We start from the raw sequence: 123,483 nt of genomic DNA on the forward strand, positions 1-123,483 counted from the left end.
ACATAATAAATGAAATAATAGTAAAAATGACTATCATAATAAAAAATTAAATAAAAAATAACACACATACACAATAACAATCTGTCAATGAAATCAACAAAAACTGGTGGACATAAAAGCTATGCTAAAAAGATAAGTCTTTTTTTTTTTTTGAAAACCTCCAGCATGGATGAAGCCTTCAAATCCTCAGGCAGGCGGTTCCACAGGCCAGACCCACAAATGTGGCCTCACTGTGGGTTTTCTGACCTTGGGGACCGCCAGCAGACCTGCCCCCCGAGAACTTGAGGGCTCCGGGAGGGTCATGAACTAAATCTGGTTTAAAAGAAAATGAAGGTTCATTTCCATTTGAACTTTTATGAACCAATAGAAAAATCTTAAAATTGATTCTTAAGCTGACTGGGAGAATTATGAATTAAGTCGCTTGGATTTTAGAAACCCTAATGTGTTCCATATCCTGACATTTTACCATAAAACCAAGAGTTTTTTGTTCTGTAGTTGTTCTGAGTTGAGCAAAGGCAGGAGATAATTTCCCTTCAATAAGCCCAGAATTTAAGCCTGTGGCTGTAAAAAAAGAGTCAATGTAACCAGACAGTTAGGACGTTTTCTTAATGTTACTAACTTCAAAGTGATTCAAACTTTAGAAACATATAGTGGGTTAAAAAAAAACACCCTACTTCAGAATAAAACTTTCACTTTTAAGCCCTTAAATTTGTCTTTTTGTCTGTCAGAATCGTACATTTTTAAGCGTTTAAAGATTTTAATCAGTTAAATTCTCTGTATTAGATTGTTGTTGTTTTGTGTTCTGATTGACTCAAACTATAAAGAATTTTTATTTTAATGCCAAACATCCCTTTTCTTCACATTGTTTTATCAGTTTTTTAAATGTATTTATTTTATATTCTTAACATTACGTTGTTAAATGACATTTTGGCCCAACATAAACCACCTTTGTTGCTAAAAAAAAAAGTTGCCAATAGACTTACCTTCTCTTGTGGGTTTTAGACAATTCATAATGTGCCAAATGTAGGTTTTCCATCTATACAGATTTAGATGAACACACAATAACCCACGTAGAGGCTGGTAATGACATTTTTCTGCAAAAAGATGTTCAAAAGTTCAGTATTTAGTCCATCCCTATAAGACTTTCCGCTCTTACCTTCTTTAAGTTTGCTGAATTGAACGATTTTTGAAGATCAGTCAACATTTCTTAGCTGAAGGTAATCCTTGTAAGTCCCTCCTTTATTTTGCTTCCTTGCAGCTGGATGCGTCTGTCATTGAAAATATCTCACAGAGGACAGAGATCCCATTTCTACCTCCCTGTGTCTTTCTTTACCTTTTTTGTCCCTTCCCCCTCTTCCACATCTCCTCCATCATGCAGGAAGTCTGGTCTTCCTGAAAACAAGCCACGAGTATGGAAAGGGACAAGGTCGAAGGGGTGCTTCTACGTGAGGGAGACTGAAGGATGTTTTTGTCGCTCCTCTGCTCCTCTGGTTGCAGCAGGCCTCACTGCGGTCCATCCTGAGGAAGCCGGCCTCACGTCATTCTCGGGTTTGCACGTGCAGCCTCGCAGGACAGTCACCGTGCAGCGAGCAGCTCTTTACACACGGTTACTGAAATGTTCTACATGCCCAAAAACTCATCTTTAACTATAATGCCTTTAACAAATGTCAGTGGTTGTTTTTTTATTTTATTTTTTTCCCCAGAACAAAAGTCTCATTCCAGTGCCAGCAAACAGCCCTCGGTTTCCTGTGTGCAGACCTGGAAACACACCTGCAAGTGTGGGAACTTTTCAGCCTGGGGTTTTCCAGCTCATCCGGAGACGGATTTACGATGCAGACAAACGGCCCCTAAAGCAGGGGTCAACTTCTTCTACCTCCTTTCAAAATAAAACACACCCTGTACCACATAGTGTCATCTCAATCCGGCAAATGTAGTAGTAGGTAGTGATGTCAGAAGTGATAATTATACTGTTTATTTTGTTGTTGTTGGTACATCTCAGCCAGGAATTCATTACTGTAACAAACAAAAATTAAAGCCGAGCTAATTAAGTGACCCTTACCATGTTTTTTGGACCATATGGTGCACAAAAAATCCTTGAATTAGTTAAAAAATAGACAATCCGCCTTATGAGTATGAAATCTGATTGTACTTTTTATTTCTCCTCAAAAACCACAGCCTTTCAGGGGGGGGGGGGGGGTCAAAAACCCACATGTAGCTCCAGGGCCTCAGGTTGCAGACCCCTACCTTAAATAAATGCTAAAACTATTATCATTCACAAATATGAATGAATTTATGAATAAATATGCTAATTCACTGCCCCCCATCATCCACTCTAATCATTTCTAAATGTAGCATTTCTGTTGCTATTAGCTGCATCAGCAACGTTAGTTTTATTTAGCCTAAAAATGGCAATAAAAATAATTAAAAGACCTCAGGGAACACTTTAAAAATAGATCAGCAGATGATCAGAGTGGGACTTTAAATACGATAACACATCTTAATACCTATTTGTTTTTATAGACTATGACTTTTTTTGTTTTTTCTTCTAAACAACTGGTTGGTGTGTTGAGCCAAGAGGGAGCACGGTGACTGTGAGTGGAGACAGCTCCATGGAGCTCAGCCTGAAAGTGACGGAGGCCATAATAACAGGATGTTTACAGCCAGCAGGAACACTGCCAGGGACGACCACAAGCAGGCAGAGACTGTGTCTGCAAAGTCAAAAGGAAATGCCAGTTCCCCTCGGTGTGTGCGCCGCAGCTACACACAAACACTGTGGCGACAAAAAGGTGGGTTTAACCGCCGGTTGACCTGTGATTTGCTAGAAGAAATAACTGGGAAACACAAGAAGATGGCCAAACCCTCATTGTGTTACGGTCAGCTGCAGAAGAAGCAAACATGAGGACGCTTTTGGTTGCTGGCGCTGCAGGATGGCCGTCGGGTCACCCGCCTTCTGTTTGTTCCTGCCGTCTGTCGGTCATGTACCAGAGTGCAACATCTCCATGACCCTCTCTGTCTTCTTCTTCAAGATGCTGACATGTCTTCTGTATTTATTGGTCTTACCGAGGAGGTTCTGATTGCCCTTAATTATGTATTTTTTAACTTACATAAAGACAGAGGTCTCTTAGTGCGTGCACAGCACAGTAACTGAATTCTTAAGAATAAAATGTTAAAGATTTTGTTTGTTCCCCCCTAGTATATTGTGTAGCATTTTTTATTCAAGCAAAAATCAGACACTGAGGGTGCAAAGGGTTTCCAAAAGAGCAAACTTCAACAGCAAAAAACAGAAAATAAAAGCATGGATCTAAACCTTTATATGTTTTGGTCTCAAAACTGTGCACTGTTTTGCATAGGGAGGAGATAATGAGAAGTTCCTGGTTCAACTCCCGGCTGGGACCATTCTGTGTGGAGTTTGCATGTTCTCCCCGTGCATATTTACATTTTCTCCGGTTTCCTCCCACCGTCCAAAACATGCTTGTTAGGTTGAATGATAACTCGAAACGGTGTGAAAGTGAGTGTCTGGGTGTGGTTGTGTGGTCCTACAACAGTAGCTCAGGATAGGCTCCAGCAACCTCTTGACCCCAAAAGGAATTAGGTGGGTTTGGAACATAAAGGTATGTATGTATGGGTGGAGCAGGAACTCCAGAGAGATATTTTTCAACCTTTAAAAAGTCCCACTCTCTGGTGAGATGTACATTAGCGATCACCTACAATGAAGAACACGACCTGTAGTGTTGATTTAGGGGAAACCACAAACTACACTTCCTTCAACTCCTTTTTTATTTTAACTAAACACTCCAAATCATTTGTGGGAGGAGATCCATGTAATGAAAAAAAGTCTAGCTAGCGGCAAATTTTAAATAAAGTTTTCTTTTAAGTCATCATGACTGAACAGTAAGTTGTGTCTAAATAGAACATTCAAGTTAATCTTTAATTTTTGTGGGGTGTTTTATGTTTTAAATTCAATAATCATATACTCTTAGATTATTTAATATTAATGCATTTATTTACATTTTAATGCATAGATTAGTTGCATTTCCAACATGTTTTACTCTGGAATTTCATATTACCAACAAAATCTGTCTTTAAGTCTAAAAGTTTCTGAACATCTAAACTAAGGTGGAACAAAATCAAATCAATCTTTATTTACACAGCATGGTTCATACACGGTAGTGCAAAGAACTGTACAGCAAGAAAATAACATAAAAAATAAATAAAAAGACATTAACACCTTCTCATACCTCCATGGAAGTAAATATGGGCATCAGGAAAAACTGTCTATTACATTTTATGAAGCTGTATTCTTAAGGCTGACCTCTTGTAAAAGTACATTCTAGTTACAGAAGCTTTATTTTTTTATAGGTTTCCAACCTAAAATACAAGTCGAAGTAATTGAAAGTACCAATCACAAAAGAGATATTTTATGTCTCTGCCAAAATCTTTCATAAATCCATTTTTCTTTTTTTTCTTCCTTCCTGTCTAAGCATCATCAGCAGGCGGACGGCGGCGCTCTCCAGACCTGATGGGTTACTTGGTGTGTGTGTGTGTGGGGGGGGTCACTGGGGCTTCTCCAATTAACAGCAGGAGATTGAATCCTCTGTGCAAATGAAGTGTCTGCCATTCTGTTATCCTCAGTCTAGCACCTCGTTGCTTGTAACTGATGCATGTGCACATCCACACCTTTTTCACGATGACATACTTTGACAGCCAATAAGATCTTAGATCTTTGACACCTAAGAAACATCAAACTCCATAAAAAGTAAAGTTAAAAAAAACAAGTGGGCTTCTAGTGTCAAATAGAGATTTTAAGGGAAAACTTTGAGTTTGTCTTCTCCCTAAAACTATTCAGGAACATTCTAATACATGCTGGGATTTGTATAATTATTTGATCTACCAGTAAATGTCCTTATCTGTCTTTCAAGACTTTTAGCCTAAATGGTTTACATCCATTCACACAAATATCATAGCAATCGTGCATGCAACTCCATCGGCAAATTGACAAAAGATCATTTCATGTGTTTTCTGATCCATGCTGTCGGAGAATGATCTGAAAGCAGGAACCTTCTTGTAGGATGACCCAACCGCTGTAGAGAAGAACCATTTGAGGACAGTAGCTCTGAAGATCCACTCTGAGCAGAAGCAGCTCGGCTCTGGCAGACGGAGCAGAGCCGGCTTGAGATGACCTGAGGAGGCCAAGCATTTGCAGGATAGGACAGGATCGAGTTTCTGGCTGTGCACTTTTACGAGACTTCTGTCTGCGAGACGCACATATTCCAAACTTTCTCTCAGGCGTTGACATGAAGTGTGGGTCTTGTTTAGTTCTGTGGCAGCAAAACATAAAAACATGACCTTCAGAAAAGTACAAATGAAATGACAAGAAAAAGAGCTGTACGCATGAAAACGACAGATTTCTGTTTGAAATATACATTTCAGAGGACGATGGGGGATGAGCCTGTGCCATATCTGATTACAGATCTTCGTATCTTTGCTTGATGGGTTTCTTCCCAGCTGCAACATATTTGTAATCCAAGCATGACACTGAAGATGGGCAGGAATAGTTCCAGTATCTATAGCTGAGTCGTTCGAGGTGAGGGACCTCATTTGACCACTGCAAAGGTTAAAGGGCAAAGATTGGCTTTGCAGAGACGACACAAAGAGGCCAAACTTAAAAGTTTACACCTCAAAGCCACCATTGACTACATCGTTTAAAAAGTATATCTTCTGGTTACAGATAAAATCTGCTGATGCTGGATCTTTTCCACAGTTTGGAGGATCTCCTCAACACTGCCACCTTGTGTGCAATAGACACAAACCAGGCTGGGGTGACTCGGAGCGTGGAGTGGCTCCTCATTTAATGGTTTTGTTTTATTCCATCCTGGAATGTGTGAAGGATGTTGATGATGATAATGGAAACAGCTTTCCTAAAAATACCCGCACAAATTGTTTCACCTCCATAAGGAGGAATGATTTGAATGATTGTAAGAGGTCCAGAAATAAAACTTGGCTGACAGCGTGGAGCTGCATGTAAGTAAATGATGATGATGATGATGATGATGATGATGTGCCGTTAAACGGATACATTTCTGTTAATCCCTGTGGCTCCCCTGAGAGACCATCATTCACAGAGCGGTCTTGAGAATCAGAGTGGTGACGCTTCCTTCATATTTTTCTGATTGATTTTTTGTCTTTAAAGGATATATTGGTATTAAAAAGAACATTAAAGTTTCTAAATTTAGTTAAAATGTACAAAATTTTCATTTTAAATAAGTCTTGCTGTTTCTGTACAGCAAAACAAACAAACAAAAATGACTTCAAATTCAAAAAGAATTTAAAAACATATTTTTTCAACTCCCTATTAGATTAGATTAGATTAGATTCGATTACATTTGATTACATTCAATTTGATCAGATTCACTAACATAAAGTGCTGCTAAGAAGAGTTAAATAATCATCTACAATTATTCATAATTACACAATTTTATTGTCACAGAAAAAAATATAACACTGATTAACCAAAAAAAATATAAATAATCTGTCACACCTATTTTTGTAGTAAGTCCGCTTCTGAATTTGCAACAAGCATCAAACTGCATGAATTGCAAAAATTACAGTTATCATAATTCACTCCATTCAAATGATTACAAATGCAACCAGTTTTTTTTTTTAGAAAAAGGACTTCATAATTCTAACGATTATATTGGGAATTGTCGGTAAATGGCAATAAAAACCTTTTTTTTTTTAATGAACTGAGTATCTAAAGACACTCCAACGTGGTGCATAATGCAAACTTATAGGGCAAAAAAAAAGGCATATTCCAAGTTCAAACTTTTGTTTTGAAATGTTCTTGGCTCTCCTTGTGACTGCACAGTCCCCCCACCAGGCCGCATGCACACTGTGTTTTATCCAAATCAGCAGCGTATATTATTAGCCAAATGCAATATCAAGCACTTTTGCATAGGCCGACACTTATCCTACCATTTAAGCATCTTCATTTATGTACTTATAAATAGAACAGCCCTGTCTACTGGACACATTTTTTGACTGGCTCTTTGCTCTCAGTGTCCGTTACATAGCCTATGCATCATATTTCAGGTGAGAGAAACATATATAAGCTTGTGAGAGTCACTGAGGGGGTTCACTGCAGCCAGCAGATTCATCTGAGCGAATCCACTCTAGTCTTAGAGCTATAACCTCGAGGTGAGTTTTGGTGGAGAGCTGCAAGACATGCTCCCATATTCAAACCTTGTCTTCGTGCAGCGGGATAGACCAACTCATGTTTTTGGGTTTGGACTAACAGAGGAACCAAGCCGGACAAAAAAATTTAAAAAAAATCTACAGCTCAGCTGCAAAGGAGATTTGATCTTTTGCCGTGGAAAATTGTGACTCTGGAAAATCTGGACTACTTTTTCTGACTGTTTGTGCAGTGGAATACCTTTCGAAGAGGAAGTTTGTGTATTTCATTGTGTCTCCTGTCTTTGTGTAACTGACCATATGACGATTTTTTTTTTCTTCTGCCCTCCTCCCTCAGTTAAAAATGGCATTCGCCGGAGTTCTGAATGATGCTGACATCACTGCAGCCCTCGCAGCTTGCAAAGGTAAAACTCCTCCCACTCATATTTCCCTTTGATGAAGCTAAACACATTGAGAATTCTGATTTGCAAGGAAAATATTTGCTTCACGACAGAAGATTTGGCACATTTAGATGCATCTTGGACCCGGACAAACTCTGCAAGCTTGCAAAGTCTTTGATGTGAATAATTGTTACAGAAAAAGGGGTATTTGTGCCACAATGTCAGGCATCATCTGATGAGATCTTCTCTGTCTTCTCATAGCTGCCGACTCTTTCAAGCACAAGGAGTTCTTCGCTAAGGTCGGCCTGGCTGCCAAGTCTGCTGATGAAATCAAGAAGGCCTTCGGCATCATTGATCAGGACCAGAGCGGCTTCATTGAGGAGGAGGAGCTGAAGTAGGCGCTCTATCTTTGATTTCAAGCTTTTTCTGAGCTCGAGTTGAGATCAGCTTTCTGAGAAAGGACGATGGAATTGTTCAAAATCCTTTCACAGTAACTCTATGCCACTTCTTTTAGTCAGAATGTGGGTGCTTGGATTTTAGGCCTTATTTCATGCTTTCTTTTTTTATTTTTTACAAAACGGAATAGTTTATGATCTCATTAAATGATTTCAAGTTCTAAAGCTTTGATCTTCTTAAACAAAAAGAAACTTTGAATGTGATTTTCAAAGAAAAATTGAGTTAACCCACAGTTTTTCTTTAATTGTCGCCTCCAGACTGTTCCTGCAGAACTTCGCTGCCGGCGCCAGAGTTCTGACTGATGCTGAGACAAAGACCTTCCTTAAGGCCGGTGACTCCGATGGTGATGGCAAGATTGGAGTTGATGGTGAGGAAACTAACACATTTAAACCCAAGAAACATTTGCAACTTCGCTTTTCTCCAACTTTTGGGTTATAGGGGAGTGACGATTCCTTTTAACGATCATATCATAATTTGTAGTTGCTAATATAGTCGATGTTGGTTCATTTTGAACGATCCGATTCTCTGACCTAAAGTGAAACTAGGACATTTTAGCCAAAGCTTCAACCAGTGTGACTCAGAGATGAATACCTGGGTACTGAACATTGCAGGGGATGTTCTCCAGATTCCTTGTATTTCTTGTACCTCTCAATCCAAATGGTATTTTCCAATATCGACATAATCCATTTATTTGGTTTTGAAACAATTTGACAATGGTACAGGTCAATTAGATTAACAGCTTGCCTCTAGCAGATGGTTGGATCATGGGACTATAATAATAGCCAAAATATAAAAACTTCCATCTGAAAAAAAACAAGAAAACAAGAAAAATGTGTTTTAAATATTCCAGTCAATGTTGATTTTCTTGCACATTCCTTTTTAAATGTGGTGTTATCCTTGTTCTCCCCTTTTCATGTATAAATTTGCAGATAAAGTAGATTTTGTACTTTGTCCATCGATAAATCGATTGGTCGCTACACGTTATAGACTCAAAGAAAGCTACAGTACATTTTACTCTAATCCTACCAGAACTTGCTCCCTTCGGTTCTTGCTGATTTGTTTTCTTGTCTCCTTTGCAGAGTTCGCTGCCATGGTCAAGGGTTAAATGGACAAAACCGACCAACATCCGACTTCACAACTCCAAAGGAACAACTTGAGCCGAGACAAACTCTTCCTCTCTTCTTTGACTCTTCCCACTCACTCTCTCCCTGTCTCTTTAGTCAACTCTGCGCAACTTTTATACACCGGACCCCCCACCACACACAAACACACAGCACTCTTCCCATCTCAGGCTGCGTTCACCCCAGCGCTCTCCACCATGAGTGTACCTGCATAAGCGAATGTCGTGGTTGACTTGTGTCTTTCTCTCTCTCACTCTCTGTTCTGTCGTCGTTTTGCTGTATGAGTTTGTCTGCATGATGTGAGATCAGCGATGGTGCACTTTTGTGGGAAACGGACGGACGATGAGAAAACAATAAAGGGTCTTTTTCAATAAATCTCACTCTGGTTCTCAGTTTTTGACTGACCACGACTGGTGTTTGATCAAATTGTATTTCTTTCAAACGAAAGGTTGGGATCCACACTTCCTGGCCACTGTATTGGGCACACCTGTCCAACTGCTAGTTAAATTTTCGAAACAGCCAATCAAAGAGCAACAACTGAATGCATTTAGGCAGTCATGGTCAAGACTACCTGCTGCAGTTCAGACAGAGCATCAGAAAGGGGGAGGAAACTGCTGATCTGCTGGGATTTTCACCCACAACTATATGGGTTTACAGAGAATGGTAAAGACAAAGAGAAATTATCCAGTGAGTGTCAATTTTGTGGGCGGAAATGCCTTGATAATGCCAGAGGTCAGAGGAGAATGGCCATACTGGTTCCAGCTGATAGACAGACAACAGGAACTCAAAAAACCACTGGTTCCAACCGCGGTCTGCAGAAGAGCAACACGTCCAACCTGAGGCTGATGGGCTTCAATCACTGAAGCTACAGTTCATAAAGACTCACCAAAACTGGACAATAGAAGATTGGAAAAATGTTGTCTGGTCTGATGAGTCTCCATTTCTGCTGCCACATTCTGATGGTAGGGTCCGAATTTGGCGTCAACAACATGTAATCATGGATCCAGCCTGCCTTGTATCAATGTTTTAGGCTGGTGGCGGTGGTATAATGGTGTGGGGCATATTTTCTTGGCATACGTTGAACTCTTTTGTACTAATTAGACATGGTTCCAACGCCACAGCCTACCTGAATATCATTGCTGACCATCCCTTTATGACCACAGTGCACCATCTACTTCCAGCAGGAAAAGGCGCCATGTCATAAAGCTGGAATCATCCCAGACTGGTTTCTTCAACATGAGAATGGGTTCACTGGACTCAAATGTTCTCCACAGTCACCAGATCTCAACCCAATAGATCACCTTTGGGATGTGGTGGAACGGGAGATCAGATATCATGGATGTTCAGCCGACAAAAACTGCGTGATGCTGTCATGTCAATATGGACCAAACTTCAGAACTTGAGACCAAACTCTCAAGTTCTGAAGGCCAAATGGGGTCCAACCTGAACAAAAATAAGGTCCAGTCATTACAAATAGTTCTTCATATATATCAATGAAGTTAATACATTTGAAAATTATTTTTATTAAATGTGGAAAACCACACGTTTTATCTATATTTATATTGTGCAAAAACAATGTATTTTATTTTATGCCAATCTTTTTTCTAATTCTAAAATATAAAATAGATTTTTTTGCATAGACTGAGATAAATGCCTAAATATCTATTTGTGTAAAAAACACTAATTTTGTTGAGTGATCACACATGTGAGAAATGTTCAATTGTAGCTGATGGAGCTGGAATTTTTTTGCTCATTTCATTAAGTTTTCAAGAATAAATTCATCTGTAATCGTATCATCGTAACAATCATGATTCAAGCAGATTGTTTTATTGTGCATCAAAAAGAGCGAATCCGTTATCTGAAAATAACTTCAAATTAAACTTTCAAGTTTGACACAAACCAGAAAGTACCAAATGCTACAGTTATTCAAAAGACAACTGACTTAGCTTAAATTTAAGATTGAATTAGAGACTGCAAAATTCCTTCATTCATTCAGTTTCTAATCCGTTTTGTCCCTTTCGGGGTCACGGGGCTGCTGGAGCCTATCCCGGCCACTTGTGGGCAAAGGCAGGGGACGCCCTGGACAGGTTGCCAGTCTGTCGCAGAGACTGCAAAATGTGTTTTCAAATTATGGGATAAAGTTGCAAATTGAATTGTCAATTATTGCATATTACTTTGAATCATGACTTCCAAAAATTTTTTATAGGTTGCAAACAATAGAAAATATCAGTAAAAACAGCCTGTTAATGTTTTTTTTTTAATTTTGGTGTAATTTTTTAATTTGTATGTAGTAAAATGTTCCTTTCTGAAGCCACCCTTGTTGGATTTTTGAAATGTGCAACATTTGATGGTTGCAAGTTGATGTCAATTTTAGAAGCTGAAGGTGGAGGCTGTTTGGGGCCTAATCCTGGTCCTTCATATCTGCCAGGTTTCCGGTTCTGTGTTCACTGCTTTCTGCTGATTAGTTGACTCCTTATTCTGATTTACTGAGTAGCCCTAATCCAGGTAATCAGCACCAAGAAAACGGACAGGGAGGTGGATCTCCATTTTTTGTATCATTTTCCATGTAAAGCTGTGTGACAGGAAAGCAGACACAAGGTGGCACTGCTGAGTCACAACCATTTAAAGGTGGTGCACTGACATTACTGGAGGAGTATTCCTGTTTTTTTTTTGGTGTCACATGCATGTAGTCAATGCATGTAACCTGCAATAAAATGCAGCAACAATCAGATCAGAGCTTTAAGAAAATGTAATCCGGTTGATTCTGCAGGCGTCGCTCCTCTTCCTGTCTAATACCATTAGTGCTGACTGGATTCACCAGAGACGTTGCTGTGTCAGATTGTTTGGACAGGATTCCCCACGCAGACAACAAACTCATCAGTTTCAAGGGGCCGGTTGCCGTGGTGACAGGGTGATAAACTTTCACAAAAGCGATTCGGGCCCCACCCTGCTTTTCACTTTGAACTATTTACTCAGGTAGATGTCACGCTGGATTTGCTTCCAACAGTGTGAAATGTTTGTGTGTCCGCAAAAATAATATTTGCTTGGTGAAAAGGTTGTCCTTTATATTGATCTAAGAAGTTCATGTGTGTTTCATTTAATGTACATTATTCAGGTGCATTAAGACTCAAAGACAAAACCATAAAAAAATGTGAAAAATGATTAACACGTAAATTTATGGGGGGTAAAAAAAATCACTGTTTGCTTTTGAGTAAAATGCTAATTTGTGGGAATTTTGGAGCTAAAGTGGTTAGATGCATGTTTGCTTCAGACACGGCAGCAATTTAATGTTATTTAAAAATAGTAAAAGTACAAAGTTAAACAGATTTTCAAAAAGGAATAACTTTAATACTACTTTAACCATAAAAGATGAGATAAACATGACTTTTTTTAACCTCTGCATCCTAGGCATAAAGGGATGACCAACTATTGTTAGCAGTGAGGTTCCATTAAAAAAAAAAAAGTAAAAATTGTACCTTTTGGAGGTCTGCTCCTAAATAAAAATAATTTCTAATTTGTTGCGTGCAGCTTTAATGCACAGATTATTCACTAAAACCAGAATCCCTTATTAAATGTGAGAACCCTTTAAGCCCAAAACACCTGCAAAGAGGGAGGAAGAGGGGAGGAGGAGGAGACAGGAGGGAAAGGCTGTTTAATACACCAGTGATTGGATGAACCGCACTGTGACAGTAAGTGATAGAAGCTCGGGACAGCAGAGTGTGGCGGATATAAACAGTAAAGGTTAATAAGACAGGTGAGGAACTCGAGAAGGAGGCTGCTGTGGCTGCAGGAGAATTTGATCCCCGGACGCACTGGAAACTCAAGCATCCTTGTGCGCATCCTGCCCTCCGTATATAAGAAAACAGTCAACAGCCACCAAACAGCTCTTATCTGCTGCTTTGCACCTGAAGGGAGAGGAGCCGACAGCGGTAAGTCCCACAGCTGCACAGGCAGGACCAGGTATCCCACAGATCATCTCTCTTTTTTTCAGCCTTTTATGTCTAATTTTTTTACATTAACCTGTTCATTTAGGTTTTCAAGAACAAAAATTAACCAAAATGTGTCATCTTTTTCTATCTATTGATGTTTTATTTTGCAGAACAACACTAAAAGACAGTAAAGGATGTTTTCTTTTCCGTCTAAATTTTTAGCACCGTCTTCAATCCCCAACACGTTTTTTTAATCACTCCCTAAATGCCAATTATTTTTCAAAACCTCACCAATTAAGCTCTTCAAGGAGAGTATGATTAACAAGCTGCCAGGGGACTTTTGTTAAGAAAGCGTTAGCTTAAAGCCTGCCAAAATAAAATCCCAATTAATGAATGAAAGTAAAAAATCCAAAATCAAAAGCTTGTAATTTGATCTTTATCAGATATTTTTAATTTAAGCATATCTCTGCCTAACACTTGTGTTTTTGATGGGATCTCAAGCCTAACTTTAGGAAAAGAAGGATTTTATTGTGAAGGAGTGGAAGTTTGAACGAGTTTTTCTTTGCAGGACCAACATGTCTCTTTCCTCCATCCTTTCTGCTGAGGCCATTGAAAATGCTGTCAAGGACTGTCAAGGTAGTGTCAGCTCTGCCCTGAAACGTTTTTTTTTCTTCCTCAGCTAATATTCAAGCATTTTTTACATAACAGCAAACAAATTATGTGAAGTGCATTACTGACTTATTCATGTTTTGGGCTTATTTGCCCTGGGAGGATCAAAAGCTTTGACTCAAAATTCACACCTTAATTATGATAAAATGCACAATAATCCCGATCCACAACTGATAAAACCAGCGGCTCATAATCTGGGTTGTAATGGTGACATTGGTAGGTGCATAATATCCTCTGCAGCTGCAATATTTTAACAACAAATCCCGTGTGAAATTGAAAAACAAGTTTTATATAATATTTATTATACCATTTACTTCAGAACTTTAAAAGGTGAGGAAAAGACGACTTTTTGTTGAAGCTCTGCATCCTCTCCTCCTCCATCCTTCCAGCTCCCGACTCCTTCTCCTTCAAGAAGTTCTCCCAGCTGTGCGGCTTGTCCTCGAAGACACCCCAGGAGATCAGAGATGTCTTCCAGATCCTCGACGAGGACAACAGCGGCTACATAGAAGAGTCTGAGCTCAAGTGTGTACAGCCTATGAAACAATTGTTTTTCGTATTTACACGTTTACTTTAAAATATGAAATCTCAACTGCATTCCAAATTTACAAAATGATCTGGAAAAACTGCAGCATTTGTGCAAAAAACAAAAAAGCAATTAAATTCAATGCCGTCGTAATGCATTTTTAGAATACGTTCCTTCCTAATCCATCAAAGTGTTGTCACAGCATTTGTGTTACATAAATCTTTTTGTGTGATGAGAGCTCAGGGTTAACTTGAGGGATTGGTGTGTCCTGTCAGTGTGTTGTTTTTTTTCCATCCACTAACATGCGGCACACCCTTTTTGTGTGTACAGGTTCTTCTTGCAGAGGTTTTTACCCGGGGCGCGGACCCTGACCGAAGCAGAAACCAAGAGTTTCATCTCAGCAGCTGATGATAACAGTGATGGCAGAATTGGAGTAGACGGTGAGTATCTGGTTTCTCACACTGTGATCTCAAAAAAACCCTGATGGATGCAAAATTTGCCAGAAGTATAAAAAACAAAAAAACCATCCTGATGAAAATTTGAGCTCATGCTATTTAAAGCTTCACCATTTTCCTTTCTGTAACAAAGAAAACCACAGAGAGAAGTGGCAATCACATCTCAAAGCAGTTTTAGAAGACACTTTCTATACACAATATTCTTTACATCTTTTGAAATTCATGTTAAACCAATCAGTAGTAAGTTTTGAATGAGTATATTCAGGTTGATACAGCAGAAATCTTAAACAGCTTCAGGAATCAGAGGAAATTCAAATTTTGTCAGGAAAACTTATTTGATTATAAACCAGAAACTTTTGGAATTTCTTCAACAGATGCCAGTAAAATGTGGCTGAGATAAGTGATTTACAATAACATAAAGAAAGAAAATGTAAATAAACTCTTTTTTTCCCACAAATTTAATCTGACAGCAGGGCTTAATACTTCAAATCCTAAAGCTGGAGTCCTGACTACCCTTAACAAAAAGAACTTGAGGTTTATTTTATTAAATATACTTGAGTATAAGTATGGCACATGTACTGCAGACTGTGTAGTGTAGGACATGTATGACAACTTCTTTAGACTAAATTAAAACATTTTAAATTTACAATACAGGAAAGGAAGCTTCGAGTATCCCGCCTCACTTTCAGTATAAATACCTGTAGTACGCTTAAAAAGACTAGTTTTTTGCTAAGGGTGTCTTCTATATGTAAATAACAGCAACACACTTAACAAAAAGTAATATATTAAGGTGTACTACAAGTAGTCTAAGGTTGGGTAGTATACTTGAAGTATATCGTCTTGTAAATTTAAAATGGTCAAATTTTGTCTAAAGAAGTTTTCCGTTAGTACACCTCCTGCACTGCATGGTCTTGTATAGTAAAGTGCTGTACTTGTACTCAAGTATCCAAAACAACATTAACTTCTAGTGCACTCCTTTTTTCTAAGGGTGTCTTTTTTTCTTCTGTAGTGATCTGACAACCGTCTGGAAATTCTTTTACAATATCAACCTGTAAACTATATTCAGACAACGGCCTCTTACTTCCTGCTTTCTTTTCTGTTTTATGTTCATTAAACTCCACTGACTACTGGACATTTAGATTTTAGTTTCTACAAAAAACTTTGACCCACTTTAAAGCCTGCTTTTACCTTCTGCCGGTTGTCTTGATGATGCCTGAACTTACATATCTGATCAATAAGCCAATGTTTCCAATTGTGCATTTGAAAGATGCCTTGCAGCCATATTACATCAGTATAATTCATTTAAAAAATGCACACAAAAAACAAAAGGTTTGCGTATTTTTAAGCCTAGTTTTAAGACTATGAACAAACAACATAAATTAACTTCTACATAATATGTTTTGAGCCAAGAATGCCCAAGTTTGGACCAGTTCATGAAAGAATCATAAACAGAATTTGAAATGTTTTACTATTTGTGCAGCTCTACATGTCTTTATTATATGTCTAATTTATTTATTTTTTCTCCAGAATTCCAAGCTATGGTCCTGTCCTGAGTTTTATAAAGGAGAAGAATATGTCACATCTTTGGCTGTTTCAACATGTCTGGAATTTTCCGATCCCACTTTCTACACCAAGGACAAATGCAGTTTTCTGAGCAATTCTGTTCATGTGATACTTTTAAATTGCTTTCTGTTATAAAAAAAAAATTAAAGGAATTTTAAGGTATCTTTTCATTCTGTCACTCCAAGATTACTTGTCTGTCAACACTTTCCCTTGAAAATGAATACGATAAATAAACATGTAGAAATAAGCATTTGGGTGTTTGGTTTTGAATAAGTATCAACTGTTATTTTGTTTTCCCAAATAAATAATGCTTTTCTTTATTATCTAATTTAGTTGAAGTTGCACATTGGTAATATTTTCCCTTTTTTTTTTATTTAAATGATTAATTAAACATTTATTTTGTAGAATATATGAAAGAATACTCTGATCATTCACGAAGTAATATAGGAACTTTTAAAAAATCTGTTTACAAAATATCTTAACTGCCATAATTTCTGTCAAAATGAGTTCATTGTTAGATAAATGGCCCAAAAAATGGCAATATTGTGTTCATCACATCTCAAAGAACCATTTTTCTTTACTGTCCCTCTTTTTTCCTTCCTAATAAGCTTTTAATTTTTTCTGACGTCAGTTTTCAAAGAATAGCTATTTTTGGTAAGCCATTTAGGCCATAATGTAGATTTAATAGTTAGAACTGTAAATAAGTATTTTGGGAACTTTTTTAAGGAAACCCAATCTTTGCCAAAACCTGTAAAATATATATTAATTATATTATAAAGCCAGGTTTAAAAAACTAAAAAGACATTTTAAATTTTTTTTTTTTTTTTTAAATTCAAACGATGGGGAAAAAATAATCCCACAAATTTCATTTTACAGAAAAATGCAGCAAAGGAAAAAAGTGCTGTAATAAATAATAATAATAATAATAATAATAATAATAACAATAATAATAATAATAATAATAATAATAATAATAATAATAATAATAATAATAATAATAATAACATACTTTGTAAAGAAATTAAGACTAAACAGCAATGTAGGAACTAATAATGAGTTCCGAGCGCCACTCCCCGAGCAGTTGAATTTGTGACACCGCGCTGTCAAAAGCAGGAAGTCAAGAATGTGAGGAAAAATGCGAGGATCATTTCTTGTCGTTCATCTTATTTTCATAACTTTTATTTGTTCTCAGAAACCATACAGCAGCAAATGTCTGAAAGGAGTGTGTGGATACATTAAAAGGTGAGTGATGGCACCGTTTTTCAGAAAGATTTGAGCTTCAAATAGAACTAAAAGCTAGTGGAGACAAGCTAGCAAGCTAGTTGTTGATGCCGGTTGTTTTCTGGCGGAGTAACAGGTTTTTGTGCTGGTGGAGATTGACGTAACTGGGGGAGCTTGGATTGAATTTAAAAACTTTTTTTTCTTAGAAAAGAAGTCGACTTTATCTGGGGACAGTGTTTGTTTGGTTAAACAATAAGAGGCCACGTATGCCAGTTACGGTTATCAAAGCTATTATCGGGGTTTTTATCATTATGTAACCGTTCTGAAATAAAATTTAAAACACTTTTATATTTGTAAAAAGAACATAAGTTTCTCAAAAGCTTCTCCATTTCTGGCATCCTAAATCCCAATTACAGTTGATAATATTTGTAAAATTTATTCTGCGTTGCACATAAACAAATCGTGAAGTCCCTTTTTTTAAATACCAAAAAGATATTACTAATACACGTGATGTTTGTGACAAAGAAGCAAGTCATAGATCAAGAAGTTCATAAAGAAAAACATGTTTGTTTGTTTGTTTTTTAAATAAAGTTTTAGTACTTTTAATCCTTTCTATAAAGACTTGAAGGAGGAGAAGGGGAACATGAATTTAAACAGATAATCAGAGTAGATTAGAACGTTTCAAGCGGTGTGGGCTTATCTGTGACTTTTTTAAGACGACTCCATGATGATGGTAAGACTAGCTATGTGTAACTATGTGTACTATATTATAGTTTTAATAAACCTAAAAAAAAAATACAAACATGAACCCACTGGATCATCTGTCAAAGTCAAGTATGTGGGAGAAATCGAATGATGTTGAATCCTGTTTGGAAATAATACCTGGCATGGGCTTTGAGGCAACTTAAAGCGCTGAATTTATGTAGAAACTCAAAACATTTGAATACTTTTAATTCAATACAAATTGGTTTTAAGTTAAAACATAAAACGATACGACTGTGACAGCACACTAACCAAAAATGTTTATGCCAATTCTTAGCTTTACCCTTTTTTAAATTCATGTTCTATGAAATATTTTAAAAATATGACATGCATCATATGAAAGACTGGTTATGTATATGTTTTAAGTTTAACTCTTTCCACAGGTTTATTTCTTAAACTATTGCATTATGAAAGAAGCACATGCATACGTTTCAATGCACACCTTTTTTAAAAAAAGATTACACAGTCTTGTGTTTTACGTGAAGTTATTGAACCTCACCTGAATCCGGCATATCCCACTGTAGTTGTTAAAATTTGATATTGAATTAAAACTATTCTCAATAGTATCAATCAAGTGTGGTTGGTGCTTTAAATGTATTGCATTTGATATTCGGCCTAATGGAGGAGGAAGTTTCATGGTTTGGAACCACCGTGACTCACAAATCTGTGTTACAATTTAAGTTTTTCCAACTTTTCCAACATTTCTAACAATGTGTGGGATTATTTGACCCCTACTTTACGGCTCTCTGGTTGAAAAAAAAAAGGGTTTCTGTTTTAAAGAGTAAAATTTCTATCAGACTCTGCCGCTCATAAAGCAAAACTAAACAGTCAACAGTCAAAAGGTTAGAAACTATTATATATTTTGAGAATTGTTTTTATTATATTTTATTAATGCAAAAAATAAATAATAACAACATTGACATAAATACAAATCTGTGTCTAGTTTACTAATGGGTGAGACTTTATGGCTCCTATTGAGTTTTGATCAGTAAGAAATCGACCTGAAAGGCTCTTTAGGTGTTCAAGGTTGCAGGTCCCCACACTAGTGCCAATTTAATACTTGTGATGGTTTTCTTCTATATTCCACAGGCACACGGCATGCTAACCAAACTGTCTGTTGATCAGAGGAAATCCAGACACAAGCTACACTAATGCTCATGATTAGGTAAGGATCAAAAGTTAGCGTTGGTGCATACAAATTGTGCACATTTGCTCAGAATGATGGTTTTTGTGTCTGTTTTAGTCCCAAGATGGCCTCAGGAATGCAAGAGAAACAGTACACACCATGTCTTCTCAATTTTTTCATTTACAATCCTACGTTTGGACCCCGAGAAGGAGAGGTGAGTGTCCGTCCTTCACCTTATTGGGGTGTTGATTTTACTCTGGGTTGCTAATAGACAAGGACTCCTTCCTAGGAAGAGAAGAAGATCTTGTTTTATCATCCAAGCGAGGTTGAGAAGAACGAGAAGATCCGAAATGTTGGCCTTTGTGAAGCCATTGTACAGTTTACCAGGTAAAACACAGAGACGTGAGTGAGGAAATGTACCTCACTGAGCCCAAAGTGTCAGCAATAGGAGCTGAATAGATAAACATCCAGTAGAAGCATAAACCTGTCTTATCTGCTCTTTCTTCACCGCAGGACATTCTGTCCAACAAAACCAGCTAAGTCCCTGCACACACAAAAGAACCGGCAGTTTTTCTTTGAGCCTGAGGAGAATTTCTGGATCGTGATGGTAATTTTGAACTTTGATTGATCGTAGACATTTCTCATGGTTGTTTTGGGGGTAAAACACTTCCCCCATTTTTGACAGGTGGTTCGAAACCCGATGATCGAGAAGCCCAACAAAGATGGCAAACCTCCGACAATAGAGTACCAAGAAGAGGAAATCCTTGTGAGTACCAAAAAGATGTCTGTGTTTATTTTACTGAGGAGATTTATTGGAGTAAATGTATTTCATTCCAGGATACGGTCTATGGTGCAGTGGTGAGGCAGTGCTACAGTATGTATAAGGTGAGTTTTAGTGGAAATTAGCTTATTTTTCAGATGAACAAAACTTTATTTATAAGCTTTTTTTTTTAAACATAAAAAAGTAAATCACAGATTTAAAAAAGACGTTTTTTCTCATGTTGCAGCTTTTTAACGGCCCCTTTAGCCGAGCAATGGAGGCAGGAGGAGTGGAGCTGCTCATGCAGAAGCTTGAGAAGTTCTTCTACAGGGTAATTATGTCTTGTTGCTAGGTGGATTTGTGTTTTGGGTCTGCTTGTTTGTCGAAACACCGTCTTTAATATACAAAGCCAGTTCCGTATAATGGAGCTCAATGAAGCCCGTGTTTTTTGCTAACAAGGGCCGAGCTCTTCGCCGTCAACTGTTTGAACTGTGTAAATACATAACTTATCAGAGATGTTTGCGGTTGTACCTGTATTTGTATTTCTCCAGAAGAGCTCCAGCTTTAAAAAGTAATCGAACAGTTAAAAAATATTCTTTTGTAGTCAGGAAATACCCTCCTCGGGATAAGGCGGGATTCCCTTTCCGTCATGTAAAGAGAGAGCTTTATCGGAGTTTCTCATCCTGCCATCAATGCCCAAGTCTCTGCAGAGAGTTTCTCATTCCGCTTTCTTTATTGCGCTGTAAACAAGCACTTGGCAGGTAAACTAACCCCTTTCTCCTTTTTCTTCTCCTTTGTTGGTGCGCGTGTGGGTTTCCAGTATCTGCAGACTCTCCACTTGCAGTCCTGTGACCTGCTGGATGTTTTTGGAGGCATCAGCTTCTTCCCTCTGGACAAGATGACCTACTTGAAGATCCAGTCTTTTGTTAACAGAGTGGAGGAGAGCCTCAGCCTGATCAAATACACCGCCTTCCTCTACAACGACCAGCTTATCTGGTACACGCCGAACACTTGTTGAAAGTACGCGTCTGCTTGTCAGTTTAATCCCTCCTCTGTCAAACGTGACGGCCGTGTTAGATGACAGAAGGTCGGCGTGTTAGGACGTGTGATTGCTTTCTGGGTGGACGGGTGATTTGCAGATGCAGTCGTGCATTTCTGCTGCCGAGGATGTCCAGCGATCAAAAAAATCAGAAGATCTGACATGATGACGAGAAGGTCGAGTTCTGAGTCGCCATCTTTGTCGTTGTGTGCAGGAGTGGGCTGGAACAAGATGACATGAGGACCCTGTACAAGTATCTGACCACCTCGCTGTTCCCCAGACACTCTGAACCCGAGGTGAGAAGCCTAAAAACATGAAAAATAAAGATTCATTTAAAAAAAAAGACCACAGGAAACTAACCAAAAATGAAACAAAAGACAAAAAATAGGATGAAGGAAAGGGGAACGACAATACAAGTTATGAAATTAAAAATTGTGTTTCATTTGAAGTAAATACCAAATAGTTATTACAAATCACTATTCTGTTGCAGAAAAATATTAAATCACAGTCATGCGGTGAAGTTGAATTTGTGAATGGGTGCAGTTTTACATTTAAAGACCCACTTTGATCATTTTTTGATAAATGTGTTTGAATTGTCATCATGCCGTTTTTAGTCCGAATTAAAAAAAATCCTCTGTGGTTTTCTAGGACGTAGTTTCTGCAGAGCGCCAGTAGAGGTGTGGGTGGGACTATTGGCAGGAAGCAACCCCGTCCGCCCTTCCTGTCACCCACAACTGAGCTATTTGTTTACATGCTCTCATGCTAGCTTACTCAAACCCAACATCAGCGGTGCAATAAAAACATGTTGCAGACGTGAACATGCTGTTTATTTGACTCTGCTGTCCCACAAGCCACCTCGCTTCAATCAGAAGAAAAATTGTTCTTATATGAAGTCACTAAACAAAGATCCTAACATCTGGTCATTTTACATTTAAGAGCTATCTTTATGAAGAAAACAATTGTCCAAATAGCTTCCTAAAATGTTTTTTTCTTCCTGTGGTTCATATTTTTACATTTATTAGCATAGATCCAGAAGTAAAACAATATATGATTGCATTATCCTTCACTTGATCAGCACAGCACCTTAACATTACTCCTTTTATTTAAGCACTTAGTACATAAACTGAAGACAAATTGATTTATTCTTCTTTAGTTTTCTAAATGTAATTTCCTTTTCAGGCGCCTTGTGGAACTCCCAAAACTGTGAAGCTATTCCGGGTAGAGCTACAGAAAATATTTCATGGCCTTTTATCTGTTTTGGAATCAATATTTCTGATTTTAGCTTTCTCAAATAGATAGGCGGGCTGTTGATCGAAGCTTTTGATCTGTTTCCCTTTGGCTTTATGTTCTTGAAAATAGAATAAAATGAATTTAAAGTGATTTAAAGGAGAGCAATGCAAAGAGAAACCTTTATTTGAAATGATTTTTTTCCTCTCTTTTTTGGTACAGTTGGCTGGCAGGGATTCTCCCCTGAGGCCAGAGGTCGCAGGAAATCTGTTGCACTATGGAAGGTAAATCCCCCGTTCCATCTGTAAGCCTACCTTTTGAATATTACTGACAAGAATTCAGTAATGGGACCGCGTAATACTTAAATGATCATGGAGTTGAGGCTGTAAAAGAGTCGAGATTCAATCTGATCACGTAAAGACCCACTTTGATCATCTTTCAATCTATTTTCAAAGCATTCCCATTGGACCTTTCACTATGATTGTGCTGTTTTTAGGACATTGTTTCTGCAGAGCAGTAGTTATTCATTAGAAATTCACCTATAAGATGTGGGCAAGACCATTGATGTAGAGCAACCCCACCCCATCTGTTTACATGCTGTCTCGCGAGCTTACAGCCCCTCACACCCCCAACCCAACACTACTAATGAAACAAAAATGGCGAGCAAAATCGGAGCAATCCAGCTGAACAGTTTTGATGCTGATGCCAGCTCGGACGAGGAAAACGAAGACGTTCATGGATCTATTTGGCTGAATCCAGATTCTTCCCCTACGGTCCCTGCATTTAGCCCTCCAAACGGAGAGTTATGGAAAAAAACATTCACTACTCACTACATAGTGCACTATATAGAACATTTTCTACCGCTGTCTGGATCCACAATTCCAAAATAAAGTGCCCTAGAAATTTCCCAGTAGTCTCTGCGAAAAACCAGTGTGCATCTATGCTCACTAGATTGGCGAATATAGACCACAATGCATTTCTTTTTTTTTTTTTCATTTCTTTTGTCTTTTCTTTTTTTCTTCTTTCTTCTTTAACTTGTTCTGTCCAACAACTGAGCAAACAGATTAGAGCTAAAGGCCTTTTGTGTTGGACAGGTTTTACTATCACAAAAAGAGGTTATATAACTTCGGAAGACCAGAGTGTAAATCTGTATAAACCCCTTTTACTCAAAAATGCAATTTTAAGCGTAATTACATGTTCAAAACCCAATTTCCTCTGGGTGGGTATTCAAATAAAGATAAAAGAAATTAGAGAAAATGAGCCAATTTGCTGTTTGTGAATTTTCTGAGCTGTTTTGTTCTTAGGTTTTTGACCGGACCTGCAAATCTAAAAGATCCAGAGGCTAAATTCCGGTTTCCGAAGATATTTGTCGCCTCTGAAGACGGCTACGAGGAGCTGCATCTCATAGTTTATAAGGTGATGGATTTGATTCCACTTCAGTGGAATGCAAAAAAAAAAAAAAGATTCAAAACAACCATTCTTGTCAGTTTTTCCTATTTTTAGCTGCATCTTGAAAATAAAACATTCCCACTGATTTCAAAGGGATTTAATGGATTAGTTTGTTTAGATTTCCCACATTACTGATCTCAGCATTCATGGGTCTGGTCTCTGCATATAAACTAATCTTTTCTTTTGCAGGCAATGAGCGCTGCAGCTTGTTTTATGATCAATGGTACGGCCCGACTCGTTCTTCCCAGTTTTAGATGTGAAACTCAATCCCATTTTGTTGCACGTTGATTTTCTTAACCACTCATATGAAGTTAGAAGGTATAGTTTTTTGTAATAGCCAGCTGTTTTCTCTCTTTGGATCTAATTTCAGCCTCGGTGGAGGTGACGAGGGAGTTCTGTGAGCAGCTGGATGGCTTGGTGGGCCCCCAGCTCACTCTGCTGGCTTCAGACATATGCGAACAGTTCACCATCAATCGCAGGACGTCAGGGTGGGTGACGGCGCCACCAATCCCACACATTTTTCATTAAAATGTCCTTTTTTGTCTTGGCAAAATGTTGACATCCTGACAGCAGCAGGATGGCAAAATTTTTAATCTGAAGTCTTTAAATTTTCTTTCAGAAGTTCACAATTTGATTGGATTAACTATTTTAATAAAAAATATTGATTTGTTTTTTTTAAATCTCCATCAAAAACTTGTTATAACAAAACAGAATATGTGAGGTGAACGCATCAAAGGAGGAAATTTTATCCTTAATTAATAATTTTTTACATAAAAATTAATTAAAAGTATCAGATTGTCAGATTAAAATTCATAAATCATCACTCTTTCAAAGGAATATTTGCTTCTATGTTTTTTCTTTCATTTTTTCATCAGCCTTAATGTTCTTTTTCCTTCAAGATGATTAGTTGAAAACATTTTTATGCAGCTTAAAATACATTTTTGATTGAAATATATTGGGGGTTTTTCTTTTGGTCACAAGTTAATTTTTTCACAGTATTAAAGTATTTTATTTGTCTTACTGTCTTAAGAATTAATATCATGTGTGGTCAAATAAGTATGTAATGCCAACGGTTGCGTGTTTTGACCCCAGCACTTCTGCTGTCTGTCAAGCTTTGTGCCTGACTTCCAGTGACAGACGAGACTCCGAATATCACTGGATATCCTCTTCGGCGTAACTCAAGCAGGGCATCATGAAGCACCGGCAACCTCGCCGGCACTCCCTCAATCCTGGCACACGCGTTGGCGTAAAACCCGACCTGTAATCTAAAACTGGCCCTGATGATTTGAAGGGGCTCTTTGTAATCAACTTAGTGACCAAAGTCCTGACCTGGAGGACACCTGTGTGCGCTGACTTTAGTCCGCCGCTCCCGTACACTCATTTCTATAAATAAAATGGATAGAAATCCCCTTTTTTTGGGATTATTTTGCTGCTTTTAAGGGCTTTTGGGAGCTCTCATCTTAATGGGCATCGTCTTGATTCAAAAGCAAACAGGAACATAAAAACAAATGATGTAACTCTAATGTGCTGACTGACCCCCCCCCCCTGCTTTCTGTGCATCCAGGCCAGAAAAAGAGCCCCAGTTCAAGTTCATCTACTTCAACCACATGAACCTGGCGGAGAAGAGCACCATCCACATGAGGAAGACGGCCAGCGTTTGTCTTACGTCTGTCCACCCGGACCTCATGAAGATCCTGGGAGACATCAACTGTGATTTTGCCAGGTGAAATATCTAACCAGATGTGCTTTGGAAGGAAACTGTCCCGGCCGCTGCGGAGGATCTTCATCCCGCCGACGGAATCAGATCCGTCAGATCACATCCCTGCATGTAATGGCTGGTTAAACAGGTCACCTGACACCGTGATGTGAAAGCTGGATAGGATAACCTTTCACTTGGACGCCGTCTTATATTAAGATTTCAGGCGTAGACTGTCAACTGCAAGCAAAGAACATATTTTCTGCTGTGATCAGAGATTATCAGATGTTGCGAATCTCGGGGACAAAAAGGAAATTGTCAGTCAGGAATTTTTTATATGACCAAAATGTGGTTTCCTAGATTCTTTTTTTGACATTCTGTTTCTTACATTACAGACCTAATCATTACATTCCTGCATCTCTGTTCATGTGTGTGTTATCCCGCAGCAGTCTGAATTCTTCCTGGTGAAAATTCCTTTTGGGCATAGTGCTCCCCAAGTAAATAAATGAGTAAATTATGACATCACGGCTGACAAAACCATCAAAAAGTGATATTTTATTGGGCTCAAAAGAAATATTTCAAAATCCACTAACCAAAACACACGTGTCGGGGATATCCAAAGGAAATTTTGAAATTATTAAGGGATGGCCACAGGACCTACGGCTTGGCCATGTTGTGGCAAAGTGTGTAATTTTACGATTTTCCCACAATATGGAGGGAAAAAATTCTTTTGTTCAAGCGATCTTCACAAAATGTCATATGACGCCATCTTCAGTCTACAACCACAAAGTTTCGTTGACCTTTGACATCAGGAAGAGGCTGCCATCTTTCTCTCTGCTACAAATTTCAATTCCTATGGATTTTGATCTTTTGATTTGATTTGAAATGGTTTATTTCAAGCAATCAAATAAGAATAATACACAAAAAAAATACAATCATCGGTTATACCTTCATACAATGACCTATCAAACTTATGATAATTAAACATATTAATAAATATTGCTTGAAAGGGAGTGGAAGGAAGCGAACTTATATAATCCCACCCCGTTATACTGTAACCATTTAACTACATGATTTATCATCATCCGGTTCCTAACTTTTATCAGACAGAATTAAGAACCATTAAGTATCAATAAAGCACATTACAAAGATAAATTACTTAATTAGTATGTAAAAATAACTATTTTAGAAATCAACATGGCAAATGCAGATCAGTTATTCAAAATATATGCAGATTATGTTACTTATAAAAGTCATATGATTAAAAAATAATAATATATCAGTAAAATAGACATGACACTGTTTCAAAAATCTTCATAGCGATAAAAGTATCAAAGTTAAAATAAAAGTTAAAATATGTGCGAAATTACATTAGGAAAAATCATGAATCAATTTTTCAATTTTTGGAGCAAGTGAAGTAAAATCATTATAAATAATCAATTTAACCATTTTCAATAATTGATTAAGCATTTTTTGTTTATTTATTTATTATTTTTTTTAAAATAAGGTAATGCTGTGAAATAAAATTTAAAAAAGGGGTTCGTATTCTGTCGAATGACCAAGGTTGGTATTCCGTCTTCTGCTGATTAACAGCCGTTCTTCTGGGTTTAAACAGAGTTCTCTTCGCTGTTATGTCTGCAGACATTAGATTAAGGTCCGTTTCGTTTTTCAGCTGATATCAGCGGCAGATTCTATCACCTCCTAACTCCTTAAGCACCATTGGGAAGCTACCTGGGGTTTGAAAGACAGTAAATTTTGATCGGCGTTAGGTCGCTGGCGAGCTCGCTCAAGTGGCATTTACCTGTTTCTTGCCCTTTTTTTTTGTATTGTAAAAATGTAATACATGAATCCTTGGCTCAAGCTGAATGAAGCAATATAACATACCATGTGAACATATTAGGAATGTCAGCTTGGTTATCAAACAAAACCCACGTTGCCAAGGAAATCCAAAAGTTGACTTTTGCTGATTCTTCTAAAAATTACATCAATCTGTTTGTCACCTACAGGCGACCAACAAATAAAATGGTTGCTATGGTCTGTTATGTGCAGCTCCGACTAGGGTGGCAGGGGCAGAGACGGGGAGGGTGAGGGGCATGTAGCAGCTGCTCAGCCAGTTTTTATGTCCCAGATTCATTCCCTTAGTACAAGAAATTTGACTCAACAGGAGGAAGTACCGAGCACGTCAGTCCTTCTTTTTATTCGACGTGTATGTTTTTCTAAAGTTAACATCCTCTGACAGGAAGCACTTTGAATGCATGAAGTAAACATAAGGTCCCAAATGTGCAGAAAGCAATAAAGAACCCACTGCCCCCGTGATTGATCGATTGTTTTCCAATCTGTCTCACAGAGTTGACGAAGATGAGGAAATCATCGTAAAAGCTATGACAGACTACTGGGTAGTCGGCAAGAAGTCAGACCAGAGGGAGCTGTATGTGATCCTCAACCAGAAGAACGCAAATCTGATTGAAGTGAACGGTACGTCATCAAACACCACAAGAATTTGAATATTCCTCTTACCTTTAAACACAACCTCATTTTTTTTTTCCTTCTTTTTACCGCTGCTGCAGAGGAAGTGAAGAGGCTTTGCGCGACGCAGTTCAACAATATTTTCTTTTTGGATTGAGGAGCTGCTGGATTCTGTTTGTCCGAACTAAAAACTGTCAGCACTGCAGGGTATCGATGACAGCATCACTGTAATGCAATAATTGCATTGTAAATTACACAATAAAGAGCTTTCTCAACGAGTTCTACTTCTTTAACTTACAATATTTTTTTTTGTATTTATATGTAAAAAAAAAAAAAAAAAAAGCTTTTTTGAGTTGATTTTCTTTTATTGGTCACATTTCTGGGATATTTTTGGGGGAGATTTGTTCTATTTGTTTAACAAATTGTTTTTATTTGTAAAAATGTGAAAATATTTGAAAGACTACGGTTTCATATAATAATCAGTTTTACAAAATCCTGTCAGAGGTTTTGTGGTATGTAAACATTTATGTTAACCTTAATAAAGTTAAGTCGTTTTATTTTACAGCAAATGCATTTATTTACAGTTTAAGTTAATATATGCATTAAATAAGGATTTTATAACTTTTTTTGCTTAAAAAAAGTAGCTTATTAGAACATGGCTACAAAATATTTGTCTAAAAACATGTCAATTGCCCTTAACATCTGTTTTAAAACTAAGTGCTGAATGCAGTCTGTGTGGTGTTTATTTAAAAAGTCATTATTTAAAAGAAAAGAATTGTATTTACCAATACTTAAGCATTTTAGTGGTTTTTAAGTTAGTGAAATCTGTTAATAGCTTTCAAGAGGAAAGAAGTGTTGAACCTTAAGTAATATTTCTCTTGAGTTTTCTAAGGTGACTTACTTATTTTGAGACCATAAATGGATTTCTTTACGTTTTTACTTCAAATCCGCATAAAAATGTGTATACTCAAAAGAAAGGAAGGAAATTTTAAGGATAAGAATTAAATATACATTTATTGATTATAATAATTGTGAAACTGAATAATAAATTTACAATTATCTTTATCATAAGATCTGAAATAGTCTTTATACATTTTCCAAAGTGCGGCTTTATTTGTCTCTCCCACACGCACTTCCGGTTTTCTAGTGTGCAACAATTTTACCGTAGAAGAAGAAATTTAACCAATCAGAACGGGCACTTGCCTGATTCCCAGCCAATAGGAATTACTCAAGACAAATTTTAAATGATCGTCCGCACAGTTTGTTGTTTTGTCATAACTTCGTAAAAAGTTGGCCCGTCCGACCTGCTTTGTAACAAAACAAATAAAGTGGATTGTTTTAAAACGTTTTTTGACGATAAATAAAGTAGAAAAAAGGTAGGATACGTACTTCTCATTTGCGCGCGTGTCGTTCGTAAAGATCTTTCTGGTTTTCCGTGAACAGTTAGTAGTTTGTGTTTTTCCGGATTGTTGTTCGGTTTAGCCATCTACGCGATTTTTACGCGTTATTTCTGGCTTATTTCAGTTTGTATTCACATCTCGGTCACAGTGTGAGTTTCTTACGATGTTTATTCTTTACGGTAATTTAGCTAAAGTTGGCGTATCAACCACAAATGTCCCTAACCCTTAAGGCCTTCGATCAAAATCAAAATGATTATAAATAAAGATGACTACTAAAATGCTATCTGACACAAATAATTGAGGGATTTTCATTCATAGCCACCTTCCTAACAAAACACAATTTGGAAGTATTAAAAGTGCAAATATGTCTACTTATGAAGATTAATGTAATGTTAATCCCTTTATCTGTAGGTGGCTTGGCTAAGTATAATACATAGATGTGCATCTTTCACTATGTTATTTTCCAATCAAATCATTATTAATCATCCTAAGTTTGATATATCTATAGATATATATATTTCTTTTTTCAAATTTAGTATTTTTGATTTGATTGCTCAAAATAAACCAATTTAAATTTATGGTAACAAGCCCTTCATGTAACTGTTTGATGTAAAAATGTTAAAATGCATGCTGTTTGTCCCTGAAATGACTCCAGATTTTGAAGAATGGAGTCTCGATTTGCAAGCCTGCGCCAGCGAGACACCAGCGTGTCCATGCTGCGGGTCAAAATGTCCAGAAGGAGGTCTCAGACCCAGAAAGAGAACCGGCAGCGGGCCATGAATACGCGCCGGCAGCTCGACAAGCTTCCAGAGCTGGAAATGTCTTCTCTGGATGCATCTATGGCCAGGAGCAACGTGTCAGCCCTGCAGGAGAGGGAGACCAACGCCAAACCAGAGAAAAGTATGGCTTCAATCAATTTTATACTGCATAATCAAAAAAGAATGTGATTGTTATATTTTTTTCAAATTATTTGTGCTTTGTTTTTATGGCAGTAAAAGCACAAGAAGAGAGGCTGAAGCAGCTGGAGCGCTGGAAAGAACGGAAAGCTCTTGAAAGGGAAAAGGAAAAGAGAGAAAAGCAGCAAAAAGGCGTCTTTAAAACGGGTCTTTATCATCCAAAGGACATCTGCACAGGACCTGCTGTCCCTCCTGTTTCAGCCAAGCATAAGGAGGTGAGGAAGGAGTTGTGTTTCACCTTAGAAAGCAAAGTAATAGCTTATCCTTCTATTAAAAATGTTTTTCTTAATCTATCTGATAGGTATTTTCTTTTCTTTCAGAAAAAGGTGACTGTGGCTCCATCCCAGAGCACCAGAGTCACCCGTTCAATGAAGCAGCAGCAGGAAACCCAGGAGGTGGCTGTTATTATCTGGACCCTTCTTTTAATATCTCATAATGTCCTTTAGCAAATCAAAGAACATCTAATAATTCACCGTTTTCCTTTTTCTCAGCCTCTGAAGATGCAGAATCCAATCACTGCACAAAGCAAGGGTACATTTTCTTTAACAGAGACTTGATCCAGCGAACTGTAGACCTGTGTTTGAATGTCTTTTCACTTTGTCTTCAGTAAAACCGGATTTTGGAGCCAGATCGAACCGGCTCCGCGTAGCCCCGGTGAAAGCGGCACCTTCGGCCACCAAGTCCAACTCTTGTAATGGTAACTAATAGTAGAAGAAAAGTGTAATATCATGGAAGCTTCTGCTTTCAGCTGATTATGTTTCCTCATTTGCATCTTAATGAACTCCTCTGTGTCGGACTGCATTACCACAGCTGGACCTGCAGTCCAACCCTTATCCAGCAGATCAGCCAAGAGGCCTCCTGTTCCAAAAACCTCGGCGGTGAAAGATAAGCCAAAGGAAAAGGTGGCAGGTATGTGAGCAGCAGACGCTGCTTTTTGAAGCAGTTAAAAAGCGGTCTGTGGTTTTTTTTTTCCAGCTCAAGGAGTAGTTTGTGTTAAAAGAAAATAAGGTTGCAAATGCATAATTTGTCTTTTCCCTCAGATGTGAGAACAACGAGAGCCAAAGCGGCTCTGAGCTCAGTGGCTCCCTCATCTGGCCACACAAAGAGCAGTAATGGTCAAATCACAGGAGCAGCCCACTTAGTGATTAACCCAATCCACCCCACCCAGGTGAGTACTGCTTTGTCAGAAAATGCCAAAGAAATTACTATTTTGGAATCTACAAAAGGTGTTCCTCTGTTGTTTAGGATGAAAAACTGAATGAGGAAAACATGGAGGAGGCAGAAAACATGGCATCTCCTCCCAGGCAAGCAGGATCTGCGGATGAAGACGACATGCAGGTGGACCGACCGCCCGAGGAATCTGTTCCTGCTGTGGAGGCTGCTCCTCCATCGTTTGCTCCCAGGGATTTTATCTTCCAGGCTCCGACTGGTTTGTCATCCTTCAAGTTTGAGCCCCTCACTCCTCGCTCAGCTGATGCCTTCCTCACTCCAAGGTTGGTTTATGTTCCTCTGGTTCATAGCTTACTGATAAAAACACACGTCTAAATTCTTCACTTTGATTTTTTTTTTTATTTACTTTCCAGCCCAACCTTAATCCTCCCACCGGTTTCGTCGTTCACTCTCCACCCTCAAGCTGAGTTAAGCAAACCGTCTCCCCCTAAAACGTCTCACCAATCTCCACGTGGTACCTCCGCCGCCGTCACTGCTCCGCCTCCCTGCAGCCCCCTGGAGTCGAAGCACGATGTACCATACTTCAGGTAGCGTTTCCTTCTTGTGGTGATCCATCGATCCCCCAACAGTTTGTCTGTTTTAAGCGTTTCCCTCTGTTTGTGAACAATATAGATCGGAAATTGCCAAAGAAACCGTGAGACTCACGACTTTTTGTCACCACTGGGAGCCTAAAGTGGAAGATGAATCCATACCAGAGGAAAGTAAGTGGACTAAACTGACATTTAGTAATAAAAATGTCCCTCTTTATCAGCAACTTTTAATCCGGTGCTTGTTTTTCCTTCTCACCTGACAGTGAGAGATCGCATGCGTACGGCTGTGGGTCAGGCGAGGCTGCTGATGAAAGAGCGTTTTAAGCAGTTCAGCGGCCTCGTAGACGACTGCGATTTGGGCCGAGGGGAGAAGGTCACCACCTGCACTGACCTGCAGGGATTCTGGGATATGGTTTATTACCAGGTTAACGCCTCACCAGACCCCGACACTGTTTCTGAGGGCAGAGAAATGACATTGATTATTTGTAAGTGCGCTTCTGGTGTCTGACAGGTTGAAGACGTCAACAAGAAGTTTGACGCTCTCAAAGAGGCGGAGGGCCGATCCTGGGTGGAGGAATGCAAACCTCCACCTCGACAGAGGAAAACGGTGAAGGTAAAGGCCTCAACGTTGCTTTAAAGACCCACTAGGATCATCGTTTGATGCATTTTAAACGGTATTTTGATCAGGATCATGCCGATTTCAGCCGAGCTAAAAGAAAACCTTAGTCCTTGTCTTTGACATAGTTTCTGCAGAGAGGCAGTAGATCATTAAAAATTAGTCTCCGAGTTGTGGGTGGGACTGTTGGCGCAGAGTAAGCCTACCCTCACTCCCTATCATCCCTTTTTTCCCGCTAGCTTACAGCCCCTCACAACACCAACCTAACATTATTAGCGGGGCAACAAAACGGGCGAGAAATTCCTGAGCCAACCAGCCGTACAGATTAGATCCAGATTCCAGTGAGGTTCGTGGATCTGTTTGTCTGCAGGTGGATGCATCAGAATGGAGTGAAGCAGGGGGCTCAACGATTTTAATAAAGACCTGAGCCTAATTGTCTTTAAATGTGTCCTCCAAGAACATGTTAAAAAATACCTTAAAGACAATTTTCATTGGAGCCGGTCTTTAAGATTTTGACTCAAGTGTTGAACAAACCACTAAACCTACAGCTTCCTTTGACAGAAGCCGTCTGCTGCACCGGCAAAGGCTACAGGAACCAACGCCGCCGCAAAGTCTCGCCTGGCTGCAGTGAAAGCAGCCATGAAAGCCAAACAACAGGCAGCCGAGGCAGAGAAGGCGTCCCAGGACTCCACCAGCGGCGACCTCCCCTCCCAAAAACCGGGCCCTCAAGCTGAGGCCTTGAAGTTGGACGCGGTGGTCTTTGATGGGGGGTTCTTTAAAGTGGAGAGCCCAGCCAAATCATCAAGTGAGGGGGGAAAACCAACTGTTCTCTGCTTCATTTGTTCCTTTTATAAATGTGTTTGTGTGTGTTTTCAGTCAGGAGATCCAGCCGTCTGAGTGCTGCTGTGCTGCCTCTGGCCTCCCCCTGCTCCTCGTATCGCACACCTAGAAGGGCCGCACAGCGGCCCCTTGCTTTGGAGCGCACCCCCATTGGTTCTCGTGCTTCCCCTGTTCAGCTTTCCCGCCCCACCCTTGAGCAAGCTCCAACGCCAAAGTGTCAGCCAGACATCCAGGGAATAGACGGCCCCGCAAACGCCTCTCTCTGCTTCTCACCTGTGAAGGAACTGCCCTCCAGTGAGGAGACATCTGACGGAAGCCCCGCCCAGAAGGCAGGGGGTGCCTCCCCCCCAACCGTTTCTGTAGAAAGGAACTCTGCAGAACCAACTGAAGGGACTCCCCTCTCTGCCGCACACTGCATCCCTTCAAGCAAATCCCCCTCTCCCGCCCCCCATGTTCCTGAGCCGCCATCCGGCCTGAGTTTTGTGCTGTCGCCGTGTGCACCTCTGACCTCTGCTGCTGCTGAAGCCCCACAGGCTGTGTACCAAACGCCAAACAGCTCAGTCGTTGAGGTAAAACTCCAGCTTCAGCTCAGAGTCATTTCATGGCGACGGGACGACTTTCCGTTCATTTAAAAACTTAACTCGTGTTTTTCTTAGGAAGTTCCTGGTTTGGACTTCGACCGTTACTTCCAGCCTTCGCAGAGATGCAGTCTGTCTCCGAGAGAGCCGGTTGCAGAAGAGACTTTGTCTCCCATGGCAACAGATGTAGAGATGGAGGGCCCCAGAGGGCAAGCAGAGGAACTTCCAGGTATGAGTGATGCCCACAGGTACTGAGCTGCCCTGGGTTTCATATCTTAGCACTCATCAGCATCAAACATGGCAGGATGACTGACTCTCTTTTATGAATGAAATCTAATGTCTTAAATCTCCTAACAAACTGTTTCGCCAACATGTTTGTTCCCTCTCGTGGTGTCACAGCACTGTCAGCGGTGTCTTCGGTGTTTTCTCCTCGGTCACCACAGGTTAAAGTCTTTCCACTTTTCCCTTTTTTTTTCATTTATTTGTGTCTTCTACAATATTTTTATTTTTTGTTCCTAAAACAGCCAATGTTGTTTTGTTTTTTTTAGGTGCAGAGTGCAAAGGCTGCCCTGCTGCTCTTCACTCCGGATCTGAAGGACAGAATACGCCAGTCAGTCTGTCCAACTGACCTCATGTCCTTCACCCCTCCTAACTTCTAAACGTTTTTTATCCGTCTTATGATCACTTTTTACAAAACATGTTAAATAAAGTTTTGTTTAAAAAAACAAACCGTCCAGACTGTTAAATTTCCCACTTTACCACCCGAAGAGAAAGATCAGAGGGAGAGCACATCCGAAGAGCTCCTACGGTGGATCTTTTATGTCCACTATTTGATTGTCAAACACCTGCACAGGAGGAGGAGCAAAGGGTTGAGCACCTTGAAGACGCTCACCGTGAAGTTTTTTTTAAATTTATTTTTTGAGATTTTTTTTTTTTTTTTTTTAGGGCTGCACGGTGGCGCAGTGCTTAGCGCTCTTTCTTCACAGCAAGAAGGCCCCCGGTTCAAGTCCCGACTGGGGGACCTGAACCAGAACATCAATGGGGGACCTTCCTGTGTGGAGTTTGCATGTTCTCCCCGTGTATGCGTGGGTTTTCTCCGGGGTCTCCGGCTTCCTCCCACCGTCCAAAAACATGCTTCATAGGTTAATTGGTTAATCTAAATTTTCCCTAGGTGTGAGAGTGAATGGGTGTGTGATTGTGGACATTCTACCCTGTGACAGACTGGCAAACTGTCCAGGGCATCGCCTGCCTTTGCCCACAAGTGGCCAGGATAGGCTCCGTGACCCCAAAAGGGAAAAACAGAATAGAAAATGAAAAAAAAAATTTAATAACCCTGAAGATGGTACGAGCAGCAAGCTTTCATTTTTAATTTGCAGGCAGATTTACGTGAAGCAGTTTGTCTTGCACGGTGTGGAGTGGTTAGCCTATTGCCTCACAGCATGAGGCCCTGGTTCAAGTCCCGACTGGTGGACGTGAAACAGAACACCAACGGCAGACCTTTCTCTGTGGAGTTTACATGTTCTCCCCGTGGTCTGTGGGTTTTCTCCGGCTTCCTCACATGGTCCAAAGACATGCCTCGTAGGTTAATTGGTTACTCTCTAAATTGTGCCTAGGTGTGGGTGTGATTTGTGGCCCTGCTGCCACCCACAGGATAGAATCCTGCAGTCCCGTGACCCCAAAAGGGACTAAATGGGTTTAGAAAATGAATGAGTTCATCTAGTCACCTACCTGGAAAACAGAGGAAAGGTTTGGTTTCTCTACTGGTGAAAATATCTTGAGCTTTATTTCAGGATCTATTCACTGTAAGTTGATACATTTTAAGAATTGTTTTTATTTTTCATCAGGCCTGTTGGAGTCCTGTTGTTACTCCTCGTGTCTCTCAGTCTTCTTTTTCTCGTTGGCGAGCTTATTTTTGGTTTTACTGGTAACTGACAGGTAATGGTTAAACGCCGGAAAGAAAAAGTGGTTAAAAAAGCGATGAAGCGTCTCAAATTTGTGTTGACTGGTCTGCAGGATGAGCCCGTCCTCTTCTGTGGCTTCTAGAAAGAAAACGTGTTAGAAATGCAAAAGCTCTTTCATAAGCGAGCTGAAAGCCACAAACTTGAAGACGTTCGATTGGAAGAGTTTGTACAAAATGACTCAAACCTGTTTGCTGGAGCGTCTCATCTTCTGAGTTAATCAGCTGACTCCTCACAAACTGAGTGGAATCTTCCATCTTAAACGACAGGCGATTTGTTATGAGAGATGTGCCGCCATGATCAACATTCATGTTCCTGAGGGTCTGACCGTTTGGGAATGCTTGCTGTCAGTCTGCGCGTCTGTCTGGAGGGCGTCTGACTCCGACTGTTCGCTCCTGGCCCGTCTCTCAGACGAGAAACGCCCCCGGCTCTCCTCCAGCATATCCGAAACTGGGCATTTGACTTGAGCACAGCCCAACAGAACCTCAAAAAACTCCAGGAATGTGACCTGAAACAGAGATGAAGCACGATTGAGGAGGCGCTGAACATTTGTGCGCGAGACGCTCAGCTTCAGTGAGGGCAGACCTCCAGATCCACACAGGACGTCAGGTTTTCCGGGTCTCCTTGGTAACCGGCAGTGATCATTTCCCACAATTTCCCTGTGGTCAGATGATGGTCCAAAAAATTAAGATCCTGTCAAGAATTAAGCAGAAAAATTGTATTTATTTTGCCTGATTTCTTTTTTTAAAGCATCTAGTAACTACTTTATTCTCTGACATCATAAAGGAAGATAGATCAACAAGAACAATATTGATTTCCAGTCATTCTGGGCCAGACGGCCTGTTTTTTATGGTGAAGACGAGGAACTGAGAGCCACAAGCGTCTGACTTGCACCTTGAACATCCACAGCAGCTGTCGGCAGGTCATGGTCTTGTCTTCTCCGTGGGCTGTGTTCACCCTGCAGAAGACTTGGAAGACCTCCCAGCATTCCTTCACATACGTCACAGCTGCTGCTGCGAAGTCCGGCTCTCTGAACAGGAAACCTGCAGAGAGAGATCATCAGAGGATACAGATCAGTTTGTACAATGAACGCTGACGATTTCCTTTAACATTTGGACACATTTGATCACATTTTTATAAAAACTATCCCCGGCAACAACAGCCATCTTTGTGTGTCTAAATGCTAAACTCATGCAGTCTTTTGATTTTTCTATAAAAATGTCAATTTTTTGTTTGAGTTGTTAAAATCAAACTTTATTTTTCAAAGCACTTTTCACAAGTTTGCAAAAGACAGTGTTACAGAAGAAGAATGTTTTATAGACAAAGAACAAGACCTTCATGTGAAAAAATAAGTTTAAAAATTCAGAGCATGTCCTCAACTTCCATGCCCCTCTCTTTTATGAAACATAGAATGACGTAAATTGATTGGTTGATTAACTGAACGATCGATTTTTATTTGTATTTTTTTTAAATCACGAATAGAAAGCGATAAAGTGGTCAAAAAAGAAGTGAGTAGATGAAAAATCGTATCTATTCCAGTCATTCCAGGGCCCAGAGATTACATGTTTACATGTCAAATATTCAATAATTTTCACATAAATACAAAAGGATTAAAAGAAAAAAGCATCAGGGTACAAAATCAAGGCTTCTCATTTTTGTAATGTATACATTTCTAACTTTTTTTTTCTTATTGTGTAAAATGTTGACTCATTTTGAGACTTTCCTCCATGTTATTTACCACACAGACAGAGAAAATCACACGTTTTTGGGTTGTCCTCACACAAGGTTGTCATTTTTCTTCTAAGTAACTATTTTCTGTCTGTAAATTATTATTTTTTTTAGCTTTATAAATTATACCAAATTTTATTTTATTATTTCTGCAACATTTACTTATTTTGATCTATAGAAAAAAAAATGCAGGTGTGTTCATAATGTCCCAATTATTCCTCATGACTCGTTTTTGTACCTTGTATAGTAAATATAGGCTGGTTTTGTATCACACGGTTTTGGAATTATATTATTACATTTATAAATGTTAATTACATTATATTTAGATGGTATAGTAGTTTAGAAAATATTTAACCTTAATGTACGCTTTGGTATTTTTAGCAACATTTTTAACTTGGGTTTTCCTATTTAACTTATGGTCAGTAACCTTGGACTTTCTAGTCCTTTTATCTGTGTCCTTAACCACCAATTCCATCTTTGTGTTTCTATCACCAAAAACTATCAATGTTGTTTAATAAGAACTTGTTTTTATTAAACCATAGTTTCAGTTTTGATGATAACAAGCGCTTTTATGTTCTCTCCTGCACTGAAAACATTGTTGCAAAATCCAGACTGCAAAAATCTCATGTTTTGTTTCAACAATAATGCTTTATAGGAATTTTGATGTGTTTCCCAGTTCGTCTGCACTCTTTACCTTTTACTTTGGTGGCATTTGGAAGGATGTCATCAGTCACCAGTTTGGAAAAGCAGGAAGCCAACAGGTTCCTTTGTGACCTGAACACAATGCAGAAATCCTAAAATAAAGATGCTACAAGCAAAGTTAAAATGAAAAAACAGAAATTTTTTGATTCAAGTCACTTAATATTCTCTTCCCACCTGTTTAAGAAATCTAGAGATTTTCTTTAGATGAGATCTTACTAGCATGATTTAAAGTTTGGTCATTTCAGAAATGTCTCTCTGGTATTTATTTATCAGATGGATGAGGCCTTACTTCATGTCTTTACTGTGGATGTGGAAGGCGATGATTATCAGGGAGCTGAGGAGCTCGTGAAAGAGCATAGATGTGAACGGAGAATGAATCTCTGGACCGGTGTTCCCTAAAAATACGAATTAAAGCAGATTTATTTAATGGATCGATGAAAGAGAACAGTGAGGATCAAATGTCGGCATTTCTCACCTGGAATTAACCGGTTAATCTGGGTCAAAGTGATGCCCCGGTGATGGATGCTGCAGTCTTTTAAGAGGCACCAGAACTGCAGGCGGGAGAGCAGGAAGGTGTTGTGGGGGCAGTCGGAATGGCCGAGTCTGCTGTAGAAACTATAGATGGACCTGAGCTGAGAGTCCCTCTGCAGCACCACAAACTCCACCTGTCATAGACACGAGTTACAAACTGAAAAGACTCTCAGGTTGATATGTTTCTCGGCCGGTCGCTGACCTGTTTGCACTCGGTGTCCTGCTTTCTCTGTGGAATTTTCCTCAGAAGACATTCAATGTTCAGAATGCGGTCAGGACCTGCAAGAGAGTTAAGATCCAATGCACTAAGATGCAATAAAAACAGCAAACGGATATCATAAAACACTTTGTTAGAGCCGTCTTAGTGGCGTGGTGTTGCCTGAAGCCAGGCAGGAACTCAAATTGATTTACCAGAAAGAGAAGGAGATCGGATTCCACTCAAGTCAGGTGTCATCATCTTGTCATCCTTGAACTCCCCTTTGAAGATGTGTCCATTCTTGGAGGTTAATTTGCCCTACTAGGCACAAAGTCACACTCTCAGATTCGAATTAGCCCAAGAGAGATGCAAAACTTTCTTCTAACAGAAGTTCATTCCCTCGGCATAAATTCTTGAACACTAAAAGTCCCACATACATAAAGAAATATATCAAAAAAGTAATGTTTATACACCTGCCCATGCTTTTTATTGTTTTTCCACTCTCCTTCGTAGATTGCACCCCCAGCATAATAGAAGACTCCATGTCCGTGTCTCTGTCCGTGAAGGAAATCCCCATGGTACTGGTTGTTCTGGAAATACTGGAGCCCACCTTCTCGTTTCTGGATCCACACATGTGTACCTTTACCATGCTTGTGTAATGGAAAGAACAACAACCCGTTTTGCTGCATTTATGTCGACATCAAAAGTTCTCACAACGGCAGAAGATAACTGGTGGGAGATCTATCTCACCTGAAGTCCTTCACACCATCTCCCAACATACTGCTGTCCCAGTTTGAGCCACTTCATGGTCCCCTCACCGTGTCTGACGTTGCATTTCCACTCACCGGAGTACGTGTTCCCGGATACATAGCTGATTAGAAACACGTCCAAAATGTTTGACATTTCTTTACTGCTCAACTGAAAAACTTTGTGTTTTTTAAACCAACCATCTCTCTCCTCTTCCCTCTCGGTTGTTCATCACCCAGTCTCCCTTGTACCAAGAGGTCTTGCTTTCATTATAATACACCGTCCCCTGTAGCACAGATATATTCAAAAAAAATAAAGAAAAGAAAACTTAAGGTAATGACAGAATTAGAAGGGTATTATACCTCCCCATGCCTCTTGCCCCGACTCCACTCCCCAGTGTAAGACACCCCAGTTTTGGCACATATATGGGTTCCAAATCCATGTCGGACCCCATCGACGACGCCTCCTGAATAGGTGCTGCCATCTGGCCAGGTGAATTTACCCCGGCCTGTTGGGATATTCCTCACAAATTCACCCTAACGGAGGAAAAACTTACATTACTGTTAACTAGGATTGATCCGAATTCAAACCTGCAAGTTGTTCTGTTATAAAACACACATTTCTGATGAGTAGTTAGTAGAATACCTCATAGGTCAGTCCATTTAGATGAGTGAAGATTCCCCATCCATCCATGAGTCCTTTGGAAAACATTCCCTCATTATATATAAAAAAAAAAAAATAAAAGAGAGAGAGAGAGAAAACAACAAAGATTTTTTCAACTATTAATTGAAGACTTTAATTGAAGAGTTCAAACGTTTTTGATTTGCGTTAGAACAGCTGTACTTTGTGCACGTGACCTCCTTCAAAATAAACTTCACGCTGTCCGCTGAACTCGTCTTCACAGGATTCCTCCCTGACTCTGTCAGACAAATATGACATCGTTTAAAGGTTTGAAAATGTTTGACGCGTTTAGCAAAAAAAAGGGTATTGGCGGAAAGTAAATTAGAACATAAAAAAAAAAAACAATTCAATTACCTCTTTATATTTAAAAGTACGACAATCAGTTCAGGATCTTCGTTCCACTTTGCTTTGTCCTCTAAATTTAAACTTTGATTTCTTCTCTCAAACGTCCCCATTCTCTTCGTTTTTTGTTTTCCTTTTTTGTAATTAATTTACTCAGACGTATCTCTGTCTATAGTTAAACGTCTGTCATTTATTGAGGCATACGACGAAAACAAGCCCGACCGTTTCTTAGCAACCAAAAAGGACATCAGGGTAGATCTACGGAAGCCCAAATCAGACAAACATAAGAGACAAGGAAAAGCGGGTTTAAAGAAAGTGTATTTTGGCCAAAGGTAGTCTGTTTAAGTGCACTATAATAATACTTAGTCTATACTAAAAGTGAGGGAGTATACTTGAAGTTTACTTTCAAATACTATATACTGTAAACTAAAAATATTTTAATTTACTCAGAAGAAGGATTGAGTTAGTTTACCTTACTTCAAGTATACTACTTTTTGTTAAGGGATCTGCCTTTTCTGTTTTGGGTATTTAAAAAAAATGAAAGCAGCAACAGGCTAATATTCAGATTTTTGTAAGCAAAAATATGAATGCCAAATAAAAACATTAGCCGCCGTGACACATATAAAAAGGAAGGAAAAGTTTGAAATAAAAACTCTGGAGTGTCACAGTCATTTTTACATATTATAAATACTTTGCTTGCAATGCCATCATTTTATTAGTTGTAATAATCATCTAAAGAAAGCCAAATAATGTGGGAAAATATTGAAGAGTATGGGTCAAATAAAGATCCCCAGTATTTGTTTTAAATAATACAATTTTTCTTAATGTATTTAGTTTTCAGATTTCACATACAGTACAGACCAAAAGAAAGAAAAGACACACCTTCCCATTCATTTGAATGCCAAGGTGTGTGCAAACTTTTGGTTTGTACTGTATCTTTCTTTAAATATGTTTAGGTGTAATATGAATGTAGTTTTTGTTTTTTAATTACTCTGAAAACAAACCAAAAACATTAAATGTTTTCAAAGTGCTATGAAACGTTTACTAGTTCATTTTTTCTGATCAGCATTGATACAGTTTGCATATTGTAGTGTAAAAATACAATTTTTGCACATTTTTATATACTATATTTATTCAAAAAGAAAATTAAAAAATAGATTTTTAACAAAGATTTGCACAAAATACAAAATTATAAAAAGACACAACAAGTAGGTTAGCGTTTTAAACACATAAACTTGGGTTGAGCCGCATTCCGGTGAGCCGGTGCGAGACGAAATTCCCTAAAACGGGTTGTCTTTTACAGCATCAGTCCTGTGAGATGATGTCCAGGTTGGCGAGGTGTCTCATGGTTGGACGGCCATGTGGACAGTTCCACGGATGCTCGATCTCCCCCATGTGAACCACCAGTTTCTTCATCTCGCTCACACTGAGAGCGGTGCCAATCATAACCTGGACACCAAGAAGAAGGAAAAATAAAACAAAATTAAAGCTGTGTGCAGCGTTGTATGGCCCACACTCAGTTCATAAAAAATTCCCTCTTTTTGCAAGGAGTAAATTTCTGCTGGTTTTATCTCCATAGCAACCATTTCATTTTTTGGTCAACCCAAAAGGTCTATGTGACATTTTGAAGTAGTTTCAATTTACTTGACAACTGAGATTTTTTGTCAACCACACCCACATTCCTGATTTGTTCATATTGTGTGTTACATTGTTTTGTTCAGCTTGAGCCATCAATTCATTTTTACAACATTCTGGCAAAAAAAAATCTACAAACTTTGCTATCAACTTTTTTCCAGAGTAGCTTCCCGGTGATGCTCGAGGAGTTAGGAGACGACAGATCAAAACTCTCCCAGAGGGAGAGTTCACATTAGTAGAAGGTGAGAGAAATTTCATAAAGATCTCTTGAACACAGTGATGATGGAAAATGTGATAATCTCCTAATTTTACCTTTTGCCACAAAATGGTTGTGTCCATCCCATAATAATTTCAAAACTTCCTTTTTTTTAAATTTTGAAATATTTCATTTGAGTCCCATAACAGATTTTTGGCCCCGTTCTTTTTTTTTTGAAGGTTTCTGTGATGTCATCTTTTTTTTTTTAATGGGGGTCGTTAATAACATCGATTTTCACCGGTTACAAGGTGCAAATTTTGGTGATTTTTTTGAGTATGTGGCAGTGGTGAAATGTTTGCTCAAAGGCACAGTAAGAAAGAAGATGCGAAAAACAATCTGGTCTTTGGGACAGAATGAACACAGGAATGATAAAAATCAATCAATGCACAAACATACCACAGGTATGACGATGCTCACACTAAAATGCAAACACAGACTTACAGACTTGCGACAGGCTCTGGAAGCAAACATCTGCCTGACCCTGGACGGGCGGCACATGACTCCCGGGCTGTCGCTCAGCATGAAGATCAGCTCCTCGATGTCAGCGGGACCAAACGTCCAGTTTTTACTGGTCGGCAGCGACACCAGCCTCACCCTCTCCATGACCTGAGCTGTCGTCACAGCGGAACGATAAGAGATTTGTGGCGGCAAACAGAAATGCTCCACTTCACGTGAACGCACCGTCCTCGTCGATGAGAAACTCAAAGCCGTTCTTCCGGAAAACCTCGATGTTCTCCATGAGCACGTTCTCGCTGATGGCGGTGAGGTGAAGCTTCTGAGGGCTTCAAATAAAGAAAGAAATTAGAGATGGCGTTTTTTTCTCAGAACACCTCACGTCATATTCAGGCTTAGATTCCTACGCGATGAGCTTCTGGCCTTGCAGCAGAGTGTGCTGCTGCAGCATCTCAAAGTTGTACTTCTCGTCTGTGGCGTGCTGGTCGATAATGAAGATGTCAGAATTCAGCTTGGTGATGATGAAGCCCAGGTTGAACTGGCCGATGATCTTCATTTCTTTGAACATATCTTTGCTTTAAAAAAAAAAAAAAGACCTTTTAAATACACACATTTTCTGGTTGCAATGATTCCCACTCAGAAATCCCACCTGATCTCCTTTCTGAGTTCCTCCTCTGCACTTTGGTTCTCTCCAGGGTTGATTTTGGCTCTGAAGCGCCGGTACTGCAGCCCGTCGCTTTTCCTCCGCTGCTCCTGCAGCAGCTTCAGATTTCCCATAAGCTCTTGTAAAGAAAACTGCAGAGGCGCCGTCGTTTTCTGCAGACACACCGGTGTATCCGCTGTGGCAGACGACTCTTCAGTGGAGCTTAAAAAACTGTCCGATTTCCGTTCTGCTGCGAAGTCTGGTTCCTCTCTCCTGGCTTTTTTAGCCTCTGGACTCACTGGTCTGTCTTGATTTGATGAACAGGCTCCCATCTGTTCATCTGGTTCTCCAGGACAAGATACAAACTCTGTCACAGCGCTGCTATCTTCAGCTGCTTTATTCTCAGAACTCGGAAAATTTGCTATAAAGTCACAGGAACTGTCCCCGTCAGAATCTGCATCAGTGCAGGACATCCTTCCGGGTCGACGATCTTCTAAGACCTGGCTTCCCACCGCTTCTAGCTTCTCCGTTCGATTCTTTGAAGGAGGCCTCCGAATCGGACCGGAAGCGGGTTTTCCAGCGTCCTTGAAGAAACAGCGCAGGGTTTTCTGGGTCGGACCGCTGTCAGGATCCTTGCTGGACCTTTTCTCAAAACTGCTGCTGCTGGAAAAGGCGGCTTTGAGAGCAGCCAGGTTCATGGACGACCCCGGGAAGGGACTCGATGGTTCCACGGACTCTCTGTTCTCAGACGAACAGACTTGTCCGGATGTAGAAGACGTGGACTCTAAACAAGACAAACATCTCAATTAAATATTCCAGAGGGCCTAACAGACGCGCGCTAAGATGGAGCCTTACTGGGAAAAGGCAGATTCAGACTGATCTTGTTGACTCCAGCTTCATACATGTTGATTAGAGAAGTCTTAAGAGTCGCCAGCAAGACTTTCTCCTCCTGAAGAAAGATCTGGCGTTTGTCTGGAGTTACATTCACATCCACACACTCTGTAAACACACAACATCCAAGTAAAAAAACCAACAAAAATCTGAAATAAACGTTCATTCCATCCCAGGAAATCTCCTTACCTGAGGCAACAGCGATGTTTAAGGCAACAAATGGATACTGATGTCGGTTATACGAGTGATAAACTTCATTCACAACTTTAGTGATCTGGAAGATTAGAAGAACCAAAGTCAAAAGGAAGTAAAGAAAACCTTTCGTTTGGAAGCATCTGGCCTTACTTTCAGGGGGTCACATGGGCGGTTGTTGATGAAAAAGAACTGCCTGTCTGTGGCGCTCCTTCCAACGCCGTGGTCACTGCGAGAAATGAAGCCGGCGATGCTGCAGAAAGGCTTCGGGCGTAAGCGAATGCATCAGACCTACTGTCGAGGTAAACAAAGACGGCGGCGCTCACCTGAAGAGCTGCTCAGGGAGCTCTGCCTCCTTCAGCCCGTACTCTTCAAGGACGTTTTCTGAAGGAGACGTTTGTTGAAAAGGAAGAAGACTCTGGAGCTGCAGGACACCAAAAAGTGAAATGCAATTAAGAAAAACTCTTTTTTTTTTTTAAATAACACAAATCAAGACAACAGTTCTTCAACCTGCTTTGGTCCAAATATGGCGCCGATGTTTTCCCGCATACTTTGGCTCCCGCTGGTGCTGAGGACCGTGACGCGTTTTCCCCGCCCACTTTGATTGGAACAAGTGAGGCGCACACCTGCAGAGATGATGCAGTACGCCTGCAGGACATGGATCATCTTAGCATACTCCTGAAAAGCAAAGAATCCGACATTAAGATAACAATTTTAACATCAAAATGAACTTTTTCTCTTTACAAAATCAGGAATAACGGATATTAAAACTAAAAACTCAAGCATCTAAAGTGCAAAAGAAGTTTACACATGTGTGATCGCGATAGGAGTGAGGAAAAACTGAGCCCACGATGGCAGCAAGATTAATTAGACTTAACTGGCAACTTCTACATACATCTGAAAGGAGGTTTTTTAACATGCTCTTGTGGCATTTTTCTGATGACATAAGCTAAAAATCTGACTATCGTTGTGAACCAGGAGCAGACAATAAAATACCGTTTTAACTATATCTTTTTTGTTATGCTGGACGGGCAACAAGCTCCCTGCTCTGCTCCATTCTGATGCATCCACAAATAGATCCTTGAACGTCTTTGTTTTCCTCGTCTGAGCTGGAATCTGGAATCTAAACTGTACGACTGGATAGCTCCGATATTGCTCGCCATTTTTGCTGCACCGCTAATGTGAGGCTGGGGCTGTAAGGTAGCAGGTGAGCAGATAAAGGGTGTGTCCAAATTGGAGGGCAGCGTTCTTCCTGGGCTGCATTTGTAGGCTGCTGTCCAAATTCAGCGACTCCCTCAAATGCGGCCAACGAATACGGCCTTCTATTTCCAGATTTCAAGGATTGATACTTCTATGCTGTTCATATCCCATGATGCATTGCGGCCGAACCAAGAAATGTTCTGTCAAAAATGAAGCGGGACCCAGAGTTGGAAATATTGACACCTTTTTTTTATAATTACACCTCCAAGATAAAAAATTTTGAGCTCCATGCCTGGTTCACCACTGCTCTCTGTTTGGGAGTCATGGTTGCTAGGCGACAGGACATTCGCCGATGTAACGGCTGGAAATATCTAAAGGCTAGATTTGTCCAAATTCACTGCCATTAACAATGCCGCCCGGGGAAGGCAGCGGCCATTGAAGGATGCAGCCCTCGAATTTGGACACACCGTTAGAGAGCTTGATCTATGGGTAATGGGAAGGGGGGCCGGAGTTACCGCTCACAACTCAGAGATGAAATTCTAATGAACTACTGCAGACATTTTTAACCAACTGACTTTCTTGATGTTGCGCTGGAACTCCTTGTGTCGAACAGGCAGAGTGTGGAAGAGCTGCTGCAGGGCGACCGTGGTGCCCTGCTGCCGAGGATGAGGAGACTTCTGCACAAGCTGGCCTTTGTGGTCGAACACCAGCTTGGTGCCAACCTGGCTGGACTCGTGGCAGGTGATCACACTGAGGTCGCTGCAAGAGGAAGAGGTTTAGCAGACGAGTGAACAAAAAACCTCCCGTTGTTTGGATCTGCAGTGCCAGGCTTACCTCAGCGCACACAAAGAGCTGAGGGCTTCCCCCCTGAAGCCAAACGTTTCCACGTGGATCAAGTCGGAGAAATCCCTCAGCTTTGATGTGTGATGCTTCAACGCTGGGGAACAAGAAGATCGGATGTTTGAATCTAATTTGACTGTACATAAATACACACATAAGCAATATTAAAAAAAAACCTGACTCACTCAGCCCTTCAAAGTTAGCTTCCTTCACTCCTTTGCCGTTATCGGACACTTCAATTTGTTCAACTCCACAATCCCGTAGCTTGATGTCTGAAGCACACAAAAAAAGAAAGGAAATTAGCTTTAGAACTAAACAAACTGAATCAGATCCCACTACTTTGTTCTAACTCTACTTATAGCTGGGTTCTGTAACCTTTAACCCTAAAAAAGCCATTTGGGCCAGCTTCTTACTGACCAGCGAGAGCTACATTTCACTGCTTAGAAAAAGAAAAAGAAAAACACTTTATGTTTTTATGATCATTAAAATATTTTTTTAATGTCATGTAGCATTTTAAAGCTTTGCAATAAATGAGTTTAAAAATTTTCTTTATATAACAATTTTAACTTATTTTACTTTTGACAGCAGAAATTCAAGTTCCTTTCAAAATAAAACGCACCCTGTGTTTTATAAATCCACCTTTTCCGACTTGAAAACTTGACTTCTTTGGCCTATTTCACAAGTGTATATTTTACTGCTGTTTTTTCTTTTATCCATAAAATTTTTTTTTTAGATTTTAGTACAGCAATGAAAATTAGATTTTTTGTGCTTGGGTTCCAAGAAAACCACCATACAAATACATTTGGTATTTAATATTCATATTATTAAATAAGATTTTCTTGATGCAGCAAATTTGTTTGGATAAAAAATATAAGAACGCCAGGTCAAACATGGACTTTTCTAACATTATGACTTTGTGCGCCTTGATCCTTTTTCTCTTTTTACTATCAAATATAAACACCACAACATCCAACTTTTAAAAATGTATAGTCTAATGACAAACCCCTCTGACTAACCCTTTACCAATTTCATTGTACAATGGACAATGACAATAAAAGCAAATCTAATCTAATTTCTACCATCTTTGTGCTTGGCTATTTGACATGTTTAAAAATCGAAATGACAAAACTTTATTAAATGAAATAACTTAACCACAAATTAAAAAAAAAATCAAATTGTTAACATCTTTTTCTTCAAAGCCCCAATTTGGTTCCAGACCCTCAGATCCTTGCCTAAAAAGCAACTTTCTTTTTGCATTAAAGGTGCAACAGATATAAAGCTGCACCTAAGAACATCTAAACTGTAAAAATACAAAGCTATTTTGTCAAATAAATCACGACAACGCTTTTATTGGAACTTTGATTACCAATATTTGTGGCTCCTGCATCCACGCTGTTCTCCACCAGCTCTTTGACAGCTGTGGCTAAACTGAGCACCACCTGACCCGAGCAGATCTGATGCACTGAGTGCTTGTCTATGGCTTTGATGGCTCCAGCAGGTTCAGAGCAGCTAAAAAGAAAACAACATCAGTAAATGCTAAAAATGCAGATGGAAATATAGTATGAACAAAGCAACATTTAGTAGGAAAAGAGACATTTTACTTTAGAGGGGGATTTATTATCAAATTTAAAGATAGCAAAATGGAAACAAATAAAAATAATATAATTTTAGACATCCAAAAAGTAAAAGAATACAATAATTATCAGTTAGATTTAAACAATTATTAGATTCCCTCCTATTCGTATATAATATGTACTTTCTTGTAATGTGGATTTGGCATTTGCATGTGTTTTTACTTTGCATGTACGAAAATGATCGGAAGTGGATGCTATGTGCAGGAGTCTGCAGGTATTTAGATGGAAATGATTACGTCACACATATTCAAACTTGTACATGTTTATGATACAAATACAGAGATATAGGCACGAAGGTAGCTAGCTTACCAAGAGTCCGACATCTTCAAACGGGTACCTTTCTTATGAAATCGATACTTTATTGTTGTTAAAAGGTGATACAGATTATTAAGTAAACGCCATGGTCAAATGTGACTTTTTGTTGTCGTTGCATTCATTCAGTCTAAACTTCTAGGCGTGTAAACATAAAAATGAAGCAGTCCCGCGCGGCGATTGAGAAGTTGTTCGTGAGGTATATTCTTGCGCGAGAATGCGCATGCTTCTACAAAAATAAACATAAATAAAAATAATTTTAAAAATTACAAGGTGAAAACGGACTAAAGTATAAAAAAATTAATTGATTTCAAATAAATTTTTAGGCTTTTCTTTAAAAAATGTAGCATTTCATCATCGAAGCCAGCGGAAGTCAGTGAATTAGGGCGCGTCTTCATTTGTATTACTTTGGTAAAAATATTAACAAGCTGTATTTGTATCTGATGATTACAAAAAAATAAGTTAAATAAATAAATTCGAACAAATTAAAGTCTATTTATTTTTATTTTTATCTTGGCTGTTGGGGTTTTCTTTTTTGCGTGTCGTTGATATGTGAACCCCTAAAAATTGGGCACTGTGTGACGGTCCCTACATTTCTCGAAACATGGCCGACCGTTGGAGTCGAAGCATTGGATGTAATTTGGTGCAAATTTCATTTTACTAATTTCCTCGAACTGTATTTAAAACGATTTTTTATTCGTAGCATGACAGGCGTCGCAGCCATGGGGTAGCACATGTGTAAGTGTCCGACGTTTGACGGACAGACTGTTTCGATCCTGCCAAGTCGGTTATTTTATTCGAAAAATGTTCGGTTCGCCGTCCAACCACGGAGTCGGTCGCTCGGAGGAATGTTCTGGCAGCAGCCGCAACCTGTTGGTTCACCGCAGTTCATTAAGGAGGCGGGAGGTGGAAAGTAGCCTGTTAAGTTTATCAAGCGAAGAGGACGAAGAGGTTCAGTTTGATAGTAAGTGTTTCTCCTTATATGAAGTTTTATGTCGATTCGTTTGTGTCAAACAGCTGTTACTTCAGCTCATTTACCATGAACGAGATTCGCCAATTCCCGCGAGAGAATGAAGAAGATAAAGATAGCTGGGAGTTTACGAAGTGAAATGGAAACAAACTGTGCTGCTCCGTCTCTTATTTCGCCGTTTTACCAGCAGTGTAATGCAATTCTTTTACTCCATTTCGGCTATCTAGAAAATGATACACTATTTTTTGACATTTGGCTTTTTTTTGCCCTATTGGGACGCTCTCTGACTCTGTTTTGAAGGTGGAACCTCCTCCATTGCATCTCAAACTTTTATTTTGAAAGAATGTATTTCAAAATAATGTATTTAAAAGTGTTTATTTTAGGATTTATATTTTTTTATTCAATTGGTAGCTATCCATATGGTAAAGCAACAACAATAAAATGTTACTTAAAAAAGAAAAAAAACGAATTGACTGCACATTTTATTAATATAGCTAAACAAAATATTAGTTTCTTGCAATTCCAACCAGTTCTGCCCATAAAATTGACATATTTATTTTATATAAATATTTTATAATTTTTATTTTGTGTTCTGATATAAATTTGTGATGGTAACCTTTTAAATATATATATGATGTGATTTAACTGCAATCTATTTTAAAGAGTTTTGAGGTAAACTTGCACAATCTTGATTAAAAACATTGTGAAGAAACTGTAAAAAGATTGTATTTAAAATCAAATATGTTGAAAAGATTGTGACTGTATAGATTAAGTAATTTTGCGCCTCTAAAGTAACCCTTTCTTTTTTTTGCCGTTAGTCTAAAAAATCATTATAATAATTTTAATGATTCTTTTTTTATAGTATTAGATTTTGTTTTTCAAAAATGTATACATTTTTTATTTGTTTCTCACTTCTTGGAGGTAAAAGAACCCTCAACATTTACTTTTTATTCCAACTCCTTTATTTGTGACTAAGTACCTATGGAGGCTCATTTGGAGTCTGTTTACACACACTTACATAACCTACCCTCAAAACAGTTAATACCAGGACCCTAAACGCATCATGTCAACTTTATTGTTGCAGGAAAACTTTGCTGTCACCTCACAAATCCTGCTTCATAATTTTAACATCTTTTTAACTTCTATTTTTGTGTTCTTTTGGCCTTTTTTTTAAATATAACTAATCAATTGAGGGTTTTTTTAAATCTTAAAATAAACAATCAAAATGAATTAAAAAAATGTGATATATCTTTTCATGCAGTTCTTCTCTTGGTGTCCAGTGCACAACTTGTGAAATTCTTATAAAGTTAAATGCATAAAAATCTTTCAAACCTTTATTTAAAACCAAATACATTTCAGAATGAATCAGTTTTCGCTTAACTAGGGATAAACTGGACTAAGATGAACTTTTGTCAATGAAATAATTTTTTACACGGAAAACAAACAGAAAAAACAAATTTTGCTTTAAATAAAAATTACTTTAAAGGATAATCAAAGGCTCTGACGTATAGATATCAGTTTTGTTAAATAAAGATAGATTTATTATCAAGTATAAATAAACATATTTATTTTTTTAACTTCGAGACTTATTTCACAGATTCTGGTCATATTTGGTATTCTTCCAGCTCCTTTGTTATGTTTTTGATAACTTTTTAACTTTTTTTAGTCATGCCAGCCATTTGCAATAGAATTCCTCCTAAAGTTCTGAAGTCACGACTCTGGAAACATCCTGAATTTTGCGGATATGAGAGTGAAAAGCGAGAAACTCCCTGTTTTTTTGTTTTGTTTTTTGCACATCCGTCAAAGTTCTGGTGAAGGTGCAGAGGGGCTGGTCTCCACTGGACACGGAAGATAACAGTGACTAATGTGCACACCCTCATGTGCATCAACAAGATGAGCTCATTTGATGTCCTAAAGTGGAGGGGCATCGTGAGGGTAGTACTGCAGCAGAGGGCTTTTTATGCCAAAAAATGGACCTGGAAAATAAAAGTATTATTGAACTTTTAGCAAAAGTTATAGAAGAAGGTAAGCCTCAAGCTGTGTTTGCTGGAAAAAAGGGATTTTTTTCAGTATTATCATCTGCTTATTGACTTCTTGTTTTGTGTACGTGCTCAGCCTCAGACACAGATTGTAACGGCGAGCTGCTGATGGCTGGAAGGCATTACCCGTCCATCCAGGAGTTCGCCTCGGCCATCCCCAACCACCTCCTCCTGGGCTCCCTGCTGGAACACCTGTGCTGCGTCTACGAGAGCAACCCGGCGCGCTCCCGCATGCTGTTCAAAGGTAACGCATCCAGACGTGGGGCGCTCTTCGCTCTGACCACATTTGGATCCAGATGGACCTGTTTTTTTATTTGTTTCTTTCGGTTTTGCAGTCATTGGCCAGCGTTTAGCCGCCATGAACCTCCTCTCGCCGTTGGCGGTGAGCGACGAGTTCAGCACCATCAGGCTCCAGCACAACCGTGCCTTCGCTGAGCTGCTGAACGCTGCCAGCTCCTCGCTGTATCCGCAGGTAACTCCTCGGCTGTCGAGATCTAAGCCTAAGTGACGGAAAGAATCAACTATAAGGACCTTTCAAATGTCTCAAATTTAATGAAACTAAAATAAGGCCTTATATATGATATCCTAAGGTCCTGTCATAAGGTCGTTAATCGTTTAACCTTAGCTAGCTGATTGGATCATGTCACCGGTGTGGGAAAATGGGAAAGTGCCCATTTATAGAGAAAGGACTTGAAAATGGCGACTACTGATGGCGACTACAAAATTCAAACGAAGCAAACTGCACTCTTCGCCTATCAAAGTGGCACTAAGGGGATCAAGGTGATTGAATTGTATGTGTGGAGCAAGAAACCGCCGTTTCACTTTCATTGTACATTTTAAATGTTCCTAAAATGTAGGGCTGCACGATATGAGCAAAACTTGCGATGTGCGATATTAGTGATCAATATTGCGATAACGATATAATTTGCGGTATATAAACAAATAGGTAAGCAACCCAAAACATCATTACCATCTCATTGCATCAGTTTAAAAAATGATACTCCAAATGACCCTTGTTGACATAGGAGGCAAACATCTAACATAAAAGGGCTCATCTGATTGGTCAACTTCGGAAAGGGTCCATCCAATTGGTCAAATGCATAAATGGATTTATTTGATTCGTTAAATGCTTCAAGCTGCCATAGGATTGTATTAGCACATTTAAGGTAACCATTTATTGCGATTTTTGCTGACTTTATGGATATTGCACTGCTTGATATTGCGATAACGATAAATTTGCGGTATATTGTGCAGGCCTACTAAAATGTCTTATAAAGATCTTAAATGGAAGTTCTGTGAATCTGCAGACCCCTTGGATCCATAATGCTTCTGCTTTGTGGCATATTTTGTTCATGTGACGTTTGTTTTGTCATGCAGGGCCAGCAAATTCTCAGTTCAAACACAAATAATCCTTCTGTAAGGTAATGTTACCCTAATGTCATATTTATGAAAACATCAAAAGGTTTTATATAACATGCATCTGCCGTCTGCAGACCAAAGGAGGGACTGTTTCTAGGACAGACATCCAGGTACCTCAGCGAGTTTGAAGAAATCTGCAGACTTGGGAAAGGATCTTACGGGAATGTTTTTAAGGTATTTACTTTTCTCCGAGCATTTATATTTTGTTGAGAAACAAATGGATGTCAGTATATTTGTTTTTGTGTAGGTTAGAAATAAGCTAGACGCACAGTTTTACGCGGTGAAGAAGATTCTCATCAAAAAAGTCTCAAAGGAAGACTGCATGAAGGTGAGCTGTGGATTTGTTCAGCTGCTCCAGAGACACATCAGCGACGCACAATAACAGCTCATTTCACCGTCTTAGGTTCTGCGAGAGGTGAAAGTGTTGTCCAGCCTGCATCACGTAAACGTTGTGGGTTACCACACGGCGTGGATGGAGCACGTTCAGCCGGCTCCAGGTGAGTGTTTGCTTCTGAGCTGAAGCGGCGATGCGATCGAACAGTAGTGAAGAGCTTTGCGATCTGCAGATCAGATGCTCCTAGTGGTTCCCAGGACTCGACTTGTGACTAAGGGTGACAGAGCCTTTTCAGTGGCTGTCCCCAAACTCTGGAACTGTCTCCCTGTGTCTGTGAGATCTGCCAGGTCCTTAAATGATTTTAAATCTTTGCTAAAAACTCATCTTTTTTTATTGGCTTTTAACACCAGAATAGATGACAATTAGGCCAGCTCTATTAGTGTTTTTATTAACATTTATTTTACTGTTACTGTTATATTTTATTATTTTTACTTGTAATTGTATCTTATCCTACCTGTGCAGCACTTTGGATCTCTAGTGGATGTTAAAATGCTTTACAAATAAAGTTTTGATGGATAATGATTGATAAACTAGTACATTCAGAGGAGGGATGACACGAGCGGCGCCAACAGAAGGCACGGAAATGACATCACCATAACCTCTGTTACCTAATTCCGTCATCCTCCGGTAGACCCACATTAAAGTAAAGAAGAGAAATAAGAAAAAAAACTCTATTTGAAAATACAAAGTAGCAGCTGTTATTAAAAAAGAAACGCACATTAATTTCTGCTTTGGTAAAAATGTTAGGTTTATAGTTTTTTAATTCAAGTTTCAAATGTACAATTTTCTTTTTCCAAATTTTCAATAGTTATTTTCAATTTATATATTTTCAATATTATATACAATATTATTTTTCAAGTGTTCCTATTTTAAAATAAAATTCAATATTTGCTTCATATGGAGCTCCTAAAGAAACAGAAGTAAAACAAATAGTTCTAGTATCAGGTCTGCACCAGTTAGTTCCTGGTGCACATGAGAAATCAGTACACATTATTCTTTTTACTTCTACGTCACTTTATAGGGGCTCTGTATATCTTTAAAAATGTTTTTTTTGTAATGCAGTTTTACCTGAAAGTTTAAAAAAAAAGTTTTTTAAATTTCTTTTAAAAAATCATATTTACTTCTACTTTATAAGATTTTTTTTTAAATGTCCTTTTTTAATTTCACTATTTCTTTCAAGTTTAAAGTATATTTATTAATTTTTCCTTTTTTAAAGCAAATTACAATATTTAAAGATGTATGTATTTCTATATTTCTTATTGTACTTTTTATAAAATCAATATTTGCTTCGAGTTTAAAATATTTTTTTTTCAAATTTCCCCTTTTTTAAAATATTTTCTTCAAGTTTAACTTTTTAATTTTCCCCTTTTTAAGTAGGAAAATTCAAATTTTCCTAAAGTTTACACAACGTACTTTCCAGTTTAAAACTATTTTCAATTTTTTAAATTTACAATCTGGTTTTGGATTCTCTTTACGCTGATCTTGATTTGACTCCAAACTCACAACAATTTCAATATAGAAATACTCACAAATGTAATTTTGACCTTAATTTCTTTTTCTATATGTCCTCCATCATCAGAAAAATGCCACAAGAACATGTTAAATCCAACAAATTTTTTTTATTGAAGTGGGTCTTTAAGCTTCCCGTGTCCAACATTTCTGTTGCAGATTCCAGTCTACCTGCTCTCGAATCTGCAGAACAGGACAGGTCAGTTAATCATTGCTGACATTTTCCGTTGACTCTGTTTGCGTTAGTGCTGCGTGGGAATAAATGTGTTCTTGTTCACAGCTCTGACGACAGCCAGGATCACAGCAGCTCCAGCTCCTCCATAGTCTTTCAAAGCCTCAGTCAGCCTCTAGCCGATCCCGAAGGACTCTCCTTAGAGACGCAGCCGGCGGGGGCTCTGGTCTCAACCCAAGAGGGACACGTCGTCTGTCCCAAGACGCTGCGCCGCATCCCTGAGAACTACATCCCCTGTGTGTTCCTGGGACAGGGAAGGGCCGTGAACGGCTCCAAATGTCCCGCCATGGGGTTTGACAGCTCAGCACTGCAGGAGCCGAGCAACAGGAACAGCCCCGAACTCAACAACAACCCCTGCATGGATAAGGAGTGTCGACAACAGATGGACAGACGCCAAAGGAAGACAAATAAAGAGGTGGGTTCTCCTAATTTAGCCCCCGCCGAGTGCAAAAGGACTGATGGAAGGCTTCATCTGAGGTTTCTGCGCAGGTGCAGTTCCACCTGATGCTTTATATTCAGATGCAGCTATGCGATCGTTCCTTGAAGGACTGGATTTCCGAGAGGAACTCTTGGTCCAAAGAAGAAGACATTTCAAGAGGTTCTGGTTTCTCCCAATCAGCTGATACTTACTCATGAAGCTTATGTTCATATTTTCCAATGACATTAATATTGTGCTGTATTTTCAGGTCACTATGACTGTGTTGATGCTGAACACACACTCAGCTTGTTGAGGCACGTCCTTGAAGGAGTGGAGTACATCCACGCCAAAGGAATCATGCACAGAGACCTCAAGGTACCGTAGTTACTGATCAGCACACATTTAGGTTTATGAATGTTTTTAATGGAAGACTCCTAGAATGGAGCTAAAGGGTTCAAATAAATAAATCCCTCTTACCAGAAGATGAAATCTGGCTCCCTTTGCTCCGTTTATCTATTATAACTCTCTTTGTAACACATTCACATCTCCAGATCTGTGTGCTGTTTAAAAAAAAGACTATTCAGCATTTTTTCTTTGCTTTTCTAAGGCAGATCAGATGTACAGTCATCATCATCATCCATGTTTTTGCTTTTGTCCTAAGAGTACTGATTTAAAATCCATCATTTTTTTTTTGTTAAATAAGAATTAATATCCAGTGGTCCCTCGATATTTGTCTGTTCATCTTTCACAGTTTCAGTGTTTTTGAGGGAATCTGCGTCCTGATTGGCTATTGTCAATCAATCTCTTCGTTGTACAAAATTGTTCCGCGTAGAAAATCTGCATAAATCTTTGATTCTATAATGCTGGACTTGTTTTTTTTTTTTTGTGAAGATTTGAAATGGTGAATTACAGTACAATGTTGAACTGTAACCAAGCAGGATTTCCCTCCTTTATCTGTCCTTTTTTTTAAAATTTATTTAATACAAATTATGTTTTACTTTTTACATATAAATAATGACTTGTTCTGTTTTTATTTATATTTTTTTTATTCTTAAAGCCAAGGAACATTTTTCTTCAAGGCCCAGACTGCCACGTTCGAATCGGGGACTTCGGTTTGGCCTGTAGAGACATTTTAGTGGACGGCTATAAGAGATCCAACTCTTCTGGCAGTGGTAAACCCACAGCACATGACGTGTCTGAAAACGACCACTAGGTGGCGATATTTACTTTGAAGTGAAATCTCGTGTGTTTTGCAGATTCCATTCATACTTCAGGAGTTGGGACATTTGTGTACGCTTCCCCAGAGCAACTAAAAGGATCTCATTATGATTCAAAAGTAAGTCTTTCGTTAGTTGAACAACTCTTGATTTGTTTGTTGTTGTTTTTTTCTTAACGACTGTGCTTTATTTGCTCCTCCAGTCAGATATGTACAGTATTGGAGTTATAGCTCTGGAGCTCTTCCAGCCTTTTGGAACAGAGATGGAGCGTGTCCGGACTCTAGGAGACCTGAGGGAAGGGAAGGTTCCTGACTCGTTCCATCAGAGGTGGCCGGTTCTGTCAAAATATATCAAAAATCTGACGAGTAAAGAGCCCAGCGTTCGTCTCACGGCCACCCAACTCCTTCAGAGTGAACTCTTCAGCAGTAAAGACATGGTATTTTTGGATGAATCTGCTTTAAATACCTTTCCAAATGTAATATATCGATGTAGGATGGATAAAAAAAATATCTGCTTCGTCATTGTTCCGCCTAATAGTGATTTATTAATTCCTAGTCCCTATAAATTGTGATTTAAAACCTTTTTCTTCCTGTAGGTAATTCACGGTTTGCAGAGAAGAGTCGAGGAGCAGAGAGAGGAGATCATGCAGCTGAGGCTGCAGATAAGCCGGCTTCAGAGTTCACGAGTCACTGTGACGTTTTCTGAACTGGACAAGACCTGAGCCTTTAAGGTTTCAAAGACTGTCACCATTCGACTTGATCCGAGCTGCATGTGTGGATGTTTTTAAGTCTTGTATGCGGAAATGGAGTTTAATTATTTCTTTCTTTTCAGCTGTTAAATAAAACCAGTTTTGGATACATTTGGTGGGATTGAAGAAAGACAATGAAAATATGTAAAAATGCATATTTATTAAAAGAAAATCGACTTTTTTGCAGTCAAATGTTGCATCTAAAGTGCTTTATATCTAAAAAAAAACGTGGATAGATGCAGCCTATAAATGTTCAGATTTTGTTTTTTTGGGGGATGTGTGTTTTACTCTCTTGAGGGTGAAGCTATTCTGCCTATAATTAATGATTTGAAATGATGTAGTATAGATTTTGGGTTAAACGTTCACCCAGAGGTCACAATTCTGTACATGCGACGGAACCTCCCAACACGTTTCTCACGGAAAAAAAGAGTCAGCCAATCAGAGGCCTCGTTTCATAGTAGGTACCCGGATGTACCCGTCAGGCAATCAGCTACGTCATTGTTCACCGCCGGACACCCGCTGGAAATACGGAATGGATTTAAAACGGCTATTAACGACTTTGTAAGAGATTTCAGGTAGGTGCGGAGTTACCTTTACGATTAAACGTCACCGTAAGCGCGCAGCGGAAATATCTGCGGGGGTCTAAGGCGCTGCGGGGAGCTGTAGTAGCCTTACACCGGCTCTGGATGTCATGTCGGAGAAAGCGGCGCATTGAGGCTCTCTCGGCAGCCGGTGTTGTTTTGTGCCCCTCCTTTTTCAATAAGCGCAATACATGTGCGATTTAATATTTTAAAATACAAATAAAATCAAGTTTAAGGTACCAGTGTAACATTTTTTGTCTCGAAAAGCGCCAAAGTTCTGCGATTTTTGCAAAAGTGAACAGCGTCTGCTAATTAGCCTTAGCAACAACGTTGCTACGCGAAATGTTCTTTACGCGGTATTCAAAAGCCTTCAAAGCGCCGCTTCCCGGTAAAGGACAGTAAATTTATTAGTCTTATCTGCTTTCCGTAACCCATAGTTACGCAAGATCAAAGCTCGTTTCTTAAACTTGAAGGTGCTGCGTGTTAAAGGCCTAGCACCGTCTGTTAGCTAGTTAAGTCCGCCTGTCGGAGCAGGTGGGAGGGAACAGCTGCTCAATGCGCTTCCGACATGGAAGTAGTCCAGTAGGAAAGCTTCAATTGTAAACCAAACCTACTTCCTCCTTTCCGATGGTTTTAGCTTTATGTTAGACATTTCATATTAGCTTATATTCACTCACATAAATGTAAACACTAATTTATTTAGCAGGAAAAACACTAGGAGATGCCACTTCCGCCCCCCTGTCATGTAGTTTTTAACCCCCGCTGTCAAAATAAAAGAGTGAAAGTCTGTTTTTTTATTCTGAAAGGATCGTTTATTTACAAACAGACCAAACTACATGAAAACATTTAATTTATTATATTTTTATTAGTTATATATTGACTGTTTGCAATCTGATTTTGAAGAACAACTCTTAAAAAACCCTGGTATGCAAAACATAATAAATCTTGTATGTGTATTAAAAAATAAGATGTTGTGACATTATTTAAAAACAGATTTTGTACTGAAACTCATAGGCCTGCAAAATAAGCCTCACATTTCTGCTGTTCCTCATTAATAATCCATGAAGAATACGGTTTAGTTTCATACATCCGCTCTCAGTCTTTTGTTTTCTGCCATTTTCTGTCTTCTTGTAGTTTAAACTCAGAAATACATTTAAAGTTCTGAAGAAAAATATCGGTTTATTCCAAATCTATCTGCTATTATCAAGTAAGGGACCCTGGATCAGAGGTCTGCAACCTTCAACACCTAAAGCTACAATGGGGTCGATTTCTCACCCTTAAGAAAGATAAGACACTGATTTGTATTTATGTTAAGACTACTATTATGATAAATATAAATGAACTATTGTTTTTTGGCATACATACAACTGAAACATAAAGAGAAAACTGCCTTTTTTTCCCCTCCAAAATATGAAATATAACTTCTGAAGCTGATGTAGCAAACCTTATCGAATATCCTGCACATACAGATAAATCGGGAACAGAATGTTTTCGGGTGTCACGTCTGATTTTGCTGCAAAGTTGACAGCTACTGAAGATTATTCTGACTAAAAGTGTAGCAACTTTACTGTATCAGATGGGAGATGCTAGATGAAGTTGTACTTCTGTTTGTCTATTAACAGCAATGAACAATGACCATAGTTGACAGATCTTCTGAGAAGTCTGACCACGAGTCAGTCGGATTTAACCGGTCCACCTTCACCAGTGGAGACATCGGGATGGAGGGCAGTTGTTCCAGCAGCTGGGCGGGGGGTCCCACCCTGCCCTGCGACTCCCCGAGACTCAAGTCTCCAGGAGGCTGCATGGGTCCAACTCCTGGCGCTGCTGTCTACAACAGCACGCCGTCCTCTGTGGATCGACCAAAGGACCAAGGTAAAGACATCCCCGCCTTTACCCATCACTTTGTTTTGAGGAGTGTCTTTTTATTTTGTATCATACTGTTGTGTTTTTGCCAACAACTGCTTCTTCAAAGCAGAAGACTTTTTCAGGGTTTCATATGATACGGGGAAAAAAGCTGAATTTCTTTTAAAATAACGCTGCGTGGCTTTTTCGCTGTTGCACCAGTTAGAATGAAAGATTTATGCACATGACTGTAAATGTTGGTGTTTCATTCTTCTGTTCCGTCTGTAGAGCTTTTGTTTTTGTTGCTGCATGGATATAAAGTCCACAAAGACACAATTTTGTCGAAAAAAGCAGCAAAATCTGAATGTTTTGTGTTTTAAAGCCTATTTTATGGAGTTTTGGTTGATTAAACTGCTGCAAATCCACTATTTCTGTCACCTCAAATGTCTGCCTCTTTTATTTATTGCTCCTCAAATCCATTTTATTTTTTTATGTGCAGTTGTTAGTAGCAGTGATGGAATCGAGCTGCCACAGAAGATCCTGTTCCCTCCAGAGCGACTCACCCTGAAGTGGAACCAGGTTCACCGCATCGGTGCTGGTCTCCAAAACATGGGGAACACCTGCTTCCTCAACTCCGCCCTGCAGTGTCTCACATACACCCCTCCCCTAGCCAACCACATGCTGTCCCGAGAGCACTCCAAGACATGTAAGTGACTTCATCTTTTATCATTTATCTACCATTGTTGGGAGTTCTGTGAGATGCTTCTTACCGGGAGGATTTATGAAGTTCAATCCGTCCCTGCTGCAGGTCAAGAGCCGGGCTTCTGTATGATGTGCACCATGCAGAACCACATCATTCAGGTTTTTGCCAACTCAGGCAACGTCATTAAACCCATTGGTGTCCTCAATGAGCTCAAAAGTAAGAACGTTTGCAAAACTAAGCCTCTACTTTGCAAAAAGACCAATGCCTTTCTGTTAAATTGTCTTTACATGTTGAGTTTTTACTCTTTTTTTTCTGTAAAAAGAGCTCAACGGTGATATCTTTGCTCATGCATTCCATTTTTTTTGTTGCTTTGTCTTGTCAAGGAATTGCAAAGCACTTCCGCTATGGAAGCCAGGAGGATGCACACGAGTTCCTGCGGTACACAGTGGACGCTATGCAAAAGTCCTGCTTACCTGGAACCAAGTGAGTGATTTCAACTTTGCTTTTTGTCTCTTTGCAACATTCATTTTACTAAATTATGGCAGGTGACATTTAGGTGTGCAGTTCAAAGGGCTTTTGATAAGTGGTCTCCAACCTTTTTTAGGCCACGGACCGCTTTATTATCAGGCAATACTTTCACGTACCAAAGTGGGTGTCCTTTTTTTTTAGGATTCCAGTTTCCTTTAACTTTTGAGGCTAAAGTTGATCTTCATCCTCTGTAGAACATCTGCAGCTGCTTTAAACTTTAAAAATGCCGATTTCTTTTATTTTGAAGTCGAAGGCTCTTCTTTTGTTTCCTCATTGGCTCTTTTGTGCAAAAAGAACCTCTTTAACAAAGCTGCGGGTGCGTTAAGGATGAGTTTATTGTGGTGGGGAGAATCATCCAGTAGTTTTTCAAAATAAATCTTCCTTCAGAATCAGATTATAAAAAAACCTGGAAAACTGTGTTTGTTTTTCTATGGACCGTCTGCAGCCCAGGGCTTAGGGATCACTGATTTAACCCGTCATTTGTGTTTAACTAATAAAAAAAAGCCTTTAAGTGTTTGTACTGTAGCTAAAGCTCTTGCTTTTTGTTTGTTTATGTATAACTTATTTTCCATTACTCCTACTGAAGGTTTTTTCTATTTTGAAACGTGATGTATTGATTTTGTTTGTGTTTTTGACAGATTGGACAGGCAGACGCAGGCAACCACCTTCATTCATCAAGTATTTGGCGGATACCTTAGATCTAGAGGTGACTATTAATGGGTTATCTACCACATAAAGTCACTTTTAACTATCTAGCAGCTTTACTCTATCTATAACGCCTCATATTTTCTGTCTGTAGTGAAATGTTTAAGCTGCAAAGCCGTCTCAGACACATTCGACCCTTTTCTGGACATTACTTTAGAAATCAAGGTAGCATTCTCTTCATTCATTTATAGTTTTTTAAGGTTGTGCCAGAGCTCTTAAAGCACAGTAAGGAACTTGAATGTGTTTTGCCCAGATGGCTCCCAGTGTGTCCAAAGCTCTGGAGCAGTTTGTCAAGCCAGAGCAGCTGGACGGTGAAAACGCCTACAAATGTACAAAGTAAGAACCGCGCATGACCCCGAACCTCCACACGCAGCTTGTGTTTATGTGTGCGTCTGCAGACGTACCCGCTGATCGTCTGAACATCTGCTTTTCTCAGGTGCAAGAAAATGGTCACCGCCTCGAAGAGATTCACGATCCACCGCAGCCCAAACGTGCTCACCCTCTCACTCAAACGGTTCGCCAACTTTACCGGAGGAAAAATTACAAAGGTAGCGTGAATTTCTGCTCCACGTTTTCGTGGGAGACGGGTCGGGTGCTGGATTAGCGGGCATCATCCCATGTGTTAGGATTAAACAGGAAGTGAAAGTATCTCCGCGGAATGCAACTTAACCGGCTCGCCAAGAACAAAAGCTGTCACGAGACGTTTCTAAATGCCGAGTAGATGTTTTTAAGTTGAGTTCAGATGTTTCAAATCCGGTCCTCTCTTTAGTACGGTGGCCTTGAAGTGCAAATCACTCAACACAAAAGTATATTACAGATCATAACAAGAATTACAAAAGGCAAACAAAAACCTTTATCAAAATAAAAAAGAAAATCGGGAAAACAAAGTTTCCATAAATCTATATGAAATGTTGAAGAATGAAATAAAAAAAAAAGAAACCTAAAACAATCCCGTCCACAACTCAGAGGCGAATTTCTACTGATCTCCTGCCGCTCTGCAGAAACTATGTCCTTGAAAACAACACAGGTTTTTTGGCTAAAAACAACATCATCATAATTAAAAAACCTCTGGGATCCCTTTAAAAATGAATAAAAGGTGATCAGAGTGGGACATTGGTATGTTTTTGTTTTTTGCCTCTAGTCGGTAGGTGATGGGATTTGCACTTCAGTGCAACCATAATCGAGGGACCTTTTGGACTTTCTAGTGGGGGGAGGCATGTCTTTAGAGAATTTATGATTCTGCAGGTTGATCCACAATTGCTAAGAAAGAAAAACAGAGTTTGCTGGTATCGGCTCTTTCTCATCCTGTTTGGCTCTGGATTCTACGTTTTGCCTTAAATGATCTCAGGAATATTTGGGTGCTGGTCTGGTTCTGGATTATAATACCCTCAAAACAAATAAACACGTTTCAGTCCACTGAAGTCACCAAGACGTTAATGAGCTTTTTGTGTTTCCCAGGATGTGAAATATCCAGAGAGCCTGGACCTGCGGCCTTTTATGTCCCAGTCACAAGGAGAGCCACAGAACTACGGATTATACGCCGTACTGGTTCACTCCGGATTCAGCTGTCACGCTGGACACTACTTCTGTTATATTAAGGTATTCCTAAAGCGGCATAAATGATGAAACGGACGAAGGTTTTACGTGGAAAAGATGCGTTTCTGTGCAGGAATCCTTTATTTACTCTCCATCGCTGCACGTTGTTGTGTCTTCCAGGCCAGCAACGGTCAATGGTATCAGATGAACGACTCCTCTGTGTCCGTCAGCGACATCCGGTCTGTCCTCAACCAGCAGGCTTATGTTCTTTTCTACATCAAGTGAGTCAACCGCACCTCGTTTTGTAGAACCACATGTTTAGAATTCCCTGCTGTTTTGCTTTAGTCTTCATTTTTTTATGATTCGGTAGAATATCAGAAAGTAAAAATATGATTTTAGAAGTGCTGTTTCTGACAGGACATGTGTTTGTTTAAAACCCCCTACAGGTACATTACAGTGAGTGTGTGTAGGATCCAAAATGTAGTTTTCTTTGCAAATTTCCTTTTTTACTTTGTAGTTTTTTCATGGTTCACCTTTTTCCTTTGTTAATTGGCGACACCTGGGTGAAAAGTTTGCCATGTTCTGGCTCACCTGCACTGTGTTGAAGAGGAGAGAAGGGCTGTTTATTTCTCCACCATTGTCTTTGCTAATATTTTGTTAATCAGATTCATTAAAGTATGCAAAGCAAACTAATTACTCTCCCACTGTTTTTTATTAAAAAAAAAGAAAAGAAATAAACATGCAAACAACGGACGGGACTGCAATGCATTTATAAGATAAACAAACTGAACTTTTAGGAGGTTTAAAGTTCCACTCTGATCATCTTTTGATGTATTTTCAAAGGTTTATTTTAACTATAATTATGCCAGCAGTTGCCAAAATATAAAATATTAACGGACAAACTAACACTAGCAGTGCAAAAAAAAAAAGATGAGCTTTTGACCTGCCTAGCTTACTGTCTGTCACAAATACGATCTTTTTCAAACAGCTTTTTTTCATCTCTTCCTGATTCACAATGAATAGAGATATAGTCAGAAATGCAATCTAAAGCTTCATTTTCCTAATTTATGTCCTCCATAATCACTAAAAAAGCTACAAGAACGTGTTGAAAAAGAGTGGAGTTTTCCTCAGAGTGGATCTTTAAACAGTAACGTCGCCTCTACAGTTCGTTTATTTTACCGTCATAGTCTCTTTCTTTTGGCCTAAAAATGAAATATCTGACAGTAGATCAACAGAACACGAGTTTATGTTTTTCTCCGTCTACATCTTCAGGACCTCAGACGTGAAAAAAGTTGGCGACTACAGCAGCTCGAGCCGCAGCCCGAGCATCTCCGGTCAGTCGTCTCCGCGTCCAGTGGTGACGCCGCGCAGCAACGCCATCCATCACAACGTGGGCTTCATCGGTCCCCAGCTCCCCCAACACGCTGCCAAGGTAACGCCTAGACCTTTCCACAACGTCACGTCGGCGGTAAATGACAGACACGCTCAGTGTGAGTTTCTTTTGTGTGTTTTCACAGAGCTCTACCCACCTTAACGGGAACGGAGCTCATAAAGACTACCCCGGGGGCTCCAAAGGCGCCAGCAGCAGTGTGCTGGGAAAACCCACCCACGTATTGCCTTCCTCTTCCTCCTCCTCCTCCTCCTCTTCCTCCTCCTCCTCCTCCTCCTCCTCTGTTTCACACTCAGTCAGCCGACCCACGATGATTCCGGACCAGGACAAACGACAAAGACTTTCATTTTTTATTGGACAGGGCAAACAGAACCGACCGTCATCTTCTCACAGTCAGTCATATCCCACAAGTTCCTCCGGTTCTTTATCTTCCTCACACTCTACCTCAGACATTCGATTTGTTCCGCGCCAACTCAACCACGTCAACGGCGCAGTGTGCAGTAACGGAGATCAGCCGAGCGAAGGGAACGGAGCGTCCCTCTTGGTGCCCTACAGCCAGGAGTCCTCAGAAGAATCTGAGCCGGAGAACGCCGCCTCTCTGGACAACGGCTGCTTATCTAGAAGCAAAGGAAGCAACGCCGCAGAAAGTATCTGCGCTTCCTCTCCTAAAGTCACCAACGGGGAGGCAGGCGCTCGCCGCAACGACAGTGAACTCAGTGGACCAACCTACGGAGCGTCTAACCAGAACGGTTATTTACACCCCAAAGTGAATGGACTCAAGGCCCCAGAGAAGGTGCCTCCCCTATTCCTGTGTGGAACAGTCTGGTCTGAATATGGTGCTGACCTGTCCGCTCTGTGATCCTCAGGTCTCTGGAAGTTCATCCTCTGTGACGGCTGTTGCCAACGGAGTCGATGGTGGCCACACTCAACCAAAGTAAGAGGAAAAGTCCATGTCAAGTCTGTACAAACCTGCTTCCATGAATTCATGTCCATATCTGCACAAAGACCTGATTAGGATCTTCACAGTTCTTTGTTTTTTTTTTTTTTACTGCGCCTCTCGAGCAAAAATGTGGCCCCTGCCACAAACAAAAAAAACTCACCAAAAAATACACCTGGTAACTGATGAAAATGAATTTTTGGGGCTAGTGGAAAATCCACTTAAAAAAATGATGACACCAGAGCGGGAGAAACCATTTAAACATGGTCAAAATCTCTTATGGTGCTCTAAAAATATTTCAGAATTTACTTACAAAGCCGAAACATGTTTAGGGTAACCAAAGGAAGTTTTAAGATTATTATGGGATGGCGACAGGATCTACGGCTTTGCAGCCTTGTTGTGGCAAAGTGTGAAATGTAGCGATTTTCACATTTTCCCCTCAATATGGGAAAAGAAACATTTTGTTTGAGTGATCGTCACTGAATTTCACACACATGCAGCAAGCTTAACGGCACAACTGCAACCACAGTTTTGTTGACCTTTGACCTTGGGAATAGGCTGCCATCTCTTCCATTTTGCCTCCTCTAACGTTTTTAGACTTTGAACAGCGTTATCGGGGCGACTTCGCCAAAGTGGTGGTTCTTTTTCGTTGCCACAATTTTTACCTGAGCACTCTGGAAGTTTAATACACGTATCCTTGGCTGCAGCTGAGCAAAATTATACGACATTTGACATTCACATAGTAGGAAAGTGGGCGTGGTTAACCAAAAAACATCTGTTACCAAGAAAATCCAAAAATGTATTTTTGCCAATTCTTCTAAAAATTACGTTGAACAAAATAAATAAAATGGTTGCTATGGAGATGAGACCGACAGAAAAGTGTTTTTTCTTCCATTAGGTGTAATTCTGATCAGGGTGGGAGGATGAGACTTGTTTATCAGCCGCTCAGCTTGTTAGGGCGCTAATGAAGACGAGCTAATAACCTTCACTCCTGTTTCCCCAGTAAAGAGGCGAAGGCTGCGGCTTCCTCCCAGTCCGGTTCTGTCCAGAACCTTCAACCTGCTGCTAATGAAAGCCAGCGCTTCCAGGCGGCCGATGCAAGGGCTACTATGCTGCCTGAAGCCCCACCCCCCCACACCGCTGTCAGCTGTCCGCCTTCAGCCGGCGAGCTCCCCTCCGCTGCGGACGCAGAGACCGCTCCTTCGTCCTCACAGCGGGGCTGCTTTCAGAGCACCAGCGGCCTTTCTGCATCCACGCAGAAGCCCAGCAAGAGCGAGGACGACGGCGAGCGCTTCCCGAGAACAAACGGTCCGACGGAAGGAGAGACGGGAGCTAAAGAGCCCACGTCGAGTTCCAGAGGTGACGACAGGCAGCCGACTCGCGACAGAGACGGCGTGCAGGCTGACTGCAGGAAACACTACAGGGACAGGAGCCCGCGGCGCCAAACTGACGGGGATCGTTATCGGTACCGGCGAGACTACAGAGACCACCATCACTCGTACAGGGACCGCTTTCCTCCTCCCGAGCGTCACTGGGAGCGGAAGGTCTTCCACCCCAGAGAGTACGACCGCTCCTCACGGCGCTCTTACCATCACGGCCACTACTACCACCGATCCGACACAGACTACGAGCGGAGGGGATACAACTACCCCCACCGCGAGGAGGCCCCAGGCTCCTGGAGGTGGCAGCAGTACAACCGAGAACCCCGTGCGATGAAGAGGAGCACCTGGGAGAGGGATCACTGCCGCTCACGAGACAGAAGCGCTTCACCCGATGCGCTCCGGGAACCGATCAAGTCCAAGGGCTCCCCCCAGCAAGATCGCCTGTCCAGCCAGGAGCTTTCCTCTAGGAGGGACGACGGCAGTCACAAGAGGACTGCCGGTCACGCGAGTAAGGAGAGAGAAGACAGCTCTGAGCCTCATCGCTGCAGAAAACACAAAAAAAGCAAGAAAAAGAAGTCGAAAGATAAAGAGCGACACCACAGGAGCGGGTGAGCAGCTCTCCGTTTCCTCACATCTAACTCGGGAGTCAGTTTGAGCTTGATGGATCACAACCAAGCTGCTTTAAGTGGCTTAGTGAGGTAACTTTAGGTCTTAGGTTAAAAAAGGTGATTAGGTCTTTCAGTCGAGGCCTAAGCTGCTGTGAGGTAAAGGATCTGCAGACGTCAAAACCCCTCCTGACAAATCCTTCCCACAGAGACATGGACCAAAAAACTGAAAGGAGTTTTCTTGTAGAATCAAAACATCTCATAAAGCGGGACTCCAGTGACCCGAGTTTGTTTCCTCCGCAGAAGCTCCGACGTGGACTCGGCCTCCGAGAGCAGAAGGAAAAAGAAGAAGAGGCGGCGGCACCGGGACGGCGACCCCGAGCGACGGAGCTCCGACGCGGCTCGGAGCCACGAGAACAGAAGCAGCGACGAAAGGGAAAGCCGAAAGCGGCATCGCGACAGCGGGCCCCCGCCTGAAAAACGACGCCGCACAGACCACAGCAGGGACCATCTACCCCCACCGTGTCTCAGCCCCCCCTCAACCGCTTCATCCCACCGACACCTCAACGGATACTCGGGTATCACACCTTTTCTCAAAGATCAGTAGAGTTCTGGTAAACGTCTGCAGTAGATCTGAGCAACTTCAACCTGTTTTGCAGAAAACGGATTTGGCCGAGCCGACTTCTACTCCCACTGACTCCCCGGCGTCCCGACTCTGTAAGCATCCGTCCTCCTTAAATACTTCCCATAGAGGAGATAAGTATTTGATGCCTTGTTGATTTTTGAATCAACTTAAAACGTACAAGTTTACATCCCCTCCGTCACGTCTGCGTGGGACGTCCGTCCCTCCGCAACGCAGGAGTTCTATTCCAGGAAAAAGACGGAGAAATGGGAAAAATTTAAACTTCCGCCGTACTTCCGAAAGTACGACCTTAAATATGACTCAAATTCATATTTAAGGTCGTGTGCCATCGCAATAACGTCATTAACGCCCCCCGTATGATACCCACGTCCATTTTTGCCACAAAAGTTTAATGTTGGAAATACAAAAACACAACTTGCGTTTCCCAAAGACTCGGTGAAGGAGGGGGGATCACGGGGCCCCCCCCGCGTCGAGTCGTTCCTCCAAAACTTTGGCATAACTGCCACGCAAACCCGTTTGGGTTTACCCGAATCAGTGTAAACCCAGCAAAACCCGGTCTGTGGGAACCAGAACCCGTGAGCCCCGTTTCCATTTTAAAAATGGACCCATTAAGCCGAACCGGACCACACCATTTTTATGTCCACCCCCACTGATGGTAGGCGGAGCTACTGTTGAAACCCTTTGATTGGTCAGTACAACAACAGAAACGTTCTAAACCGGATCAAACTGGACCCGACCGACACATTCATGGTTTCTATGGCAGAAAATCCATTAATATCAAATCTTTAAAGTCAATTTCTAGATTTTTTTTCTCTCTCGCTGTGCAACTGAAGTTGCCATTCAAATGAAATGTCATTTTAGGAGGGAAAACCTACAAAATCAGCAAAGCAGCAAATGCTTCTTTCATCCACTGTAATCAAAAACCTAAACCCTTTCCTCTTCTTTTGTCGTTTTTGTGTTCCAGATCCATCTTCACCCTTTTGACAACAGCAGAGGAATGATAGACATTTTTTTGAAGTGGTGCTTCTTCACGGGGAATAACTAGAATTTTTAACACAACTTTCACATTTTTTTTTTCTTTTTATGTGGATTTATTTGATGTATTTCTCATTACTACGGTTAAAGAAAAAAAAACATTGATCTGTTAAAACATTTATTGTGAAAAATATTAATATATACCTGTCGGAACCCAAACAAAGCCTGGAGCTTAAAGGTTTCAGCTGCGGCTCGGTGGAACTCAGGACTTGAAACTTCGTGGCTTCACTCAGTTTTCCAGCTGCTGAATCCAAAAAAAGGATGTCAACATATTTACAGCGCTGCAATATTTCCCACGGGGTGCAGCTGAAGGAACCGAGGGAACTCCAGCGAGGCTTTGCTGACTGATACCTCCACGTTAACCCTGGACAGACTTGAGATCATCTCTCAGCTTTTTATTCACTGTTATATTTTAACCTTTTTCACTCTGCATCCTAGTCTTTTTCCTTCTTATTTTTTAGGTAATTTAAAAAAAAAAAGATGCTTTCTTGTTTTCCAAAGTCTTGACTGTGGACCATCTGTGTTAGCTTTTAATGACAAAAACAGTCTTCTAGCATCATGAAAATACTGTGAATTTAATTTTTTCAACTGTATTATCAGTTATTTTTGTAAGTAACAATCCTGTATCAGGATTTGATGTTTGGTTTTTAGAACAAGTCGTCGATCACCTTTTTCTGGAAGAGCGTCTGTACCGTTTTCATTTTTCATTTATGTTTCCTTTCTTTTCCAGCTTTGAGGAAAAGTTGAGAAAACTGCTGTTATACCTTTTAGTTTAGCATGCCTGAATTTATACATTGTATAAGGTAAAAAGCCTTAAAAATACAGTTATGTCAAAAAAGTTTGTTTTTTTGTGTGTTTTACAGCGTTTAAGTGAATGGAGAAACACTGAGATGCCAGGAGTGTTGTTTTTTTTGTATTATATTTGTATTTGAGCCTCTTAATGAACAAACTTAAAGTTAAATTATAATATCAAGAACTGCATTCAGGTTTTCTTACACATGCACTGTTTTTTTCTGCTCAAATGGATTATTTCTAATTATATATAGCCACACACCTGGCAGATTGGAGGGTTTTATTGAGGAGTTCTGATGCAAAAGTTGTTATTTGTTGTATTTTTATTCCAGAAAACTGAGGAATAATTTTTTTTCCCCAGACGAGGAAAAGCATCGGTCTGGAAACGAGGAGTTAGTCTCCTTTAGAGCGTCTCCTCTGCTCTAAATAGGAGACAGATTTACTCCTCCTGTGAACGGTTTGTACATGACATACTATACATGCTAAGTGTAATCTGGGGAGGGGACTCTTTGTGACAGAAAATAAATACACAAGAACTGACCTTCACAGAGCTGGATTTTGAATGAAACACAGGAGAAAACTTGATGACATTGAAGTTCAACCTTTTCCTGAATGTTTGCATATAAAGATAAAGTCCTTTTGATCAATCAGACCAGCTGACTGATGAGCTTGAGGCTTTAATAAGCTGCAGTCTGATGGCATCTGGGAATCTGAGCGTCAGGAAGAATGTTCCGGTTTGTCCACTAGAGGGCGGTCTCCTCATAGGCACCTCAAATAAGGGAGCTGCTCCTCAACTTTTCAATTCTCCCTTCCCACATTTGTCATTATTCCGTGCCGAGCAAAGAAAAAATAAAATAAAAAACATCTCCACATTCACATTGGACAAGAATGGAGGCAGAAATGGAGGCGCTCCTCTACGTTTTCTCCCGCCCGAAAAAACTACATCCTCGCGGCTCCCCGAAGTGCTGTCGGCAGATGCGGCCCGCAGAGGTGCGGTCATCATTTCTTGTTGGCTATCCGCCTCTTCCTGGTGGCCAGCATGTCATAGAAAGGATCCCTGCTGATGCTCGCCCTGGGGAAGGAGACAGGAACAAAACAGAGGTCATTTGTCTGAGGATGACCATGTCAGCATAAAAGCATCCTGTCTGGGTTGTGCACAAAATATCTGGATTTCAGGAGCACACATCAGTGGACGACTAATTTGGTTCACCACTAGGTGTGCGATATTTTAATTTATTTTTATTCATAAAACCTGCATCGTTTTCTAGGACCTAGTCGTCTACAATCCGAATGGAGAAGGGAGCATGTGCCCCGCATTGCGTGTTTTCTATGTCACAAATACAAGCTGCATTTTTTTGTCTGCTTCTGATTCACAATAATTTGAATAAAGAAATACTAAAAATAAAATAAAAAAGTTTTTTCTTTTTCTTTTTTTTTTTTTTTTTTTACTGTATGTTGTCCCCCGTCCCAAAATTCCACAAAAAAGATGTTAAAAACTCCCAAAACATAATTGGTATGTAAGTTGAATTGCTTCTCGGCTTCCGCCGTTAACCTCTAATTCCTGAAATTCCTATTATTAAGCAAAAAACAAAAGGAAAACCAAAATTTAAATGACTTTTGAGTTTATTCCAGAAAAACTAAACTGAAAACCTGAAAGGAAAAAAAAAGATCTTTAAATCAATGTTGCTTTAAAAGTCCTTTATCCTGCTTTTGTAATCTTTTCAGAGTAAACTATGTCCAAATATATGATATTGCCTTTAGCCCTCCGGTCACCGCTAACATGGAGAAAGTGGGCGTGTCTGTTAGCCTGGGGGCGGAGCTGGGAGCACAGACTCTTCCTGGAAGGGGCTGTTCCTCACGTATCTACATCACAATGTGAGGACCCGCTCGTTTTCCTGGATTGGGAAGGGGCTGGCGCTCCGAGAGCAGGTTTTTAGAGAAATTCTCAAAAAATTCGGATTTGTAGTAGTTTTTCATGAGGAATAAAATTATAATTCACTTAAAAACTCAAAAATAGATTGATTTTGCTCTTTAAACACCAGGATGAACTGGTTGTCCTGCTGTTTAAATAACATTTAATAGTAACAATAAAAGTACAAAATTGAGGAAATGATAGAAAAAATAGAATTATTGGTAAAAGTTATTTTTTTCATGTGATCAATTGTTTTTTGTTTCAGCTTCATCGCTCCTGTTGCTGGAGGAGAACCCTGAACATTTCCATGATGGAAGAGAGAAGAAACTTCATCTGACCAGCGTTTTTTTCTACTTCGCATATGCGATCTTTTTCATCTGCTTCTGATTCCCAACAATTTGAATACTCTTTATTTATAATTTTGAGCTTAATTTTCCCTCTATTTGTCCCCGATCGTCAGAAAAATGCCAGAAGAAAAGCAAAAATCAGCATTTTTATGGGAGTGGGTCTTCTTCTGAGCTACATCTGGGTGGAGGTTTGTGGTGTAAATACTCCACAAACCCTCTAAAGTGTGCGGCAAAGCCTGAGGAGGTGTGTGTGTGTGTGTGTGTGTGAAACTGTCGTTGCTCTTGTCAGAAAAAGGTGTGACCTTATCCAGCAGAACCAGAGCCTTATCTGAATGGAAGTGTGAGAAAGCGGGTCACAGCTTGTGTGTATGTTCCGGTAGTGTGTGTTGGTATTCCTCAGAGTCAAGGTCACGCGTGAGAAAGTCCCACATGGGAACAGGCTAGAGGCTGGCTAAGTGCCCCTGGGTGTAAATGGATCCGCACGGACACGCGTCTCTCACTTGATGGATTTGATCCACTCCTCCTTCTCCTCAGGAGTGGGCGCTGATATCCTGTACACCACGTGGTTGCCCTCCACGACCCGGCCGTCCGCCTCCGTCTTACAGGCTTTGATGACCTGGCCTTTGTGGTTGGGGTTGTAGAGCTCGAAGCAGTTCTGAAGAGACATCAGGAAGCAGCAGCATCCAATTATTGAATTGCATGATTAGCTTCAGACAGTAAAAAGCAACAGGAGCGCTAACAGAGGAGCTTCCTTACAGGCTTTCTGGGCTCTTCCACCTCCCTGATGCTGAGGTTTTCTAAAGGAATGATCCCACGAGGCTCTTTATCCTGAAGACACACACATTTGGGGACAGATTCAGCATCAAGACACAGATTATTCACCAGGATAATGGCAAGGACAGTGGAGATTCTTTAATTTGTAATTCAAAGACTCACCTCTTTAACTTAGCATTAAACTTTCTTTTTCCAGGTATTTTTTTCTTTCTATCTTTTAATCTATTATCGCCACAGCATTTTATTCCATTTTAAGTTCATCTTTTGATGGTTGTTGTTTTAACCCCAAGTTTATGCCTTGTGTGTCAAGCATCTTGTGATTGATGGGATTTCTAATGAGGAAGTGAAGTTTATATTTCTACTCGTTAAAATTTTTATCTGCTCATTGAAAAAAAAAAATGAATTACTTAGCCACTTAACTTGAACAGCTAAAACTTTATTGTTTAAAACCCACACAAAATGGTTAGTTGTTTTTTTTTTATTTTGAAAATATCTGTTTTTTGTCTCATGTTTCCTGTCACTTCTATTTTTCATAACCTTTATTTAGTTATTTATGTATTTGACACTACATAATTTCAAAAGGTTTGATAGAAAGCAGTTCAGACGAATAATCTAAAAATTTTAAAAATTCATCCCAATAAATGTTGACAAAAGGCAACAAAAGAAAACATCCTTTTGACCCAACCTCACTGGCTGAGCAGCTGCTACACACCCCTCGCTTTCTCCTTCTGCCCCGACCTCTTTTGCCAAAATAGCAGCTTTTCTGTTGGTTACATCTCCATAGCAACCATCTAATGTTTTAGTCACCTCTGGGTGACGAACAGGTCGATGTAATTTTTGCAAGTATAGGCAAAGGAAAACTTTTGGATTTCCTTGGAAACGGAGGTTTTTTTCTTTAAACCACGGCCACATTCCTGATATGATCATATTGTATGTTATGTTGTTTGAGGCAGGGATCCATGTGTTGAATTTGCACAATATCACAATGAAACATGTGCGAGCAACAGGGAAAGGCCATGCTAACGGCGTTTAAAATCTAACGTTAACATCAGTATTTTTGTCAAAGTAGCTTCCCAATGATTTATGAGACGTTAGGAGGAAATTGATACAAATCCCAAGGAGTTTAAATTTGTAGAAAATGCAAAAGGTGTTTTTTTTATCCTTAAATTCAAGATGGTGGCCTCTTCCTTAAGGGTCAAGGGTCAACAAAACTTTGGTTATCCTGGTGGTGTGCGAAATTTCCATGAAGATCACTCAAACAAAAATCTTCTTTTTTCCCATATTGCGTCCTGTGGCCATCCCATAATAATTTTAAAACTTCCTATAGATGTCCTCGACATGTGTAGTTTGGTTTCGTTAGGGGAATTTGAAATATTTTTTGAGCCCCATAAGAGATTTTGGCCTTTTTTGATGGTTTCTCCCGCTGTGATTTCATCATTTCTATCCCAAATTCTTTTTTTTGATTTTCTTTGGGGGGGGGGGGGTGAAAGAAATGGGGAGAAAGAAAATGAGCAAAGTCAGTTTCGTCCTTGTAGTCCACGGCTGCTCTGGGACATAAATCACTTTTGTTATCAAGATTTTGGAGCTGAACCCAAAAAAGGGCTAAAAACAAACATTTCCAAAAATCTGCTATTCCCACAGTTTAACTTTCAGAGAAATTGCCCCCGGGCCACCCCCCCACATAAACACACGCCCCCATCATGGTCTGAAAAACGAGTGCAGGTGAGCCTGAAGCCCTTAGAAGGTTTTGCTCATACTGGTCGTGTGGCGGACAGCGTCCAGACGAGATGTAAGCCAACATGCTCCTGCCGTTAACCCCACCAAGGCTGATGCTCCATCTGCAGGGGCCAGATGTGTGTGTGTGGGGGGGGCTGCCTTCATGTGTGCTGCTTGTCATGTTTCTCCTAATGAGGAGGCACAGCAGGGGGAGGAAATACCCAGGAACAGCTGTTCACAGCTGTGTAGGAGGCCCAGCCCCCTCGCCGCCGCCGCCGTTGTTGCAGCAGCAGGCGTCAGCTTGAGACGAGGGATTCCTGGCTGTGGTGATAGGGAGACGGTGAAGGGAGGGGGGAGGATGTGGCTTATAGTTTTAGCGTAGCCAGATGTGGAGTTTGCAGATGATGCTCCATGTTAATTACTGGAGTGTGGCTCATTTTGGTCAAAGCATCTGTTGAAGCTGCAGGGAGAAACCTCAGCCCCCTTCTCTGATTCCTCACACTCACCCTTTTTCTTTTATTCACATTTGGGGTTTAAATATATAATTTGAACATTACATGGGGCAATATCCAACAACATATTGTGATAAAACATTTCTGGAATAACAAATTATCTATTTATGAGGTTTTAGACCAGTGCCTACAAAAAAAAAAGAGAGATTTAAAGCTTTTGGCTGAATTTTAGTTCAATTTAACGAAACTCTTCTCAAAAATGACCAAAGATTCAGAACACAACCTACAAATTATGCTACATTCACAATCGGCTTTACTTTATCTTCCTTGGTTACTTTAGTCACATTTCTACCAATTTAAGAGCGATTTTAGAAATTATCTTTTCTGTTTTGCCAAAAAAAAAGCTAGTTTCCTTGCGTACGATAAACAAATTTGAGAACATTTGTTGTGTTTTCAGCACTTTGTGTCAGTTTTCAACACAGAGATGCTGACACTTGTGATGCAAAAAAGCAATGAGGATTTTATGTAGGCCCTATTTTTTATCCATAATATAATCATATTTATACAATTTATGACAAAACGGCAAAAAAATAAAAAGAAAATCCTAAAATATTCTGGTTTCTGTTGACTTTTAAGCTCAACAAAGTCTCATTGGACACCTTCGATGAGTCATTGTAAGATCGACTGAATCCCTGTGTGTAATGTGTATTCCATCACAAAAGAGAAACACTGAGCTCCTCAGTTTGTGTTGAGTACACACAAATCCACCTACTTACGGTTGTGTATTCAAAATAATAGAGGCAGTTGTCGGTGAGGATGAACCACCTTCTCTTCCACGTCTTCACGCGGCCTCCTGTTGAGAAAAAAAGAGGCACAGGTTGGAGAGCGCAGACGCTAACCTGCAGGAGACCCCCCAGCCCCACATGCCACATCTGGTTGGGATCATCTCCTTGAGTTATAAGGCTCGATGTGCCTCCAAACACCCTGCCTCCCCCAAGACCACAGAGTCAGATGCCCACAGGCAACGGTAAAAGGGTTGGGGGGTGGGATGTGAAGAGGGGGAAATCACAAACATGCAATTGTGATAACTGGCACAAATGTTCTGCTGGGCTGAATTCAATCCTTTCTGCTGAAAAGGCAGATCTGGAACAAAGCTCTTCCTTGTTTACACACAGCAATGGGTGCAGAAACTTCATCAGGAAGAGGCGCAACCCTCCATCTCTTTAATCAAGACGAAACCAGATTAGGGGAATTATGCAAAGTTTTGTTAATTACGCCATCACACACGCAATCCGCATTTAGAGAGTCGATCAACAATCTGCACCGCAATAAATAACAGGATTGCTGACGGCGGGGAATCCGCACAAAGCAGCCATTACTGATGTCACGGTGTTCAGAGTCTTTGAAATCACCAGTGTTTGCCAATTGGCTCTTTACAATGACGTAGGAATGACACCGACAACCCATTTAGTTAGTTTTCCTTTCAAATTGAACTCTGGAAAAGCCAACAGCAGGTTTCTTCAGGGCTTTTTAAGGTAATTAAAGACATTTTTAGGTTTTTGTTTATTCATTTTGCAGCAATAAACAACAGCTGAGAAAATAAAAAATAAAACATGGGGGAAAAAACGTTAAAAAAACAAAAATTAATACTATATAAACAAAAAATAAAATAACTAGAGTTATGGCACATAATTGGAATACCTCTTTGGAATAAATCCTTGACATCTTTGTAGTTTAGAGGAGCTTTGGCAGATTTAAAAAAAAATCTTTCACGTTGTTTTGTCCTCATCTTTGCTTTGTCTTTACATTTATACATTTTTATTCAGTCTCCACATGTTTAATGTTCGATCTAAAACATAAAAAAATAGTTTGATCTCAATTTCTGCAGTACAATGTATTAAATGTGCTACTCGAAATTGAATTTTTTGCACATTTTCAGGTTCATTGTGAAAATATCACAAAAGAAGATGGGGATGTACTTAAAACATGGAAAGCAAGCATTGCTGCAAAAACGGTGTTAAAGGTAAGTTGTAAGAGCATATTTTGAAGTTGTAAATAACGCTCAAAAAGGCCAAACAATTATTATAATTAGCAAGGTTAGCATCAAAATTTGGGGTTTTTACTTTAAAATCAATTTATTTCCAAATGTACAATAAAATATAGAAATAAACATGACAAACAGGAAAGTGAAAAAGTGCTCGAAAAAGGAGTGGATGGACGAAAAATCGTACTTATGTTTTCAATCCAGCGTCAAACAGGAAGTGCTGCCTCTTGGTCTAGATGTTGAACGTTTCAACGGAGAGGATTTAGACTTGCAAAGAATGTATACACTTTTTAAGCCTTTTTTTAAATTAAATTATATATCCTTTTTCTACTTTGGCACTAATTTGGTATGATATGGATAAAAATAAAGCAAAACTAGTCATAAAAAAGGAAAGTGACAAGATGCACAACTTCAGTAAATGCATGTCCATAATGATTCTCATTCGGCCAGTTATCAATGAGCTTAGTCGTGTCAGCTTTCATTGACTAAGATCACAGTTCAGTAAGTGCAGTTTTATGCAAAGAGAGCGAATAAAAACACATGTGCTGAACCCCACAGCGTTCAAAAACAAACTCCAAAGATGTCCACAAAACACTTTCTGACATGCTGTTCAAGGTTGATGATGATGCGTTCAGGCGCAGCAGCACACTCGGTTGTTAGAAGCACAGTGTTATAGGAGAGCGTACAGGGAGAAGTGCAGCGGGAAATTATGTTTGTTACTGTGGCACAAAAGCAGAACCTCCATTTTTCCAAAGTAATATAGGGTTTGTTCTGAGTGGGGAGGGGAGGGGGGGTGTCCTAATGTGAAGAAAATGACCCTGAAAAGCAAAGCAAAACAGGAAGAGAGAAGATTTGTGATGGGGCACCGAGAGGAGCTGAGGGGCTGCAGGGCAGCAACACAGGAAGATATTATAAAGGGGGTCTTCTTTATGTCGCCGCATGACTGACGACACAGCAGTGCGTGTGCATCCCCACAGTGAAACCTCACGCAGCCCGTTCACTGAAGCTCGTACATGGATGTTGGGTAACTAGAAGGGAACGGCATGACGTGCAGGGTAGTCTCCAGAGCATGAAGCCACTAATTCGGTTTAATCATGTTTGTCGTTTTTTGAAACTCTCCAAAAGAGCAGCAGCTATTTGGTTCTACTGAAATGAAAATTTAGATAATGTACTTGGAGTCACCTTAAAGGGCCGAGAGGTTCAGCCACTGCGTACACTTTGCACGGATAAAGTTGGTCAGAGGTGAATATACGTGGAAAAAAGGAGAAAGGTTGTGGTTCTTTACGTGAAACTTTCACGGATGTATCATGAATGAAACCACGTTAAAACGCGAAGAACTGGTAAATCAATGTTGAACATTAACCGTGCCTGATTATTGCGCTTATTATACGAAACTCATTAGTGATTCATGCGTTGTTTACGTAATATGTGCGCCGTATACGGAACACAAAAGTTATACATCTAAGGTAACATGCATGAAAAATCTGTGAGACAAAAGTGGAACGCTTGTGGAAAACCACAACGTTCCATATGCAGAAATCAAGCACGATTGCGTAAGAGTTACGTAATAATTGCGCATAAACTACGCAAGATATGAGTAAGCTGAGTAATTCTCAGCTCAAAACCGAATTCACGTAAAGACCTCGACGAACATCTGCGTACATCCACGAATGAGGAACGCACTTGTGAATTACGTATATCATGCATGGATCGCCTAGATTTCATGCGTGGAAAATGCGCAAAATGTACAAAGTGGCTGCGGGACACTGCCTGAAAAGCTTACAGGTGCAGCTAGCCTAACTACCAGTATGACTGGGAGCCATTAAAGGGAATGTTTCTGCATCCAAAACTATTCAAATCTTAAAACGTACATGTAGGACTCTTGTTAAAGTATTGCATTAAGCTTTGGGGTAAACATCATTAAAGATCCACTCCAAAGAAAATCGTGCTTTTGGTGTTTTTAACATGTTCTTGTGGCACTTTCTGGGGGGGTAAAAATAAGCTAATAATTGCATTTCTGAGTATTTCTTCATTGGAATTATTGTGAATTAGAAGCAGATAAAAAAATACAAAATGAAAAAGAGCTTATTTGTGATGTAGAAAATACCCTGGCCAGGGACTTTAAAATGCAAAACTCAAATAACTTGATTTAAAAAGCTCAATGGATATTTCTTTTGGGTTTAAAATTAAGGTATTTTCCGACTAAATGAGGGTACTTTTTACTTGCCCCAGCTAACATTGACCCTGTGCATCATTCAAACTCCTTGGGAGCCTCAACAGGAATGCCACCAAGCAAGGACAATGACCCCCCAACTCATTTGCCTTGAGATAACCCATCACCCCCCCGTGTGCTAATGCGCACATATGTCCTCTCACAGCTCAAGTCATTTACTGGAGGTGGTCATCATGTTCAGGGGCCTGGTGTGCTGGGGAGATATAAGAGCAGCCAATGCCAGTGTGGGGGCATTCTTGAGGATGAACGGAGGACGAGGTGTTACCTACCTCCTAGTGCAAAGATTTATTGGGGAACAGCCACAGAAAAAACATGACAGGACACAGCAAAAATGGGAGAAAAACAGGAGGACACAAATTAAGAATGAAAAAACACACACACAGAAGGAAAAGGACAACGGTGAAGGAAAGTCGAGGTTGAGGGTTCTTGGATAAAGTGAAAGCTAGAATCAAGAAATATTTCCTATATGTTTCTTAATCGTTCACTTCATTCAAAATGCTGAAGGATAATTAAGTTATTAGGATGCCAACGTGCTCACAACAACATGAACATGCAGCAGGTGATAAACATCTGGCATAAATAAATGTAAAAACGACTTTAGTCATCGCCTAATCCTTACTATATCCCACATATTACTGCTGATTGTTCCAATATATTTGCCATGGACTTCCTCTTTAACTTCCTGTTACAGATCACGGCCGACTGCAGCTGGGTACTCTGACCCTCACCTCAGAGGAAGTGAGTCGGCATGGTCAGGAATAACGGCGGGACAGGCCGTGACCTGGAAGTTTTTTACCAAGGGAGTTTTTTCGACAGATGGGCACCGTCGAAACTATAAATAAGTCTTTAAAAATAGATTTTAAATAGAATAAAAGGCCAGACATTCAACTTTTGGAAAACTATTTCAAGGGTTAGACGAGCTGTCAGTATTATGATCAGGGCCTCTGTATAGGAAGCATAACACTATTTATTTATGTAGCCCAATATTACAACATAGTTCTCTCAACAGGCTTCTTACCGGTGTAGTGATATATGGGGTAACTGGTCAGTTAAAAATGGAGGTGGGACAGATAAAGAAAAGGAAGCCTGCTGCTTGTTTTTTCATACGGTTCGTTCACACCGGACTAGGAAACAAGCATTCGAGAAACCACTTCACTATCACTATTCAAGTTTTTAAGTCAGTTTTCAAGCTCTACGAACATAACGCATGGCCATTTAATGTGAGTTGAAAGTTAATTCTGTTGAACTTTGACCAATCAGGAACTAAGATTTGGTAGTGGCTTATGGATGGCGTCCCTTTTAATTGTAAATTGACCATGGAGGAGAAATCAATAAATGTGGTTAGTGGCAGGATAGAATTCTATGACACCAAGTCTATCGTATATCGGAATAGAGATGTGAAAAAAAAAGGTTGGAGCAGGATTTGTGAGATTTACACCACTTTGACAGTTTGCACCAAGACTCTTTCAACTGTGAGTACATGGGCTAGTATTGGTAGCGACAGTCCAGTGTGAACATCATATTAAAAAAAAGCGTACAAGAACCCGTGTTAAGCACATCCTCGAAAACACAACATATGACTGGTGTGTATGTGGCATTAAATTGAGTTAATTTGGTATAATTGTTGTCTGATAGCTGTCTTACAGTCTTTTGTCTGTGCTATAAGTCTTACTAGGTCAATTAAAGGTCAGATAATGTATTTACAGATGTGGTTAAATATATGTTCCCCTAAGAGTCCAGAAAGACCACCAACAAACCTATTTCACCACAAATATGAAAGCCTCATCTCCAAAAAAAAAAAAAAAGTGATTCTGAAGCTTTTTCTGCATAAACCAGGATAATCTGGGTTACATTTGCGGCTCTAATCGCTCGTACCTAGCTTGAGGAGCCAGCCCTCTCTATCAGGGTTGAAGAATGTGTGCGTCAGATCGTTCCCATCATCTTCTGGGATTTTGAAGGGCTCGTTTTTGATGCTGTCGTAGAGGTTCTGCAGAAACGGAGGGGAGGATAAGCATTACTCAAACTGGGAAACGGGGGGAGGACAGGCCTCATTTGTGTGGAGGCATCGCTGATCGACAGACACATGCATCCCCACCCCACTCCCCGCGAACTCATTACAAGCAAATCCTCACCCTGAGAAGCTCCTCTGGCAGGTCCCCCCCCTCGTTGATGCCCCTGTTCATGGAGATAAAGCGCTCGACGGGGGGCTTGTCTCTGACGTTGGGGTTGTGGAGACTGGTGTTCAGCATGATGATAGCAAACGACAGAACATAGCAGGTATCTGCAGACGCGGGGGGAATCCGATCAGTGAAGAAAAAACATTCACAGCAGGTCTCCAAATGTTTATAGATGATTACATAAAGGAAACACAAATCCACCCACATGTTACAAGGTCACAAAACTGCATGTTTTTTCTGTTACAGACTTCTATAGCAAATGTAGGGTAATAAATAACTGGGTATCATCAGCATATAGCAGCAGTTTTGTTCCTTTCATTTCTTTGCTACTGTCTGTCCATATAAAGGCCTTTGTTTTGGAATAAAATAAATAAAGACCAACATGATGACCCGATAGTAGATCAATTCCCAACCTTGACAATCAAAGCGTTTGAAGGATTACACCTGGCTTTCCTCCTGATGGTTAAACGGATTCGAATTTTGAGATGCCACATTTTTAAATCACGATAACTGTGTTTTTGCAAATATTCTGGTGTTTTAGCCTGCCTTACCCTCTACGTCTTTTTCTTAATAAACCTTGATTTTGCCTGACATTTTTCAGGCGTTTTCTCCAAAATCTTTCAGACATAGAATAAAACTAAAGTATGGGAGCCAAATTCCAACGGAGAATTTTGTAAATGTATCAGAAAGATGCAACCTGTGAATGTTGAGGGGGGGAGTGTTTACAATCCCTCAGTTGGGTATAAATTCCCAGACTGTCATGGGCCAGTGGCACACCGAAAATGAATCATTCATCCCCTTTTGTCTGTCTGTCTGCTTGCTCACGTAGGCACACTTTAGTTCTCTGTCGCCCATTGTCTGGGTGCTCTTCTTCCATAAAAACAGAGGGGCTTTGTTCACCGTACTGTACTGTGGGAGGAAGAGGAATGCTAGCGTAGCAGCTCTATGGCTGGTTGCTGTCACTTTTAACTTGTGTTCCTATGCCTGTTTGACAATATGCAGATGACTCCAGATATGGCCCTATATTCTGTTTAATAAAACATACATTTAAAGGCTGGATTATTTCTGAGGACAACAAAACATCATATTTTTTGCTTAAAGACCTACTCCGTTTATCTTTTTATCTATTGTAAAACTGGTCCCAGTGGTCTTTAATTATGATTGTGCTGCTTTTAGACATAAATAAAAAAAAACTGTATCATTTTTAGGACATTAGGGGTGGGACAATTAATTGATTAATCAATTGATGTATAATAGAACTGGACTGAGCAACCGTGATGTTATCCATAGAAAATGCCTTACTTCTGGCTCTAACCAGTTCAGTCGCAATTTTTAAAGATGTCCCGGATTAAATTTAGGTCAGTGAATCAATCGTTCAAAATGATCCAAAACCGCAAATGAATCGTATCAGCAACCTCAAATTATCCTATGAATTAAATTGTTGTCGTTAGCAGGACATCGTTCCTGCAAAGCAGCATTACTTGGTTAGAAATTTGCCTCTGAGTTGAGGTTGCAGATTGAAGATCAGAGAGTTTGTATGGGCATTTATTTTTCTGCTACTGATTGACAACAATTTAAATAAAGAAATACTCAGAAATGCAATTTGGAGCATTATAATTTCTTAAGATATGACATATGATCAGAAAAATGCCATTAGGATACGTTAAAAACATAAAAAAAAACACAATTTTCATTGTAGTGGGTCTTTAAATCCCAATGACTTATATTTGAGTTTTACTATTTAGGTATTTTGAGTTTTTTCTGGGTTTCTTTGGGTCTGCTGCACAGTGACACACCTGCAGCTTCATCATTAGACAACAGCCCATCCATGACTCTGACGGATGGCTGCAAGCTTTGTTTACTCCTAGACCATGTTCCACTCAGCCAGGTTAACTGAATAATAGATGGCTCTTGTTTGTTGCCTGCTGTAAAATGTCAACTGGAATCTATGATTAATCTGGATAATCCTCACGGGAGCTCTTATGGCTTTATGATTAAAAGGTATTTAAAAAAAGAGGCCATCACTCACATCCAATTACAGACCCCCCAGCACTTTTTCTGCTGACATATTCAAAGTGTTTATTGCTACTTTAAATGCAATTTTACACCAGAGCATCAGGGACGTTCACTTTATAATATAAAAATATTGTATTTTTGTAAATAGAGACCCAAAATATGGTTGTAGATTCTAATCTTATGCTACTAATTTCTGTCTCTAACTCTTCAACTGTTCTGTTTTGTTTTTTTGTGTTGTTTTTTTTTGCACACAGACCAAAAGAGGTGAAGTGGAGCTCATCTGACAGGCCTGATAGGGCGCATCTGAAAAAATAAAAGTATGTGAACCGCCTGTTTCTGCAACAGCGACCCTTTGCTGAGTCTGACCTGTGGACTGAAAGACACCAGCGTTGCACTGGCAGTAGCGCGAGGCGAACGCTTCCATCATACGGTCAATCTTTTGAGCTTCGCCCGGCAAGCGGAAACTCCAAAGGAACTGCCTGCAAATGGAAGGAAAGCCCGGGTGAGAACAGGGAGACTTTTGTGAAGACGACAGCTGAGTGAAAACCTTGGTTTTGACCTTAGAGCCTGCACCAGGTTGAGATCTGCGAACTCATGAAGCTCCACGAAAGCTTGAAGCACCTTGATGTTGAAATCATCCCTGAGGAGAAAGAAATGGCTCACACAGAGACAAGCGTTCACAGAGATGTCCTAACGTTAATGAAAGCAACATGAACCAAGAAGACGGGTGGGATGGAAGCCATGTTTAAGCTCCTTTTCTTTGCATTCCTGTCATATTTGCGAGCCGTTGAGAGGCTCTGCAGGTCTGGAATCAATTGCAGCCGCCGGCCGGTGCTGGCAGGGGCGGGAGGTGATGGAAAAGAACAGCAAAACCCACACATGCACCCTTGAGCTGGAAGTTTGTTTGGAGGCTTCCCGGAGGAAAAGTCAACAGCCGCTCTCCGACTGGGGTCGACGCTTCCATTAAACATGGATATGGTTCATGGTTATCGTAACCTGTATCCGCAATCCTGACTCTCCATTGTATATCATTTGACATAAATTAAAGCTTTGGTCCTACAGTTTAGGGACATTTAGATATTTTTGAAGTGGCTTTCGAGGAACGAAGAACAAATCTTTGGTTCCAATCATCTAGATGAAAACTTTGGGGTTTTGTCTGTTGCTTGTTTTAGTTTGTGTCCACTTTGTGTTTTTTGTTGTTGATTGAAACCTATACCGTAGTCTTAACATGTATAGTATATAAAAAAAGGTATAAATCATGCAAACATGTTTCCTGGAACTCATCAACCAAAATATGGTTTATGGGCACTAGTCAAATTGACATTAAATGTCGTTATATTGATCCAATAGTGATTCTTTTTCTCTGCTATCATCTACATCCATCTCTTCATCTGTGTCTCTTCACAGCTTGTAATGATAGGTTTCCTATCCTTGCATAAGCTTAATTAGTGATAATTACTGAGCGTAAACACTGAGCCTGTGATTAGTGTGATTTCCAGTGGCTAGGTGGCCTCTTTGATGATTTCCCATGAATAAAACCCTCTGGGAATCCTAGAACCCCCTCCTCAAAGAAAAAGCTCCTTCACTATAAATGAGCCTGTTTCTATAAACCCGCTTTTGTCTGATTACTTTCTACTGATGCACAAACACGACCTTTACTTCTGTAACTGGGATAATTTTGAGCAACCAAAAGGTTGTTCGGATGGTTGTAAACCAATAAATGTCAATTTAACTGGTGATGTTTTACAACCTGAAATCATGTGAAGTTAGCTTTAAAGTCCCACTCCGATCATCTTTTGTTACCAGTGGTCTTTTAATCAGGATTATGCAGTTTTTAGCCAAAATAAAAAATTAAAAGATGATAAAAAAAATAAAATAATTAAAAAGCTTTCATTTTCTAGGACATTTTAAAGGATACTGGAGCTAACCAGTCGAACAGTTTAGACTCAAATTCCAGCTCGGAGGAGGAAAACAAAGACGTTAATGGATCTATTTGTCTGCAGGTGGATGCATCAGAGTGGAGCGGAGCAAAAACTGCATAATCCTGATTTTATTTATATAATATATATTTATTTTTTTCCAGCATTGGGAGGGAACTTCCTGTTCTGGTCGAGGACTTCCCAGAAGCTCGTGGCCCGCCCACCGTATTTTCTACTTCACAAATACAATCTTTTGCAAACGTTCTCTTGTCTGCTCCTGATTCCTATCAATAACGAGAAACACTCAGAAATGCCATTTTAGGCTTACTTTTCTTCATATATGTCAGAAAAATGCTACAAACACCATTTTCATCACAGAGGGTCTTTTCCCCTTTTAGACTGTTCAGCAGATTTCCTGTCTTTGCTTGTATTAAACATAAATCAGGACTAAGTATCATTTTAAAACTATTCTTGCCATCATAGTTTACAAACACAGAGAGTCTTAACCCTTTAACAGAGGCTGAAGATGCTTCAAAATGTTGTATTTTTGTCCCTACAAACAGACAAACATCTGTAATTATTATTTTTATTCAAAGATTTTAGTGCTGATTGCTCAATGTCAATAACAGTCTGGATCTTGTCCTTTTCATTTATTCGGTTAATCTACAGGAAGTTTCTTAATCTGTGCTAATGGGGAAAGACTTAATCTAATATTTCATGGTGTAACTTTTATGAAACCAATTAAGATGGAGTGGACTCTCTCTTCATCCTTTTCTCTTATAAGCCCCAAAGCGGGTGTTAACCTCGTGTACGGAGAGCTTTTTTCCATCAGCATGACAGACGCCTCACCGCTCTCCTAAGTAGTCTCCGATGACGGTTTTGTTGAGCCCCTCGCCCTTGTAGAGGAACTGGGCGATGTCTTCTGGAGTGTTCTGGAGGAGGTCGTTCTCCAGCATGAACTGGATTCCCTGAGGAGAGGAAAACAGCAGCTCAGCGAGAGATGATTGGAAATGACAGATTTCACAGCTAAAAGAAGCTCCCTCTTCACATCCAACACAGAAAGTCACTCAGGACGAAGCTTTGGCTTTTTTTGTTGTTTTGTTTTTAAAGCAAATAGGTACCTTTTTGGGATCCATGTTGAATTTCTTCCTCCCCATGGCGACTTGTTTGTTTCTTTGGGACGTTTTACTGGGACACACAGACAGAAATAGACATTTATCTAAAATGTATCACTAAAAAACAACTTTTCTAAGAAAAAATCCTTATAAAACCACAAAAACTAATATGAAAACATTTTTATGGGTCAAATATCCTCTGTAAAAAGTAAGGAATGCATATAAATAGTGTCTTAATTAACTTTAATGACCAACACTGCAATGTTTTAGGTCAAACATTCAAATCTTTATCAAATTAAGATAAAGGCTAAGAGATACGAGGTAAAAAATAACAGATTTTACTTGTTTTCAATGGAAACAGAAGAACTGATGATTAACAGCAAAAGAGCCAAAACCAATCCTGTTTTTTTACATGAGCAAAAGAAAAGACATCCTGAACACTCAGCTTAATTAAACGCAGCGTCTTCCCAAAGGAAGTACATTCTCATTTAAGAGAGATTAATAAGAGCCTCTAAACGCCAGAAACCTTACAGGGAATACTGACGTTTCTGTGTCCTAAAATCGATAAATGAGTTTAATCAAGAAAATAATAATTACAGATATATCAGAGCCAAACGGTAATGAAAAGAGCATCTTGATTTACCTTTCCCCGACACATGTCAGCTGTTCGATTTCCGTCATCACTTCCGCTATCTCAAACTTCAATCTCTGAAACACAGCAAGCAGTAAACAGTCCACTCCTTTCTCTAGAAGCAGACCAACGCAGTCAGAACCCAGAGCGAGCCTGAACCGTCCATACCCAGCAACCCACTGCTTTTTATGGGTAAACTCGGATGCACAGGCAGGATATTTGCATCACGGCATGCAAATACAGACTGCAGCACATCGGCGGCAGACTTACAGGAGAAGCGCCTTTCATTTACTCATGTCATTGACTTGAAAAAAACACTTATCTCATAACATGCAAAATAAAGGTGAGATAAAGCGATCCGATGGAAGTAATTTAGTAAAAAAGAAAGGTTTCTTTTTGTAGGATTCATAGCAACAACAAACAAACAAAAGCCAATAAAATATTTAGGAGGATTTTCAACAGAAAAATCCTCAAACACTGCATTTTGGCTTTGAATTCTGCAGATTTTATGAAATAAATTTGACCATTTGACTTAAAAATATCATTCAAATGTTTCACAAACAAAACTTTTATTGGAATTGACTACTTTTAAACTGATAAATGAAGAAATAATCAACTTGGTTAAAGCTGCAGACTCAAAAAACAAAAAAAAGACAAATTTGAAACTTTGATATCTGTCAAAATAAAAGAAGCCAGCTCACATGTTTAAAGGATCCTCTACGCATACGTGAGAAACATACCTCGATATCATCAAGAAGCTCTCTTTTCCTCCGTCGGATGTTGGACAGCTCATCCCTCTCTTCAAGGGATAAATCCTCGGGAACTGAAACACAGGAAGTCAAAAATACTCAGGACTTTCTCACTGCTTCACAATGCTGGAAAATAAATCCAGAATCACTCCAGAACCCTGCTGCTGCTTCCCTTTGCTCGGCTGCAGCAGCAGACATCCACAGCCAGCGAATTCCCCCCAATTAACCAGAGATAGAGAGAAGAGTCTTAATTATTCCGCATGAAACTGTGTCATCCTTCCTTCTCCATTTGGCTCAGGGGCGTGTGCTATTAATAAAACTAATCCAGATTAAGTTTTCTTTCATTAAAAGTGAATTTCACCAATTTAGCACAGCCTACATCTCCCTGTTTCCGCAGCAGCTTCAGGCAATATTTTTATGCTCTTCAGAAACAAAACTTTGAGGCAGGAAACCATCGTGTTTCGTGTGTCTTATTGATGGAAAATCCTGGTTTGTTTCAAAAGGAGGAAGCGTTCGGCCTCGAAGGAAGCCAAGCATTGTTACAAACAAACTGAGCAAAGGTGCTCGTTATGTAATCCTGAAGCAGGGTGAAGGGTGACCCACACCAACAAAAAACAAAGCAAGAGACGGGGTGAAGAGAGTTTTTCATTAGAGCTGCAGCTTCTGGCGGCTCCTCCACTCTTGGCTTTAAAAGCAATTAGTGGTTTAAAAAGTTTTATGGCTGTTTTATATAACTTCACTTCAAATCTTTTGATCTACTTATAAGGATCTTATTTTTCTACCAGGAAATTCTCTTCCCTCTTTCTTTTCCTAATCCCCGTCTTTGCTCCCTTCAGCAGCTTTGGTGTTGTATGAAGTTAAAAATAATCGATTAATTGATTTAAATAGAGCTTAATTTACACGGCGCAATTGAGTTTTATAACACCCAAGAGATTTCTTTCTTCCTTTAAGACAAAAAATGATTCTTTATTAGATTTTGATGTAAAAATTCATAATCATCATCTTAGATCAGCTGTGTATTAGGACTGGGATGAAAAACAAATAAATCTTTATTAAAAAGTAATGATCAAATCTTTTAATTCATCTTTCTTTAAAGTGATTTCTGATTTTTCAGCTAGTTTTACTATAATTAGATATGATGGTATTACAAAAATGTCACGTTTGTTCAATTTATATCACTAGAAATGAGTCTTTGTGACCGGAAAACATTGGTTTTGAATGGAATTTAATAACAAACAACACTAAATAAGATGCTAAACTTGTAAATCATAATTCGTTTTTAGTTTAGTTTAGTTTAGTTTTCGGGCAGTGATGATAAGCCTGAGCCCACTTGTACAAACAAACAAGTGTCAAGACCAAAATAAATAAATAAATAAAGGGATTTTGTATGGAACTCTTTAAACATGGTCTGATTTTTGCTAAAATACATACGTAAATTTAATCCTGAAGAAGCCAAGAATGAATTTCTGTTTGGCCTTTAAAGTTAATTTGACTTTTTTTTTTTTTCGTTTTTAACTTTGGGTAGCAGCAATTAAAAGCAACAACAACAAAACAAAAAAAAAAGACTGCATTATAAAGAAAAAATAAGAAAAAGCGAGCGCGCTGTATGGCTTGAAGATGCCCACCGCCCTCTCCGCCCCCTTCTGGCCCGACAAATAGCCCAACATCACAACAATAGCCATCTCAATGGGCTTCAAACTGTCACTGGCTAAACGGCTGCTACATGTCCCCCACTCTCCTCCTCTGCCCCTGCCACCCTGGATCTGTATCTGACAAATTCAAAACACTTTTTTTTTTTAAATGGAGGCTTTTCTATTGGCTCTAACTTCATAGCAACCATTTTATTTATTGGTGACCTGGTGGTGACAAACAGTCCGATGTCATTTTTAGAACAATCGGTAAAACTAACTTTTTGGATTTCTTTGGCAACGGGGGTTTTAGGTTAAAAAATGGTCACATTCCCAATATGGTCATACGGTATGTTATATTGTTCTGTTCAGCTTGAGCCAATGATTCACGTATCACATTTGTAGAAGGTACTAAAGAGGATTTTATTTTTTAATTTCAAGATGGCAACTTTTTATCAAGGTCAAAGGTCAATGAAATTTTGATTGTGGTTGTAGACGTAAGACATTTTTGCCCTATTTATTTTTCTGACAGCTTCTCCCACTGTGGTATCATGTCGTTGGGCAGGTTGTTCATTATCATTATTCATTTTCGTAGGTGCGTCCAAATTTATGATGATTTTAAGTTAATAGCGGGGTGCGCAGTAAGAAAGATGAATTGTGAAAATTGGCAAAACAAGCTGTTTTCCTCTCATTTATTAATTTTATGTTTAGGTATCCCAACCAATCAGCTGATGGAGATCCAACGCCTGCAACGGCAGACGTGGTTACAACCTTAATGCACAACAAACCAAATGAAAAGACGGGAAGTGGCTTCAGGCCCCACCGCCATTGAGGCAAACATCACTGTGGTCCTTCAACCCAGTTCTCCACTTTAAAGCCTCTCAAACCACTCGCTTGATTACAGGGGTGGGGGGCTGTGCACCAATAAATTCTCCTGTTCAAATGGATTTTTCTTTTCCCACTAACTACTTCATTAACTTCCTCCATCTGACCATCTACGAGGAATCAGTTGATGCTAAAGCGGACCGGTCATGCAGCCCAAAGGAAAACGCAGCTCCGCTTCAACGATGATGAAAATCGGCCATGGGGGCGGGGCCACAGACCCAACAGCGGTCAGACCGCTGCAGGAGCACACCAGAAGAGGCTTTGCTTCATTCTGCCAACAAAAATCCCAGAAAATCTACTTTTAGCGGGGACCCCCTGCGGTGGCTCTTCCCACCCAGCAGGGTCTAAACCCTCAACGCCACCGCAGATTCAATAAACTGACCCAGACTGGTTCTTTAGTCCTGTGGCAGTCCTGAGCGGCAAAGCCCAGATGCTTTTTGCAATTTTTTTCTTACTGAGCCTTTGAGTCAAAATTTCTACACACTCAAAAAATTTCCACACAACTAGTAACAAACCAAAATGAATTTTGGGGATAATAAATGACCCCTTTCGAAAATATGACGACGTTACCGCAGGAAAAACCATCAGAAAAAATAAATGGGGACCAAAATGTCTTAAGTCTACAACCACAATAGAACTTTTGTTGGCCTTTGACTTCGGTAAAAGGCTTCCATCTTGGGGTTAAATAATAAAAGTGTCTGAATCCACTAATGAAACTAAAATGACCTTTGACCCAGGAAGATGCCGCCATCTTAAAAAAAAAAAATCACCCTCAGTACCAGCAACAAATTTAAACTCCTCCTAGGGATTTCTATCACAGCATAGCTCCTTGAGCATCATTAGGGATTTACGTTGGAATTAGAAATTGCAGATATTGAATGGCGTTAGCATGGCGAGCTCACAGAAGTGGCACTTCCCTGTTGCTGGCACATATTACATACTAGAGTTGTGAAATTTTAATATTTGAATCCTTGAGTCAAGATGAACAAAACAATATGACATATGATATAAAATTATTAGAAATGTGGGCGTGGTTAACAAAAAACCTCCGTTGCCAAGGAAATACAAAAATGTACTTTTGCAGATTCTACTAAAAGTTACATATACTTGTTAGTCACCCCCAGGCGACCAAATACTAAAATGGTTGCTATGGAGATAAATCCAACAGAAAAGCTGCCATTTTATAAAATATATATTTTTCATGAGTTTATCACATGCAGCTCTGAGCAGGGGGGGGGGGGCACGCTTGGGGAAGGGTAGCGCCTGCTAGCCACACAACATTATGGGTTTATGTTTTACGTTGTTGTTTTTTAAATCTAATAATATTTGATGACAAAAAAATTGGAAAAAATTAACTCGTATGTCCAAACCCAAACTCACACGAGTCACTTTGATTTGGATCTCGCCCACAGATCCAAATCGAAGTGACTTGTGAGTGAGAGGAGTGTGATCCGGATTTACGGTCTTTAAAGCTGAAGCATTAACCCACACTAATGTATTGAAATGTGGAGAAGCTTTAGTAAAAATGACCCTTTCCCTACTTGGACCGTGTCGCACGTTAGAAGAAAACCTCCTTCCGGATCCTGCAGCCTCTAATCTGAGACCTGCTGTTCATCATAATCCGTCCTATCGTGGACAAACACCCGGGTTAGAGTCCAGGTCACACAGAAACACAGGCGGGCAGACATGTGGAGGGACTCGCACGTGCCCGTCTGGCTCTAATCCCACACCCTGTCCAGTGCACTTTAGGGCGGAAGTGTGACGAATGAAGCCCTGACATTAGCCTGCAGAGGTGGAAAATCCAGATTACCAATCTGCTACAAAACACTGGAGAGCCTGAACGAGGGTTTTGTAGAACGCCACACAATGAAGTTTAGTAAATAAATAGACTTAAATCACGCTTATTCTAACTTCAATTCGAACACTAAAAAAATGGTGCATGAAGTTAAACATCAAATTTTTTAAATAGAAACTTGTTTTTTTCAAAAGTGAGAAGATTTTAGGCAAATGTTAATTTGCAACAGCTCAAAACAACTCAATTAAAATCAACTCATTAAGTTGATTTTGATTCAAATAAATGTAACTTGGTTTGACCTGAATTGATTTATTTTACTTTAATTAAAGAATTAACATGATTTAATTTGTTTTGATTTGATCCAATTCAATGTTTTTCAAATGGAACTTTTATATAAATAGCGCCAAAGCTAAAAGCCTGAGTCTTTGCCTCTTCACTGAAGCCAAACAAATCATCACACAGACCTCTTTTAACAAATGAATTACTATATTTCCTCCTCTTTAAAGCCTGTCGACCCAAAATGATTAAATTGTTTTCAATGTCAAAAATGTGAGCTTTAATGCAGGTTTGCTACAGAAAAATGTTGATTTTTCTTACCAGATATTAAATTTTGGCTGGGTTTTTTGTTTTGGGTCAAAACTGCTGTCAGTTAAAAAAAAACTCAAGTGGTTTTCTTTGTATTTCATGCTGCTGTTTTTAAGTGCTAACTGTCTTCAAGTATCAACAACGAGGCAAACCAAACTGACCTTTATTACAAACTTTATTTTTGCCTTTTAATTGTTTTGCTGCTACAAACATTTCTCCTTAGAGATCACTATGAAAACTGATTTTTTTTAAAGATTTATTTTATGATTCATGTTGAGAGGTGCATGATTTTCAGGCTGAATTCATGTAATAAAGTCATGATAAGCTGTGCTCAACGTGTACAATTTGCTCCAAACGAAGGAAATCAAATCGGAAAAGAACATTTCAGAAATTTAAGAGAGTAACATCCATTTTGTCAGTAAATGACTTTGAAAACCTTCCAAAAATATGTTTTCTTGCATGTCTTCTTGTGGAACGGTCGCCTGGAAAGCATCTTGAGCGTGTTAGGATGTGAGCAGCCAGGGCGTTTTCCTTTTCTATTAGGTCAGAAGCCAAGGAAAACAAGGAGAGCCTGCAGGCTCCTGCCCCCTCCCTCCCTGCACAGTCAGCCGGACCCTTCCTCTCCTAACTCCACCTTCATCGCTGTGGACTCCGTCTCATTTGGGGGCGTTTTTCGATTCCCATCCCTCTCACAGCTCAGACAGAGTGATGAGTCCAGCAGGTTGTTTACAGGAGCAAAAATTCTGCCTTCAGACAACAGCAGCACACTTCCACGGAGATGGGAACATGACTGGAAGCCTCCGGCATCATCTGCACATGTATCTAAACACATGAAGAGTGCAGCAGGAGCTCTGAACTCCTGTCACATCTTCGGAGGGTTCTTCTAAGTTTACGCACCGTCCTGATTTATTTCTCAAATGGCCGCTTCAGCCTTTGAAGCACACAGGAGTGAGGCCATAAAGAGCACTTTTTAGCACATTTTTGCACCTCTGCTGCAGCACACACCACAGAGACATTTGTTAGAGGCCGTGCAGCCGTTTATGTGGGGGATCACTATGAATGTTTTACAATAAAACGACCAATTCTGGAGAACAGAGACGGTTTTCACATCGAAGTTCTGCTTCACCAATCTAGCAAACAACTGAAACTTTATTTATAACGCACTTTGAGAACAGTCACAGCTGTACGTGAAAGATTAAAGCCAAAAAACATGAAATATTAATCAAATTGGAACTTAAATGACAAGAATAACATTATGTTGTGAAAAATATAAATAACTTTGATTAAGTGCTGAAGAGTTTGGGCCTGATAAACAGTTAGGTAAATGACATGACAAGGAAATGCGACAAATATAGAATATTTTGATAAAAATATATAATACAAATATGATCAATAACTGTATGACTGTTTTGTTGCATCAATTTCAGAACAAAATAATAGAACCTGCAGTTTAAAAAATGATTAAAAAATGATTTTATTTTGTTTTGATTTTATTTTGTTTCCACTTTTGAAAAGAACTGAATATATTTTTTGGTGATTTACACAATTTATTTTGTTTTTTAAGTCTTTTACATAATTTATTTTACAGAGTATTTAGTCGTTTTCTTTTTTAGATATTTTTAGGGAACAAAAACCTGGGATTTTAAAAGGGAATAGTATAAGAAATTTGATTTTATTTGGATTTTACTCAAGACAAACCAGGAAACAATATGCTTTTACAAAATATGATAAATCACAAAATGATTCATTTAAGCTTGAAAAAGAAGATTTTGTCAACAGAATTGTTGGTGAAGCAAAAATAGATTTTGATTTAGGTGGGATTCTTTTTCCAAAAATGTGATTTTCCTGTTAATAGAAAGCAAAATAAATGTTATTTTAGTTAAATTATAATGTTTTTTCAAAGTCACATTTATTTTTTAATTCAATCTGATTAGACAAGCCTACCTTTGACTCATTAGTGGGTTAAGAATGTTTTAACAAAAAACATTGTGTTAAAAACCATAGTTTCTTTTAAAAAATGGCTTTTTAGGGACAATTGACCCTATGATATAAAAATGAAGAACCAAAATGAGCAAAAAGTGGTAGAATGGGCTATAAATGATCTAAAGTGAATCAAATCTAGTATTTTTCATCAATAAAACTGTTACTTGGAGGCACATTTCACACCTAAAGGCCCGTACACACCGGGACGAATATTCGCCAGGCGTTATTCGCCAGCGTTTTTCGCCACGTTTTTTGTGTTCACACCCAGGCGATTTTCGCTGACGATGAGTGGAGTGAACATGCAATTTCATTCCCTGACATTAGATGGCGCTTAATGTAAAACAGAAATACTCCTGTACACAAGGTGGCGCTGCGCAACTTTACGCTTCTTAAAGTCGCTTTTCACTCAGAAGAAGAGAGCAAGTATTTACACGCTTGTCAGAATCAAACAAAGAAAACATGAATATTTCAAGCACCAGTAGCTCCAACTGGTGCTTGGTTCGTGGATGTTTTAGAATGTCCGTCATTATTGCTTCGCGGCTGTGTAGACGCTACTTGGCGTCTATCTTCTTCGCTGGTATGTGTGCTCAGCAAGGCAGTTTTGTGTTTGAGCGCCCCCAAGTTGTGTTTTACTGTAACTTCAGAAGCTCCAGACACGTGAGCAAAAGCGCCGTTCTCATTGGTCGAGTAGATTTCGACGCGACGCGTCGAAAAAAAAAAACGAACCCGAGGCGTTTTTTTTTTTTGACGCTTTAACGCCTGGCGTTTTTTCGCGTCGGTGTGCACACTCTCATTGGGGCCCTTTGTTTAGTCACGAGGCGTTAAACGTCGGCGAAAATCGCCGGCGAAATTCGTCCCGGTGTGAACAGGCCTTAAGGCTCGTATGCAGAAATGCTTAAGTTCTGCTCCGCTTTTGACAAGTGTCACAGACCAACCACTTATCCAACCGTCCTCCCACGGAGATCAGCCACAGCGAGCCCCCACATGACAGCCTGACGTCCTCCTACACAGCAACCACAACCTTATCCGCTCCCCACAAGGGAGAACTTCTCCTTCTTTCCCTCAAAGCTGCAGAAATCACACAGAAGGGAGGCAGGAACAAGTTCTGCTGCAAATTTAGGAAAGGAGATCAGAAAAATCTGCATTGGCTCAGAAGGTTTCTGTTAGTTTAGCTTGGATTTTGCACAATGAAGGGTGCAGTTTTAAGGAAAAAAAAGCAGCATTTTTTCATTAAACCTTCATAACAACCCAAAGAGCTTCTGTAAACAAGACGAAAGGCAGGAAAGCCATTTGCTTTCCAAGTCTATACAGCCTCCGTCCAGACAACTCCAGCTTCTGCATTCTTTCCACTGATCCGCGCAGCTATACAATGTTCCTAAAAATAGACGGGGGCCTAATAAAAACACTTGTTGCTGAATTTGTGGCTTTAAGGCCAAGCGTCTGCGAATCTCCCCCAGCAGAGATGCAGCTTTGCTTCTACAGTGCCGTTAATCAATACAAGCAGCTGTGTTGCACAAGACCATGTGGCTGCAGGGCTTCTTCTGCGAATCCGTATGACATCAGTCCGGTTTCAGCTAAACTTGTGAAGGCTGGAAAGTTCCCCTCCACATGTGGGGGTCGACCACACGGACCAGAAGGTCGTGACTTCTCCGATACGGTCACATTTTAGTGCTGAAGTCGTACTTTTGTGACTTCCTGCTGAGACCATCAGCTGACCCTTTCCCGAAAAATTCGTCTTTGACGACCGATCAGAGTGCGGTCTGTGGGTCTGATTATTCGATCTTCACGGGATTTTGCATTTGCTGCACAAAGTGGAGGGCTATCTGTCCGTCTCTGCTGGATTTACTGAGCACAGCAGTTGCAGCGTTGACTCGTTTGCCTCTCAGATCAGACAGGCGGTTCGGTGCTAACCCAATCCACCCATAAAAACGCCATCCGTCGCCTTTCGCCACCGATCTTGACCCACCGATTTACGAACAGAGAAAGGAGAGGATCCTTCCCGGATGAGGCGTGCTCCTGTCCTGTCAGTTTGAGTTTTTGCGATCTGAAATCTGCTGGAAGTGTTTGGTAAAGACAGATTTAGCTCTCGTTATACCAAGTGTGCATGCGAACAATGTTAAGTGATGTGTGAAAGTCAAAGGGAGTGTGACTGAGCAGCACAGGCCTTCTCATTTGTCTCAACGCCAACAGTGAATTCAGCTAATAATTGACTCGCAGCGGAGAGATTCTGTTCAACAACCAGGATTTTTTTCTTCTTCTGCAAAAGTTCTAAAAAAAGGGAATTACACTCTGCAAAGGAAGTTTTTAGCCCCGGGATTATGAAAACTCTAGGTCAATGTGAAGGAAAATGAAATCAACATTGTGTTTCTGTGATTGAAAAAGTAAAACTGAAGACAACAAACAAAGAAAACCCCGAAAATTTAACATACACAGGTCATTCCATGATAATAGAGAACAAATGGAGAACTCCAGGTGAGAGCTCCTCCAGGTTCTCTCAGTCCAACTGACAAACTGTTATCAGACGGCGGCCGTTTGTTTAGCCCACACTCCCTCTGCAGCCCACATATGCACGGCCGTTTGGATTATCAGCGGCATGCGTGCACTTCAACACTATCATACAATAGCTGTAATCTGTCTTAAGCAGATTCCTTCATCTCTAATTTGAGGAAGTAGCAGGAAATGGTGTGAGCTTTCAGGTGATTCGGTCTAATGTTTTTTTAATCTATGCTCTTAATGAATCTTTATGGAGCAAAATGATCAAAGAGAAATTTAGAAATAATATGTGACAAATTCCAAACTGCACTTTCAAAAAAACCTCTTTTGTGTTATTTATTTTAAGGATTTACTACAAAATGTGTGCAAAAACCATAGAAAAGGTGATGATAAAGTGTAGAAAGACCTAAATAAAATGTATAAATTGGAGGCAAATGAAGTTTAAAAGGTGTATAAAAGTGAAACCAGTGCTTTTCCAAAATAATTTTTTTGAAAAATCTGCTTTAGAGTATTTAAGTGTTTACATCACATTGTGCACACAAATATTTTTAGAAAAAGTGAGGATTAAATGTAAAAATATCCAAATAAAATGCACGAATCAAAGGGAAATTCAATTCAAATAGTGCATAAAAGTAAAAGCAGGACTTTTACAAAATCCCTTTTTAAAATCAACTATTTTACTCACCATGTGCAAAAGAAATACAAGACAGGGTGATGATAAAGTGTAAAAACATCTAAATAAAAGGCAAAAACTGAAGGAATATTCTGTTTAAACCAAACTCTGTTAAAATGTGCACAAAATCACAAGAAAAAGTGATGGTAAAGTGCAGAAATATCTAAATAAAATGGATGAATTATAGGCAAATTCAATTTAAACTGCATAAAAGACCAAAAAAACTGGAATTTTCCAAAATCTTGTGTGATTCGTTTAAGGGTTAATTTCACAGTATGCAAATGAAACACTAGAAAAAGTATCTCATTAAAATGCATGATTCAAAAGAAAAGTCAATTTAAACTGTACATAAATGTAAAATAAGAGTTCACTTCATAATGTACACAAAAAGTAATAGAAAAAATTGATGAAACGCGTAGAACTATATAAATAAAATGCATGGATATCAGGAAAATTCAATTTAAATTGTGCATTAAAGTGTAAGCAGGTATTTTACTAAATAATTTGGGTTTTTCTGCACTTTTTAGATATAGTTTAACATTTAAATATGAGTTACTGCTAAAAGGACAGCTGATGATGGTCCAAAACCCATTCATAATTTATATTAATTAAGTTTATAATAAATTAAATAGCGTCTTCTTTGAATTTCTTTATTTATAAGGATGTCAGCCAATAAATGCATTTTTTTCCAATTTCCCATAAAATCTTGAGGCTCTTCGAAGCTTTAAAGCAAGACATCAAAGAGTGAGAAAGTGTATTTGGATGGTTAGAAACCACACCATGTCCACCCATCATCCACCCATCATCCACCCTCAGATGGAGCCTGGCTGAGCGGACGACAGGCTTACCGTGATTGTCTTCGTCCATAGCGACGTCCTGAAGGCGCAGACAGTCCAGCAGGAGGTGTGAAACCTCTCGAGGCTGCTCTTCTTCTCCCCTAATGCTTTTTCTTTGCAGGATCTCCTTTTTCTCCCGGATGATGCGTTCACTGCCCGCTCGGAGAGCTGACCTCCCGCGGGTTCTTGATGCAAAGACGCCGGGGTTCGGAGCCGCAGTCTGGGCGTGAATTCGGAGGTGTTATCCGTGAAGAGTGGAAGTGATGTTCGAGAGATGAGGGTTTGACACGGCTGCCTCTCTGCTCTCCATCCTCAGAGGCCCCGCCTACACTCACATTAGCTACGCTGCAATGAGGGGGACGTCAGCAAACCCCGCCCCTCGGGGGGAAAGACACAAACGCAGGTACGCATGCGCACAAAAGAACAATAGGCGCACAGACTGTTCGTAGTGGCTTTAAAGTTTTAAAAAACATCAATATTTATTTTTATTAAGGTTTAAAAACAAATTATGTGAATTTTGATTAAAAGAGAAAACATTTTAGAATAAAAAAAATATTTAAAAAATTGAGTTTTTTTTATTTCCTAAATTAAGGAACGTACACATTTTTGCCAAAACAATGCTTCTTTTTTATCTTATACTATTATAAAGATACTTTTCTTTTCTGTACAAGAAAAACTTATACTTGTAATACAGTAGGTGCCTGAATGTAATAATATTTGTATTTTTTTAAGGGTTTATCGCATTCTAAAACATAGGCAATCCTCACATTTCTAGTATTTTTTTATGAATTATGAAATTATGTCTCACAATTCCTGTTTCTTTTTTATGTAATTCCTCCAGGTTCGACCAAACATACTACAAAAAGCGTAACAAAACAAAAAGATGAAAATAAGATGAAAATAATTATATATATTTGTTGTTACAACATGAACATGTTGTAACAACATGAGCTCATTTTCATTTTAGCTCATTTTTTATGAACAGAAGCTTATTTTTAACTTTGCTATATACATAACAAAACTTAGCATAATAGAAAAGTTCATATAAAAGTGTTTGTTTAGATTTCACTGAGGTAAAAACGGGTTTAAAATGGAAATTGAGACCGAAATCAACATAGTCTGGGCAAATTTGTATGTATATTTTAATATTTATACACAATTTATGCATGAAAAAAAGAAGTCAAAGCAATTTAGACGTACATTTTTTCCGACCCTGTCTTTTTCTAGACTTTAAAGTGACTAAAGCAGTTTATTGTTTTTTTAAAAATACATAAAAGTTATGTTTATTACTTTGTTTTTACAGATTACTTAATGATTTAATTTTTCCATCACTATATGGCATTTTACATCTATCTGGTGCATTTCTTTATTTAAATCAATTTACTTAGTACCGGTAATAACAACTCCCCTAAAGATTTTTTTTTTTTAAATCGAAGGTTATTTATCTCCTTTTTTTGTTGTTTGACCTCATTATGATTAATGGGGCCGAATGACGACACTTTGGAAAAGTTGCGGTCAGAGCATTTCACTTCCTCTGTCCCTGCCCTTCATCTACGAAGGAGACTTTTCCAGAACAGATCCTGGTAGCAGCAGGCGATCTGCACACAGGCAGGACTCTGCTTACGGTCAGAGTCCTCAGGAAGGGAGTAGCACCGAGGACACATTGTGCGGAACCGCTGGAGCACAATGGAAGAAAGTTATTCTGGAGGAAATGATGTGATGGGCCTGCTCTCCACCCTGTCACTGCTGTGAAATCTGATCAGTGGAAATGGAAAGTTGGATTAAATAAAGGTAAAATATAATCTCCTATATTGATGTAGGAGAATTCAATCATTATGATGTATCTGAAATGAGGGTACAACACATCTGAACGTATTCGCCTGATGGCTTTTTTGTCAACAAAGTTTGTTTGTTCCTGTTTTTGTGTGTCAATCATAAGGCTACAAAACTTCAGTTTATCCCCTTTCAGGGTCACAGGGCTGCTGGAGCCTATCCTGGCCACTTTTGGGCGAAGGCAGGGGACACCCCTGACAGTTTGCCAGTCTGTCGCACACAATCACCACAATCACACAACCATACACATTCACATGCACACCTATGCACAATTTAGAGTGACCAATTAACCAATGAAGCATGTTTTTGGACGGAGGAAGACGGAGACCCCGGAGAGAACCCACACATGTATGGGGAGAACCCTGCTTCGTGTGAGGTAGGAGCGCTAACCACCATGCCACCGTGCAGCCCCCCAAAAAAAATATCACTTTGGCAAAAAGTATTACAGTGAAAGGGGGAAAAAAAGCTGCAAAATAAAAAAAAAGAGGACTCTGAACAATATTTTGGTCTTTAGTTGAACGAAATGTGCAAAGAAAACAACTTTTGTTTTAGGAATTGTGGGAAAATCTCTTGTCGTTTCGTTCATATTATAGTTCTAGACTTGACCTGCATTTGAAATAACTTTAGATCAACCAAAACGCTCAAGCAATAAACATTAGATAGTTTCACGGCTGTATTGCTGTAAAAGTCTCATGTTTAGTCTTGTGATTCCACAGATCCAAGCAGAACATAAAACTCACTTTTCCTGCACTTCCTCTTCACTTATTTACTCTAAACTGACAAATCACATTCAACAAAATATCTTCTCTTTCCTAAAATAGAAACTTTAATAATCCACGTTGCTTCAAAAGCTCCAGGCACAAACAAACGCTGCATAGCATTTCAGCATGTTCCACTGAATTCCTCCTCGGAGGCCCGCCTGCAGGCAGACGCCACAGATGTGTCCTTGTTTATCTTAAAAGTACACCAGACGAGAAGATTTTATCATGAAAACATCTCTATCTCTGCGATCTCTCACAGCAAAAGAGCAGAAATAAGCGTAAGTTCTAGGAATAATTAAATAAGTCCAGTTGGAGACGTATCGCTGGCTTCCAAAGAAGAAAGCAGAAGGGTGGAGTCCTCCAAACAGTCTGCTGATGGCATTTATTCTGGACAGATAAATAGATGTGTTGATCTCACGGTTAAATATTTACAGAGTCAGACTGAAGGTTTGGACGCTCCGGTTAGTTTTAAACAGGAAGAACCCTGACGGTGGTGTTCTCCAGGTTCTCTTATGTCCTTAAAGACCAATTTAAATGAAAACTATGTTTTTTAGTGTTTATAAACACATTTTTGTGGCATTTTTCTCGCAATGGAGGACAAATATCAGGGGAAATTGAGCTTAAAATCGCATTTCTGAGTATTTCTTTATTCAGATCGCCGTGAATCGGCAGCAGATGAAAAGAAGAAGGCTGTCTGAAAAATCCTGTAGGTTTGACGTAGGCGCTAAACAACGGCGAGCCACAACCTCTCTGCTCTGCTCCATTCCGATGTATCCACTTGTCTAAAAACAAACTTAATTTAAAAAAAAGACTTTGAAAACTGATCAAAAGATGATCGCAGTGGCTCCTTCAATATTTAGTGAGTCAGACGGAAAGGTTTGGAGGCTCCAGTTAGTTTTAAACAAGATGAATGTTGGTGGTGGTGTTCTCCAGCTTCTCTCGTGTCCTCAACATCTCTAATGTTTACTCAAATCGAAAAGAGTTTTATCCAAAGTTTTCTGGATTTTTGTCTCACTTGGAGCATCAATGGCATTTTACCTGCTGTGTAAAAGGTGTGTTTGTACACTTTTCTTGTCTGCCGGCATTTGAGAGGACCAAATGTTTCAGCTTTTCTGTGAGGACAATTTTCCTTATAAAAATGTTGCTTTTAAGTTTCAGGAAGATGCTGCTTTGTTTGGACAACTCTTTCTTTCTGCTTTACACCTGAGAGCAACCTAAACAGGGAGTGAAATCCTGCAGCCACTGCAAGATGTTTAAGGAAACCCTCAGGAAGGAGCGCACATATCTCACATTCTTCAGCTTCCAGGAATGTTTTTTTGGGCTTTCCAGATTCATCATGTGAAGATTTCTTCACACTCAAACCTGAATGCCATAAAGATGCTATCAAAGTGTTCTGAAACTGATTGATTCAAAGCATACATTTGCATTTTTTCAATGGCCCCCACATCTTCAGATCAATCCTTTCCCCTGTCTGAGCTCCTGAATCATTCATGCCGTTTGTCTCCAGTTACTGCAGCCGATAGGCTTACGCTGATCATGTGGAAAGATGACAGCAGCACAAATGCCAAAGCCTCCGCGGGGTTTAGCCATCTGCTTGATGTGCTCGTTAGGCTTTCACGCCATTAAAAATGTTGACTTTCTCCAAATTACAGGAGGTGATAATGTGCGTGGCTTGTTGTTTTACCACTGCATTGGCGTTTAGCTGATGACGGCCTGCAGCCTATCAGTCTGACTTCCATGCAAATGAGCTCAGTGTGGCAGGGATCATTACATCTTAGAGCTTATTAAAGAGCGAACGATCAGACGTAATCATTCGTCTGGCGAATGGTAAAAATACCGACAAAAAAACGTTATTAAAAATGTAGTTCTGCTCATACTTTATACTTTGGTTCCAATTTAAATGCATTAGGAGACTCCCATATGTCTTTATTCTGGTAATTTTTCTTTGCTACAGAAGCAGGAAAAGTCCAGCCACACAACAACATTTTGTTATAGGCAGCCTATTTGGATAAAAGCCTCCAAGATCTGAACTTTTGCAGCTCAAAAAGTGTGGTAGGACATGCAGAGATGATGATGTGACTCCTTCCTTATGTTTTATAGCCACCCTGTTGTGTTGGGAGTGGTCCTGCTCATCCTTCTTTAATCTCGCCCTCTGTTGCTTTTATCTCCCACTTAATTCTAATGTCCATCTGAGTAATTATGGATTTTTTTTGTATTTTACAGATAAAATGTTTAATCCAAATGAAAGCACTTTGTAAAACAGATGAAGAAGTAGAGTGGCATTTACAAATGGAGTTGATTTCATTTAAAATTGCACAACACTGCCTCTTTTGTACCCAAATTCTAAACTATGGCAGAAACAAAAATAAAAGTAAAAACATTTTTGGGATTTCGAAGTATTTCTACATTTTTAAGTTTTAGTTTTACGGCATCCCAGATTTTTCTCACAGTACTTAAGTGGTTGTGTAAGGATTTGTTTTTTGTCCCAGTGATCTTTCATCAAAAACATTGATCAAAATACTTGTACTTCGATAAATATGTTCAATTTGCATGTTTATCTGAATTTGTCTCAACTGAATTTATTAGGGGTTGCCATGAAATTAGTTATATACATGTAAAAATATTTTTTGCCTAAGTGCCAAGCATTGTACAAGCCTTTGTAGCAGCTGCTTGCCATATTTACAGTGTTTACATCTTTTTATATTTTTGCTTCAATTACAACATTCTAAAATTTACAACTACAATTTCTGCTTTTATTTTGAAACGTCCTAGGGTTTTTTGTAATAAATTTACAAGGAAATCCATATTACTTTGTCTAATTGGTAAAAATGTTCCTCTTTTAATCATGCTAACAACAGTTCACTTGTTATGGGGTTACCAGTTTTCAGAGGGGGGTTTTCATGGTGGCCTGCTCCTCCTTGGAGGCGCCACTGCACTTTTTACATGGCCGCTAGATGGCAGACTTGGGTTGTCCCGCCTGGACCGGAAGTGACTTCCAGCGTTTCCCAATCCCAAAAGTGTGGGCGTTTCTTTTCCCTCAGTCTTTCTCCACTTCAGATTATTTTTCTTGGGTGTTGCCTGTGTGGTGGAAAAGTTTTTGATTTCCTTCAGTGTTTGGCTTTGCCAACGACTTTCCACACAGTTACCGGACAGCAGCTGGGGCTTGGTTTTCCCGGTTTCCTGCATTTTTTCCCCTAAAAAGCTTTACTTTATCCGTTGAAGCCACTGTTAGCTAACTAAGCTAACTAACCGGGATCGACCCGTCCGACCGATGCAGGCCATTAAATGTGTAGTGGTGGGGGACGGGTAAGTTCTAGAACGCTTTATTTGTTCTGTAACAACTATAATGGACTGGTATAACCCGTGTCACAATAATTAAAGTTAGCTCAGGTTGACCTAATTCGCAACAGTTTGGTTGGGGCTAACACGCCAGCAGAACAGCTGTTGTTGGTCCTGCTGTCGAGCCAGCTGGGTCACAGATTTATCCACAAACTGGACGAACTGAAGGACCTGGTTTGAACTGCCAAATTAAAACCTAAAATTTGACCCAGAATCTGTTTTATGGCAAAGTAAATTAGAACTTTTAACGAAATTTGAGGCTTGGTTTCCGTTTGTTTAACACAACCAACTTTAAGTCTTATTGTGAAAGTTTTGTTTTTCCTGTCATTTTTTTATGTATTTAATTTTTTAAAACAACTTTATTGAACAGGGGTTATAATACTAAAGAACACATTTAGTATACAGCTTAAAACACAATGGTTAAAAGAAATGGCTGAGACGATTTATTAAATAAATACATGAAAAGATTAAAAAAAGATTTTAATGTATTTCTGTTAAAAGGGAGTGATATTCTTTTTTGTATACATTTAGATCTTTAAGTAAATGTGGAAAAATAGTGTTTTATGATTAAAGTTACATTTATAAATGAATTTATAAATATGAAATTTAGCCTAAAGAATCAATGAATTAATTTTCAAGGATCTTGTGCTTTTTTTAAAGTTCCTAAATACAAAGTTTCTCATCTTAACGGTCTGTGAATGTTTTCCCTGTGATCATAATAATTTAAAAAAAAGGCAGATTTTTAGATTTTTGGCAATATGCACATCAACTAAACAAATAAACAAATGATACTAAATAAAAAATATAAAAACATACCACAGTTATTGGTGACATTTGCACCTTTTTCTTTATTTAATGTTAAGAACTAAACACACATGCAGAGAATATTACCGAAACCAACAAAGATGAATTTGGTGTCAAATTCTTCATGTTTTAAAAAGTAATGAAGTAAACCAAACCTGTTTTAAATCAATTTAAAGACACATTATTAAACCAATGCTTTGTCTGGACGTTTGTCTGTTTTATTTTTTTATTTTTTTGCTCTACTTGTCTTTTGGAGAAAGCATCAAATGTATTTTTTTTCTAAAGTACTGATCAAAAACATTTGGTTTGAATGCCTTAGTCCATATTATTTATTTAATTTCTGGTTTATCACTAAACCCTCACATGACACAAACGCATAAACCTGTTGCACTTTTGTGTTCAAACTAATTTCAGTCCTGCAGGGTAATGATGGAAGTCGGTTGTTTTCTTATGTAGCTATTCGGGGAAAATACCAGCTCTGCAGTCCGTGACAATCTGACTCTGATATTCATATTTTAGAAATAAAAAAATATAAATATTTAAGTCTTTTAGTGCTTCAAGCATTGCTACATCTTGACTCCTTTTGGCAAGTTTACACATATTTACATCCAAAGTCAAGAAAAGATTTTCCTGCAAAAATTTCTACTTTGTTTATCTTCAATCATTTTCTTTTTTGATAGAACACACGTTAAACTTTCTTATAAAAGATATAAATGTATAGAAGGAGTATTAATTTAAAAAGCCATAGAGCAGTTGTGTTCAGATGCCTTGGGATAACTCCTGTGTTTTCTCCTCACAGTATCCTCATTGTTTTCATCGCAGCTCAGGCAGACGATGGAAGTTCTTGTTTGGCCTGAATCCTAACATTCTCAGATCCTTCTGCAGCTGAAGTCCCAGCCTGTTACCGAGAGTGCAGGTTCGGTTCTGATTGAATGCTTTCTGACCTCAGGGCTGTGGGTAAAACATGCCTGCTCATCAGCTACACCACCAACGCCTTCCCTGGGGAGTACATCCCCACAGTGTAAGTCCGGCGTGGGACAGTCACCACTTTGACTATCGTCAAACCTCCACAGGACTCTGGAATTCACCTCGTCCTCCTCTCCGCCCCCAGGTTTGACAACTACTCGGCCAATGTGATGGTGGACGGGAAACCGGTCAACCTGGGTCTGTGGGACACGGCGGGACAGGAGGACTACGACAGGCTTAGGCCGCTCTCCTACCCTCAGACGGTGAGCGGGTTCCACAAACAGAGCAAGGCACCTAGAAATGACTAATGTGTGTATGTGTATATATATATATATTAAGCCTGCACAACATACCGCAAATTTATCGTTATCCCGACATTAAGCTGTGCAATATGCATACCACAAAAGACGGCGACAGATCTGACAGATCTACTTGACAGTCTGATGTAGAGGAGAGAATCCAGTAGTTTTCTCAAAATAAAACTTCCTTCAGAATGAGATTATAAATAGAATGGAACAAAAGTAAGCTGTGGTTTTTGTTTTTCTACAGCTGGTGTGGTGAGACCACAGGTATAAAAACCGCATTTTGTTTCAAAATAAATTGAAAAACAAAAAAAGCACAGAAGATGGATTGAAGCCGCATTGGGGACAAAGACTCATCTAAGCCATGCGCAGCTTCGCGTCTCACCAAGAACATTGTTGTTTTTTTAACTTGGAGTCATTCTCTGGACTCGAAGCTGAGGTCAGACGCTGGCGCTCAGCAGAGCCTTGTATCCACTGCATCTATACACTGTCTGGAGGAGGACTGAAGGAAATCTCTTGTTCAGCTCGTTTTGTCTTCAGAACAATCCGGTCTCTGTGACTTAAAGAAGCTGACTAGTGTCATCACTCTTGCATATTTTAAAGAGCCTCATATGTTAAAAATACATTTCTGCAATGTGGGATTGTTAAAGGAACGTTTCAGACTCTGATGAAGTTTCTAAAGTGATGTTTTCTTCTCAGGATGTGTTCCTGATTTGCTTCTCCTTAGTCAGCCCCGCCTCGTTTGAAAACGTCCGAGCCAAGGTGAGATCAGTGTTGGACGATGCTCGTGTGCAGATCTGCGTTCTGAGAAAACGGGAAACTAAAGCCAGGCTCTGCTCTAAATCTCCCTCCGCAGTGGTACCCAGAGGTCAGACACCACTGTCCGGTCACGCCCATCATCCTGGTGGGCACCAAGCTGGATCTGAGGGACGACAAGGACACCATCGAAAAGCTGAAGGAGAAGAAGCTCTCCCCTATCATCTACCCCCAGGGCTTGGCCATGGCCAAGGAAATAAGTCAGTTCCAGATCCAAACAATTTTTTTTTATGACTGAAGCTTCGTTCACACCGCCCTCGGTGCGTCTGTCTTCCAAATTCTCGCGTTTACGAAGAGCTTTGCAACTTTTTATGACCGTTTTTGGGCCGTACGTACAAATAGTGCTTTGAATGCTCATTGCCAGCTAAACCGGGGTTGAACTTTGACCAGTCGGAGACTTGGATTTGGTAGTGACGCGGTATCGGATGAACGCAGACACGGCGACGTCTGCATGTTTTTGTCCAAATAAAGATGACCCGAGGTCACCCTCCTGACATCCAGAAATGGCATTGCAGGGGCGTTGGCAATCATTTCCATTTGGTGCCCAGTGTTCCTAAAGTTACTTTGAATCCTATTTATTTTGTGCAACATCATTCAAGTCATTGCTTAAGTCATATTACAAGCTAAGTGCTTGTGTTCTATTTTTTGTCTTTTTTTTCTCTATAGTTTTTTGTTTCTCATTTACTCTTGTAAGCGTTCGTTACCACCGATCGTCTCGATGGGCTTATCCTCAGATTTAAATAAATCGCCAGATTTGCATTCCTCACCAAGCCTCTTTCAACTGTAGGTGGCGTACATGCAGTAGTAAACACTAGAAAAAGAAGAAGAAGCCCCTCCCTGCTTATCCAATGTGATAACTGTGTACTAATAAACAAATGCTCTGGGGACGTAGCTTTACAGCTGAGGTTTTGATGTGGTGAATGTAAATGTTATGTCACCTTTTGACAAGGTGTGAACTTTTACAGCAAGTAAAGGTATGTTAGAAAAAAATTTAGATTATTAATTTGATTCCTAATTTGACCCCCCCCCCCCCCCAAAAAAAAAAAACAACCTCAAAGCCCGTGTCATACAGCCACTACGTACATTTTGCACATATTTTATGGATTTAAACTGGTCATCCATGAATATACGAGGCAAAAGTGAGAAAAGTTGTGGTCTTTACATGAAAATTTCATGTGAAGACCACAGAAATATGAATAAACCACGCAAAAAACACGTAAATCCACGTAGAACATTAACGGTGCGTGATTGTGTAACTGTTTATATGCAACTTGTTAGGGATTCCTGCGTCATTTCCTTAATTTGTATGTGATTTGTGCGCCATATATGCGATATAGAAGTCATATATCGGTGGTACATGCAGGAAAAGTCAGGTAGATATAACGTGGAATGGTTGTGGAAAGACACACATTTGCATATGAATCTCACAAAAATCATACACAATTGTATGAGATTTACGTAACAATTGGGCATAAACTACTTAAAAAAACGTGTAAACTGCATCATTCTCAATTCTCACCGATTTCTTTTGGGTTTGTCTGCATATTTGATTCTTCCTAAAGGTTTGTTTTGGGTTTATTTTGGGCTTTTTGTCGCTCCTACAGGTGCGGTGAAATATCTGGAGTGCTCGGCTTTGACGCAGCGCGGCCTTAAGACGGTGTTTGATGAAGCCATCAGGGCCGTCCTGTGCCCCCCGCCTGACAGGAAGAAGAAGAGGAAGTGCAGAATACTCTAATAGGGGTCCTCGAAGAAGGAATCCAAACATCTGGTTTCAGTTTGGGGTGGGGCAGCGTTCCCACAGATGTCCGTTGCTGCAGAGCTCACATAGAAACTGGGGTAGATGGACAGATTCCAGCAGCCCTGATGTTTTCCTGTTTGTTTTTTAAATGAGGCGTTTTCTGGCTGACTGCTCCTTTCAGACGGGATTCTTTATAAAGGCCTTTGGGGGAAAGGGGGTTTAATAAAAAAAAAGCTGGGGCATAGAAAAACGTGATATTACAGACAGGAAATACTTGAATACGTCATGTAACTTCAGTAGACGTTACTCTAAAAGGAGGTTCCTGCTGCCTTGACCAGCATTTTCCCGTTTCCGGTCACCTTCAGCTGTTGGATCCCTTTGTTTACATGTCTGAAAGGACTGGGGTGCTGCTTCTTCTGCTGGTCCAACTGTCGGGAGTTTTGTCTGTGTTCAGTCAGTATTTGATGGCCGACGTGAAGGTCGTTTTTATCCACATCGTTTCAGGAAGTTCTTGCTCAGAAAAGTGCTTTGAAGGCTTCATGAAGGCGTGTCAACTTCCCTTGTTTGGCCCCATTTCTTCATGTTTTTATGAAGGTCGGAACTCATTTTAGTTCTTAAGAAGTTTCTTCAAAATCTCGACCTTTTTTTTCTTCTTCCTTGTTTGTTTTAATGAGACAAGATCAAGTTGCTCTGAGGAACCCCTGAATCTGAACTCAGCAGCTGTCCTGTTACTGTCACTTCATGTGGTTTTTATAGAACAAGACGGGGATTTTTATTTTTTAAAAATGCAAATAAATTTGGTAAAAGTGTTTTTTTTTTGGCTCTATTTATTTTTGGAGTAAGTAATTGTTGCTACAACATGTACAGTAAGTAGAAGAAGACTTTAAAATGACATTAAAGACCCACTGATCATCAACCTGTCATTTTTTCCAGGACATAGTTTCTGCAGAGCAGCAGTAGTTCATCAGAAAATAACCCTGCCCTCATTTCTCAGCATCTGTTTACACACTCCTGCTAGCTTACAGCCCAACCTAACATTAGCGGTGCAACAAAACTGATCCAGATTCCAGCTCAGACGAGGAAAACAAAGACGCACATGGATCCATTTGTCCACAAGTGGATCCATCAGATCGGGAGCTTGTGGCCCCGCCCAGCGATCTTTTTAAAGCGTCACTTTTTCATCTGCTCCTGATTCACAACGATTTGATTGAAGAAATACTCAGAAATGCAATCCTTAGCTAAATCTTTATAAAATGTGTCTATAAGAACATGTTAAAAACACAATTTTCACTCGAGTGGGTCTTTAAATACATCGAACTATTAGCACCATGAATGAATGAACGTTTAGACTCATCCAGAGGAAGAAACTGCGCAGGAGTAAATGTATAGAAGTGAAAGATTCCCCACATGAGGCCTAGATGAATCCACTTTATTGTGAAAAGGAGATTAACTTGATTAATTCAAACAACTGAAAAATGTTGAGTTCTGTTACAAAAAATATTCCTCTTTCAGGTTAAAAGGAAGTATTAAAGAAAAAAAGCACTCAAATATTTAGGATTCTTTAGAAAAAGTTTCATCTTAAATCAGAGTAGCTTCATAAAGTCACAGTTTTATGCATCTGTTTCTGCAATTTTCCATTGAAATATTCCAGAACCATCATTCCGTGTGGAAAAGAAATCTTCACATTGAATTGAATTGGAATGAATTTGCCTCAGAATTTTCCAGCTTTGGCTTTCCATCGATCAAACACCAGCTGAGCAGACACGGCATCCTCGACCCCCATCCCTGTTCGGGTCAAAGGGAGACTGATGTGACTAAACACCAACGCAAAACCACAACAGGCTAAGACTTAATCTGGTTACCGAGGGATTTGAACACGGTTGTCTTCTCCCTGTGAGCCGCTTTCGTCCCGTTGATGACATCCCCGAGCTCTGCAAACACCTCAGCCTACAAAGCAGAACAATTCTAACCGTTTCCAGATGTTCAGTGTGTGTACAAAGAGAAAAAAAAAACGGACCCCAGAGAGGATGACGTCCCCGGATTCCAGCATCGCTCCCTCCCTGCTGTCCGCATACACCACAGCCTCCTTCATCAGCACATCATCCAGCTCCCGCCAGTCTGGCCTGCAAGCTCCCACCGCTGAGGGTCACGCCCAGTTCTTAAAACGCCAGATCTAAATCTAGAAATCCACTTGAAGCTGTTTGTGCTCTCTCACCCGCCACGTGAGCGCCCGCTTTGACCCACTGACCGAAGAGCACCGGCTGGGTGGATCCCGTCACCGTCACGATGACGTCCGCCCCCCTCACCGCCTCCTCGGCTGAGCTGCATCCCTGCACGGGGCCGTCGATGGAGCGGATAAACCTCGCCGCTCCCTGTTTGGTGCGGCTCCACACCCTCACCTTAAATAAAAAAAAAAACATCAGGAAGCTGGAGTGAAATTTGGAAATTTTCACGTTTTCCCAGAACAATCCGCAGGAAATGTCACACACACGCCGTCAGGTTAAGTCTACAACCACAACCAAAGTTTCCCTGACCTTTGACCTCTGGAATTAGCTGCCATCTTAAATTTTCTCAAATAAAAAACACTCCTCCTGAGGATCAGCAACATTGGAATCAGAAACAGTAGATTTTAAACGGTGTTAGTGTGGCGAGCTCCTTAAATTGGCGTTCCCCTTTTGCTCGCACATTTTTTACGGAAATATTGTGAAAATGAAATATATGAAATTTTTGCTGAACACACACACACAAAGGATACCCAAAAATTCACTTTTGCCAATTCTTGCAAAAATGACATCGACCTGTCCGTCACCCCGAGCTGACCAAAAACTAAAATGGTTGCTATGGTGTATGGTCTTTAAGCGTACCTCTTTAAATAAAAACATCTCGGTGAAGACCCGATAATGACTTAGTGCCTGCTTTCCGGTTCCCAGGATGGCCAGAACCTCTGCTTGGGGAGGCATCAGCAGCTGCGTGGAACAGACACGTAACCTTTAAACAGGGGCGTGACATCAGAACGCGGCTGAATGTCTTTTTTTTTATCTTTATCTGAAGTGCCTTGGCGGAGATGGCAGAGACCGCCGCTGTCCTCATGGCTGTGATGACCTCGCCGTCCATGACCTGCAGGTCAAACGCGTTATTCTGTGTGTACCGTGGTTTCCAGTGTGCACACAGGAAAATAAGGCTGTTGGTACCCCTCTGTTGATGGAAGAGGAACCTACAAACTATCAAATCAAAGCAAGGAAATTAGCATAATGGTGTTTTTAATGTGTTCAATTTGCATTTTTTGCGTATTTCTTAATTCAAACCGTTGTGAGTGAGAGGCAGATGAAAAAGCTTGTAGCAGTGACGTAGGTCACAGAGCGTCCAAGTAAAGAAGACTGTGAAGCATGGAGGAGGTGTAGTCATGGTCTGACACACTGCGGGTTCAGTGAAACCTGACGAGCATCGGCCCTTCTGGAGCCAGACGTTCAGTCTAGTTTCAGAAAACTCAGGATTATGACCCACAACAGCTGAATGTCCAGGAGCAAAAACATTGGATATCACCGGAGAGTTCTTCTATTAGAACCTGAGGTTCCAGATTCACATCTTTGGTAGAAGAAAAATGTATTTAATTTTAAAAAGGAAAGCATTTTTATGACTAAAAGGTGCATCAAGCGAAACAAAACAAATCCAATAAGTTAAACTTTATTTGTTCTTATTCAGGTCCCTGACTACAGTACCCACAATCCTCCAACAATCCATCAATCGGTGTGGCTTTGTAGTTTACCACAGTAATAATATTGTAATAATACGGTCAGTACGCACAACTACAATGCATACATAAAGTGCAGGATCTATTGAAAGGATTTAATTACCATGGTCCAAAAACTATGTTAGGGTCACTTAGTTAGCTCTAATTTAATTTTTGTTTGTTAGGTTCATGAAGTTATGGTAGAGGTGCAAAACAACAACAAAATTGTACAGTTTTTCTTTTCTTTTATCACTGCTATTATCACATGACCTACCAATACATTGAGATGATCCTGTCACACAGGATGTCTTATTTTGAAAGGAAGTCATGTGAAGCTATTTTCTCTTCACGTTTGTTCTACTTTTGCCAAAAAACAATCGTTTGTTGAGATTTACCATAATAGTAACACTAACATAAATACAAAGCAGTGTCTTATTTTTTTATTAGGGTATGGTTTGTGAAAACTCAGCCCCAAGTGGCTCTTTAGGTGTTGAAGGTTGCAGACCCCTGGTTTAGGAGATTTATTTGATTTAACACAATCCTTTTATTTTGTATTTTATTTATTTATTTTTACCACGAGTTGCACTAATTTATTTATTCATTTATTGTATTTCTTTTTAACTCAAGCCAGTTTTCCACTGAGTTTTCCTTACACAGAGGTGTGGCAGTACCGGTTCTGTGGAACTCACAGCTTTGACGTTTCCATACTCTGGATCCAGCAGCACCACCGTGGCCTGAACGGCCGGTAGGGTGGAGCCCTCCTCCCTCTTGTAAAAACACACAAACTTGGTGGACAGCACCCCGTCCTTCTCCATGTACGTTGGCATGAGCCCCATAAACCTGTAAGCAGCAGAGGGATCAGCTGAGGAGGAGGAGCGCGCGCGCTGTGCGCCGCGAGGGGCCTACCCGCCGTGCTTCTGCAGCGGCACCGCGGTGCGCACCGGCTGCAGCACCTCCGCGGCGTCCCGCCGCGAGAACTTCCCCAGAGCGTCCTCCAGACGCGGGATCAGGTCTGCGGGGCTCAGCAGCTGCTGGACTTCACGCTCCCAGATGACGACAGGAGGCGCCGCCATGGCGGCTGCTGGCGGACTGGAGATCACCGACGCGTTCCAGCACAAAGTTCAGACGGTTTCTGATGAAGCACGGAGGCGCGTGCAAACTTTTTTTCCCTTCAAAAAACTTTATTTGCAAGTTTTTGAAAAGCTAACATATTGAAAATTTTAGTCAATCCTACATTTATAGCAAAAATGTTTTTTCTCAAGCAGGATTTTATTCAAAATAAAATAAGTAACCACTTTTTGTCTAAGTGTTAACGTTTCTTAAATGTATTTAACACAAAAAAGGACGATGTCGCCTTATTATAAACAATCTTTACGAATTTACAAAAATAAAACCACAAATTGCATATGTATTCATTTTAAAATTATTTTAATTTTAGTAATTTTATTAATCGCATCTTTAGTTTTACTGTGTTGAAAGATGAAATTCTGTTCACTGAACAAAGTTTATGTAAAAAAATAACCTTATTTCTGACAATTTCAGAAATGAGATAAAGGTAAAACGTTCTAAATGTTTTTTAAATAAATTGTAAGAAAAAAATTGTTTAGACCCAAAATTCTGTTTTTAAAATGAAAACAATGTATTGCAAAGCACTACTGGATTACACTTTGAATTAATTCTTTAATACTCATTTATTTGGTAAACATTTAACTTTGTACATTGTAGAGACGTATCTTCTAGAGTCCTTCAGTTTCAGACACTTGTTTTAAATTACATTTCTAACTGGATGAGATGCTTGGAAAAAAATGTTTAATTTCTATGATGTTTTTCTGTCTTCCATTTAAAGTCTCCTTGGTCTCCACTACTTCTGCATAAAGTAAACACTTCTTAAAGGGAAAAAAAATAAAACACAGGAATTACATTAATAAAAAATGTTTATTAGGAAATGATGTTGGTTTTGGACACTGATAGAAGCAAAGCTGCTATGATCACCAAAAAAATAAAAAATAAACACCTAAAAGTATTTTGTTAAAGTAAATAAACTCAAATGAGAACAGAAAATGAGCACAGAGATCACACCAGCAGTCTCTCGATTGCCATTTGGACCGACTGGATCTGCGGCTTGAGCTGGGATCCTTCCTTTATAGTGACGGAGGTGGCGATGACGGGACGCGACACGCCGCAGGCCCGGCCCAGCGCCTGCTTGGAGCGCACAAACACGTACGGGACGTTCTTGTCCTCGCAGAGCAGCGGCAGGTGGAGGATGATCTCCAGCGGCTCAGCGTCAGCAGCCATCACAATGAACTCCGCGATGCCTCTGTTCAGGGTTTTGGTCGCTGTGGAGGAGAGAGCAGAGTCGCCTCGCTGTCAGAACACAGGAAAATGTAAACAATATTAACAATAATAATATTACTCCAAACCCTTGGAAGGTTTGATGATATAAAGTGTCAGAATATAAGATGACATACAAACATTTTTTTTTATATCAGGATGCTTAACTATGAAGCAAAACGAAGACAAAATGGCGTTTTTCAAATATCTGGACAGCATCTAGAATCGCTTGGATTCATCTAGATCCTACAAATATTTGGCTTGTTCATTTTTTTTATTACCTCAGCTTTAAATTGACTGTTTATGAATAAAATGCATTTATTTGAAGCTTTTTTTAAACCAGAAAGTCCTGTTTAACACAGTTATGCAACCTTAATATCTCCTACTGATCGATTTTGTAGAAAGAATTAAAGAAATACGAATGAAATTCTGTTTCAATTGGAAAAAAGTGACAACAATTCATCTATGGATTAATTTCCACTTAAACATTTGACTTATTGAAAAATATTTGTGCAAAAACAGTTTTTTTATTGAATAGTTTATTAAATATTTTATACTTGTTTTCAGCTGTGAACAGCAGTTATGAATAAAAGGAGTTTAAAGCTAAACAGAAATGGAAATTTGCTATAAAAAATGTCATTTAACTCATTTTACTTTAGAATCAGTGTTTTAGCAGAGATGCAGCCCTGCATTCTCCAGCTTAGAGGGCTGTTTTGAATTTACAGCAGACTTTATGGGTTTTTTTTAGAAACACATTGGAGGTTAGAGTGAAGAGGGTCAACCTGCCAAAATAAAAGTTGCTTTCACAGGTAAGAAGCCTCCTCAGGATTTTTGCTCTGGTGAAAAATGTCTGCTGAAACACCAGATTCTTCTTCAACTCTTTCACGCTATCTACTCTTTCTGGTTTAGGTACATTAATCATAGGCTTTAAATATTGGGTGATTTTTACCGGAAGTGAGAGAATCAAGCCTACTAAGCGCTTTATTTTATTTCGTTTCATCATGATGTTTCACGAATTTTGTCGTTAATACAGATAAAGACTGCGATAAATCCCAAGAATATTACACCGATCAGCTAAATATTTCTCCTTTAATTCCCTTACCTTCGTTGGCCCCCTTCCTCAGCTGCTTGTAGTTGGAGGCTTGCTGCACCAAATCCAAAATAGTTTTGGTCAACGTGGCGTCGGCCAGCGGGTAAGCCTTTGGGTTAACCTCAGGTTCTGACTGTTGACAAAAAATAATAATAATAATGAAACACAATAATTACTTTAAATTTAGAATAGCCAGATTACAGCACCCCGCGTGCTGTTATCAGATGCTAATAGCTAGCGGCTTTCGTTAGCTTGCTAGCTCAAGACAAACTACACTCACCATTTTGATTTTCTTTGATATTCCGGCCCTCTCGGCGAAATGCTTCACGGAGGACTAATTCCTTTAACGGGATCGAAATAAGTATAGCGAACGCCAAAAGTGGTAAATTGCGTCTCAAAACCTTCCAAAGGCTGCAGCTCGTGCAAACGTTTACCCCACGTGTGTAGGTCTGCACATGCGCAATATGCACATCAGTAAAAGAAAAATGGTTCGCCCTCTTGAGGTCATACTTTTAACCATTGAACTGTTATTTAACCAGTTTTAGCTTTTAAATATTTACAATAATTAAAATATGATGATGAGTTAAATGAAAGTGATAGTTTTCTAGTTTACAAGAATTTCAACTTATTTTACTTGTGACAGCAGCTGCAGTTCCTTTCAAAATAAAATACCCCCTACACAGATCGGTTGTAGCAGATAAACAGATTCCGAGTTTACAAATAGAGTTAAAACTGCTAGACAGATGCACCCATAATTCGTTTTCTCATTTTACTATTGAATATAAACATGACAACATTGGGGCAAAATCCACTTTTTTTTAACCTGAACATCTGTTTGCAATTCTATACTTTAATTTTGCTTCTGAATAGCATCTAGTCATTGTTGATCAACAGAAATAAGGACTGTTGCTTTATGTGCATCATTTTGCTCAGTTTTCTAAATTTAAAAAATTATAAAACACAACTGTCAACTAAAAGAAATGAACCAAAACCACAAATCCATTATTTATGTTAGTATTATCATTAGCATTTTTTCTTCAAAACCAAAGAGCCACAATGAAAGATTATAAGAGCCACCTCGGCTTGCAGATGATATCCCTATGTTAAATAAATTAAAAATTGAGAGCACAATTTATGTAGAATCCAGATAATGTTGTGTTTGCTCTGAAAAAAATAAGTTACTTCTTTTTATTTTATTTTTCAAATAACAGAGTAAAACTTTAATACTAAAGCACTTTTCATATACCAGCATCATTATTATTATAACGCTCTTCTTTCTGGTGCTAAGAAAAAATACAATTGATTTTAAACGGCACACATCTTAACCACAAGCAGACAGTGGAGTTTTTTTTTTTTAGGAAAAAACCCTCAAAACTCATCTTTTCCACTTTGCTCTTAAGTAGTTTTTACATGTTTGAATATGTGTGTGGGCTATTATTCTTGTTTACAATTTATTTATTTAATGTAAATCACTCTGAAGTGTTTGTAACAAGAAAAATGCTCCATAAATAAAGTTGAATTTGAATTTTAAATACTTCTTCTCCTGAATGGAAACATCCTTTCATTGTTGTGTGATGTGTTTCGTGATGAAATTGTGAAATTGTTCAATTATCGCAAAATTAGATATTTTTGTTAAGAAAATAAACCTATTTACACGAGCAAAATGTCCCGTAAATTAGTAAATTTGAATGTCATTCTCTGTTCTTAGTTTTTAAATTAGTATCTCCAGCATGACCGCTTTTACTATCGTCTCTAACCTAAAAACTTAAATCCTGCAGCTGTTAAATTAGGAGACCCAACTCCAAATTGCTAGAGGAGCTAAGATGGCGGTCCGTGCGGTCAACTTTTTGTGAGCTGCTACGGTCCGGTCCCAAAATATCCCTTTTGACCTCATTTTCAAACTGCTGAACTAGTTTTGCTTTTTTTTGTATTACTCTCAAGTCTTACCACTGTAAAGAGACAAGAACGAAGTGAGAAAAACAACAACAGCAATAATAATTAAGAGCTCCTAGAATGCCACGGGAAAAGCCTGTATCGGAGAAGCCGACTCCCGCATCCAAAAACCCAGAGATGACGACACATGACCACGAATACGCCATGGAAGTTTCCTCGCTGTCTACTAAAAGGAAAACCCCGGTTACACCCACCAAACCCTCCGTTCCACCTAACAAGGTAGTCGTCTCTAACAAAAGTGATGCCGAGTTGTCAGCATTAACTGCCGCCATCGAAAAACTGACTGCGAGATTTGACGACTTTGACGGTAGACTTCGGGAAAACTCTGTGATTCTGGCTAATCTGACGAAGATCACTGAGGTAAACGCTGCTGATATAAAGGACTGTAAATCCAAAGTGCACAATCTGGGAAAAGAAGTTTCTGTGCTGAGGAAAGACAATGATGACTTAAGAGAGAGGGTGGTGGAGATGGAGCGATATAAACGGCGCTGGAACCTGAAGTTACAAGGTTTGAAAGAAAAAACCGAGGAAAACACCCGCAAAGAAGTCCTGGAGATCCTGGCAAAGATCGCGCCACAGCACACATCGGTGTTGGAAATGGTTGTGGATACAGTACATCGGCTGGGGAGGAAAGAAACCGGGAGGCACCGGCAAATCATCATCCAGTTCTCCATGAGGCACTACCGCGACATCTTCTGGAAGGTTTCTAAGGATGCAAGGGTTTGTCAAGAGTTGGGAATCTTCTTCAAGCAGGATTTCTGCAAAGCGGACCGAGAAGCAAGAGCTGCTGTCTGGCCCAAAATGGAGAAAGCGAGAGCTGCGGGACAGAACGTGTACTACCGGGGCCACATCGGGTACGCTAATGGAGTCCGTTTGTCTCCAGACTAGCTGTTTTTTTGTTTTTTTTTTTTATTCTTCTTTACTAGTTTGGAGTTAACTACCATAAATGCTTTGTTCTTAAAGCATAAACCTCATTTGCTCCGTTTTTTCCACACCTTAAGTTCACAGAGGAAAGTGAAACGTTGTTGTTGTTAACTTGAAAGTTATAAGTTCTAAAGTATTTTTTCTAAAAGTTTGAGGTCTAGTTCTGCATTACAATGTTGTTTGGGATCTGAATTCCAACCGCTAACTTTCACCTTCAGTAACTAGCTAAGTAAGTAACTTTTTGTTCATTTTTGTGTTATTGTTTTTTTTTGTATTTCATGTCTAATTTTAACTTTGTTTCTTTAAATGTTAGGGGTTTACGAGACAATGTAAAAAGAAAATCTATGTTCCTATTCTGTAAAAATGTGAAAGCCAGCTGCATTCTACTGCAGGAAACTCATTCTGTTAAAGCAGACGAACAGTTTTGGTCTAATCAATGGGGAGACAAAATCCTATTCTGTCACGGTACAAACAAATCTTCTGGAGTTGCTTTGCTCTTTAAAAACTGTTCGTTCAAAGTGATTACCCATATCTCTGATGATGACGGCCACTGGCTCATCTGTGTTCTTAAAACTGATGATGGTTTTCTGATCCTATGCAATGTGTATGGCTATAATATTCCTAGTCACAACAAGTTATTATTAACAGAAATTGCAAAACATGTCAAACTTCTCAATCATAAGTACTGTACAAATACTGTAGTAATTGGTGGTGATTATAACATGGTTCTAGATGAATGGCTGGATAGAGTACCCTCAAAGTTCAATACCCATCATATTAATCCAACTTTACGGGACTTTTGTCTTGATGTTAATGTTTCTGACCCCTGGAGGATCAAAAATCCTCTCAGACAAACATTCTCTTGGTTCAAGCCTAATGGATCTTCAAAATCTCGGATTGACTTCTGGCTAGTCTCAAATAACCTTCTACAAAACAAAATAGACGTTAACATCTCAGCAGCTCCCCTTACTGATCACTGTTTGATTGAACTTAATGTCAGCTCTCAAATCCAAAAATCCTTTGGAAGAGGCTACTGGAAATTTAATTCTTCACTTCTCACTAATGAAACTTTCTGTAATGCTGTTATTGAATTATTAGAAACACTAAATAGTGATTCAACCCTAAAATCTTACACTGATAAGTGGGAATTCTTTAAATTCAAAGTACGTCAAACTGCCATTAAACATAGCAAATTAATTGCAAAACATTATAAGCAAAAAGAAACTGAAATTTTGACTGAGTTAAATCAGATTTGTTCCAAGCCTGTTTTCAACGAGGATGATAAACAACGCAGAAGCATTTTACAGTGTTCTCTTGACGATATTTATATTAAAAAAGCGAAAGGAGCCTTCATCAGATCCCGAGCAAAATGGGTGGAGCTTGGTGAAAAGAGTACTTCTTATTTCTGTAATCTAGAAAAGAAGAGGCAAGAGAAGAATACTATAAAGAAACTTCATATTAATAATCAATTATGCTCTGATCCTCAAATGATCTCTAAAGAAATAAGTTCATTTTATAGTAATTTGTACTCGTCATCTTATTCCGAATCCCACAATAATACTTTTTTCCAGACAATTAAAGATTTCATTCCTAAGATTGATGACAATTTTAGAAATTCTTGTGATTCAGAAATAACTTTGCAGGAATTAGAGAAGGCTTTAAGCTGTCTCTCCAATGATAAAGCTCCAGGATGTGATGGACTGACCAGTAACTTTTATAAATTCTTTTGGCAGCATATCAAAGATTTAATTTTTGAAATGTTTAAAGAAATTATTCAAAATGGGTCTCTAACACATACAATGAAACAGGGTGTAATCACCCTTATTCCCAAGCCGGGTAAAGACCCAACCTTTCTAGATAATTTAAGGCCTATAACTCTTTTGAATACTGACTATAAGCTTCTAACACATATATTTTCAAACAGATTCAAGTCAGACATAACCCAAATAATCTCTGAAACGCAGTCCGGTTTTATTAAAGGTCGCTCAATTCATAATAACTTACGCCTTGTTCTGGATATGATTGACTATGAACATCTCATAGATACAGACGGTTTTATTTTATTTTTAGATTTTTACAAGGCCTTTGATATGATTGAGCATAATTTCATGTTTCAAACTCTGCAATTCTTTGGTTTTGGTAACAAATTTATTAATACAGTTAAAACTTTTTATTATGAAACCAGTAGTTGTGTTTGTTTACCTCAGGGGACGTCTCACAGATTTAACATCAACAAAGGTATAAAACAAGGTTGCCCAATTTCACCCCTTCTTTTTATTGCAGCAGCAGAAATGCTGTCTTTGCTCATCAAACATACTGACTTTGGTAAGCTGACAGTTGCAAATGCTGAATTTTCAATAAGCCAACTAGCCGATGATACAACAATTTTCCTTAATAATCTTCATGACATCCCCAAGATTCTTAAAACTATTGACATCTTTTCAAAAGCTTCAGGCCTCAAATTGAACCTAAACAAATGTGAGATCTTACCCATTAAACCATGTACATTATTGAATGCTTATAATATCCCTATTAAATCCACAGTTAAATACCTCGGAATGCATATAACTAAAAACAAAACAGACTTGGAAAAACTGAATGTTTGGGACAAACTAGAGAAATGTTCGACTCTGCTGAATAACTGGGCACAGAGAGATCTTTCTATTTTTGGTAGAATTCTCCTCACCAAAATTGAAAGCATATCAAGATTCATATATCCCACCTATTCTATAGGTGTCCCTAAACAAGCCATCAAATCTATTAATCAAGTCAATTTTAACTTCATATGGAAAAGGAAAACACACTATGTTAAACAAGGTACGCTGACTAAAAAATATGAAGATGGAGGTCTTCAAGCCATAGACTTTAACAGCCTTAATGGCACCTTAAAAATAAACTGGTTAAAATCATTTATTAGGAATCAAAATAGTATTTGGTTCATTGTTCCTAATAAAATATTTTCCAGCCTAGGAGGGATCCAATTTTTACTCAGTTGTGATTTTGACAATAAGAAACTTCCCATTCAACTTTCGTCTTTTCATCAGCAAGTTCTCATGTATTGGAAGCTCATTTATAAACACAATTACAGTCCACACAACACTCCTCTATGGAACTGCAGATACATCACTATCAGAAACAAATCCGTCTTTGTTCCAACATGGTTTGAAAATGGAATTTGGTCTTTAAT

The 123,483-nt window shown here is 39.5% G+C and overlaps 12 protein-coding genes and 1 long non-coding RNA gene across 21 annotated transcripts; 7 read left to right on the forward strand and 6 right to left on the reverse strand.

The window, feature by feature from the left end:
• Nucleotides 1-7,062: 7,062 nt before the first annotated feature.
• Nucleotides 7,063-9,525, forward strand: LOC101173896 (parvalbumin beta). Its single transcript, XM_011487884.3, has 5 exons — nucleotides 7,063-7,194; nucleotides 7,526-7,592; nucleotides 7,830-7,962; nucleotides 8,282-8,391; nucleotides 9,104-9,525. The coding sequence occupies exons 2-5, from the start codon at nucleotides 7,532-7,534 to the stop codon at nucleotides 9,127-9,129; spliced, it is 330 nt and encodes a 109-aa protein (XP_011486186.1). The 5' UTR covers nucleotides 7,063-7,194; nucleotides 7,526-7,531; the 3' UTR covers nucleotides 9,130-9,525.
• A 2,278-nt stretch (nucleotides 9,526-11,803) lies between these two features.
• On the forward strand, nucleotides 11,804-16,528 carry LOC101174300 (parvalbumin, thymic CPV3-like). 2 transcript variants are annotated; one of them, XM_020712296.2, is made up of 5 exons: nucleotides 11,804-12,121; nucleotides 13,643-13,710; nucleotides 14,133-14,265; nucleotides 14,597-14,706; nucleotides 16,249-16,528. In XM_020712296.2, the coding sequence occupies exons 2-5, from the start codon at nucleotides 13,650-13,652 to the stop codon at nucleotides 16,272-16,274; spliced, it is 330 nt and encodes a 109-aa protein (XP_020567955.1). In that variant the 5' UTR covers nucleotides 11,804-12,121; nucleotides 13,643-13,649; the 3' UTR covers nucleotides 16,275-16,528. The 2 variants fall into 2 exon arrangements, with proteins under 2 accessions (XP_020567955.1, XP_004080202.1); XM_004080154.4 differs by lacking the exon at nucleotides 11,804-12,121 and adding an exon at nucleotides 12,814-13,074.
• On the reverse strand, nucleotides 14,620-16,039 carry LOC110017216. Its single transcript, XR_002292538.1, has 2 exons — nucleotides 15,910-16,039; nucleotides 14,620-14,843 (listed from the first exon to the last, which is right to left on the reverse strand). It is a non-coding gene; the product is annotated as an uncharacterized LOC110017216 (long non-coding RNA).
• An 831-nt stretch (nucleotides 16,529-17,359) lies between the features above and the next one.
• On the forward strand, nucleotides 17,360-28,592 carry LOC110017181 (vacuolar fusion protein CCZ1 homolog). 2 transcript variants are annotated; one of them, XM_023949627.1, is made up of 18 exons: nucleotides 17,360-17,526; nucleotides 19,357-19,432; nucleotides 19,511-19,607; nucleotides 19,683-19,780; nucleotides 19,907-20,000; nucleotides 20,079-20,159; nucleotides 20,231-20,278; nucleotides 20,401-20,484; nucleotides 20,974-21,149; nucleotides 21,407-21,488; nucleotides 22,372-22,410; nucleotides 22,642-22,703; nucleotides 23,724-23,835; nucleotides 24,058-24,091; nucleotides 24,239-24,356; nucleotides 25,433-25,591; nucleotides 27,912-28,039; nucleotides 28,132-28,592. In XM_023949627.1, the coding sequence occupies exons 2-18, from the start codon at nucleotides 19,419-19,421 to the stop codon at nucleotides 28,185-28,187; spliced, it is 1,482 nt and encodes a 493-aa protein (XP_023805395.1). In that variant the 5' UTR covers nucleotides 17,360-17,526; nucleotides 19,357-19,418; the 3' UTR covers nucleotides 28,188-28,592. The 2 variants fall into 2 exon arrangements, with proteins under 2 accessions (XP_023805395.1, XP_023805396.1); XM_023949628.1 differs by lacking the exon at nucleotides 22,372-22,410.
• A 671-nt stretch (nucleotides 28,593-29,263) lies between these two features.
• On the forward strand, nucleotides 29,264-34,921 carry dlgap5 (DLG associated protein 5). 3 transcript variants are annotated; one of them, XM_011487886.3, is made up of 18 exons: nucleotides 29,264-29,406; nucleotides 30,086-30,330; nucleotides 30,423-30,637; nucleotides 30,707-30,781; nucleotides 30,878-30,917; nucleotides 30,994-31,083; nucleotides 31,197-31,295; nucleotides 31,427-31,554; nucleotides 31,632-31,879; nucleotides 31,970-32,143; nucleotides 32,229-32,317; nucleotides 32,410-32,570; nucleotides 32,658-32,759; nucleotides 33,324-33,567; nucleotides 33,639-34,171; nucleotides 34,259-34,409; nucleotides 34,580-34,623; nucleotides 34,729-34,904. In XM_011487886.3, exons 2-18 carry the CDS (start codon nucleotides 30,096-30,098, stop codon nucleotides 34,837-34,839), a joined length of 2,739 nt encoding a protein of 912 aa, XP_011486188.1. In that variant the 5' UTR covers nucleotides 29,264-29,406; nucleotides 30,086-30,095; the 3' UTR covers nucleotides 34,840-34,904. The 3 variants fall into 3 exon arrangements, with proteins under 3 accessions (XP_011486188.1, XP_004080261.1, XP_023805459.1); XM_004080213.4 differs by having other exon boundaries at nucleotides 30,423-30,601; nucleotides 34,729-34,898; XM_023949691.1 differs by lacking the exon at nucleotides 34,580-34,623 and having other exon boundaries at nucleotides 34,729-34,921.
• Nucleotides 34,922-35,991: 1,070 nt separating this feature from the next.
• Nucleotides 35,992-41,322, reverse strand: LOC101169070 (radial spoke head 10 homolog B). Of its 2 annotated transcripts, none has more exons than XM_020712298.2 (17): nucleotides 41,078-41,322; nucleotides 40,886-40,961; nucleotides 40,688-40,756; nucleotides 40,405-40,578; nucleotides 40,243-40,328; nucleotides 40,046-40,166; nucleotides 39,769-39,915; nucleotides 39,511-39,613; nucleotides 39,302-39,378; nucleotides 39,044-39,233; nucleotides 38,858-38,963; nucleotides 38,561-38,640; nucleotides 37,033-37,181; nucleotides 36,724-36,831; nucleotides 36,467-36,646; nucleotides 36,326-36,395; nucleotides 35,992-36,219 (listed from the first exon to the last, which is right to left on the reverse strand). In XM_020712298.2, the coding sequence occupies exons 1-17, from the start codon at nucleotides 41,176-41,178 to the stop codon at nucleotides 36,044-36,046; spliced, it is 2,013 nt and encodes a 670-aa protein (XP_020567957.2). In that variant the 5' UTR covers nucleotides 41,179-41,322; the 3' UTR covers nucleotides 35,992-36,043. The 2 variants fall into 2 exon arrangements, with proteins under 2 accessions (XP_020567957.2, XP_011486190.3); XM_011487888.3 differs by having other exon boundaries at nucleotides 39,769-39,945; nucleotides 41,078-41,321.
• Nucleotides 41,323-42,109: 787 nt separating this feature from the next.
• pms2 (PMS1 homolog 2, mismatch repair system component) lies at nucleotides 42,110-49,506 on the reverse strand. 2 transcript variants are annotated; one of them, XR_002292455.2, is made up of 15 exons: nucleotides 49,119-49,506; nucleotides 48,542-48,684; nucleotides 47,361-47,447; nucleotides 47,170-47,272; nucleotides 46,911-47,094; nucleotides 45,646-45,813; nucleotides 45,462-45,559; nucleotides 45,289-45,388; nucleotides 45,133-45,217; nucleotides 44,908-45,051; nucleotides 44,059-44,836; nucleotides 43,817-43,984; nucleotides 43,638-43,738; nucleotides 43,398-43,562; nucleotides 42,110-42,514 (listed from the first exon to the last, which is right to left on the reverse strand). XR_002292455.2 is itself a non-coding variant. In XM_004080215.4 (15 exons), exons 1-15 carry the CDS (start codon nucleotides 49,130-49,132, stop codon nucleotides 42,371-42,373), a joined length of 2,487 nt encoding a protein of 828 aa, XP_004080263.1. In that variant the 5' UTR covers nucleotides 49,133-49,506; the 3' UTR covers nucleotides 42,112-42,370. The 2 variants fall into 2 exon arrangements, 1 of the variants encoding a protein (XP_004080263.1); XM_004080215.4 differs by having other exon boundaries at nucleotides 42,112-42,514; nucleotides 43,398-43,567.
• Nucleotides 49,507-49,705: 199 nt separating this feature from the next.
• On the forward strand, nucleotides 49,706-58,179 carry LOC101174538 (eukaryotic translation initiation factor 2-alpha kinase 1). 2 transcript variants are annotated; one of them, XM_011487891.3, is made up of 16 exons: nucleotides 49,972-50,085; nucleotides 51,898-52,116; nucleotides 52,207-52,374; nucleotides 52,466-52,602; nucleotides 53,508-53,551; nucleotides 53,624-53,723; nucleotides 53,797-53,877; nucleotides 53,953-54,046; nucleotides 55,612-55,651; nucleotides 55,733-56,099; nucleotides 56,174-56,282; nucleotides 56,371-56,477; nucleotides 57,160-57,274; nucleotides 57,359-57,438; nucleotides 57,522-57,755; nucleotides 57,915-58,179. In XM_011487891.3, exons 2-16 carry the CDS (start codon nucleotides 52,062-52,064, stop codon nucleotides 58,038-58,040), a joined length of 1,857 nt encoding a protein of 618 aa, XP_011486193.1. In that variant the 5' UTR covers nucleotides 49,972-50,085; nucleotides 51,898-52,061; the 3' UTR covers nucleotides 58,041-58,179. The 2 variants fall into 2 exon arrangements, with proteins under 2 accessions (XP_004080203.1, XP_011486193.1); XM_004080155.4 differs by lacking the exon at nucleotides 51,898-52,116 and having other exon boundaries at nucleotides 49,706-50,085.
• A 188-nt stretch (nucleotides 58,180-58,367) lies between these two features.
• Nucleotides 58,368-70,433, forward strand: usp42 (ubiquitin specific peptidase 42). The gene is made up of 18 exons (XM_023949569.1): nucleotides 58,368-58,642; nucleotides 60,271-60,520; nucleotides 60,990-61,196; nucleotides 61,299-61,409; nucleotides 61,577-61,676; nucleotides 62,360-62,427; nucleotides 62,521-62,591; nucleotides 62,680-62,762; nucleotides 62,863-62,974; nucleotides 63,885-64,025; nucleotides 64,143-64,243; nucleotides 65,235-65,394; nucleotides 65,480-66,145; nucleotides 66,219-66,286; nucleotides 67,293-68,279; nucleotides 68,580-68,854; nucleotides 68,936-68,993; nucleotides 69,884-70,433. Exons 2-17 carry the CDS (start codon nucleotides 60,280-60,282, stop codon nucleotides 68,971-68,973), a joined length of 3,429 nt encoding a protein of 1,142 aa, XP_023805337.1. The 5' UTR covers nucleotides 58,368-58,642; nucleotides 60,271-60,279; the 3' UTR covers nucleotides 68,974-68,993; nucleotides 69,884-70,433.
• A 386-nt stretch (nucleotides 70,434-70,819) lies between these two features.
• Nucleotides 70,820-100,043, reverse strand: LOC101174779 (cytohesin-3). The gene is made up of 13 exons (XM_011487890.3): nucleotides 99,722-100,043; nucleotides 88,823-88,905; nucleotides 88,095-88,159; nucleotides 87,458-87,524; nucleotides 87,186-87,304; nucleotides 84,977-85,057; nucleotides 84,784-84,896; nucleotides 82,357-82,505; nucleotides 82,100-82,211; nucleotides 76,724-76,800; nucleotides 73,762-73,833; nucleotides 73,506-73,660; nucleotides 70,820-71,818 (listed from the first exon to the last, which is right to left on the reverse strand). The coding sequence occupies exons 1-13, from the start codon at nucleotides 99,738-99,740 to the stop codon at nucleotides 71,746-71,748; spliced, it is 1,185 nt and encodes a 394-aa protein (XP_011486192.1). The 5' UTR covers nucleotides 99,741-100,043; the 3' UTR covers nucleotides 70,820-71,745.
• A 5,268-nt stretch (nucleotides 100,044-105,311) lies between these two features.
• Nucleotides 105,312-111,079, forward strand: LOC101175028 (ras-related C3 botulinum toxin substrate 1). The gene is made up of 6 exons (XM_004080157.4): nucleotides 105,312-105,609; nucleotides 107,396-107,467; nucleotides 107,558-107,675; nucleotides 108,414-108,476; nucleotides 108,571-108,730; nucleotides 110,135-111,079. The coding sequence occupies exons 1-6, from the start codon at nucleotides 105,575-105,577 to the stop codon at nucleotides 110,263-110,265; spliced, it is 579 nt and encodes a 192-aa protein (XP_004080205.1). The 5' UTR covers nucleotides 105,312-105,574; the 3' UTR covers nucleotides 110,266-111,079.
• A 489-nt stretch (nucleotides 111,080-111,568) lies between these two features.
• On the reverse strand, nucleotides 111,569-115,266 carry crym (crystallin mu). 2 transcript variants are annotated; one of them, XM_023949570.1, is made up of 8 exons: nucleotides 114,905-115,266; nucleotides 114,652-114,838; nucleotides 113,323-113,385; nucleotides 113,133-113,234; nucleotides 112,484-112,667; nucleotides 112,286-112,407; nucleotides 112,131-112,215; nucleotides 111,569-112,053 (listed from the first exon to the last, which is right to left on the reverse strand). In XM_023949570.1, exons 1-8 carry the CDS (start codon nucleotides 115,069-115,071, stop codon nucleotides 111,980-111,982), a joined length of 984 nt encoding a protein of 327 aa, XP_023805338.1. In that variant the 5' UTR covers nucleotides 115,072-115,266; the 3' UTR covers nucleotides 111,569-111,979. The 2 variants fall into 2 exon arrangements, with proteins under 2 accessions (XP_023805338.1, XP_023805339.1); XM_023949571.1 differs by having other exon boundaries at nucleotides 114,688-114,838; nucleotides 114,905-115,135.
• Nucleotides 115,267-115,914: 648 nt separating this feature from the next.
• snu13 (small nuclear ribonucleoprotein 13) lies at nucleotides 115,915-117,900 on the reverse strand. Its single transcript, XM_011487954.2, has 3 exons — nucleotides 117,700-117,900; nucleotides 117,432-117,552; nucleotides 115,915-116,334 (listed from the first exon to the last, which is right to left on the reverse strand). Exons 1-3 carry the CDS (start codon nucleotides 117,700-117,702, stop codon nucleotides 116,072-116,074), a joined length of 387 nt encoding a protein of 128 aa, XP_011486256.2. The 5' UTR covers nucleotides 117,703-117,900; the 3' UTR covers nucleotides 115,915-116,071.
• Between the last annotated feature and the right edge of the window lie 5,583 nt (nucleotides 117,901-123,483).

Source organism: Oryzias latipes, chromosome 19, assembly GCF_002234675.1.
Source record: "Oryzias latipes chromosome 19, ASM223467v1".
In the NCBI taxonomy this organism is placed as follows: domain Eukaryota; kingdom Metazoa; phylum Chordata; class Actinopteri; order Beloniformes; family Adrianichthyidae; genus Oryzias; species Oryzias latipes.

Coding starts and splice junctions, on each gene's coding strand:
- LOC101173896 (XM_011487884.3), top strand. CDS start 7,532: ATGGCATTCGCCGGAGTTCTGAATGATGCTGACATCACTGCAGCCCTC. Junction 7,963..8,281: donor ATTGAGGAGGAGGAGCTGAA/GTAGGCGCTCTA, acceptor TGTCGCCTCCAG/ACTGTTCCTGCAGAACTTCG. Junction 8,392..9,103: donor TGGCAAGATTGGAGTTGATG/GTGAGGAAACTA, acceptor TCTCCTTTGCAG/AGTTCGCTGCCATGGTCAAG.
- LOC101174300 (XM_020712296.2), top strand. CDS start 13,650: ATGTCTCTTTCCTCCATCCTTTCTGCTGAGGCCATTGAAAATGCTGTC. Junction 13,711..14,132: donor TGCTGTCAAGGACTGTCAAG/GTAGTGTCAGCT, acceptor CCATCCTTCCAG/CTCCCGACTCCTTCTCCTTC. Junction 14,266..14,596: donor ATAGAAGAGTCTGAGCTCAA/GTGTGTACAGCC, acceptor TTGTGTGTACAG/GTTCTTCTTGCAGAGGTTTT.
- LOC110017181 (XM_023949627.1), top strand. Junction 23,836..24,057: donor TGCATCTCATAGTTTATAAG/GTGATGGATTTG, acceptor TTTCTTTTGCAG/GCAATGAGCGCTGCAGCTTG. Junction 28,040..28,131: donor AAATCTGATTGAAGTGAACG/GTACGTCATCAA, acceptor CCGCTGCTGCAG/AGGAAGTGAAGAGGCTTTGC.
- dlgap5 (XM_011487886.3), top strand. CDS start 30,096: ATGGAGTCTCGATTTGCAAGCCTGCGCCAGCGAGACACCAGCGTGTCC. Junction 30,638..30,706: donor GTTTCACCTTAGAAAGCAAA/GTAATAGCTTAT, acceptor CTTTTCTTTCAG/AAAAAGGTGACTGTGGCTCC. Junction 32,318..32,409: donor TGAATCCATACCAGAGGAAA/GTAAGTGGACTA, acceptor CTCACCTGACAG/TGAGAGATCGCATGCGTACG.
- LOC101169070 (XM_011487888.3), bottom strand. CDS start 41,178: ATGGGGACGTTTGAGAGAAGAAATCAAAGTTTAAATTTAGAGGACAAA. Junction 40,579..40,687: donor TAAATGGACTGACCTATGAG/GTATTCTACTAA, acceptor TTCCTCCGTTAG/GGTGAATTTGTGAGGAATAT. Junction 40,329..40,404: donor GGGGCAAGAGGCATGGGGAG/GTATAATACCCT, acceptor TCTGTGCTACAG/GGGACGGTGTATTATAATGA.
- pms2 (XM_004080215.4), bottom strand. Junction 45,218..45,288: donor GCCCATGTGACCCCCTGAAA/GTAAGGCCAGAT, acceptor CTAATCTTCCAG/ATCACTAAAGTTGTGAATGA. Junction 42,515..43,397: donor CCAGAGCCTGTCGCAAGTCT/GTAAGTCTGTGT, acceptor CTTGGTGTCCAG/GTTATGATTGGCACCGCTCT.
- LOC101174538 (XM_004080155.4), top strand. CDS start 49,926: ATGTTCGGTTCGCCGTCCAACCACGGAGTCGGTCGCTCGGAGGAATGT. Junction 53,878..53,952: donor CAAAGGAAGACTGCATGAAG/GTGAGCTGTGGA, acceptor TCACCGTCTTAG/GTTCTGCGAGAGGTGAAAGT. Junction 57,439..57,521: donor GATCTCATTATGATTCAAAA/GTAAGTCTTTCG, acceptor TTGCTCCTCCAG/TCAGATATGTACAGTATTGG.
- usp42 (XM_023949569.1), top strand. CDS start 60,280: ATGACCATAGTTGACAGATCTTCTGAGAAGTCTGACCACGAGTCAGTC. Junction 60,521..60,989: donor GGATCGACCAAAGGACCAAG/GTAAAGACATCC, acceptor TTTTATGTGCAG/TTGTTAGTAGCAGTGATGGA. Junction 61,197..61,298: donor CCGAGAGCACTCCAAGACAT/GTAAGTGACTTC, acceptor TCCCTGCTGCAG/GTCAAGAGCCGGGCTTCTGT.
- LOC101174779 (XM_011487890.3), bottom strand. Junction 84,897..84,976: donor AACCTGGTGCAGGCTCTAAG/GTCAAAACCAAG, acceptor TTCCATTTGCAG/GCAGTTCCTTTGGAGTTTCC. Junction 73,661..73,761: donor TGGAAGAGCCCAGAAAGCCT/GTAAGGAAGCTC, acceptor ATGTCTCTTCAG/AACTGCTTCGAGCTCTACAA.
- LOC101175028 (XM_004080157.4), top strand. CDS start 105,575: ATGCAGGCCATTAAATGTGTAGTGGTGGGGGACGG. Junction 105,610..107,395: donor TGTGTAGTGGTGGGGGACGG/GTAAGTTCTAGA, acceptor TTCTGACCTCAG/GGCTGTGGGTAAAACATGCC. Junction 107,676..108,413: donor CGCTCTCCTACCCTCAGACG/GTGAGCGGGTTC, acceptor TTTTCTTCTCAG/GATGTGTTCCTGATTTGCTT.
- crym (XM_023949570.1), bottom strand. CDS start 115,071: ATGGCGGCGCCTCCTGTCGTCATCTGGGAGCGTGAAGTCCAGCAGCTG. Junction 114,839..114,904: donor CCGCTGCAGAAGCACGGCGG/GTAGGCCCCTCG, acceptor TGCTGCTTACAG/GTTTATGGGGCTCATGCCAA. Junction 112,668..113,132: donor AGATGTTTTTATTTAAAGAG/GTACGCTTAAAG, acceptor TTTTTATTTAAG/GTGAGGGTGTGGAGCCGCAC.
- snu13 (XM_011487954.2), bottom strand. Junction 116,335..117,431: donor GAGGAAGGGGGCCAACGAAG/GTAAGGGAATTA, acceptor TCTCCTCCACAG/CGACCAAAACCCTGAACAGA.